This window comes from Ammospiza caudacuta, chromosome 2 (genome assembly GCF_027887145.1).
Source record: "Ammospiza caudacuta isolate bAmmCau1 chromosome 2, bAmmCau1.pri, whole genome shotgun sequence".
Taxonomy (NCBI): Eukaryota; Metazoa; Chordata; class Aves; order Passeriformes; family Passerellidae; genus Ammospiza; species Ammospiza caudacuta.
This window is the reverse complement of record NC_080594.1, coordinates 41938203-42080547: the sequence shown is the minus strand read 5'-3', so window position 1 is coordinate 42080547 and position 142345 is coordinate 41938203. Positions and strand designations below refer to the sequence as shown.

Below are 142345 nucleotides of genomic sequence, written 5' to 3'. Positions count from 1 at the left end.
TGTGTTGAAATGGCACTACAGAGTTTGTGAAATAGCTGTTGAAATGGCTGCTCAGCAGGTGGAAATGTGCAGTGACAAACCATCACACCTCTGTCAGCAGCCATGTCAGGGAAACGGAGAAGAGGAGCTTGATCTGCAGCATCCCTGGGCTGGGGCTGAGGGCTCAGTAAGCCAACAAGAATGTTGTGATGTTGCAGCTGCTGATAGGAGGGAAATCAGCCAGGGCCAGGGCTGGAGCCCTCAGGCACAATGCTGAGGGCAAAGGGGATTACATCCCATGAAGTAAAATGTGGCTCCAGCTTCGTCGAGCTCCCCTGCACAAGGCAATCATAAAGACTGAGACAGTTGCCTGTTCCTCCTGCTTCCACAGAGTCCTGTTTCCTCTATACCCTTCCATGGCAATCTGCTTTTCCACAGGTTCATCCCTGCTTTTCCCTGTAGGGATACACATATCCCCTATTGGCAGGTCCATGCCAAAAGCGTGAGATATTGCATCTGGCACTGTGGAGCCAGCACTGCTTCCTGCAGTTCTGACCAGTGGCTCACATGTGCCCAAATATTATGCATGTGAAATGTGAAAATCCAATTTAGGCTCTCTGACATCTAAAGAAAGGCCAGAGAGATGTTTTTCTTGATAATTAAGAATATTATAAAGCAACATGTTATAAAGGCATCTCCATTCATCCTCAAGCCCTGGGCACAGACTTCTGTGTGGCTATCATTATTGGCAAGATAAACTGACTTAGAATTTATTTTTTAGTCTGCATCATTCCCAGAAGCAGCCTGGAATGAGAGATTCCATGCAATAAAGCACGTCTCTTCTGTACTCTTCAATTAATATTTAGTCTGATACATGAGAAAACCTTTGCCTCTTTAAAACATTTTACTTAATTCATGATACAGAATACCAAAATAGCATTCTTTATTAGGATGTCACACATTAGCAGACACATCCCAAGGGACATGCCATTACATTGATTGTACCAAATGTCACATGCACAGACAGGATGCTGACAGTGGCCAAGCAGGCCTGTTGCAGAGCTGGGGTGAGATCCTAGGCACCCTGCAAACAGTGCCTGAGCCAGCTGCTTTGCCTGACTTTGGGTGATGTAGAAAGCAGTGATGAAACACAGCTACTGCTGTGGTTCCTATGCTCACTGAATCTGTTAAGTCACAAGGGGAAATCCAGCTGAACTGGGCTGAGTTCACACAACATCTCAGGTGTCTCTTCTCCATCTTTTATCCCAGCCCTAAATATTACAGAGCCAAGAGTCAAACTTCCTCAGGCTGGCTGGTTTCACGCCCCAGCCCAACAACACAGGTGCTAGCACAGTGTCATCCAGCAGCCTACATCCACAGACCCACCACAATCCTCCATTCTCCACCTCCTCTTTCACTGTCTGAGCCATTCCTAGCAGCAGTACATCATTCCAGATACCCTGTCTGCACCTTCCCATCACTGATTGGTTACCTACAAACTGTTCTCTTCTTTATTTGCTGTTATGGAGGAATAAAATAGATGTTAATACAGTACTGTGATATTTTGTAGAATCAGGAGAATCACAGAATCATTAAACTTGGAAAAAAACTCCAAGTTCATCAAGTCCAACCTTCAAATGAATACCACCAGGCCCACTAAACCATATCACAAAGGGGCTGAGGCCAAGTGACAAAGCTACCCAAAGCAAAGTGGAAAACAGGCTCAGTGAGGACAGTCTATCTATGAAAATGCTGTCTTTTTGAACACACACCCCTCTGGAGTCATACACCTCTGTGAGGTGGAAATGGTGAAGCTCTATTCCCAAGCTCTATTCTAAACAGTCTGTTTGAGATGCTCAAAGTAGGGATGAGATGGGGACATGAGCAAAGAGTGAATGGCTGTGAACAACTAAAAACAAGTTTACCCTGCACAGTTCCTGGGGAAGAGTGATTTCCAAACGTTTGAAAAGAGGTCAGTGTTGCAGGGAGATCTGAAGGCTGATGGTCTGCTTCTTTAAGGGATGAAACTTCAGGCAAAACGTGCTTTGTGGAGAGTGGAAGGAAATGCACAGGCATCCAGAGGAGGGGTGCTCAGATGTTAAGGGCTGACTATAAGGGCTGTATTTGCAAGGCAGGGTAGGTATGGTGTGAGGCCCTGGAGAGCAGAGAACTCCTGGGATTGGTTCAAACATCCATAATATCAGCAACCTCCCAGAGAGACAGAGCTCCTTGGGAGGTAGGTCTGGATGGACCTGCTAAGGGTTCCCCACCTACTGGCAGAGAAACAGCCTTCATCGAACTGCTCAGGAGCCTCTGTAATCCAAAGGCAAGTTTGGACAACTTTCTGCTTTGGAGATCTTAGGTATAAAATGATAAATTACACTTGAATAGTCCAAATTGCAGAATTGCTTGTCATAATAAAAATGGGGAAAAAAAGGTTAAAGAATTATTACTGATCAGAATTATTGTTTAATCAAAACATAACATTTTGCTCAGGGCAGGAACTCTGTTCTATTTTATTTTGCACAATTCCTGGTTTAATAGTTTCAGACATCATCAAAGCCTTTACACACTGCCAAAGTATCTTCAACAGTAATAAAAAATAGTACATTTCTCATACTTTTTATTCACTTTAGTAAGTTTTCCAGTTCACAGTGATTACATGCTACATTAAGTTTCTTCATTAATCAACTTTAAATTATTATTTACAAACATACATCAATGGCCTCTTGTCCTTGCATTATGGAGTAATGAATTTGGAAAGTAATAGATTTAGAAAGCTTCAGTGTCTTGCAGCTTAGCACGTACACATCTGAAATTATCCACTGCACTGACATGATGAGGAAAAAGACCCACCCAAAATACAGCTTCTCTCATTGCATCAGCAAACATGTAGTCCAGTATTTCTAAGTCTTCCTTAGGAGTCACTAGTAGAACAAGAATAGCCATAGCAACTTTCGAGACAAACTTAAGCAAAGATATCCAGATAACCAGACAGAATAACTATTCGATCAAAAACAAGTAAACAAAACCAAACAAAAAAAAAACCAACCCAAAAAACATAAAAAAAACCTCAAAACACAAAAAACACTTCCAGACAAAAAACAGAGAAGAAAGAAATGTGTATGGAGCAAGAACCAGAGTATTAAAGAGCAGCACAAGCTGGGACAGGAAGAACTTGGTAACTTCACCAAAGCAGCTGATACAAACTTTCAAAGAATGAATTCTAAGAGTCTTCATCAGCTCACCTGGGACAATTCAATTAAAGGATTGAATAAAGCAGGGAAAATCAGCAAAAATGGTCAGCAAAACATTTCAGGAGTATAGAACAGGTCAACATCATGGGAAACAAATTTCAACACACTCAAAGCATCCCAGCTTAGGCCTCCTGTTGCAATTAAGGACACAAATGAGGAAATAAAATTTTTCAATGAGAACTACTACTAGGAAAAATGCTGAAAGTTTGAGATGATGAAATGGTTAATAAAATCCTTGGATTTTCACAGATTATGAGGCAAGCTTCCAGAAAAGTCTCCAGATCAGTAGATAAAATGAGGAAACACCCCTGCATGTCTAGAAAATGCTGAGGAGAGCCAATCAAACAGTCTGTAGCAAATTCAGACTCCTCTTTCCGTGACAAGTAAAGCCTCTGTCTAGATGATCCTGTACACAGTAAGGGAAATAGCTGGGATGAGACTAGTCCTACAATCAACAGATTCCAAATGAGACAATCATGTGACAGAACACTGTCATCACAGATAGCACTGACAAGTACTACTAGCAGTAACTGCTATCATAAAACATAGTAATACCAAAAGACCATTTGACTTTTTCTTCATAATTATCTTTGGGATGCCCTGTACTGCTACTAAAATGAATTGTTAACATAATTAAGATTCTTCAACCAAGAAGCAGAATGCAGAGTTGAAGTAAATGAGGAAACAAATGGGGAAAAGTGATTCAGAATAGGTAGGAGTTTCAAAGACAGTATCAGTCACTCACCTTCACCACAAGGCATGGTTGGTGATCTTATTGTGAGAGACAGCGCATCAGCTACAACCCAGACACTGTTTTGGTCCAGGACAATAGACTAAATTAACTACATTTTGCTGATAATGGAGCTCTGCTAAGAGGCAATTCAGCCAACACGCAGATAAAGACTAAGGAAAGAGTATCCAGCTTTGAGTTGTTAATCAGTTATTATTAAATAAATCCCATGAGAAATTCCAGCAACTTTTAACTCAAGGATTGCTTGAGAGGCAAAACAATACACAAAATTAGTCAATCCACACACCAGCATCCAGCAAAGTTCTACGGAAAGCTGTTGCCTGGTAAGTTGGCAACAGCATTCACCAGCTTGAATGTGTTCAGAAAGTGAAGACTTTTCAAGGCTTTGTCAAAAAACTCCAACATGGATGGTGGATATTTCCATTTGACTGTGTAGTGCAGTGGTCTGTGGAACAACTGGGACAAGGAGAAGGTTTCTCCCTGTCTTGTGGGGTGGTGGATTTCACCTGGTATTTGTTGGCAGTGGGGAATTATGAGACTTGAGATATTTGGCTTCAAACCTGAGTCATGGATGAGAGTGTTCTGTATGTGCTTCCTTGGTCATGCCATTGCCCTGTCTTTAAGGCAGGCCTGCTGCCTTCTCCCTGCTCCAGGTCCTCCCCTGGCTCGATGGCAGAGTTGTGAACAACCACAAACAGTGATTCTTAACAAGACTATTGAGAAGCCTGTCCCAGATGCACCAACAGTAGCACCCTCCTGGGATTTTTGTTTCTATAGACAAACAGCAACCAGATACATCCCATTCATTACTGGAAAACTACCCAGAATGGAGTAAAGGTAACATTTCTGTGAGAGTGGCTGATGTAAAACATGAATGCATTACATACAATTTGAAGTCACTGCTGGTTTGTTGCCACATGCAGCACAATTCGATTTCTCAACATGAGAAGTGGTAATCACATGTCATGGTGTTGCAAAATGAAGGAAAGCAGCAAAAAGAAAGGCTTTTTTGCATTCCATCAATTAGCAAAAACAATTAATCTATCTTTTATTGCTTTCATACCTGGTTCAGTAGTTGCTTGCCTTTTTCTGTTGGTGCAAGGGCCAAGAAAGGTGAAGAGTTGGAAACGCCAAGGTACATGATACAGAACGATCAATCCAGGATTAGCCTTATACTGGCTTTTGAAAGAAAACTCACCAGATTTTTCATAATTAGTAGCTTAAGCATAAAACTCAATAAGTTCTTTAACATCTAGGAAAGCTCCAAGAGTCAGAAAAAGTCAACTATTTTTTACTCCCACAAATTTAGTAGCAGTAGTATTTCAGCATAAAGTAAGAGACAAGAAAGAGAATTCTTTCTCATTCACTGTGAGTTCTCCATGCTACTCAAACTCTTGTGCACACAATGTTGAAGGTATTTTCCCTTTCAGATGCTGCTGTCAGTGATCCTGTCTGTGATGGGATTTGCAGGAGGAGCATATTGTGTGGTCATCTCTTTGTTGGGGCTGATTGGGGGTCCTCTGTGTGACACAGGTGATGGAGAATACATCTACCCTTTCAGGAATGACACTCTGGAGTGAGTATGGCTAACAAACTCCTCCAATTTTGCTTTCCCTTATCCCTCCCCTATCTTTTTAGAGTGAACTTAGATTTTTCCAAAATGAACTGATGGTTCACCCTGTGTACACATAAACTCACACTTCTGTGAGTAGCATGTTCCAGCTGGTCATTTCTTTGACCAGGGAATCATCCTTGGGCAAATTGCCTGAGTTTCATCTGCTGTGCTTGCCACAAGCCCCTCGTGCAATTTGCACCCCGCTTTCAAAATTCTGTGAGCTGTGACTCCCACTGGAGTCAAAAGGAAATGTTTGCTTACTGTGCCACATTAATCTGTTAAATTACAAAGAATTCAGCCTGCTCCACCTGCTTCTGAAAAGGAAAGCAAAAATCTTCTCTAAATCTAAAAAGCCAACTTTGACAACTATGCTCTTCAAATCAGAGCTAGAGATAATGAATGGACTGGGCTGACATACCACAGCAGGAATGGAGAATGTGGAGACACATTTTAAAACCTTTCTCTTTAGTTATTAACATAATTTTGCCATACAACAAAGAGGAGATTCTTGTGCATGCAACAAAGTACAGATGTGGCTCTCTTCCCTAATTATCAATTGCATCTCTGCAAAGGGAATTCTGGGGAGAATCAGCAGCTTTGACCAATTATAGCACCATTTGAGACTCACTTTGTGCAGTCAAGTTCCGAAAATGAAATGTCAGAAAACAGAGAAAGCATTCTGAAGTTTTTACTTTCTAATACCTTGCCATTTTTTTTTCCTCTATCACAGAGACAATTATTTGTTTAACCAGACAACATGGAGTATTTGCAAACAACCTGAAAACATCATCCTTTGGAATATTGTCCTTTTCTCTATTCTCCTGGTCATTGGTGTGATTGAAGCTATTCTTTGTTTCATTCAAGTCATCAATGGACTCACTGGCTTCATTTGTGGCACATGTATGAGGAGAAGAAAGGTTGGTATGCAGTAAAAGGGTGCTTTATGTTCTTTCCAGTTTTATTTTTCAAGCTCTGGTGATGGTACGTGAGCTGAGAAATCTGCACAGTCCCTGGACAAGTTCCTCTGGGCTGTACAGATGCATTTGCACAGTCTCTTTCTGTCTGTCACATCAAAGTCAGGGATAACCTGATCCTCAGATATTTCTAAACAGCAGTATGACATATTGACATACTCATTGCATGGCTTTATTGCTATTTAAGAAGCCTTTTTGATAAAGTATAATGACCCTCCCCAGCACATGTAAGTGAGAGACAAAAAGTAGAGATTTTTAAAATTGCTCAAATGTAGTATTGTTGTTATTTTACTGAATGGAAGAAAACATCTTTCAAATTTCATTTATCACTATTGCTTCCTTTTCATTGTCTCTTTTCATTGTACAGGATATTTGCAGTAATTCAGATATCCCCTGAAATATTAATTAATCATGTTTCAATCATTGTCTTTCAGACAAACATTTCTGGAATGTGAATGACCTACAAGAAATGCCAAGACAAGCCCCAAAATGCTGATTCACATGCAATAAGGATAGTGCACTGTACTGTTTTATTTATGGGGGGACAACAACAAAAAATATTCAGGTGTTTCACAGGGCAAAATTATTTTTTTATGAAGAAGTCAAGGTGGAAAAGGGGTAGATAATTTCAGTCTGAGACTCTACATTTTCATCTCTCTAAACATACCTGCCAAACCTCAGGTACTGGCAAAAAACATTAATCTGTCTGGCCCTTACTGCTGTACTTGTGTATAAAGCACAACAGTCCTCAGATAAAAGAGCACCACTTGCCCTCTCATGTATGTGGGAAATGGAGCTATTGCTAATGTACACATTTACCAGCTGCATGAAGCAAGCACTCTCTGGCTGATGTAAATAATGTCCCATGTTCCCCAAATCTGACCATGAGCTCACCTGTCTTCTCCTATTAATTTTCGAATGGGGCACTCACAGATTTGAATGAGGATGAGCAGAGAATATATCGAGCAGTGTTTGAGACACTGCAGAGGAACTGAAGAACATGGGTTCCAGCCTCTTTCTGCCACCCTGGAGCCAGATCCCCTTGCCAAAGCCCAGGGCACTCTTAAATTGGCTCTTCAGGAACATCTGAGAGTTGTGGCAGCCTTAGAGGAGCATTTGGGTCAACAGAGGTAACAGGGTTTGCAGCAAGGGTTTAGAAATGTCTGGCTTAACAAAAGGGTGAAGAACCTCACCACCAATTTTGCCTTCATGAAACTGCCTAAGAGTTTCACTAACTTCCACACAGGTCTGTAGGGCTGCTCTAGAATAGAGCACATGGATCAAGGAATTAACTCACCAAACATAAATGTAGTAATTATGTGCAGCTTAGAAATAAATAGAAGATATAATCTGAAGGCAGCAGATTGCATCAGCTTTAGTTTTTTAGCAACTGTAATACCAACCAGGAACTGCATAATTCCTCATCATCACTCAAGAGCAAGCCCTTGATGTTGAGCTAATGTCCATGACTGGGAAGTTTCAGAAAACTCATCATTTCAGTGACTTCCTTCTTGGACAGGAGCTGTCAGCCAAACTGTGAAATAATCTTTACCCATCCTGAATGCATGTAGGCAGCTATGAAAACCTGAATATATTTAAAGCACTTGGAGCCTATTTCTTCTGATTTATGTTTTCTCAAAGTTGTTTGTATTTCTGTGCTGTAGCATGGGAACAAGTTCTTTAAATACATTTATTGCAGACATATGTGGCTGCTTGTGCTGTCCTTTAATGCAACATACAAAATGCTTCACATTCTTCTTTATATAAAATGGAGAAGAAAAGGCCAGTTGCCTAGATGAGGAGCATATGCACTGTGGACAGTAGTTTCACCCCTAGAAGGAGGAAATTTAACCTATAAAATTTAAATGCAACTTCTGTAAAGAAGAAAGCATAAGACTTGCTGAAGTTTGCAGTCCATCACTAGGTGCACCCAAACCTGCCAGGTGGCTTTAAAAGCTCATGTTCTTTGCCAGCAGGGAAGCATGGACAGTGCAACCACATACAGCTGACAGCAAACCAGGAAAAGAGTTAAAGAGGCAGTGAGAAAGAAGGCTATTTGCATGTAGTCAGGTGGAGAGAGGCTCCTTCATCAGCACAGGGGCTCTATGAACCCTTCACAGTCCCTAAATACCTGCCCTTCCTCATCCCTTAGTTTTGACTCCCTTACTCTCAGCTCTGGGATAAAGCCAACTCTGGCTGTGCTAGCACCAGGAGAGGAAGAGATACACACTGACACACCTCCAGCATAGAAAAATAAGTGCACTGTGCTGCTGCCATCTGCTTGTTCCAGGCTGTCCTGCCCTGGGGATGTCAGTGTGCTCCTGGGAACACCCTCTGTCCTGCCAACTGTGTCACCACCGGCCTCACTGATATATGTAAATATTAAATATTGCTATTCTGAACTTATTTTCTGGCTTGATTTGTGTGGTCTGAAGGACTTGTGAGCTCAAACTACCTCCAATAGGAAGATAAATGGGATAACAGAGAAAGCAGAGTTAAATCATCTGACTTGAATCACCATGAAGAAGTCTCTTCTAGGGTAGGCATCAAGATACACAGGTTATGGGGAGAGGCACCCTTCCCACAGCCCACACTGAAAGACATGCTTTAGGCAAGTGGGAGGCACTGCCCTGCTGAGCAAGGTTCAGTTGTCCACCATGGACAGGAACATGTGGTGCTATTTGAAGTGCAGCAAAGAACCCAGACACAAATGTCCAGAGATCCAAGAGTCTCATCTGGAGCTAACAACATGAAGGTGTGGCTTACCAAAGCAAACAGCTGTCTCTTGCAAACACAAGGATGCTAAAAATTCATCTAGTGAAAATACATAAATGTGACTAAAATGAGATTAAATTATTTCAGCTCATGCTTTTTTGGATCTCCCAGACCACCTTTTACATGAAGCAAAACCTGTGCTCTCAGAAGCAACACCTTCTCCAGGAGCCAGCCAGCACACTGCAACAGGGGCAGCTCCTCATGCCAAGCACTGCAGGGAGACCTGCAAACCCAAACTCTTCTGGTGGGCAAGGCTTCAAAATAAAATGTCTGCATAATACTAAATATAATAAAAACTTTGATTTGAACAGGGAGTTGGCCTGACTGAAGACATCATGGTTCAGAATTAGGATTACTACAGATTTTAAATTATTGGTTTTGGGTTTTTTTCCAAAATGAAAAGAATTCTCTCAGGGAAATCTCCTAGCAAAGGAAAAGAGCAATTTTGTCCTTAAGAGGTTTTTTTTGTAATGTGTACATGAAGAACTTAGTAAAACTAAGACACTTATTCTTCTATATCTAACTATTCTCTACATTCATCTATCTATCTATCTATCTATCTATCTATCTATCTATCTATTTTTCTGTATCTATCGACTTTAAATAATTAATAGTCAAAAACTACCCAGACATAAAGACAAAAGTATTTGTGTCATTTTGATATTAATTCACTGTGCAATCACACTACACAGGCTCTGATTGAAGGACTTGAATATGTTAGGTTTGCATCAAATTATCCCTCTCTGTCCTGCCTTTGAAACTCATGCAGGAGATCAGCCACTTGCAATTACACTAACTTGGGACAGGAATAAAACTTTAGACCAAGGACGTAATCTGAAAAATGTAAATGTTTGGAGACCAACAGCCCCGTGTTTCAGCTGTCAGGATCAAGGACACAATCCAAATACCTGGAATGGACACCACAGACTAGTTCATACCCTCTCATCTCAAGAGGAACTGTCAGTTCATTTTGATGCAAATGGCTTAGATGCCTCAGGCCTCAGCACTGTTCTCGATTTTTTGGCTTGCAGAGCACAGTAAACCTGTGACAAGTTGATCCTTGCAGACCTCAGAGTGCCATGGCCTCTGCTCTACTGCCCCAGTCCTGTGCCTCTGCTCCCAGGTGAACTCTTCTGTGCAAACAAACTTTAAAAATCCCAAAGGGAATTTAAAAACAAACAAACAAACCTTTCCAGACTCTCAGAGTGCTTTATTTAAGCCCCTACAGAGCACCAGCTCTTTGGGCTTATCCCTTTCCAGAGGAGTGACAGCTACCCTTCAGAAATGTCCTTCCCTGTAGGACCCCTCTCACCTGGAAGCACCCCTTTTCTCCTGAGCCCATGGGCCACAGAGAGCCCTCTAAAGCCCATCAGCAATAAGGTAGCACATTTTACCCAGAGAGGAAGAGCAAAGGCATGGTCTTAGCCACAGGGGCCACTGCTTTGTGCATCTTTATTTCCTCAGCTGCAATGCTGAGTAGCTCACTACAGTGCTTACACTAAACAAAGCTGTAAGTGCTCACTACAGTGCAGATCATTTCTAGAATACATGGAAAACTTCACTGTACACAGCACTCCTCACTTCCTCTGTTCTTATCAACAACCCATGTCAGAGTCTGTTCCATCAATGTCAACTAATAAGGTGTAAGAGTTAAGAGGTCAGCTGAGTATTGTAGAGTCACAGAATGGTTTGAGTTAGAAGGGACTTTACAATCATCTAGTTCCAATGCCATGACACGGGCAGGGACACCTTCCACCAGGCTGGGTTGCTCAGATCCCTGTCCAACACAGCCTTGAGCACTTCCAGGGATGAGGCACCCACAACTCCTCTGGGCAACCTGTGCCAGTGTCTCACCACCCTCACAGTAAAGAATTTCTTTGTGAAATCTAAACCTACCTTCTTTCAGTTAAAAGTCATTACTCCTTGTCCTGTCACTACATGCCCTTGTAAAAAGTCACTCCTCAGCTTTCCTGTATTCCCTTCAGGTACTGGAAAGGATTTGTATCCCCCAAGCTCAGAACCATCGGAGATACACCAGAATATCTTGGCTGCTATTTCAGGAAGGCAAGATGTTTCCAGCAGGGACTGTAATCTCTGCTTGGCCAAGTGGACATCTCAGAGGTTTTATAGCACCTCAGGTGGCACCAGCCACCTCCATGTGAGCATTCAAATCAAGCTCTGAAACATCTACTGGGTACAGTGACACTGTTCTTAGAAGCAACCCTGAGTTCATCAGTCTGAGACATATCCTCACTCTGTCCTGCCTCACAAGACTAGAAACAGGTCAGTCAATTCCCCCTAAGATTAGTCCCCATGGGTTACTCCAGGAGCTTGAAGTGAGCAGCACAGCAGCTGGCACCCAAAGCTGCAGCCCTCCAACATGAGCAGGGAGTGAAACCCACCTCAAAAATCTCTTCATTGGTGAGATTTATTTTTTTTTTTCTTTAAAATAGATGCATTAGCTGAGAGTCATTTAATGGCAAAGGAGTACAATATGAGATTCAGTGAGGAGCTGGTCTTCTTGGTATAAGCTTGTATTTTTACAGCCCTTGCACTATATATCAGCAAAAGCACTCCAGATTCAGATGAACTACCTTACACAACCTCTTTCTCTAAATCACCTTCATCCCATCATGTCATGTTTTCATTTACATTGTGTCCTACCACATCTCCACATCTGCCCTCCACCCCTTGGGATCTTTAAATTAAGTTTCTCTGGAGAATTTTATGCCTGACAATTTTTTGGATTTTTTCCCAAAAGATGAAAAGAGCAGGGTCAGTCCAGACATTCTCTGCAGATGTCAAAGAACAAATTCAAATCTTTCTTTGGGCATGTTGAATTTAGTTGACCCTCACATGAAAGGAGCAAGGTCAGGTCTGTCCTCCCAAGTGTCTGATTGCAGAGCAGGCTGAGACCTGGCTGCATTCACCCTCAGCCACATGCACCTTCAATCCTTCCCTGTTCCTGCTGACCAAATATGCTGTAAAACATTTGCTCACAGAAAAAACTTACTATGTGTACACTGTTATAATAGCTGGTGAAATATCCATTTTGAGGAAGGAAGGCAAACCAGAGGAACAAATGGCTCCACTGCCACTGGCAATGGAGCTGCAGTTTCTAGGACCTTGTACCAGGTTCATTTAAGGTGGAAGGGAGTGTTTCCAATTACCAGCCCAAAAAATGTGCCTTTAAAATGCACTGTCCCTTTTTGTATTTAAAATAATTGGGTCAAATTTAAAAGTCATTGCTCAGTCAAAATAGCATTTTATTATAAATATAAAGGAATATTTCTCCTAAGGTAGGTGAAGTAATCATCTGGCTGTCAGGCTTTTTCATCTCTTTTAATTTTCACTTCCTTTAAACACTAATTATAGAGTCTTCCCACCAGATCACTGCATATCTTACCAAAACCTTTATTACCCCTTGTACAGAGAGGTGTCACAGACAACACAGAGCTCCTGCACTTCTCTCCTTTTCTTCTCCCAGCCATCACCTATGTGCCAGTGTGTTCCCACCACATCCTGCCAACGGGTTATGCTTAGCCTGTGCCACTGTCACTTCCGTGCACAGCCACTCCTGTCTGTCTGCAGGAGCTGGCACACTGCAGAAAACCTTCCTAAAGATTTGGCCTTTCACTCAGAGTGCATCCGAGAAGAAGACATCTGAGATTTCACCATGGAAATGAGCTACCCACTCCACGGATGAACAAAGGTATCCAGGAAAGCCTTATATGTACCCTAAAACAGGCAGACTTTACATCAAATTGGTTATAAAGAGCCATATGGGGACAGATGGTAAAGATTGACAGAGCAACTGAAAGGACATCGGTGTGGCAACTCTACAATAAATGTACAATAAATGTAACCAACATAATGCATACATGAGGTTTTTCCCTAGAATCATTCATGTTAACAGAGAGGTTCACAAAGTTTAAAAGTCTGTATCATTCCTATAGCTTCATTGAAGAGTCCAACACCACCTTGCTTTGTTACCACTTCACAATCATTTCTTTGAGTATCATCATGTATCTCCTTTCATTGGTCAATGGTAAATCTTTTTTTACTGTTTCCTAGGTTTATTTTGATCACTGCTGAGAGTTTAGTCTAGTCCGTTTTAAACAGACAAATTCTTAGCCCTATCTTCTGCTTTAGCCTTGTGCTTAGAACCCAGAGAAATATGGATTATCTTCATACCATTTCATATCAGACAAAATATAACATTTCCCCTACTTTAAGCCAATCTGGTAGTACCCCTCACATCAGTTTTCCATTAGGCATATCAGCACTAATCCCTGTGCTCTTAATCTTTGCTCCTCACAAAAATAAGCTTGGATGTCTACTGGAGAAGGGGGAAGGCTGCAGAATTGCCAGTGTTTTTCCAAAGACAGACCCTGCATCTGGTTCTCCAGACTTTTGGGGTTATCACTCTGTTTCATACTGCTTCTTTTGTTGCAAAGTCCAGCAGTTCCTTTACAAGGCACCGCTATTTCCACTGATTTTTTCTGATTGTGTACTCAATCAAAGAACATTATCATCACATCATTATTCTTCTATATAACCTAAACTGAGCAACATAAAATGGCTCTAAATATACCAGGCTTAGTATCTCTGAGTGTATTTTTTACATTAACTTTAGCTACTGGAATTTGGGCTTCTTGGAAAAGCAGAAAGGATCAGCAGAACAGGAACCCAACAGAGATGGCCATGGTTGGAGGCAGGAATATACATGTTTTCATTGGATTGTTTACTGCAACAGGTAAGCTTTCTTAAAAGACTTTTTAAAATTCTTCTTAAAACACATGTATTGCATAGATCTGGGTGACTTTTCTTTCAAAGGAATTGAACTCCTTTAAAGTCAGGGTAGATTTTGCCTAAGTGTGACTTTAAAGGAGTATGGTTTCATGAATCATTTTGGGATGGATTCTTACAAACCTCTTCACACTGAGCAGAACCTAATGTTTATGTATATTCTCTTAAATTAAAGAGATTTGTTTAAGAGTTTAGTTAAGAGTTAAGAGTTTAATTTAAGAGTGACAAAAGAATACAACACTTTTCATTAAGGAGGACTGTGGTCTTAATTGTGAACCAGTTTATGTTATCCAACATAACAGAAGAATTTTACTGACAGAAAAGTCCAGTTCTGTGTGAAATAAATTGTCACTCATGGTGAACATTGGTCTCTCTCTTAAAGAGAGAGTTTCCCTCAATTCCCTTTTCTCTCTTTGCTGGCTGGCATAATCTGAAATTTGCTTCCCTGACCTGTGTTTTGTAAAGGCATCTCCCAGTGGCATTTCCATGGCTAAGGCACCTAAATCATTGTTGTAGGTTTGTTATCTGACTGCATTGCTTGTTTGCATTTGTTTTCCCTAATGTCTATTTTCTAAGACCCTGTAAGTGATGCTCTTGAAGGAGGGCAATTCCACAAAGGCAATTCTGTTTCCTCTATCAAAAGTCTTCCTCTGAGAAAAAAAGGTAATTAAAAATTACTATATTCAAATTGCCTCTAAGTATTTAAACATTGAGCTTTTCCATGCACTCACAAATATTCATTCTTGAAGCTGGAAAATAATTTAGAGTGAGATTATAATACTATTACCAATAGTCAGCACATCTCTGTATGGCAGAAAACTTTGCAAAGGAAATAGAGGTGTGATGAAATATTTGCATGAGAAAAATGTTTACAAGTTCTCAGAATGTTTTGCAGGGTTGAGAATATGTCTTTCAGTTCTGACCTCTTATCTTCCATGATTACAGCCACCTGGGTTGGAGGAGCATATATCAACAGCACAGCTGAAATTGTCTACCTGCCTTCAAAAGGATTACTGTGGGTCCAGGCACCTGTGGGATTTGCCTTGTCCCTTGTTATTGGTAAATAATTCGTGTGATTAGGACACATGAGCTTTAAAAATATATTATAGGAGTATATTAAGATATGTAACAGAATATAGGGTACATTTTAAATGTGATTTTGTTTTTTCAGTCTCCCACATATCGAGAATAAGCATTTATAATGCTGTCCTCTGAACTGAAACATAAGTTAGGGTAGCTTGGAGCTAGTGTAGAGTTTTGCCTGCTTGTAGTAATTTATGGGACAAAAATCTTATCTGAGAATTTAGAATAATATGCCTATTGCTTTTTTGTGCATATTGCTTTTTTCACATGGTCTGTAATTCGCAGACTATTGAGAGTATTGGTATCTAATTTTTTCCTTGTAATTTCTGAGTGATGAAATAATAATATCTTGATTTTTCCACTAAAATGCATTCTTCTGAATAGTCTCATCTCAGGATGAATGTGTCGAGTATCCAGCTTACCAGCTTATGCCACTTTGTAGCTGGTTGTGTGGGGGTGTTTTTTTTTTTTTGGTGTTTTGTTGTTTTTTTGGTTTTTTGGGTTTTTTTTGAAACTAAGCTAAGTGTGGGGTGTTCTACACCTGAGTTGCCATTTCTAACTCTGAGAATTACTGGACTCATGCTGAGGTTCAGCTCTCCTGCCAAGACCAAAGTTTCTTTCAGGCCACATTGTGTTATACTATAACTCTCCTAGGGACACAGGATGATGAAAGAAAGGAGACCTGTGCAGAACTTACACAGGAATTTCTAAAAGAACAATAACCTTTATTCTCAAGTCAAAGAAAAGAGTCCTACTGACGTGAATATGAATCAAGCTTGGAAATATATTGCCAGGACTGCTTATGTGAGTAATTCCTACTAATGAAACTGAGGAGTGCAGGTCTGATCCTGCAATCTCTGCTCAGGTCAGTAGTGCCCAGACAAGCAGTCCTGCTGGCTTCAGGGTTGGACACAATATGTATTTTTTAGTTTTAATGAGATGGCTGCACATCTGAGGTTCAATATTTAGATGAAGGTGGCTGAGACTCTGCTCAATGTGCAGATTAAAACAATATAGTTCTGGGAAGAGACAATGAAGGCACCAAAATGAAAAATCTAATCAGAAAAGGACCACATATCAACAGGTTGCATCACATGACCAAGGACAAAACTTTGCCTCCTTTTTAGCCAAATATGAGACTTCAATGCCTCACTCTGGCTACTGTCATCTTCCATGGGATGATTTTCAGAAAACTTTATGTCTCAGATTGGTAGTTCTTTGAGGAAGCAGAGGAGATTATATATGGGTATCCACTGGGCTAAGTTCCTGTTACAGTCACACAGATATTTTGTGCCATCTGGGGTGCCACAGGGGGTGACCTCCAGTAGCCACTCCAGAAAGATTTAGGTGTGTCAAAAGTGGACAGTCATATATATAATCTGTAAGCAGATATCCTTTATAAGAGGGGAACTCTCAAATGGATGAAACCCTACATTTAGCAAGTGAATTTTAACCCTGGTGTCTGATTGGCTGCTTCATTCTCTAGGGTCCATGATGTACAAATTCACTGGGTGGGTCTGAAAGACGTATACCATATTGCTCTTACCTCTTTTTTTCCTGGAATATAAAATATGCAAAATTCCACCAAAATGTCACTTCTTTCTGATAGGTGGTTTCTTCTTTGTAAATCCAATGAGATCAAAGAATTATGTGACTGTGATGGACCCCCTTCAAGAAACTTATGGGAACATGATGGGAACCTTACTTTTCATTCCACCACTGCTAGGAGAGGTGTTCTGGTTTGCAGCCATCCTGGCGTCCCTGGGTAAATACTTGCTTTCCTGTTATATCTGTTAGAGGTCACGTGGACTGACAGAGTGTAGTACACCTTTGGGAATTGTGGAAAGCTGTGCTTCATGTCTCCTTTTGTGAGAGGAACAAGAATTTCTCATTTCTAGAAAATATATTTTCAGGTTTAAAAAAATAGTGCTATATATTCATTATATTATAACAGAGAACTCTTCCAATACGAGTTTGTACCTTCCTCTTCCCTGTTGGAGAGGAGATGTAAAAAGACAAGGTGCCTTGGCAATGGCCATGCAGCAAGGTGGAGCAGTAAGAGCAGGAAGGAATTATGGGCTCTCTTGAGCTTCCACTGTGCATGTTCTCTATAGACTGCATTTTTCATACAGTGTGTTGTACAGGCACCAGGGGAATAACATATCCTTATTTACCCTCTATTCTGCACATATGAAATCTGTTTGAAGACACTTGACTGCTGTCCTTGTCTGCAGGAGCAACAATGAGGGTCATCTTGGATATTGGAGGCTCTTTGGCTATCACCATCTCGGCCTGTACTGTTATACTTTACACTCTGCTGGGAGGCCTCTACTCTGTTGCCTACACCGATGTCATCCAGATGGTTTTCATTACCCTCAGCCTGGCAAGTGCTGTGCATTTCTTTGGTAGTTTTCTAACTAAAGGGAAAAGTCCTGCTCTTTTTTTCAGCATGTCTCAGATGAAACATAACTTCCTTGACCTGCAGTTCCCCTTTAGGAGAACATGTTTCCTGAAAAATATTACAATCTTTGTAAGTCTTTGTACCTTATGCATTTCAGACAGTGCTCACAAGCCACTGGCCTTGCTGGGTGAACACAAAAAGGTCAGCACAAAAGTGAAGTTTGCAGAACCTCTCTAGAACCATCTTGAATGGAGAGAGATCTGTCTACAGAAAGTACCAATTAACCTCAATTACAGACTTATGGTCTTGATGATGCCATGAACCAGAAACATATAGATTTAGAGTAAGGAAGGGGGAGAAGGGAAGACTCTAAGTCTAGGCTTAATCTTATGTAACTCAACATTCTACATCTACCTTAACTTAAGCATCTGTTCTCCAAGAACAAGGATACTGGGAAAATGGTTAACAACTTCCATTTCTATCCTAGTGGATCTGTATCCCCTTTGCCCTGGTGAATTCTGCAACAGAAAGTATTTATTACACTGCAACCCATCAATCCTACCAAGACCCTTGGATTGGGAAGATAGAAAAACAGTATCTTGGAAGGTGGCTGGATGACTTCTTCTACTTGGTATGGAGTACTTCTTGGACAAGTGCTTGGGAGAAGAAATTGTGCAGGGGCTTTTGCAAGTTTGCAAGTTCTACCAGCCAGGACCCCTGCCCTGCAGGGCCAGTTGACACGGGCTGGAGGTGTAAAACTGTCCCTCAGCACCCCCTGCAGCAACCTAAATGGACTGGGGACACCCAGGGCTCAGCTGTGGGATGAAAAGAAGCAGTAGGGCCACTCCATCCTTTACCCACATATGGAGTAACATACCTCTTGGGTAAGACCATCCAGGCAGCCAATTTCTCTCCTGGCACCTAAATTAGTAATTTCCTACCTTTTGAGATGCTGGTCTTGCAGCCTCAATAGTGTGCTTTTAACAGAAATATGTAAAATTCCCTCTGTTTGAAAAAAAAAAAAATTAAAATTACATGACTGCCAGTCATCAGCAAGCACAGTGCAATTTGCTCCATTGCACAACACAACTTTTGAGTTACCAAAATAGCCAAGACTCCAGGAGGTTGTTCTGCTCTTACTAAACCAACAACAGGGACATGTAGAAGTTTGGTTGGTGAGGACAGAATCTTCAGATTTTATCTGATTAATTTTGTTTACTAAGAAAGTGAAAATTGTGGTTTTATTTTTCATTTTAAAAGCTGAATAGCTAAGTTTGGGTAGATTTATTTACAAAAGCTGCATTCCTGAAAAACTTCCCTTTCACTTCCTCTGTGCCTGATTCACAATTCCAGACAACCATTTTCCAGCTTCCTCCATCCTCCAAACCATTAACCTGTTTTCATTAAAATTTCACATCCAATGTGAATGGATGAAAACAAAGAAAACAGGGAATTCTCAACTATCAGAAATATTATCCTCAAGAGTTAGAGCTGGGCAACATTTATACACTTGAAATGAGAATTTGATTATTTGAAATTAGAATTTATTATGGATGATGCCCTATAGCAGCCTGGTGGGTAGCACTGGTAACCGGTGAATGTTTCAGGTGCTTGGGAGCATCCCGTGGCAGACTTACTTCCAGAGGGTGCTCTCTGCTGCCTCGACAGGACAGGCGAGGCTCATCTCCTACCTCTCTGGGCTCGGGTGCTTTGCTATGGCCGTGCCCTCCGTGCTCATTGGGGCAGTCGCAGCATCAACAGGTAAAATAAATAGTTTGTCTCTGAGTAACCAGTGTGGTTTTGGCAAAGGTGGTTAAAATGGGATCCAAAGAAGTCCTGACAGAGACTTCAAATTACCCCGTCCCATGATCCTCGACACCAAGATAGGTGATCCATCCAGAAAATGTGGAGCCCTCTGAGGTACACTGCACAACTACTTACAGATGTTTAAACAGCCCCAAGACCTGTTTAAAGCTATTTCCTTATGATGAAATGGCTTTTCCCAGACTTTGTATTGAGGAAAGATGAAGGCAGACTCACTAAATCCTTGTATAATCCTATTTTAGAAGAAATTTTATGCTTCCTTCTTTTCATGCCTTAGACATGGAAGACACGGCAATCTTACTACAGATTGTTAATAAGGTTCTTGCTTGCAGGAATCAAGTTCAGTCCTGTAAACTCACAGTCTCCATGCAGGGAATCAGTCCTGTGTTGGCTGTGAGCAAGGGTAAAAGGGCAGCAAGATCACTGAAAATTTAAGGAAATGAGCTCAAGTCATGACTTCATCCAGTTCCCTTCCCTCATGAGCAGTGTCTAGAGGTTGACCTTTAATAGAGTCAATTCTGGAAGGACACCCATTTCTATAGATGCTGTTGAGGAAAAAGAAATTTTTGATCTAGTGGGAGTTGCAGCATGCTTAAGGGAATCACAAAAGTTCACAAAAAAACCAAAAAAAATCAATCTAAGTCCTAAAATACTGAGTGGGTCTCAGTTCCTAGCCCTTTGTGACTGGCCCCTGTGAAAAGACAATTTCAAAGCCAGCAGAAATGTTGACAAAGGATTTGTTGTGAATTTTCCTTGTTTTGTTTTAAAGACTGGAATCAGACAAGCTACGGTCTTCCAAGTCCATTTGAGAGAGGGGAGTCAGCAATGATCCTCCCACTTGTTTTACAACATCTCTGCCCAGCATACATCTCCATTACTGGTTTGGGAGCCATCGCTGCTGCTGCAATGTCTTCTGCAGATTCAGCTCTTCTCTCCACTGGCTCCATGTTCGCACACAATATCTACAGGAAAATCCTGAGGAAAAAGGTACCTGCTTGCAACATTCAGTAGTTTTGGTATCAGGAAGGACAGTCTTGCTTTCTGGACAGAGCTCCAAACATAAGCCAGGGGTGTTCATATCCTTGGTAGGGATACCAGTACCCACACTGGTGAGCTTTGCTCATTCTAACAAGACTAGTGTAAAATTTGGACTAAGGTATTAATGGAAACAGCATAAAACCATGACCCTTAAAATCAGAGGCCCCCTCCAGGGGTACCTGCCTTGCCTGGCTGCTGGTAGCAAGCAGTGCCTGAAAGCATCAAGGGCTTGAGGAGAACCAGGCCAGGCCAGGGCAGTGCTGGCCATCCTGCCAGAAAACACTGTGTCTCTAATGCCGCAATCTCTGCTTCACAGGCTTCAGAGACAGAGGTGTTGTGGGCCATGAGGACCTCCATGGTGGTGTTTGGGGCCGGGGCTGCTGGTCTGGCTTTTTACTCCAGCTCTGTCTACGACCTCTGGTTCCTCAGTGGGGAGCTGGTGTACGCCCTCCTCTTCCCCCAGCTCTGCTGTGCCCTCTTTGCACCCAGCACAAACACCTATGGATCGGCTGCTGGATTCTTGATTGGGCTCCTGCTGAGGCTACTGGCAGGGGAGCCTGCCCTGAGCATCCCCCCAGTCATCCGCTACCCAGCCTGCTCCCTGCTGAACGGGACCTACAGCCAGCTCTTCCCCTTTAAAACATTCACTGTGCTTCTTACCTTGGGCACAATCCTTGCTGTTTCACGCCTGGCCAAGGCTTTGTTTCAGAACAACCTCCTCCCTCGCAGCTGGGATGTTTGCAATATCGTGGGGGGAACTGCCATCCTCATCCCCTTGCAGCAGGGGGAGAAACAGGAGCCTTTGCCAACCACTGCACTAGAAGAGAACCACAATTAAATATGGGGTTTCATTTGAAAGGCCACGGTGTGTTCAGCAGTTAGAGCACGGCACAGACAGCATCGCTCTCTGCTTTCACTAATGATTTATTTAAATCCCTCACAAATAAATAAAGAGGCATTCTGTTCATCCAAGGAGAATATGTGAGTTTGAAGTCAGCAGTGATTAAAGTCTCGTGGTGATGGAGCACAATCTTGTGGTGGTGACCACGGGACACCTTGGGCCCCAGCAGTGGTTGCTTTGAGGTGCCCCTGTTACCTGAAAGCAAAGCTATAATCCTGCTCCAACAATTAGGGGATTCCCAAGTCACCTACTTTGCTGACCACAAGGAAGACAAATAAATGTCTGATAGATTGGGTATTCTTGATTGGAAAAAAAAAAAAAAAAGGTGAGCAGACCTGTTTCCATTACACAGCAAGGGGTTTAGCATAATCATCCCTGGGGAGCACATAAAACCCCTGAAAATACAAATCACTGAAAGCAGTGCAACTGCCACAGCAGTGCGGTAATATCAGTTCTGCACCATTACTTGTATGCTTTACAAAGCTTTCCTTTGTACTGCAAAAGTTTTTGCACGTCTCTCCCCACTGCAGTATCTGCCAGTGGATCCCTCAGCCTGGGAATGTGTGAGACATTCCCTCTATACAACCTGGTAGGGCAGTAGCAGGTAAGCAAGGTAAAGCAACAGCCCTTAACTATTCACTAAGAAACATTTAATTGCCACTATTTAACAAAAACCAGATAGGAAAATAGAGATGCCAGACAGACTATTGGAATTTTGTCTAAAACCTGTTACATTCAAATCTGAATTTTGTCTAAAACCTGTTAAATCACTTATGTCAAGGTTTTATCCCATAGCATAGCGATGGGATGGCGTGTGACATATACAAACTGGTGTGTGAGAAGTCAGAGGACTGTGATGACAGAAAGGTGCTGGAAACTGATCCGAAACTTTCCTGCAGGACAGAAAATCCTAAAATGCTGAAGGCAAGATCCCAAAAAGATTCAAGCCACAAATAAGTACAGAAAAGCCCCCAGTACCTTGTTTGCATAAATTCTTAATGGCTTGGAATACAAGAAACCCAGATAAATAGCGAGTTTGGACTCTAGCCTGCAGTCTGATGGACTGAGAACATGCCCCAGTGAGATGGAGCATTAAGATGTGAGCTGAATTAAAGATTCAGGAGGATTCCATAGTAATGGCTTACAGATGGCTGTCATTTTATACTTCCTTCAGCAGCTGTGCAGCATCTTACCAGGGTCAGCTGCAATCCACCAGGAACCACACTCACAGTACCTTTCCAAAAGGGTTGTGGGAGCTGCTGTGAGTGGAAACACCTGGCCCTGCTGAAAGGAAGATATTTACTGGCATAACCAAAATATCCTGCAGCAGAGTAACCCTCACAGCCGAGAGAGCTGCTGAGGTGAAAACAAGGTGAGAAGCTTGGGCATGCACAAGGTGAGAAGCTCCACTGGTGCCACTGTGCATTACTGCAGCAAGCCCAGCAAGAAGCCACAAGACTCTGAATTGCACCAAGGCAACTGCCTTGGCTCAGGAGGAAGACTGCCAGCCCTGCACTCTAGATTTGGCTTTGAGGATTCTGCTCCCTGTGGGGGATCATTAATCTCTTTTAAAATATCCCTTCTCAGCAAGGCGGAGATTCTGCTCCTCCTCAGAAAAATTTCACATAACCTTATGTTTTGTGCTAGCGTTAGTGAACACCTGGGCACACTAACCTTCCAATGCACAGCCATCCTGTTGATATGCTTTGTTAAACCAAGACCAGAAATTCTCTCCTGTGTCTCTAGAGACTGCCATGAAATATTAATTATAATGTGTCTAGAAAAGGGAAAAAGCCAAACTGGTTTATAAATCAAAAGCTTTGCCATTGACTATGGCCCTAGGCTGTCACCCACGGGAGTCTTTGACCCAGCAGTGATTTGAGTGGGAGTGTGTGAGGTTGTGCTTACGCAAGGGAGGCACAAGGCTGTCATTACCCCAGCGCCAGGAGAACAGGGCTCTCCTTAAAGCACAGGTGCTGGATGCTGATGCAAACATACTCCCCTGAGAGATTTTGGGGTGACCTAGTTTGGAGACCTGTCCATCCCCCTGTGTGGGGCAGACCAAAGCTGACATGCTGCATTTGAACTGGGGCACAGACCTGTTGCACGACCCAGAGAGGAGTGAAACCTTGGCCCTCATGCCAAGGTTATCACCCTACTTCCTGACCATAGAATCGCAGAATGCTAAGGGCTTGGAAGAGACCTTAAAGATCATCTAGTTCCAAGTCACCTGCCATGGGCAGGGATGCCACTTACTAGGTGAGGTTGCTCAGGGCCCCATTCAACCTGGCCTTGAGGACTTCCAGGGACTGGGCATCTAAAACTTCGTGGGCAACCTGTTTCTGTGCCTCACTAACCTTTAAGTAAAGATTCGTTATTTAGTCTAAAAATACCCTCTTTCATTTAAAAAATACTGCCCCTTGTCCTGTCCCTATCTGTTTATACAAAAAGTCCCCTCCTTTTTATAAGCTCCCTTTAGGCTGCAATGAGGATTCCATGGACCTTTCTCTTCTGCACACAGGAGAGGTGCTTCATCCCTCTGATCCTCTTTGTGGCTTCCTCTGGTCCCAGTCAGCACATTTTCCTGTGCCAGGACCCCAGAGCTGGATGCAGCACTGCAGATAGGGTCTCATCAGAGCAGAGCAGAGGGGGAGAATGCGCTCCCTCACCCTGCAGGCCACTTTGCTTTTGAAGGAACCCAGGATCCATTCCACACAGCAGCTCTGACAGGCAAATACCTACATCTGGAGATACCTTTCCACTGTTGTGCTCAACTTCTCCTGCTTTTACCCTGCACAGACCCAAAGTTTGATATTGCAGCCTTTCTGTGCTAAAAGGTTTGGCATGGCAGGCAATAGATCCACAGCTTCCTGAGAGAGCAGCAAAGGACACTGCTGAAGAGTGTCACCACTGCCACCATGTTATCACCCAGTGTCACCACAGAAACTCACAGAGACTTCAAACATGAGTCTTTGCTGTCAGGGGTATCTGCCATACTCAGCCATACTTGGCCCTGGCAAAGCTTCCCTAAATTTCATACCACTAACAGTGCTCTGCTTTGTGTGAAGATGGCAAAAACACAATTACAGTAACTCTCACAAATGTTTACCATTTTCCATCCTTATATGACTCCTCCAAACATCCCCCAGCAAGCTTAAAAAGAAAACATTCATCAAGGTCGGACAAAGTTTTGGAAGCAATTAGGTGCAAGTAAAATAAATACAAAAATACTTCTGTCCTATACTTAATGCCCATATGCCTAGTTGTTCCAGTCCAGCAGACTCAAGGTCCTTGAGGTGTTGCCAGCATGGGGGATAATGACACAGCTCCTGTGAAGCCATTCTGTTCGTGGGTTACAGCCTCCAGTTCATATTCCCTTATTTTTCTTCCAGTTTACCTCTCCACATGCGGATTTATCTCCTTGACCCTAGAAGTGTCCATGACAATGACTCTATACAGTTTCAGTTTTGATTAACTTTTCTCAGCCTAGACAGCTGCTACATAAAGCAGCAAACACCAGCATCCAGCAGTACTCTATTGTTTCCTTGGCTGGCAGGACCCACTGAGATACCCTGAGGCTTCCATTGTCTTGTGTTTCTTTGACATTTTTACAGTTCATCTTTAGAGCATCTGAGATGGGATCAGACTGAAATTCGATTAAGAAAGAACCATACAAAATCAATGCCATGTGCATTAGGTGGATTAAGAACTGGCAGGTTTGAAATGCAATTACAAGTAGGAAATTACCATCCAGTACCAGAACCTTTAGTGAGAGTGATTCTTGGCATCATGCTATGGACCTGCACTTACCAGTGACTGGATGGGCAGTGAGGAGCAGCCCACATTGTGTGCTCAGCTGGTCAAACAAGCTGCAGGTCAGTGTGGGCTCATGGACAATCTAATGCAGGTGTCTACAGACAGATCAAATGTATCACAGCCTAAAACAAACTGTTGGCTGTGTTGTCCTCAAAGGAAGGCCTGAGTGATGCTATGCACTGCAATGTTGAGATTTAGGCGAGATCAATCTTACCCAGAGCATGCTCCTGCTACTTTGTCTCTTTTTTTTCCCTCACGAGCAGGGTTTATGGCAACATCCAGTGTCTGGAAGTTAAAACTAGACAAATTAAGACTAAAATGAGGCTCAGCATTTTAAAGGTAAGGTCCATTAAGGAGAGTAAATTGGCAAGGGCTGAGGTGGATTTGCCATCACGGAGAAGGCTACAGTGAAAGTGGAAGCTTTTCTCAGTTATCCCTCTGTTTTAAGAGGAATCCATTCAGTGTAGCCCTAGGGCATCTGAGGTCCAGCCCAGCGTTCAGACTGACAAATCCCAGCAACATTGTTTGTTCCTTATTTCTCTCAGCCCTGCAATCAGGTACCACTGACGTAACCACTGCCACTTCTGTATTAATGCTGACACTGCTCAGAGCCCTGCTTGCCACCCTTGAACTCCAACAATAAGAAGTTAAGAAAACAGTGTGATTTGGATTTCTAAATCTAAACTGAGTCCTCCATCAGCAGAGTCTCTGTATCCTGGACGCCAAGGGGTCTGTTCAAACATGAGGGAAGAAAGTGTCCTCTCAGTGATGGTGCTGCATGACTCCTGCAGCAGCCACCTACCCATCCTGCACTGAAAAATCAAGCTTCCATCTCTGCTGTGTTGGGAGCAGTTCCTAAGTCCTCCACACACACAGGCTGAGTTGGGGTGAAAGGCCCAGGCTATAAGGGCTATAAGTGGTGTTGTGATGTCCATGTGTGGTGCTCCAGGGGAAGCCACCCACTGTGCCTGTGCAAAGGTCTGAGCTGTGACTGCCCTGAGTTACCCGAACTTATTTCCATGGGAGACACCATAATTATGCCTCCATTGCTCAATCACAGTCATTATTTGAAAGACCACATGCCTGACATACTTCAGCAGCTGTTCTGCAAGGCCAGACGGGCTGGATTCAGTTCACCTCAGTGCTCTGTATTCCAGCTGCCTCGAAGGTGCTGTGTCCAGGCACCGAAATCGTCACAGATAAGGAGATTGCCTGCAGCAAGGATCATCAGGTCTGACTCTCTAGAGAGACCCTGTGGCAGCCCCTGCTCCATGCTTCAGCAAGCCATAGTGAGCCTCATCAGTGGTAGAAAAATGAGTTCTGGTTTTGGCAGCTCAGACGCCATGAGGACACAGCTGTGTTGACAGGACAGGTCAGAGTAAACACTTTGCCCCAAATTTAGGCCAAATGAATTGGAGAGCTGCTTAGGTGATCCACATAAAAAGTGTGGTTAAGATTGAAGTGTGAATATTTAAACAATGCATTTCAACTAGACCAACTTAATAATGCTTAATTATTGCTTTTAGTAATTATTACTCATTTTTAATTTTACTTGTCGCTCAACCTGTACATATCAGATTAGGATTTTATGTACATATCCTGCATTCTAGGACTGTGATCACATCAGAGATGAGAGACAGGCTTGAGCACCTGGAGCATCCCAAGATTTGAGATGAAAAAAGCTTGTGCTGTTCTGGTAATGGACAGCAATGGAGACAAAAAAGGGGGAAAAAAGAGGGGAAAAAAGGGAAGACAGAAGAGACCCTTTTGCACTTGTCCCTTCCCTTTTTGAGACTGTTTTCATTCTGCACACAGTGGACAGATGTGCCATTCATTTTGCTGAATTCTGCAATTGAAAGTATTTATATTGCTAATGAGCAACAGTGAAAAATACCATGGGTCTGCAAAGCTGAACTAGAAACTTGAAAAATGGTCAGATGAATCTTCCTTGTGATAAAGGCTCCTCTTGTATAGTCTTTCTATGGTATAACACTAACCAACAGACATTAACCTGGGACATTGATGTGAGGTGAAGGGTTGTAGGAATGACTGACCTTCCAAAGTGTCCAAAGTGGAACATAATTATTTTATTTAATTGGAATTGCATTAGTATTTAATTTTACCACCACAAGTTGAGTTAATCAGTGACATCAGGACTGGAGGCAGCCTGGGCTGCAGTGATAATGCACTAGCGGAGTTCACATCCTGAGGGATAAAGGTCAGGCAAAGAATAAAACCAGGACCCTGAATTTTAGAAAAAAAACCTTCCAATCCTTCAAAGAGTTAGTCAATAGGACACCTGTGGAAACCTGCCCTCAGGGGCAAGGGAGCAGAAGAGAGATGAGAGATCTTAAATCACATTTTTCATAGAGCACAAAAGCTCTCAATCCCCAGGTATAAGAAATCAGGAAAGGAAGGCAAGAGACCACCAGGGCTGAGTTGAGACCTGCTAGAGAAACTAAATGCACAGGCAGTGGAGCAGGAACAGGTATCCTGGGAAGAGTGTAAGGACATTGCTCAGGTGTGTAAAGATAGGGATGAGGAAGGCCAAGGAGCAGGTGTAGAGAAAGGAAAATGAGTAGTGGTTTTAAATTGGAGGAGATTCAATTTGTGTTAGTATTAAGGAAGAAAACTTTTACAGTGAGGGTGGTGAAATACTCAAACAGGTTTCTCAGAGAGGCGGGATAAAGACCACCTCAGAGACTCTAGATAGTGAGGGTTTATTTTCTCTGTTTTGATGTAAACTTCCTAGAAAAAAAGCAATCTTGTACTTTGGTTTCCCAATGAAGGAACATGGTGATATTCCACTCTCGGTGAGTACAGAGGAAGGATGTATTGTCTTGGAAGATATTTATTGCCACAGCAGCACCCCATGGTCAAATGTCAGCCATCCCCGTTCAAAGGTGTCCTTTGAGCACCTCCAATTTGATAAAAGCTATTTCCAAATGGCTCCCTTCTACTAAGCATCTGCGCATTCTCAGATAAACATTTCTGCATCATCATTTGATTGTTTTCCTCTCTTTCCCTAACCTGCAAACCCACAGGCCAAACCCACAAGATTTAGGCAGTCTAAAAAGTGCTTAAAAAGTGAATGAATGCTGTCAGACCAGAACTGCCCATTGTCTTTCTTCTTACAGCTGTTGATTGATCTGAGGTCAGAAAGGGGCTTTTTGTACTGTGCCTCTGCAGAAAAAATAAAAGGCAAAAAGAAACCGGTGAAATCTGCAAAGGCAAATTTGACCAGGTTTTACTTCAGATGCTGAAAAATCCTTTTTCATCTTATGCAAATAGAAGGAATGTTTTTACACACCAAGACATCACAACAAATGTTCTTCTCACTTCCAGAAGACCAGAATAAGCTAAGAACAGATGACTAACCTCATGTGAAGGAGGAGGGGCCAGCAGAATGTTACCTATTTTCTGACTACTTCTGTGCCAGGTGCATGTTTCTTTGCTGGTCTGGAAGCCTGCAGCTCTCTCCTGCTCTCTGCCAGCTGTTTGCCAGCTCACTACAACATCAACCAAAACAAGGGTGAGCAGCCTCTGCAGACCAGGCAGATGCAATGCCCTGCAGTTGCTGTTAACATTTCTTTGCTGAGTTTTCTCTTATGGTTTCTTGCAGGATGAAATTACCTCTAAAGGGCTATCTCAGGTCTGTAATCTCTTCAAATATTTAACTCTGGTGGTTTTTATCTTTTCTTCAGCAAAAAACAAGGTCAAGCATTTTATCAAGTCCAAAAAAGACATCAATGCAAAAAGGTAAGAAAAAAAAAGTGAACCCTCTGTATAAAGCACTTCAGTGTACTCATGCAGCATATTAGAGAGCAAAAGGAGCTTTCTGGCTCCTATCTGGCTGTTGTTACAATCGTTAATGTGGTTTTGTTCCATTACTAATGGCATCAAAATGAGAAATCAGGCCCTCCAGACAAACTTGAGAGACTGTTGTTTCCCATCTGGCAATGAGAAGAAAGGAAAAAAACATTTAAAATAATGGAAATAAGCAAAGGGAAGACCTAAAATACTGAGCATGTAGCAGTAAAATCTGCAAATGCCTACAGCAGGGTAGGAGTGGGAAACTAAATATTTTACAGACCTTCTAAGTAATTCCCAGAGCCTGGTAGTTTAAGGCCACTTTATAATTAAACAAAGACAACCTAATTTTTTACAGTGTGTATTATATTGCTTGATACATTTATATTTCCTAGAACTGCTGATTGACAAGCAGAGAAAAATGAAACCAGAAGAGCAGCACTAATGGATGAAAAACCTACAACCTGGAGCAGCATATCATTAGCCTCATCTGAATGTGGTTGGACAAGATTTTTATAAAAAGCTTTGCTAGGAAAATTCATCATGAATATGCCAAGGTAAGTAAAATTAAGAATAACACTCCAATCTGGCTTTTCTGTAAAGTTACTCTGAGTTAACCACCAAATCCTGCAGCAGAGCCAGGCAGGGTGCACCCCTTCACTTACACATGGCAGAAACTGTTCCCCCTCTGAAGCCTTGCACCAATGCCCAAGCACCAAAGCCCAGGATGTCCACAGCATCCTCTCCAAACTCCAGCCCAACAGCAGGTGATATCTGCTGAAGTTCATCCCCCATTGCCTTTGGGGTGCTGGGAGGTAAAGGGGTGCTGGCGGGACTCAGATTAAATTCAGTTTGATTGGTTGCTAATCAATAATCCAGTCATCATCAGTACAAGAGGAAATGACTTCAGGTTATGCTAGAAGATATTACTAAAAATTGCTTCTCTGGAAGGGTTGTCAACCACTTGAACAGGCTGCCCAGGGAAGTGGTGGAGTCATCACCCTGGAGGTATTTAAAAGACATGTACATGTGGTTCTTATGGGCATGGCTTAGTGGGGGACTTGGCAGTGCTGGATTAATGATTGGCTTGGTGATCTCTTCCGGCTAGACTGATCCTATGATTCCTTGAAGCCAAGTGATTCTCTCCATAGTCACTTGTTGATGGGCTGTACCCCAAGGCCTCCAGCAGCAGCCCCCACAGTGCAGCTCATATGGCCACACTTCTCCACGGGCTGCAGGCAAGAAGACTGCCCCAAAACTCCCCCTGCCCCTGCTGCTCCCCTGCCTTGCCAGTGGGCCCCCACCCTGCCCGGCTGTCAGCCAGCACTGCCATTTCACACTCCAATGCATTTCTGCCTAAGAGAAACCTCCTCCCTTACAGGGGGGATGTTTGCAGCACAGAGAGAGGAAGCATTGCTTCCAAGGGGCTCTCGGGTGAGAGGAACCAGCCAGCTTTCAAAGAAATATGGCTTATAATGCTTTCTTTAATGCTGAGCACTTTGTGATATGTATTTCTTGAGATGCAGTTTATACTAAAAAAACCCTCTAATCACTAGATATTTAATAATTTTCCCTTTAAAAAGAGGATTTTAAAAGTTCTTTGCTGTTAATTGTTGATGTTGAACACAAACACAGGACTTTCTTTTATCGCAAGACTGAACATTTGACCTATGGTAGCCAAAACTGTGAAAATTTGAGAGGACCTCCAAGTCTGTATTTCAATTTCATTACTATCGTCTGTCTTTCCAATAAAGTGCATTTACTCACTGCAACCAGTTAGATACATTTAAAATATGCAGGGTTCAATTAATTTTGTATGAGAATATAGCTCAGAAGTTGTGCTGCCAAAATAGTTCACTGGGCCACAAGTTCAAAAATAATTTAAATAAAGGCTGAAAGAAACAAAAAAGGAAAATTATACAAAGCACATCACCGTAAGACTTTCTTTAATGCTCTGAGGAATAAAACTGCCATAAAGTGATGGGATCAGGAAGAAACTTCATCTGACACAATCTCTCCCAGGGAAAGCACTACACACTTTTTCACGCAATTACATTTTCACCAGGACACCCAGGCACGACATTGGCCTAACGCAGTAGAGAGGATTTGGCAAAGCACAGGAGCAGCTCAGACAGATGAGGCGGAAGTGAAGCATTTCATGGCCAGCCTCTGCAGATCCAGTGCAAACACACTTCCAGGCAACCCCAGCACTGTGGCAGGCTGCAAAACCTACATGGGATCTAACACTTGGGCAGAACGTCCTCACTGACCTCTCCTTCCCTGCCCCTTCATCTGAGTATCACGGCTGAAGCTTCAGGAGATGCACCAGAAGTTGGTGAAGCTGGAGATTTTTTTGCACCTGAACAAAATCTGGGCCCTAGAGTCCATGAAGATTGCACTCTCTCTTGTCAAGGCCTGACAATTCCTGGAAGTTCCTCCTGAGATGTGCATGAAAGAAGCTGTAATGCCATATAGAGCATGGCAGCACATGATAGTGTCACACTTGGTTGAAAAGCCCCAGCAGGAGTGAGTCCCCTGCAGCTGAGCCCTGCACAAGCCTCACTCCTGCTCAGCCCTCCATCCAGAACTGTGCTTCAGCCATCCAGACCCCTGTGGGAATCACCTGTTCATAAGGAAACCTGCATGTAAAACCTGCATGCAAACCATACAATGCAAGGGAAAAGTGGCTGCTCAGCGCAGGTGGCTCGGGCAGATCGCAGCTGTCCCTCCCTGCCTGGGTGATTGTCCTCTCCTCCACTCACCCTGAGGAGCCTGCGCTGACCAGCACGCTGAAACGTCTCTCTTTATTCCACAACTCTACTAAAGAAAACTTGAGGAGAGGGAAATGCAAGGAAGAGAATGGAAAATCTGCAAAAAGGCTGATCCAGTGTGTAACTCTTTCCCTGGTCAGAAGAGTGTATATATATACAGGAATGCCTCTGAGGAAGGATGAATTTTCAGGATTGGGATGCTTTTGTGTTTTCTAATCATGTTTCCCACTATCTCACACTGTCCGGTGCTTCTGAAAGAAGCACAAGGATTGCTGGGGACCTCCTCTGGACGATAATAGAAGGGAGAGAGGAGCACCCAGTGCATGTGCCGGCTACAGTGGGATGGGAACCAGGTTCATTTTCCAACGTGGTCACCTGAGATGATATCTGGGGACACAGAGATACTGCTCTCCAGCTTTCCCCCCATCCCTGTCTCACCTGCATCATCATCAGATTTCTTGGAGCAAAAAAGTCAGTTTTAGCACCCTGAATTGAAATTTCCCTTGCAGATGCCCACCCACACTTAAAACCAACCTCCTCGGCCAGATGTGCCGATCCCGGGCTCGGGTCCCAGCTCCAGGCTCCGGCCGGGCGCGGCAGGGCCGGGCAGGGTTGCGCCCCTCGCGCTCATTTCCCGGCTGGGCGATGGCCGGCGGCCGGGCAGCGCCTTCCCTTCCTCAGCCAATGGCATCTCCAGCCCGGACGGGAGATGGCGGGGTGTGAGCGGGGTAGCGCCCGGGGCCGCTGCGGGGGGAGCTGGAGCAGCTCCGGCGCCGCAGCGGGAGAGGGAGGAGGAGGAGGGAGAGAAGCGAGGGAGAGGCCTCTGGGGCAGGCAGCCCCCGGGCTCGGGCCGCGCCGCCGGCCCAGCCACTTCAATGCAACCCCTGGGGCATCGGCTTCCCGCTGATGGGACCGCTGCAGGGCCCTCGAGGCCGGAGCGCCGTCGTGGGGACCGTCACCCTCTGCCTGGCCGCCGGGTGGGCTCTGCAGAGTAAGTGTCCGGCTCCGTCCCTGCCTCCCCCGCTCCCTCCCCGGCGCTTCCCTGCTGCTCCTCGCCGCGATGCCCCGGCTCAGCCCCGGCTCAGCCCGGCATCCGCGGGCGGTGCACAGCGCCCGCCGACCCCCGCCCGCGGCCAGCGCTCTGCCCGGCCCGTCCGCAACCGGGAGCGGCTGGGGAGGGGACGGGACGTACCGAGGCTCAGGCAGGCATCGCTGCTCTCTCTCCCTGACACGGTCAGGGGAGGCTCGTCCCCGCCTCTGCCGCTCGAAGAGAGCGGGGGAGGCGAGCGGGAGCAGCGCGGCCGCGGGGGCAGCGCCCCACGGCCAGGCCTCACCCCGCTCCGGCAGGGGCGGCCCCAGCAGCCGCCGTGCCCCCGCTGCTTTTTCAGCGGCCGAGGGAACCAGGCGTGGAGGGGGAAACAACTCGGTTAGTCAGCCCGAGGGGTGTCTAACTGGGAAATGCGGCGGTGAGGAGGGCAGGTGGGTTCTGTCCCAGTACCCCATGGGGGGTGAGTGGGGATGGGGCAGCCTCAGGGAGCCGTGCTGTCCTGTCCCGGAGGGGCCAGGGGGAGGCTGCTGCCAGCCCCACCCTGGCCCGGGGAGCGGGGTGTCAGCGCCGCCAGCGAGGGTGGTTCAGTCACGGCGCTCCACCGAGAGAAGTGACGCGCAAGCAGGACACCAAAGGGTGGAGAAGCAGCCCGCAGGGTTTCAGAGGCCCGTGTCAGAGCTGTCCCCCAGTTCAGAGCTCCTGCTGGCCCCGCCAGCCTGTTTGATTCCCACTCACTGCCCAGCACTCTGCCGGCCCAGCTGCGGTGCCGCGGCCAGGTCTGGTAGGCAGAGCCGCACTTCCCACCTTGACTCTTGGCCAGGCAAATACTTTGGAGTAGAGCAGCGTGCCAGGACGGCAAACTCCATGAGCTCTGAGCAGCCCCTGTACGCGCTTCTCTTGGGTGCGTGTTTTACTGGGTGTGAAGGGGCTGGTTTTGCGGGCAGCACAGCAGTCACCTTCCGTAGGGCGCTGCATGTGGGTGTGATGTTTGCTCTCCAGCCTGGTGGATAGACTGGTTCAGGTGATCTAGGCACACTGCCTACTAAAAATGTTTTTGAATGGTTAGATAGATACTGCACTGCCTTTTTTAGATTTGCATACCAGATAGGGACAGAACATGTTTGCAAATCATTTAATGGAAAGATTTTAATTCTCTCTTTTTTACATTTATTTCGCAATTGCATGTTCAAAACAAAGCCTCTAAAAAACATGAAAGGGTCACTGAGGGGAGACACTCAGCTCCTGGCTGGTCAGAAACAGTGGGAAAGGGCTTTAAATAAACACAAGGACCAGAAAACAATTGGAACAATTTGCAGCGATTACCAGAGGTTCCCGGCTGTTCTGTTTCTGTAGCTGGCACAAACCTCGTTTTCACAGCTCTGGTTAGTCTCTCCTGCACACAGGCTGAACAGCAGACCACAGCTCAGCTGAGGATGCACTGAGCTGCCCAGAAAGCATGATGTTCCTGCAGGGGGACTGGGCAGCATGAGTATGGACAATGCTCATGAAAGGAGGAGCCCAGGAATGTTATTTGGAAAATGCCTAGGTCCTACTTGGTACCGTAGATGAGCGCCTGGGAACTGAGCTGGCTTCTTGAGCTCCCCTACCTTATCCTAACCAGCAGAGTTAGAGAATTCTGCTACAGATCCCAAATACACTGAAGTCAGGTTGTAATTCACCCATCTCTTCCATTTGTGGTGGCTGTGGAGGGCTCTTGCTTTAAGATTTTTTCAATTTTTTTTTTTTTCTTGGAGAATTTTTTCTTTGCCTTTCTTAATCATTCTTATCCCTGAAGACTCTGCAGAACCTCCAGGATCATCCCCAGGTGTCCTGCTTTGCACTCATGCAGTGTAGCTGAGGGTCTCATTCTCACTCCCCCACTGGGTTACAGACATTTACAGGTCAGCACTTTTTCATTTTGCTCTTGCAGTCAGGCTGTTCCCACAGTAAGGGAGTAGAGCAGGTGAGCTGCTCCAAGCCAAACCAGGAAAAGGCATTCAGCCTTACTGTGTGCTTTATCTGCCTTTTGTCTGCTTTGATTTTTGTGGGTAGATAAGAGGATTTCAGTCTTTAGCCAAGGGTCTCAGACAAGCCATTAATCAAAAGAAAAATGTATACCAGCTAAAACTCCAGTGTTGGTGTTCATCCAAATCTTCATGCAGAAACACCAAATGCAAGCAGAAATTATTGCAGTTACACATTAAACTAAGCCGTCAGTTCAGTTTCACAGTGCCACAAACAGCTCCGTAATCACATCAGGAGGAAGTAGATGAAAATTAAATATTCTTTTATACGCATTTTTGCCCGGATATCATCAGGAACATGAAGTCCCTGGCTTCTCAGGGACTGCATACATTTGGATACATGTGATTTATCTGCACTGGCTTATTAACTGGTGGCCTTTAAGAAGCTGATATTTCTAATGTTCATTACACATCCTGAAAACATGACAGGGTCCTTGCCAAGACTTCACATACTTATGCCTACTACAGTTCTTGCTTTTGAGGGATGGTAGTTAATGAACATGATAGATTACCTTGGACATGGCAACTAAACTTTCCATGTAAGTGCAGGATTTTTAAAGGAAGCCAGTTACTGAGGAACAAAAAAACATTGCTCAGTTTTGCTCAGTTTTCAGAAAATGTTATGCTTATCCAAAGTCCCTTTCTATGTGGGTGTTAAAACATTGAAACACATGCAAATACATGTCCACTATGGTGGAAGGATTTTTGCTATCACAAATTATAAATGTGTATGTAGTCTTCAAGTATGAGTGTTACTTTTATGGAAAGCAGAAAGAAGAAGCTATTGAAAAGCATAATCTATCCTCTCTTAAAACAGATCACTGAGATAGGTAGGATGAATCACCAGGACCCAGAGGTTCCAGCCTGCCTGGGACAGTTGGTGCAGCATCACCTCCAGACTCATCACTCTCCTCTGTCTTTCAGCTCCCGGAGGAGTATCCTTAGTGGTCCCACAACCCAACATCAATGCAACAGTGGCACAAAACATCCTCCTCTCAGTTGAATACTCTTGCCGAGGCGTGGCCACCATTGAGTGGAAGCATGTGTCGAGCTGGGGCACCACCAGCATTGTTGAGTGGAGAAGTGGGAATTCTGCCAACATATCCACAGTCTACAAGGACAGAGTGACTACTTTTGAAAATGGCTCTATACAGCTTCGGAATGTGGGCATGAGAGATGCTGGCTACTATTTTGTCACTGTAATGGAGGAGCATGGAACCAATGCCTATGGCACCATCATAGTCAATGTTTATGGTACAAACTAAACGGGACTTCTTGGCTTTACCCTGTGTTTAAGCATCAATCTGCTTGTAATCAATTTTATAATATTATTTTTTCCATTTTCCCTACAGAGATTATCTATGAAGATTTGCATTTTGTAGCAGTTCTCTTCACATTTCTCGCTGCAGTATCTGCCATTCTAATCTGCTTCATGTGGCTGTGTAATAAATCTCTGCACCTATTTCAGAAGAAGACAACACACAAACTAACAGGTATTTCTCTAAAAATGTAGTCAGGGTATAGGGTCTTCAAGCCTGAAATTTGAGCCTAAAATTTGTACCATAAAGGTGCTAAATAGGGCCACTGAGAAACAAGACTGAAGGGCTCAGATCAGTTGTCCTGTTCTAACTCCTTACTAGTTGAGGCTACTGAATAACAGGTGTTTAGTTGAAGAACAATCCACAGGACAGCTACCTTATTTGTTTCACATTAGAAATAATAAAATACTTCCCAACATTGCTGATTGCAAAACTTGGGGAGAAAAGGCCAGAGCTGAAATAACCCCCCGTCAAAGGGCAAGAGACAAAGTCAAGAGCATCAGCCACTCTCTGAGTTCATGTCAGCAAGGTGTATCCTAGGGGAAAATAATCAATTGACCCTTGGGAGTGGCCCCTATTTCAGTTCAATCCTCAATGGAGGATTGCATCTCCTCCTCTCAAACCCCCTCTTCATCTGCTCACTTTTGGTCCAGTTGCAGACTCCAATAAACACTGAGTAATATCAAAACCTGACACTGAAGACAACAGTCATGAAAAGCAGGTCAAGGGAACACAAGAGCTACACTGAAGGGACATACTAGAGAAGAAATTTCCAAGCTACGGCCAGGGATATTTGGCCTAGGCAGAAAGACAAGGTGCATGTTATGAGGCTGGGATCAAGCTCTTAGGCACGTCTTTGAAATAGGAGACTTCCTTTAACACTTCAAAATATTTCAGATGTTTACCTGCCTTCTTTGTAAGTGCAGATCCCCTCATGGTTTCTTGCCCTCTAGGTAAAAGGTCTATATTTCTTCTATAATAAGTGTTACATTACAACAAGCAGCCTAGCTACCAGTATTTTACTGGAACAACAGAGACACTCAAGCATCCTAAGATTCATGGCCCAGACTTTGTGTCAACTCTGCAAAACCTAATAGAAGAAGAAATTAACTTGGTTTGAGCTGCCTCTTCCTTTCTGTTGCTCACATATGGCTCTTAAGTGTTGCTGCTGTTTTCATGGTGCATACACCACTCACAAGCTTCTGTAGCTACTGAAAACTTGCCTATCATGCCAGAATATAGAGGATTTTGTTTAGATAAAGCCTCTTCCTCCAGCTGAAGCCAGTCTTCCCACAGAGCTGAATTGAATAGACATATTCATGTAACATATGGCAGAGTTCAAGAAAGCACAGTTCTAGAAACTTGTGTGATCTCCCAGGAAATGGTCTGAAGCAGAGACCTAATTTCAGCCCCAATTCTATCTCAGAAGAGCCCTCCATTCAGAAGTCATGAAGAGAGATATAAGAACGGTCCCTATGGACTAAATTTTCTTGGTGCCTTTAGCCTTGTACTGGAAGAAATCGTCACTTTAAAGATTGTGAGAAGCTCTTTATACAGTTAAATATTTTGAAAATATGTATTTAAAACCTAATTTTAGATGAGAAAGCTTGAGCTAATATTAAAAAGTTAAAAATGTCTTGGCACAGTTAATTTTGGAATGTTTGCCTTCCAATCCATTTGCCAATCAATAATAATATCCTTTCATTTACAGCAAGTACAACAGAAGAAATTGAACTGGAAACCATTGAGTGTTAGCCAAGGACTGTATCATAATAAAAATAACAATTCTACCTCAGGAGAAAGTGTTGGCCAAGAAAGCAAGAACAAACCTAGAAGGTAAAATGTTTGTGACTACTGCAGAAACATCCTGACTTGCAAAGTAATTAAACCAGCAGTGTCTGATGGAGCTGTTTCAACCTGTTAAGTTTTCAGTTCTGCTAGTCAAGGTCAGAGTAAAAAAGAGTAGGCTTTCATGCTGAGCATGAACACATTTTTGTGGCTAGCTGATAAAATCTAGAGCCTCTACCACTCTTAAAAACAACCAACCAACCAAGCCTCTAAGATCAACCCATAAAGGAAATTACCATGGACACCTGCATTTTGGATACAGCAAGTCTCCTATTACAGACAGAGTGGTCATTAGTACCCATCAACATAATAAATTAAATATCTAATAACAGTATTACATTAAAAAATTAATTGCAAGCACTGAATCCTGTTTATTGCACCTATGCTGCTGCTTTTGGGTGTAAGGAACTTCCTAAAGCTCTGAAGACAAACTGCAATTTTTCATGAGACAAAACTGACTTTGAAAGAACGCTGAGCTGGTCAAAGTTCTCCCACTTGTGTTTCCCGCAGTTGTTTACACTGCCCCAGGATGGATGTTAACACACATTTTATGACATTACTAGAACAGGTGATTGTACCAGGAACAGTACAGGCAGGCACTAAAGAGAACACTGTCCATGAAGATTAGAGGGGTCAGGTAAAACAGTGACACACAACACCAGTTGGGGTGGCAAAATACTAAACAGTTTTGTTGTAAAAGATGTCAAGTCCTTTGCAAACTTAGGCCAGTGCTGAACAATCTATCTGAGAAAAAAAGTTATAACAGCATGTCTTTGAAATACAGTATTTACAAATACAGTTCTAAAATTGCTCCTGTTGAGAAGCCACCTTTGCTTTCCCTATGTTGTAAGAAAGCCTCAAGTTACCCGACTAATGTTTTCTTGAATCTGCATATTGCACAGATTGCAATTCTCCACCTGTAGATCTGTGGGATGAAATAACATTTCTGTTTGTCAGTGAGAAAGCAGTAAACTGACCGAGTTCCAAATTATTCTGTTTTGCTTTTGTAATGAGAATTTTGCAGTGTGAAATAAAATTTGAACTTGGAAGACATCGTGGACTAGTCTGCACCTGTAGATTGCCACGTTGCTGTTTGGGTCAAACTGCTGCTACTGCCTTTTCCACACTTTGTCTCACTACTTTGCAAAAACCTTTTACAGGACAGGCTGACAGAGCTTTGCCTCTGGTCAGGGACTGGGATGCTCAAGTGCAGAGGTACTGTGGGCTCCATTTAGAAAAACATTCAGGGAATGTCTCACCAAGTGAGTAACGATGCAGGTAGGTGCCAAACAAGCCAAAATATCTTGTGCTCAGTACCTTTAAACCATCCCACACTGTGCTGGCCATCTGTAGTGCCAAGGGCCTCTCTCCCACTCATAAACTGAGGTACCAGATTCAGCTGTTTGCTCCTTCCTACATCTAGAACAGGTCAAAAAAGGTGAGAAATGAGGTAAGTATCAGATACAGCAGACAAGTAACAGTTTATTCCAATTCTCTGCTTTAAACTTTCATTGTCCATTTTTGTGTCTTTGAGTGAACTAAGCTTTGACAGTAGGGAAACTGTAAGTGCATCTATTTCAATCACCAAACTTGAATTACTTGGTAAAGTATGCTTATAGAATATGGAAAACATTGTTAGGGGTTCCTTTTGAGCCCTAAATCTTAGACTTTGAATGAATCTTAGACTTTTAAGGCAAAAAGTATTCAAGCACTTTGAATGTGAAGCTAGGTATTAGGCTGAGCTGAATACACAGCAGGTGCTCTCCCAGACTTATGAATTACAAAAAGTGCAGCTTACACATAAAACCACTATTACCTGCTAACACTGACCTGAACACTGCAATTGCCAGAGGAAGTCAGCAAACATATCCAGACATGAATGACCATTCCAGTGCATTGCTGTGACTGCAGAGGTCACACGCACATTTAAACCACAATGTTTGAAAGCTGGAAGGAAAGTAGGAAATGAACACTTAAAATTCTTCAGTTTAAAATGTACTACAACAAAAGAAGTTTACAACCAGCACAGTTTTTCTACGTCTTCCAGCTTGGCTGAAGTCACTGCAACTTCAGGCACTCAATCCTTGGCCATTAAACCTGGTGCCAACCTCACTTTTAGGCAGTAATATCCCATATGAATAGCAGGGACTCAGTATTCAGAGAGAACATCCAGTACAGTTAATCTGTATATAGCTTTTTTTATAGACAATTCCTCACACAAAATTTTTACCCACAATTTAACATGCTTACTCTACACAGGTAACGTTACTTAAAAAATACTCACATTTTCCTGAAAATGCTGTTTGCCACTATGCATTATTAAGGTCAATATTTGAGGTACAGAATGTGAGGCTAAGCTGTAGCAGCTTCTTGCTACTCTGGAGCATTTAAAGTTTTATGGAAGGTTGTTACAGTAGAAATTCAGAAACTAACAGCTGTTCTTACTGTACTTGTAAACTCCCTACAGAACAGCAGCAAATTTAATATTTAGAGCATTCTAGATGATCAAAGGGATTAAGGCATTTTACTTTTAAACTTGAATTAAAGAGATGTCCAAGTTCACCAAATTGCTTTGGTAATCAATTGAAAAGGTCTTAATAATTCACTAATGTCATCATTTCATATTCAAAGATGCACTACCAAGTTTCAAGGCTATCTCTCTGTTAGATGTCTAATCAGTCTGTTTTCCAATAAAGTCAGGAATCCCTGTGTATTCAACACCAAAACACTGACTCTCCAGATCTCTAATAACTCTTTTTTTTTGATGTTATTATTATTTTTTTCAGCTAGACCTAGAAGTCCTGACAAGTGTTTTCATGCTAACATGCAGAGCTTGCTATTCTGCGACACAGGAGATGTCATTTTCAGGAGAGAAGTCCTGCAACCACGAGATTGTAATAGTTCCACAGTGATCTGATTACTTGGTAACTAAGAACTTGATGAAAAGGCTATTGCTACATGCAGACCTGTCAATTTAGGTTAAGAACAATAAAGTATAAAGACATGTCCAAGTTTCATGGACTCATCTTCTAATTATTTATAAGAGATTTGTTGTGTTAGCAGGAGTCAGAACAGCCTCATCTAGTCAGATGCATGAACACATGTTGGCTGAACTGTTCACCAAGAAACAACTCCCCCTCTGCCTGTAATCACACAATGTCTGCTGGCACAGCAACACAGGACCCGGCATCACAGGGCTTCAAGATCAAGAGACTTATTTTCAACTTGGGCTTTTAATTTTCATCAGTTGTCTTGGGTAACACATGAGCACCTGAAAGAAAGACCCTTTCTCTCTCTTAGTTCAGTCACACAGAAGGAAGTTCTTACAGGAACTGGAACAAGATGCTCCATGCTGGCCAACACCAATATAAGTACAAGAACTGCTTTGGATACCTGCTGAGCAAGAGCTTGCTGCTTATTTTCCTATGATTATGCTTTATACTTGAAAATACAACAAAATAACAACTGTCACCATGGAAGTGTGATGCTCAATTTGATCATGTTTATGTGCAAGAATTTCATATATATACATATAGACAGACACCTCATAAGACAATACAGACATGAATATGAACCAGTTTACACAGTTGCAAAAAAGACCCTTAGCACTTAAGTACCAAACAAAATGAAAGCTTTGTTGAACACCATACTATGTTTCAAGAAGGCTAAAATTACAACCAAAACTATAAAAAAGTGACTTTTTTGTTTTGAAAGAACTCAAGAGAGCTGATATTCGGGAAGATATTATTATTTCCTTGGATAATAACCAATCATGGAGAATGCAGAAGGAAGACCCAGATGCTCAAGTGTGGAGGTTCACTGCATGAGAGTTACGTCCTTCTATTACAGTCACTAAGTCACAAGTCACCCACAAACTAAAATTGTCAGAACTTTGCCAGCCAAGTAAGGCCCTTTCCTCTATATTCTTGTAAAAAACAAGTTCAAAAAACAAGCAAGTAGTCAACGTGACACAGGCCATCAGAGAGGAAAGACTTTGCTACAGGCAGTGACTTTGTAACACTCTCAAATGAAACTGTTAAGTAAACATATTTCTCAAAAAGAAAGGAGTCACCCAGAATCCCCATCAATGTACAAAAATTCCAACTCAAGAATGCATCAACTCAAGGACTGCCAAATTTTGTTTTATAAACAAAAAAATTACTATGTCACTCTGGACAGAGCAAATTTCAAAGATACAGCTGAAAGGAACTTTTACAAAAAATTGTATGTATTTTATATGCCACCAAAAAAGGTTTTATTACAAATACCAAAATGGTTATTTCTGTACAGGAAACAAATTTGATTTTGCTTTCTTGTATTGGCCCATAGCTCCCATTTCCCTTTGCTGCACTGGCAGTTATCATTGCACAGAGACACCTCAAAGCCCTCAGAGAGAGGCTGACGCTTCACTAGCAAGGAGTTAGGGCAGCCATGAGGAGTTCCATCTTATACACAAAGTTCCGCCCTTCCATTTTGTTCCACTGCACCTCCTTGAACGGCCCCCGGAGATGATTCCACTTGCTGTCCTGCAGGACGTCGCCCTTGGGGAGATCCTTGCACTGGCTCCGTGGGAACTGAACCATGACTTTGCTGCCGCTTTCCGGGCCATTACGGACTGTGGGGAAAGGAGATCTCAATGAGCACTTTTACACTGGAGGCATTCCTCATACTGAATATTCTTCCTGCTGTATTCTATCCTTTACTCCTACTCAATTACAAATATGCTGAAAGCAAACAAGGGAAATTCTCTTCCTTTCTTTCTCAAAGCTTTTTCTCTGGATTTTCTCTCTCATCTCCCACTTCTCTATGATTTTGTTGCTTTCGCACTGCAGGTTCTTGGTTAGCTCAAGACAGAGAAACTTTTAATAAACCCCAAAATATTCACCTAACAAATGCATTTCTTTTTCCCCAGTGATGCCAGGAAGGGCAAAGGCTTCATTGCTCATTCTTTCTTTGGATGTATTCCCCACTATTCTATTGAAAAACATATTGTTTCTAGTGGATTTCTCTCAAAGAGACAGGATCTAAGTCATTAGGCAGTTAATTTTAATCACAAAATTCTGTGAGACTAATGGAGGGGTGGTGGTGCTTCACTGGCTTGGATGGGTTCTGTGTTTTCATGCTGGGGACGGGTGTGTGTTGGTTTTTTAAATGAACAGTTAGAGAGGTACCACCTAGCTTTTCCCCCATCTATCAAGCTAACCTTCTATAAAGAGATAACTATCAGGCTGATTGAACATAATTTCTCTTTCACAAATTGATGCCAACTACTCCTCATCACCATGTTCTCCACAGTATGTTTGGAGAATTCTTCTGAGACTATTTTTTTCCAACTCATCTTCCCAGTAATTGCAATGAGACTGATCAGACTGCAAGTCCCCACATTTTCCTTCTTGAACACAGGATGCAACATCTGCCTTCTTTCAGTCCTCAGGAGCCCTTCCTGAGCCTGGCCTTTTAGGATCAAGAGTGGCCTTGCAGTGACATCAATCAACACCCTCAGCAGTCATGGATATATATCCCACCTGGTCCCATGAACTTGTATATGTCTAAGTCTGTTCAAACGTTCTCTAACCTGGTCTTCCACTACTGAGGCTGAATCTTTGTTCCAAAATTTCCCATGAGTCTCACAGATCCATTTCTGAAGGCCAATCTTCAGACCAAAGTAAAGACGGTACTGAGTACCTTGGCCTCCTCCATGTCCTGTGCCACCAGGTACTCTCTCTATTTAACAGCAGTCCCACATTTTCCCTAATCCTTCCTTTGCTGCTGACATACCTGTTGAAGCTCTTCTTGCTGCCCTGTACATCCCTCACCACATTCCTGTCCTATCCTTAGCTTTCCTATCGTTATCAATGCATGCTTGGATAGTCTCTCTATATAAGTAGTTGTCCTGGGAGGGATAATCTCTTGGAGCTTCCTTCCTATGTCATGAGTTCTGCCACGGGCTCCTTGTCCATACATACAGGTCTTCTGTCACCTTTGCACAACTTCCTGAACATTAGGAATAACCATACTTGAGCTTGAAAGAGGTGACCCCTGAAAACAATAATAACAGCACTCCTGGACCCCTCTTCTTTCCATCCCATAGGATCATATCCCGTAGGACTCTTTCAAAAAGATTCCTAAAGAGACCAAACTGTTCTCCCTAAGTTTGGAGTTGTGATTCTGTTGTTTATCTTGTTCCCTTCTCTCAGGATCCTGATGGTTTCTATAATCGCTTTTTTCTATGCTAATAATAATACATATAACTAATTATCTATAATCATATATTATATAAACAAATATTTACATAATATTTATCAAAATAATATATTGAAATAATGTATTCATATAATACATATAATTTTCCACAGTGACTGTAAGAAATATTTTCAAGCCTATGTAAATTAAATCAGGTTTATATTAAGTGGCTTCCTGGGCAAGGTGTTGATTCTATTCTATTTAGATGTCAATTCCATACACAAAACAGATAGTCTGTAGACTTTTAAAGCATATTGTCAATTTATAGCAAAATATTCTACAAACATACATGCTCTCAGAAAGATCTGAGTTCTGTTTGCACGAGGGAACATACCTGAAATGGCATAGTCTCCATTTGGTGATGCTACAGTTATTGCTGATGCATTGCCAATGCTCTCCACTGGCCCCAGACCAACGTGGTTACTGAAACTCAGCACATGCCAGCCCATAACTTTTGCAAGCTGCTGAACTGCATGTACTTGGTGCTGTGACATCTGCAACATAACAAGAGGTTTGTTTACTGTTCAATATTTGCAGACCATAGAAAGAATTGCTTATGTAGTTTAGAAAGTCTGTTTTCTGTACAATAATTACTTATAAAAGTAATTTTAAGTTCTCTACTTTCAGAGAACTTTTTTTAATATTTTTGTGTTATTTGGATTTAGACTAGTTCCTCCACAGAAAAGAAGACCACTCTATTATGCAGTTAAATGAATTTTTCATTGGTATATGCTCTTATATTTAAATTTAAATTATTAAATGATGCTTTAAATGATGCTATCAATTTACAAAAATCTTTATTTAGGTCTCAGAAAATTAGTTTGCAAACAATCCTCTATTTCAACAGAAACAAGACTTCTGCTGTAAAATATATAAAAATAAGAGAAAGTATTAGCAGAAAAAATTCAGAAAAAAAAGCTGAGGTCCTCACATGCATGATTATCTCCATTAATGCTCAAGTGTAAGCACTGAGTTCTAACAGCTTAGGAGTTTAAATGCTACTGTTTTCCTGTATCATGACTTAACCCTTCTAACAAGGAAGTATCCAGCACCATTCAGCAGTTCTCTGTGAACAAGTCTGACAACACTTGAGCAAAAAGACACGACCTCAGCAGAATCTGTTTCAACTTGATTTCTGTGTCATGGAGTTTTATGTAACTGCAACAGGCCAACCACTGTTATTAAAGACCTGTATTTGACTATTTATAATGCATAGTGGGGAGATTGTTACTTCTGAATAAAACCAGCAGGTTGCTCTAAGCAATTAAGAAAACAAGAGTTCATTCAAGTATCAGCTGATTTAGTAACAACAGATGTAAAGTGAGCATTAACAGACAATGTTGAAATGACAGTAATTGTGGGTTCATTAAAAACTTAGCTACAGTAAGTTTCATATATAGAATACTTTATTGTCTGCTATGATTACCACCGACTTGCTTCTCCCATAATGAGCAGCATAAAGAAATGCATTTTAAATTGGAGGGAAAAATTACTATGACTACTGACCCTAGTAAAAAATGGCAATATATTTTAGTAACAGTTGCTAAAGACTCTACACAAACATAGTGAAAATTCAGTCATCCAGCTTCCCTTCTCCACTATCTTAATTTGAACTTTTAAATATTTTCTACATAGATGAAAGCGAGATTCTAACTTCTTTCTGTTTCCCAAACATCACGAGAAAGGGAAGTATAACATACGTGAGTCTACCTGAGATAAAAGGAAATCCTGCAGTTCTTGCTCTTGATGAGACAATGTAATAACTCTTCCATCTCTATGCACAACTCTGATTTGTTCAACTCCAATGTTCAGCTGTAGTTGAATGGATCTTTGAAGACAAGATCCATATTTATTCAAAAAGCATTAAAACACTTAAGAAAACAGGAAACTAAGAACACAGAATCCCACCCAATCATTGACAAGAATTCCTAAGACAGATGCAAAGCCTACAGAATGGGACAGCAACTCCAAATATTGCAGTTTCATCAGTTACCACAACAGCTGCCTCTATAAGGCAGGTGACATATTCTGTGGCATGCTCCCAGACCTGGCCTACCATTTGTTCAGGTCACGGAAGCTTCACAGCTCCCTGCCTGTCCCACACCCAAGTTTCCTGCCAGTTGTGCAGGGGAAAATGGTGTGTTCTATGCTACAGACAAAACCTGGGCAGCTTATGTACTCTGGGATAAAGACTGGAAATGCACCAATAGTCATTTGCCCCACAGCAGGTTGCCCCATACTGCAGTCACAGCCAGAGCGCACTGCTCTAAGAAAACACTGTTGATGCAGTAATGAATTCACTGCTGGTCAGTCTGCAAGCATTTATTTCTGGAACATCAAATCTCATATTTCAGTAACAACATGCATAATTATTGCATGAATTACAGGAGTTGCACATTTTAGTACATATGCAACCAAGCCAGGACTGAGCAGATTAGCTTTCGATGACCGGACTGGAAGTTTAGAACGCAGTACCATCAAATGATACTTTGAATTCTGTCATCTCTATCCAAAGGCAATTCCCCGACCCCGCCACCACCAAGTGTCCACTCTTATCTTAAATTTCTTCTTTGAGAGAAAACTGTACTAATTAAAGATGTACTAAAGATATCTTCATTAAAGGGTAAAGTGGGTGACATTTTCTTAAGGTGACTGTTCATCCTACAGTGAAGTCAGAAAAACAAATACACACAAATAACAGACTCCTACTTGTCTGTCTGAAGAGAATCTAAACTTTTAAAGCACAATGTAAATACGTGCTGCCTTTGCTTAATGCCTTTACAACTAAAAGGACATGCACTCTCATACTTACTTGCATATCTGCTCATATCCTTGAGAAGTTATTAGAACTTTAACACTGGATTCATAAACATCATTGATATTGGACCAGTGAGCCTGAATCTGAGGATCCTCAATCCGACTCGCCAGACTGTCAATGGTTCGAGCAGTTCTAGAAGATAAAGCCATATTCCACACACAGTAATCCAGGCAGTTTGTGCTGTTATCTTGCTTTCAGGAAGCAAAGAGGTTATTAGATTTAACAGAAACATGTGGATCAAAATTCCATTTCAGCACTGTTCTGGTGCTAATGAAGTACGGTTTATTCTGTACATTTCTCATACATTCTGCAGCACAATTGAAGTGGTATTACTCAGTATTAGCTACTGCACTGCTAAGAATACTAAAAAGGATTTATGCACTTTGAGATAAGTAGGGACAATTATCAGCAGCTTATGTTGCAAGTGTCACAAAGATCTCAAAGAAATCTGGTATTTTTTCTTTTTACTAGCTGAATGTTGTTTTCTCATATTTTTTCATAATGTTTGGTTCTTAGTACTTACAAAAAAAGACCGTATTAACCATGAAAGAAACAGCAGCTAGTTTTAAAAACACTTAAAATAGACAATTGTATTCTATGTTACTGTAACAAGAGTATCTTGTGACTCACCTTCGTCTCAAAAATATATGCTTTGCCTGTTTTATGATCTTTTCCAGAAGTCCTTCATTCGACTGTAAAGAACTGATTTCATTTTTATCAAAAGCCTGGGGCCCTGCAAGTCTCATCCTCTTATGGCCAAAAGGAGCACTAGCTGGATGTGGCATCACTGTTGAGCTCAGGGTTTGCTTGTGACACTGCAACAACCAACAGATGTTATAAAAGGAAGGCACCAAATAATGTATCTGCAAGAAATATTATGTATCCTACAATATGTTGCTTTACATCAAGTTTTTTGAGTGTACATGCTTTCAAAAAGTGGAACTTTTTAACTTTTTCAGCCTGACAGCATTTTAAAGATAGTTCTTCATACTTTGCTTCCTCAATTTATGTGTCTTTCAAACCCTATAGAAAGTAATTAGAAAAAAAAAGTGCTAGCTAGAAAAAATTTGGTACAATGCCAGTAGTTCCAACTAATAAGTCTTCCTTATATACATCTATGGAGACAGAAAAATCACTTAAAAATAAAGGAAGTATTTCAGACAAAAAAAATTGAAGTACAGAAAGTTTTAGCAGTATGTCCAAAGTAAAGGAAATTCACAGGAAAGGTGGGCACTGAACAAAAGCTTCATGAACCCTAAATCAGTGCTTAAAACACTGGACTGTTCCACATGACTGCATGAGTTGCAGAGCCATGCTCTAAAGAGGTGAACACTCTCTGGAACATGGTTTCCATGGTTTAGAGATGCAAAACTGGGCTTCTTTCCTGAAGAGAGATAACCTCAACCTTGTACCCCAGCTTCTGCTAGGTTATTCAAGAATCCAAGATGCTGAAGCAGAGAAGTGGACATTCAAATAAACAAAGCTATTATGGCAATTGATTGTTCCTTCATGAGGGTATGGCTGACCAGATGCTCACTGACAGGGCTTGGTAAGCATTATCAGACACAAAAAAGGGCAGAACTGATGAACTCTACTGGAAAAGCTTCATATGGCTTTTCTGAAGTGAGCAGCCAGGTCTGAGGCTAAGTAAAGAACCAGCATGCCAAGAAAGCATTAACTGGAACTCCCAAACCACCCACACCTATGGAAACCCAAGCAGCAGGCTGCCTTCCACAAATGGATGGAGAAGGACTGGCCTCTAGTGGCACTTGGCTGTTATACCAGGGCCACACACTGGGCAGAAGGCTGAACCAAAGCCCAAAAACTCTTCAGCCATATATGCAGTACCTCTCTGATAAGTTGATGCAAATTATGTTCCAGAACATAGAGATGATCCTCTGGATTCTGTTTTTCTGAAGCAGCCTTTTGTGACTTTTTATCATTGGAAGAGTGACACAGAGAAATAGACAGCTGCAAACCTGTACAAAGCAGATGGGAAAAAAAAGATTTTAAAAAGTGAGCACTGACAATTTTCAAGATTGCTACTGAGAACTTCTTCATGTTTTATACTGAGTAGTTTAACAACAAGTATTCACTGTATCAGAGAAAAATCAAAGAATGATGGTGGAGAGCACAGCACCAAAGGCAAGTAAAACTTGATATTCACTGAAGTGTTGACAACTGTGAACTCACCAGATGCATTCCACATCAATTTCTATGACTCAATCCCACACAAAAAGAAGTCCCCAGGACCCCATTCCTTTCTCAAAGAAGGAGTGATTAACTATCAGACACATTTTAAGCAATCCAGAAACATATTCTTTGCATGATACAAAGGGTTGTGTAGCCCTTGTAAGAACAGAGGATTCACCACTGACTGTGAGCCACCTTTATGCTGTTTAATTATCCTCACTGAAGAGGCTTTTAGGTTTTTAGTCTTTTGAGGACTCATAAACTCAAGTCTTAAATTTCTTCTTACATGCAATCCAGGAGCAATGACTTATGCTCAGCTCCAAACTGCCACATGCACATGGCATTACATCTGACAGTTTTAAGTGCTGCTGACAAAAAACAACCACAAAGGAAAACAGAGTACATTAGAAACTACTGTGAATTAGCTGAAATTCTGTTTTTCAAAACCTTTGAAAATCAAGGAGTTTATTTTTTCTTTTGTAAGGACAGAGCGTTAAAAAAGGTGGCATCAATCAGTATTTAAGGAAACAATTGTAGGCTAAGCATCTTAAAAAGCTTCCTACCTGGGAAAGGCTGGGAAATTATCTGATTTTTCACTACAATGTGAGGAATCTGTGATTTAATTTGAACAGCTTCTCGTGACAGCTGGGCAAAAATTTCTTTACATAGAAGAACATTCTGTGCAGTCTCCAACTTTGTCTGCCAGTGTGCAGAACCTGAAAAGTATAAATCAATGTTTGCAGGAGGGAAGAGCAAAGAGAAGCCACCTTTTTGTTCAGATGCCAAATATTATGCAGTAGCCAGGTATAACCACTAAGATAAAGCAGTCAGTGTCTTATACCCAAATTGAGTATTATCAGAATTTTATCTCAGTTAAGCAAGCACTTGAGAGTAAAACTAAAACTAATTTTGATTCAATTTTACACATTATATTGCACATATTGTACATGTATATTGTGAAGTGCAACACCCTTATGGAACAGTGTATTACATTCCCATTGCTTTTGTGAAGGCCTCTCTTTATGAACTTCTGTTCCTTAAGTTTTAGCTTACTTTCAATGATATTTCCAGCTTTATTAAATTCACTCTATGATGAACTACCCAGTAATGTTCAGTGCACGTATGTGCTTTCACAGTGTTTAGAGACCCAAAATTCTTGGGAGATTCTGGAGTGAGTAAGCACACAAGCTGCATAATGTACCCTCAATACCATATGAAACACCTCATAGTACAGCACTCTATGTTCAGGACAGCACCAGCATCTGTATCAGACAACTGTGAAATAAAATCCTGCCAGTTTATTTCTAACTTTACAGAGTAAAGGATGGCTTTTTAACCCAAAAGTTTACAACTTCCCATACTGGCACATATTAAATGAATCAATGTACTATCACTGCCAGGTGAGCTGTTTGTAATTAACACACAGACCACCAGCAGAGTTTCAGATCCAGATAAAACATTTGAGCAACAGACACAAATGATGCATTATGGGGAGAGTGAAGAGTGAACAATCACTAGTTCAGCTGAATTAATGGGATGTAACTCACTGAAACACAACACCTTGGTTTGATTTCAGTTATGGGCTCAAACTTTTAATGTCTACCAAAAGGGGCTCCAGAATACTCAAAATACAACCCTAATAATTCTGTTTCAGAACTGAATAAACACATGAAAAACTGAAGGAGCATGCTTTGAAAGCATAACTTCCAAAGCCCAAGCAGCACCCAAACAGAACATTTCAGTTTAAATAAGGGAAATCTTATTCACTCTTCTTCCCAGCTATATGCTGAAATTTTCAAACAACCATCATATGCAAACTCATTCCTTGAGAGCATATTCCTAAAACAACATATGAACTGTACCTGGTTTTGATTTTGGCAAGGGTCTTTTAAAGAGATTGACTGTCCCGAGGTCACCAATGTCTGGTGCTTGTTTTTGAATAGAAACCTAGGCAAGAGGGAGCAGTATTTAATGTTTGTTCTCTGTTGCAAGCATACAATTCTAGAACAAAACTCCACTAGGTTATTAAGGTTTTTCTGACAAACCTTGATGTATGCTGATCCCTCTAAATCACTTGGAATTTGAACATCCAAAGGACAGTAATCCTCAGGTATTTTTTTATCCAGGTCAATGTCAGTGTTCTTTATCACCTCAAATGTGCCATGATGAAGAAAAAGGGAGCCTGAGGAAAAAAAGGACAAAGACATACACATTAAATATTGAGAACCTTCTGCAAATAAAAAGCTCATATTTCTGTTTTGGAAGAATATGTAATTCTGAGTCTCCAAATCTTCAGATCTGCACTTGAGCCACATTTCTTAATGACTTCTTAAAAAAACTCAGGTAAATAAGAAAGCTTATGCCACTGTACCAGCATGTCAATCCTCCACTGTGCAATGTGTAATATTTTACAGTAAGTTAACACAGAGTATTCAATAATTATGGGAGGAAGTTGAGAGTTTTTTGAAATTGAGTCATTAGGTACAAGGAAGGAGAAAAAAGGAAAAGATATTTGGTTGAAAAAAGACATAAAGTAAATGTGTGAAGTTTTGCAAGCAGGTAGGTAAAGGTACAACATCCTTATTGATTTAAAGGAATTGTGATGATGTTTGCCTAGAAATCTTAAAACTGTGACCCTGCTCTGACTGTAAAAGGTAACTTCATAGGCAGTCATTAAGGGACTGATAAAAGCAGATATCCATATCTGTCCTAGTTGTACATCTTTTTCATCCAGGACACAGCTCACCTAGTTCAGGGCAAATCAACTAGAAACAATACATAGCCGGGGGTACATCTACAGCTTTTTCATGAACAAATCTCAATTTGTCCTCCCCCTCCCTCACCAATGCCAACAGGAACACAACACATTTGGTCCTGATGCCTGCTTTGTACCTACATCCTAAGTTCTGTGTGATCTGTATTCACTTTGTCACTCCATAACGGCCTCTAGAACCCTGGGCTGCTCACCCCTTTAAATGTAATCCATGAATTAAGGCATATCCTCAGCATCACTTCTCAACTGTAGGAATAACAGGTACAATAATCCACCTTCAACATCACTCTTTAGTCATATGGTTTTGTTTTATCTGGTGTGAATTCTGGGGAGCAGGGAGTGAGACATCATAAGCCTTTTGGGTCTCTTCTAACTCGAGATATTCTAGGATTTTCTAATCTTTGATTAAAAAAAAAAAAAGTAACCAACTCTTCACTGTTTTTTTTAATGCTTTACACACTAAACATAGATAAAAGCCAAGGATTTACAAAGTCTGCCTGTCAACTGATCAACTACATGGCAAATGCAGCATTGTTTTCCTGAACAAATTCTTAGTAAAATACTACAGTTAGCTTTTAAAATCACTTTCTGGATTGAAGATGCCAAGATATTTTTGCTGATACTAAAACAAGAGTTCTCCCTTTATAAACCTGTCTCATAAATAAATTCACATTGAAATAATTTATTAAGATATATTCCATCTCTTTTTCCAGTTACAAAAAGACAACTTCATAAAATATCCCTTCTTGTGAAAAAAGATCCTACTGTTTACCTGCACTTCTGTAGCTCAGATCACCAAGAATTTTATCTCCCACTTTTCTCAGCTTCCAGTGTTGTCTCAGTCTTAGCAGTTCAGAGTTGAAGTCTCTTTGTCGCTTATTTTCCTGATTTTCAGCAACTGATTTGGATAATCTTTCTGCACCTTTCAACAGGATTTGAGCTGCTCCAGCTAATGACTTCTTTTTTGAAATCAGCTGTAGAAACTGAGGATTCTAGTACCAAAAACAACAACAAGATACTTGCACTTTATTCATGAAAGATGATGATGATTATTATTATTATATAATTTTAATTAATATTTATTTATTATTAGTGGAAACTAACTGACAGTGACTGATATGTTGTTTTTGCTGGATGTCCAGTAATTCATTCAGAATTACTTTCATACCACCATTATACAGTTGGAAGTAGCATTTTGACTTAAAGATTCAGCAAAGAGGCTTCTGAAACTGATCTCAACTCCCATCTCCAGCCTTACTCTGACCCTCAAAGCACTGCACTAACACATCAAAAGGAACATTTTGATAGATTTTGTACTGATCACACGTGAAAAAGAAAAGTCCACAGGAATAATATCTTCAGCAACAAGCCACACAAAGCGCTCAACTAGGTACAACATACTTGTTTTGGAGGAAGGGGATCCTGCCCGACAGGATCTAGAGTCATGAACTTCTTATCCTTCACAATGCTAAGAACGTCATACAACACACACATCTCGGTCAAGGCACTTCTTAAGTTGTTCCTCACTGAATCCCAAGGCCAGAGGGATGGCTGGAACTTTACCAACCCTAAAAATAAAACAAAAGGAAGGAAAACCAAAGGACATTAAAAAGGTACGTGTAAAGCTGATTTTTGAACCACAGGGAGATCATAACGGCATGAAATGACAACAATAGATTTGATGTCGTATTGTCTTTCCCTCTCCAATTTACTGGGGCTGGGTCACGAACACTGTGTCCAGCCCCGGGGGAAAGGCAGGCCAGGCCCAACCTCCCGCGGAGCCGCAGGCCGGCACTGCCTCAGCGCGGCGGGCCTCCAGCAGCCGCATCCCGGCGGGAGGGCTCGGGCTCCCGGCCCTTCTCACCTTCCTCATCCTCCGTCTCGCCCGCCTCGGCCCAGGGCCGGCCCGCCGAGCCCGGCTCGTCCTCCTCCGAGCCGGAGCCCTGGCTGAAGTCGATGCGCTGCGCGAGGCGCGCCAGGTTCTGGGACATGGAGAGCGGCTGGAGGTAGGTCTCGCTGCCATCCAGCCCCACCTCCTGCACCTGCTTCTCGCACGCCGACTCGATGCTGATGCGCACGGCCGGCACGCCCGCCATCTTGGAGCGACCCCCGCCCGCACACGGTAGGGGGCGGGCCCTGCAGGGGGCGGGGCCAGCGCCGGGCGGGCTCGGCCATTTCCGGAGGCGGTCGCGAGGGAGCGGGATCGGTGCCGAGGGGGCTCGGCCATTTTCGGAGTGAACTCGGAAGGAGGCGGGGCCAGACCGAGTGGGCTCGGCTGCCTCCGGAGACACTCGGGAGGGGGCGGGGCCAGCGCAGTGAGGGGACGGTGCCGGGCGCCGGAGCTCGGAGCTGCTGCAGTTTGCTTCTCCGGCCTTATTTTTGACCAGAAGTTGGTTTCATGTCCCGTTCTAAACATAACTTCACCTCTAGTTCCCCATGGTCTGCTGTGGCCACTCAGGAAGCTCAACCAAACAAAAGGAAAACATACAGTAACATTGCCATTAAATTACCGTTTAAATTCGGTCCTAACTCCAATGAAACACATACACCAAGTTCTGCCCTTTGACACAATTAAGAAGGCGGCAGCTGACTATTCTCATATTTATTCTTAAATCTGATCAGTGATAATTGAAAGCGTTACAAAAATCAGCGTTTGTACTTGAGGACGATGCAATCGGCCGGGGCTCAGTCTCTCCCGACGGGATGCGTCTCCTGGGGCCGGTCGATGCGGAAGAGCACCTCGGCGGGCTGGAAGTAGCCCAGGTACTGCACGCTGTCCGGGCTGGTGTCCTGATGGTAGTGCCCTCCTTCCCCGTGGTGGCTGAAACAGTGCGTGTGCTCCACGCGCAGATCAAAGCCCTGGCACCGCACAGAAACCCGTCACCAACGCGCTCATGGGAACAGCATTTAAGTCATGGGATAGTCTATCCTGACACGCATTTCCACACATCTCCAACGTTAAGCAGTGAAAACTTGCAAGACACTTGTGAAACCAGTAAGACAAAAGAATTTAGAAACCCTGACAGCCCCCAGCTTTCGGTGTTAACCTGACTGAGATGTCCTTTTTAACCCCTTTTTCCCCCTACCTTTCTTTCCACTGGCATTAAATAATGCAGTCACACCAAAGAACCCCTACTGGAAATCAAACACCCTTGCACTGAATTGCCACAGGCCCATGTGATAAAGGGACTGTCTCTACTGCAATACTGAGAGCCAGTTTAGATGAATACGGGAAGAAAAATGAATAAAATAGCAACTAACATCCTAAACCATGAGATCAACACAACCAGTTTTATCTATCTTAGAATGGGTTGGGTTCAAAGAGACCTTTACAGATGATCTATTCTAACCATCCTGTCATGGGCTGGGACATCTTCCATTCAACCAGCTTGCTCAAAGCCCCATCTAACCTGGCCTTGAACACTTCCAGGATGGGGCATCTGCATCTCTGGGCAACCTGTTCCACTGTCTCTCCACACTTAGCCTAAAAATTTTTTCCACATGTCCAATCTAAATCTGTTTTGTTTCAATTTAAAATCCTTGCCTCTTCTTTTGTTGCTACATGTCCTGGTAAAAAGTTTCACTCTATCTTTCCTAAAAGCCTCCTTTAAGTACTGGAAGGCTGCAATAAGATCTTTGCAGAGCCTTTTCTTCTCCAGGCTGAACAATGTCAGCTCCCAGTCTCTCTTCAAAGGAAGAGGTACTCTAGCCCTCGGCTCATTTTCATGGCCCTCCTTGGGCCCTGCTCTAACAGGCCCCAAAGCTACATGTGGCACTCCAGCTGGGGTCTCATGAGGGAAAGGATCCCCTTGCTTGACCTGGCCACACCTAGTTTGACATAGCCCAGGACATGATTAGTTTCCTGGGCTGCAAGGGGATAGGGTAGGTGGACCATCGCATTCCAATGCCATAGTGCTATGGCATTGGAATGCCATGGTGTCCTGGTCTTCTTGTAGTGACACTCAAACATTTCCACAACCACAGGCCTAGCCAAGTGCTGTTGAGCTTGCAATGGATGCAGACAGGAGAAACCCAGAGGCATCCAGCACACGAATTGCATTGATTCTGAATGGAGCAACTGCTGATGGATGCTTTCAAAGGATGCCTCAGTGGATTATGGGAAGATACAGTTTAGCCTTAGGCCAAAGGCTGCCACATAATGACACAACAAAATCACACCCTTCAACATATTTAAGCCTACAGTATGTCCCACTTACCTCTGGGAAAAAACATTTTAATATTACTTATGACAGCATTGTTATCTATAAAATAGCCATTTTCATCTAGGGTTTTCTGGTTACTTTTAAACAAATAGTTTTCCTAATTATGAACACCTTAATGGTTTTTTAAACCAGATTGGTGCTTATCCTGAATTATCTGCTGTTGAACTTGGTGCTTGTGAAAGATGCTAGGTAAGTTTCCAGCATGAGGCTTTGCAGACTTTAATTTACATCAGCAACAGGACACATGCTTCATGTCTTTTGACACAGCATTAGCAGAGGGAGTTGTTATGAAAGTGAACTACATAAACAGGTGGCTGAACCACCCTTCATGCTCTTGACATTTCTCCCAGTGTGGCCAGCAGTGAATGTAAACCGTACTGTTGGGTTTGGGATGCAAACACTTGCAACATGCAACAGAACCATGAAATTAATCCACTAGGAACAACCACTATAGGTTTCAGAACAGATTGACCTATCCTCAATTCAAACAATTCAAACAGTTCACAGAAATAAGAAGCTTCTCAATCATTTTCTGAGCTCTGGAAGAGCTGAACACTATATATATATATATATACACACTCCCATTCTTGAAAGGAAAATCACATCCAAGACAAAATTCATTACAGGCCTCAGTCTGTACTTAGAAAGGAAAATAAGAGACTCACCGGATCTCTGGAAACTATTACTGGCTGACAAATCAGTGGGGCCTTCATTTCAAAGAATTTGAGCCAGTTATTCACATCCTCATCAGTATTCAGGGGACAAGAAGAAAATTCTGGAGGCTAGAGCAAAAATAAAAGCTTTTTAAGTAAAAGGAAGACACTTGCATCAGGATACCTTTTCTCTAGCAACTTTACTTTTTCCCTCCCCACTATTCTGTTCATTTTCCTAAATGACTGAAAGAAGCTCACAGTGTCCATCACTCTGTTTCTTCCAGAAGAAGCGACTGGAATCTTATGTCTTTTATTGCACAGGTAGTGGGAGAACTACTGAAGTGAGGATGCTCCACCTCCTGGTACATTTTAGAAGCTCAGTTATTTTTTAAAAACTTTAATGCTTCTTATAAGTATCCTCTGAGTTCACGTATTTCATTTCAATTCATTTTACAATAGTTCTCCAGTTCTTTAGCTGCACACAGATTTCAAAAGATGATGGCCTTAATGCCAACTAAAACAGAATTACTAGTTTTGTAACACTGATTTTGTAATGTCAACTCCTGACTTTAGTACCGTGCCCATCCTAATAGCTTATGCATACATTTAAAAATATAAAGTGAAGGAACTAAGATGTTACACCCTGATTTATACTTCTGTTTTCAGGAGGTCAAAGGAAGTTACATGCATGGAGAACAACATACCATAATATGAATCTTTGCTTTCCCCTTCTGAATGATAAACGTACCACCCATCCCAACTGGCTTTTCTCCATAGTGTTTCTCTAAAGTTTGTCTCAGACAGGTCACAAAGTTAAGCTCCCCAGTTCTTCCATTGGCTTTCACTTCAATGACCTGGAAGATAAAGTCAGTTTGTTACTGCCACCTCCTGCTGCAATAGTCTGAAAAGGTCTGTGAAAGCTGTTCTTAAATTCTCCCAAGCTGATAACCCAAGATCACTTTTTGAAAGGATAAGCTTCCATGCAAGTGCTGCTGCATCTTTCCAGTTTGTGACCAGCTCTCTTTTCCTTAGTTAGTTCAATGCTAGCTTTGCCTGTAAAGGGAGCTGGGCAGCAAGAGATTTACCTATGTATGAGACAGTGACTTGAGCAACTCCCTTCTCTCCACCAGCTGGCTTCCACTCTATCAGAAAGAAACGCTGGGTAACAGAGAAGGCTGTTCAGTTTCCATGCAGCACTCGGATTTTCAGCTGTTATGCCAGCACCTCTTAGTGCTGCCTGTGTCAGGAGAAGCACTTGTGCAAAAAACTACCTAAGTGCCCATGTATTATTTACACAAGTAATTGCACCATTACCTTAAGTCACTGCTAGTTTGGATTGGATTTGGATGAATGATTTATGATGGGAAAATTTTTGTAAACTAATACCTATCCCTCAAAAATTCAAGTGCCTCTGTCTCCACTAATTCTTCCCCTCAGTCATTGGCATCAGTTCCTTATTTTTGCATGTTTCTCTTGTGGGATTACTACTTTACTATTATCACAGAATGCTGATAAGAGAACCATGAGTTTCCAGTCAGTCACAAAGCACTGCAAAGTCACCTTAGATGGAAGTACACACCTTACCAGGTTGGCCCTCGCTGGCATAAAGGTTGGCCAACAGTCCAAACTCACAATCAGTGTATTTACTGCTGTACTTCTCAAGCAGGCACCCTTTATCTGCAGGATTTATCTGAGCAATGTAGCTCCCATTTACAGCAGGCTTTTTTTCACTCTTAGTTTGAACAATAGGGATAAACTGGGAAAAAGAATATATAAGAATAAGTCAATAAGAACATGTAAGAATCTGCCAAGTGAGCTGAACTCACATAAATGTGATTTAAGCTTTGGACCATGATCCCACTAAAAAATCCTCTTCATCACACAGCTCTGTCTCTCAGGATGAGGTCTGTACTGGTAAGAAAAATGCACTAATATAGTAATGTAATTGAAAGGTCCAGAAAACAGGTCTACTTTTTCTGAACAATTAAACTTAATGTAATATAAAGATGAATGCTAGTGTTAAAAAAAAAAGAAAAAAAAAAAAGAAAAAAAAAAAAAAGAAAAAAAAAAAGAAAAAAAAAGAAAAAAAAAAAGAAAAAATATCTATAGTCTGCATGCAAGTATTGGAATTCTATGTAATACGCTCTCAGTGTACAGTAACAACCACTATTACAGTGGCCCAAATTTAATGTTCATATGGACTATCTCATCTGCCAATAAATCCATCTAAAAGAGACAGTAAGACCAAAGGTTTATGCCTGAAAAAATCTGTAATTAACCAAGGTCTCCATAGGCAATAGTTTTTGTCTCCTACCCCTCCTGCAGTTCATAACTTTCTATGTGGTGTCTTTAAAATTCACAACAGTGAAACAAAGTCATCCAAGAGGGCAAAAGACAGGGAGTATCTCTAAGGCATTTACCAGGAAGTTTGAGGAATATTTCTAAATCTTGGAATTAAAACCTGTGGTCAGGTCTTTGTCAATCAGTTTCAAAAACCATGTTTCTTTCGTGCTTCAAGGTAACCGCATGCTTCCTGAAGAATTACAAGTTAAAAATTAATCTTTATTATCTAAGAAGTATGCACCTCAGTGGATGCCCCTCATCTCAATTCCTTCTAATGTGTTTATGTGTTTGTGGCGTGAAAGTGTTTATTTAATGCATTGTTGTAAATAGGGAATACCCAGCATGATACTGCTCTACTGTTATGATACTTCCATGAATTCATTGACAACCATCACTCTTACATACTGACCTCAGCATTTATTCCAAGAACTTTGGATGAAGCAGCTCCAGCTCCAAGAATGAAAGCTCCAGGCAGCTCTATGTCCTTTGCGACTGTATTTAGATCATAAACCTGCAAAAGAAAACAATACATCCATCTCTGGAAGTGTCCAAAGCTGGGCTGGATGGGGCCCTGAGCAACCTGACCTAGTAGGTGGCATCCTTGCTCACTGCAGGAGGGGTTGAAACTAGACTATCTCTAAGGTCTCTTCCAACCCAAACCATTCTATGATTTTGGTGGGGTGCTCTGATCTGCAATTGTCAGTCTGTGCACTGCAGTCCTGGAGGCATTTAATTCACAACACTCACCCTCATTAAAATTTTGATAGGTTGAACATGGCTTCTGAACAGAATGCTTAGTAATAACAAATTTGGTAGATGTCCATTTGTTTGCTAAAAGATAGATTCTACCTGTATATTCCCTGCTTATTTTATTCCAAGACTGAATTACTGTTCTTATTAGATTTTGTGACATACAACACACATCAGAATCAGTCTCATTAAACACTAAAAGTGTATTTCACAAGTGTAGAATTCTAGTATCTAGATCCTAGTATCTCTTAGTCCTTAGTTTTGTTTATTGCTTTTCTTTTGACAAATGTATTAAACCCCACAGCTACAGAGAAAAACTCACTTTTTCTTTCTGTACAAGAGGTATGAGGTAAGGAACACCTCCCACATCTGCTATCCTAGGCTTTCCACAGATTCCTGGAAAAATACAGCCAGTTAGCTTGGTAAAATCTTTTTTTCCCAATGATCTTCAATAAGCATGCATCCTAACCCACCAAAGACCTGGTTCCTCAAACTTCTCAAACCTTTGAGAACACTATTTCTCTAGCATGCTAAGATAAAGTGTTGAACTATCGAGAAGTCCAAGGCCTAAGATTATTCACAGTAGGATTTAATGCTACACAACATGTTGTAAAATAACATTCTCTAAGCATAAAAAAATTTCCCAGAGTGGACAACACCTTCCATTTGCCAGTTCTCCAGTAATGCCCTCACCACACAGTAGAACTCTACTGGGATTCCACTTGCAAAATTTTAGCAAAGCTGAAAGCTATCTCAGGACAATTCATCCCACTTATTTGGATATGTATTTTAAGAAGGGATGAATAAACTCCTGGAGGTGTTTCTTTCACATTGATGCCAGAGGGAACTCAGATGAGTAGCACAGATGACATGTCTGTCTTCCAGACAGCTAGTGTAAAACAAGATGAATCCCATTCAGAATAAGACAGGTTCACTTTACTGACATACATGAATGCCAGCAATTTAAAAATTAATGAAAGTACAACTCCTTAGCTTCAGATAGTGATTACCATGGTTCTAAAAAATTTCTCCATCTGAAAGATAACAATGAATTCAAAACCTTTTCAGTACACTAAATCAAGCTTATGAAATAAGTATGTATGCAATTATAGGTTAAGAAAAGAAAAATATCACAAGTACTTAGTAATGACTTGTCCTTGTTCATACATCAACTAGGAAACTAATCCAGAAATGAAATGTAGCTCTCCTCTCATGCATATGCTTTACCTGAAAAACATCTTTAAAGTATCAAAACTAAGAAGGATCATGCCAAAAAAACTGGAGAAGTCTTAGTGAAAGACAGGAATGCTAGGTTACCTTTAGCAGGAAAGTTGAAGGGTTCCTTAGTCAGATCAGGACAGTCTACAACAGAGACTTGAACATCAGCAAAGTTCTCTTTAAGCCCTTTCTGCAAAACTGCAATAAAGAATAATGGCAAAATTATTGACAATGAAAAATTACCAAGAGTCTGACATGTTTCTAACAACAATAAGTGTATCTGTTTGGGCTTTATTTCTGCAAGATACATTATTTATGCTTACCCTAAGTTACTCCATTGATTTAAATGTCTGCAGGCACTTGTTACATTACTACAACACTACTACACTTGTCACATAGCTTCAGAGAGGAGCAGAAGTTTGTGCAGATAATTGTTTGCCACATTAATTAATTTTAAGAATTTAAAAACCATTTTCATTGAAATACACTGACTGACTGCTCCAAGGAGCACTAGGAGCAGCACAGTGTGAAGTCACATGGCTAAACTTCAATCTCATTCAGCAGGGGGTTTGCTTCCAAGAGCAGACAATTACAATCACAGTCAAATATGATGCAAGAGCAAAGGAGGAAGCAAGATTTAGCTGAAGCAACAATCAGTTCTCTACATACATTAACCAGACAGGTTGCAATAGCTTGATTATAATCTCAAACCGTCTCTGCTGTCTGGAAATTTCTACCGCCATGGGATACTGCCTATCATGTTTATGCTCTTGTGGAGATTTTCTGGCAAGTGTCACTGTCACAGCAAGACAGATAATGAATGGTGTTAGTGATAATGAACCAAATTTAAAATTTTTGGTTTACTTCATATCAAGGACAAGTTTTTTTAGGCTCAGAACTTGCAAAGTCACTCAATCAACAGGGAGGATTATCTGAGTGCATTGTTTGGAAACAGCTTCCAAACCTTTAGTGTGGGTAGTGTAATTTTTTAGCTCCAAACCTTTAGTAGTGTATGTGAAGTAGTGTCTTCACATACACTACTTCAAATACTATGTTGAAAGGTCCAGGTTCTTTCATGCCTGGGGGCCTGCTTTGACAGGTGTCTCAAACTAAAGAAAAGAACATCCAGTCTTTAAATCAGGTGGTTCCTTATTTACAAAGACTTTCCTGTGCCTTTGTTTCCTCCAGTTAGGATTTCAGCCATATCATACTTCTTAAGATCAGATTTACCAAGCTCTTGACCAAAAGTAGTAGCTGGTACTTGGTACATTTCTAAATACATCTCAGTACCTTCTGGCATATGGACAAGGACAGTAAAAGGGCACTCCTCAAATTATACCCAAAACCTGAACAGCAACACAATTCCCAGCTTACAGGAGATCCTCAGGACAGATCAGGGAAAAAAAGGAAAATTCTGTTTTGTGATGAAATTTTTCTGATACTCCTTCAAGCTGTTCTACTGCAAATATGTGGTGCTCTCTGCAGCAGCCCTGGCCTACTGCCTCCATCTGACTGGGTGAGAAAAGCACTGGGAACCACCCAGGGCACTGCTGGGACCACACATTCTCAATACATGGAAATGTCACACTGACACAGATTCAGGAAAGTGGCAGACACTGAACTTGAGGATCAATCTGAAAGGCAAAAAAACCCTTTAGTATTTCTGCTGCAGGGGAGAGGCTGACAGAAGGAATAATTTCTTCCTACTAGGGCAAGAAAAGAAACTCATAAGCAACTGGGCTGAACCCAGAAGTCCCTTCCAACCTCAGCCATTCTGTTATTCCCAGCACATCTTGCAAAGGCTTTAGAAAGAAGTAAACTACAGAAGATGTTTCCTGCAGCCCTGTTCTAAGACATTGTCTAAGACCAAAGGAGGAGCCAACTAGGTTCAAACAAGAGGATCTGGCATGACACACAGCATCTTGTCAGCTATGTTTTGAGCAGTCCTGAAAAAGAAAGAAATACTGGAGGGTAGAGGAGGGCAGATGATTCTGTATTTGTAAAGCAGTTTGGTGTGTAGTGGTCAAACTTTCATGACCTGCACACAAATCTGCATATTTAGCAGTTTTAAAGGAATTGAGAGACCATCTGTATGTTTAAATATCATAGGGGCTTGGGGAGGAATCATTGTTTGCTCTAAGAAAATCATCACATATAGAGAAATAGTGCTGTTCTTCACTTCTCAGTGTGCTAAAAGCAGGAATTCTGCATGTACTAGCTGTAGAAAGACTTTGGTATGAGCTTTAAGATAAGTTTGAAGAGTACATTACAAGTTTGTATAAAGTCACATGTTGCATTACTTACCCCCAGCAAGCTCCTCCAGACTTGGGACATGGAAAGCAAACCTTTCAACTTTGGCCATTTCCTGATGGCTGCTGATTTCTTCAGGCAACAAGTTACAGTACAGCACACTGCAGAGGGACTGGTCTGCCAACAAACATAATAGTTTAACAATTTAAACATGCTCCTTTCAACACGTTAATTGTTTTTCAATTTCACTCTAGAATACATAGAAAACACAGAACTGTAGTTCTGGCATCACAGGAGAGACTGACAGCTTCAATACTGATGTTGAATTTCTTATGCATTTTGGGAGAAGATGAGTCTGTCAGCCCTACAGCTGGCTCAGAGCAGTACACATATTGGTCCTCAAGCTGACAGCTGGGTGTAGGGAAAACATATCCTACACTGAATGCAGATGAAGTGATCAGGAGATTTGAGTGTCTTTGTAAGCCTGGAGTCCCAGAAAAGTTTTGAAAGGAACCTGAGCTTTTCTGAGCATATCAGCTGCCTCCTAAGGTCTTCCCAAATTTAATGTTTACTTTTCCAGCACTGGCAATAGTGGACTTTCAACCCGAGCTGTGACATGGTCTCAAATTAATTTCTGGGCAAGTGTTTCCCCTTCCAGAGAGGAACAGGCTAGCAGCAAAATAGAAATCAACTCCAGCAAGTTCTGCAGTATCAGCCTCTGTACACATACAAAAAGTATGTAAAAAAAAAAGTATGTACTGTAACAAAAAGTTTTGAACATGAGTTTAAGAGCCACTTCAGAAATGAAGTGTACTTCAGTCAGCCATGCAAAAGCAAAGCCAGCTAGAAGGGCAAGGCACTGGGTCAGGGCAGAAACAACTGATTGTACACTACCTAAAAATCAGCTGCAGCAATCATTAACTCCTTAGGCACATACTTGCTACACACAGCAATAAAACATAAAATGGGTCCCATTTACCCAGATCTCAGGTGGAAGAAGGAAAAAGGGAAATCCTAACTACATTCCTAGATCTGACTGAGTCTTTGTTAGGAAGGACTATGGTGTGAGACAGCTGCTTATGTAGAGTTCTAGCATCTGTTTTTAAAAAATCCTCTTTTATGACTGTCAAAAAATGTAACTGTCCTTAGCCTCTTGAGTCTGCATAAAGGAAAAAAGAAAACCAAACCAGCAGGAAAAAAAAAAAAGAAATTAGAAGTGTGGGGAGATTGTAGCAGTCACTTAACCGAAATCTTTCAGCTTAGTGCTCAGCCACCCCAAATTACTGGGGGTGGCAAGCAATAGAGAAGGGAAGAAAGACTGCAACCTGTGTATAGTAATTCTCATCTTAGTTGGTCTTATCTGTCTCCACAGTTGATTTCATCCCTCCTCTGGCTCTGGAGGAGAAAACAGCAGGCTGGACTTGGTGCCTCTGGTAGAAGCCTCATGTCAGGTGGAGTGAATCATACCACAAGACTTCTAGTGTGCACCAAGAAAGGGAGTAATTAGCCTCAGGCAGAAAGTGAGAAAGTGACAACATGGCTTTGGGAGCATTGTTTTAGATGATCCTCATCCCCTCAAGAACCTTTTGCCACATCCAGGAGGAGGCTGTGCCAGCACTCAACACATTGGTTGTCCTGAAACAGTCTGAGAAGACAAGCTAGAACTGCTGTTGTGCAAAAGGCAGAGACAAGACTTGTACAGTATTCAAATAAGTTAGCTCCCTCCAATCACAAAAGGAGAGAAAGATTGTGGAAAAATTTGATGTACCAAATCTGATTGATAGACAGTAGTTCTTACCAGGAAAGACACAAAAGAGTAAATCTGTGGCCCACCACTGCAAATATTCACAGAGGAGTGAATTGTGTAGTGTGGGACAGAGAGAACCTGGGACAACAGCACACAATTAAGATCCATCATGGAGGGGTGCAATGACACTGAATTGCTAAGAAGAATTTCAAAGAAAGAACACAAAATATAAAGGGATGATAAAATTATTATAGATGTGGGATGATGCAACTAGAATGGAGGCAACAAGTATGTAAAGACTTAAAAGTCTACTTCTGAAGTGGGAAGAAAACATCAGAGAGAGTAGCCAGGTGCCAGGAGAAGGCAGATGAAACGTGAAACATTAGATTCATTATGTGTGTGGGGTGTCTATTGTCAAAACCTGAATTGAAATTAGCTTGGAGAGTTACAGCCAAAAAGGAGAGGTTATAGGCAGGCTAGACATGAGTCGGGGAGGGGGTGGTGGGGGAAGAAATATTCGTGGAAAAAATTGAAGATGGCAGTTGTGAGAGAGAAATTTAGCGATGACACGAGAAGAGCAAGACATCCACAGATGCAGGAGCCGTATTTTTCGCCTGTGGCGGTGCGAGGAGATCCCGTACGGGACAGAGGAGGGCTGCGGGGCAGCAGAGGCAACTGTTTGAGCGGCTGGGATTTGGGGAAGGGGCAGGTCACTGCAGAGTAGCAACAGGCGAGGCTGGGCTCCGTGGGACAGAGAGCGTCCCGGCAGGCAGGGGCAGCGGAGAGTACGGCAGCGAGGGAGCGCCAAAGGCGGCGGCACGCTTGGCATAGCTGCGGGGGAAGGAAGGGGCTGTTCAGGCTGGAGCTGCCAGCTCGGAGGAGCCGGGGGAAGGACAAGCAGCACAGCAGGGACGGGACGGGAGCCTCTCACCGGGCGGGAAGCCGCGGCAAGCCGGGACCTGCCTGATCTCTGCCACGCACCGAGCGCCGCCGCCGCGCCACCGCACCTACCTGCCCTGCCGCCGGGACTGGCACTGCCGCCGGGACTGGCACTGCCGCCGGGACTGGCCCTGCCGCCGGGACTGGCACGGCTAGGCAGGGCTCGGCCCCGTTCGGCCCCGCCCCCGGGCTCGGCCGCCCCGCTGCCACTCCCAGCATGGCGCCATCCTCCTGCCCCTCCTTCCCGTCGGCCCGCGCGCCTCTCGCGAGCTCCCGGCGCTATTTAAGGGGCGGGGCGGCCATTGCGCGCCCTCTGCGGCGGGGCGGCGGCGGGCGCAGGTCAGTCGGTCATTGCGGGCGGATCCGCCGCCATCCGCGCTGCCGGGGCCCGGAGCCGCGGTGGCCGGGGGTGGAGGGACAGTCCGGGCGGTGTGGAGTCGTGCCCCGAGGACTGGGGCGTGTGGCGGCGGTCGGTGAGGGGCCTCGCGGAGCGGTGTCCCGGGGTGTCCCCGGCCCGTGATGCCTTGATGCCTGCCCGCCTTCGAAAGGCCTTCGGCGGTGCCGACCCTGGGGCGCTGCGGGCAGCCGAGCCTGGCGACGGGTGTGTCCGGCCTTTGTTAGGCCTTCATCAAGTTTACATGGTTGCTTTTCTTCCCTAAGGCATCTGCGTGCTGTGCCAGCGCTGCAGGCCAGAGCTGCGGCAGAGACCTCGAAGGATGCTGAGCTGCGCCTTGTGAGTACCCGGCAGGGCCTGTGCGCTCAGGGGCACTGCTGTCCTGGCCATGCCGTGGGTTGGTTTCGTTTCTGGGCTTGGTGTTTGTCAGGCCAGGGGTGAGCCAGCGTGAGCAGTGTGCCTGCAAAGGCATAGCAAAGCTGCCACGAGCGTCTTTCATGTTGTGAGGGGCCCAAAAAGGAACACAGGATTGGAGGTGTGGCCTCAGCAGTGCTGAGTACAGGGGGACAGTAACTACCCTGCTCCTGCTGGCCGCACCATTGCTGATCGAGGTTGCCATTGGCCTTCTTGGCCACCTGGGATCATACTGGGCTACTGTTGACCAGCACCCCCAGGGCCTTTTCTGCTGTGATCCAAGTGCAGAACCCAGCACTTTGCCTTGTTGAACCTCACTCAGTTGGCTTCAGTGAAATCCAGCTTGTGCAGGCGCCTCTGCAGAGCCTTCCTGACCTCCAGCAGATCATTCCCATCCAGCTTGGTGTCACCTGCCAGCTGAATGAGGGTGCACTTAATCCCCTTTTTAGGTCATGTCAGTGGACATGAAATTGGTCTGGCCCCAGCACTGATTGCTGGGGAACATCACTTAAAACCAGCTACCAGCTGGATATAACTCCATTCAGCACCACTCTCTCGGGATCCATCCATCCATCCAGTTTTTCATGCAGTGAACAGTGCACCCATCTAAGCCATCAGCAGCCAGTTAATCCAGGAGAATGTTGTGAGAAATGCTGTCCCAAAGCTTTACTAACGTGCAGGCAGACAGCATCCACAGCCTTTGCCTCATACACTGGTCAGAGAAGGAGATCAGGTGGGTCAGTTGGGACCTGTCTTTCCTAAATTTTGACTGGGTCTAATCCTTTGATGTGCATGTGCGTTCAGGATCATGTGCTGCAGGTTATGTGAGGACATTGTATAAACTGCTCTAATGTCTTCAGATGCTGAACTGTGTAATAACATTTGAAATATTAATGGGTATGATGATGAGTTTGTAAAACTCTAAAAAGCACAGTAAAATTAGAAAGATACAAGTCTACAGGGCTAGTAAATGATTAACAGGTAAAATAGCTTTGGGCTCATACAGAGGAAAATTTAAGTTCCTTTGTTGTGTGTTACAGTCCTTTTTGTATAGACTTGGGCCACCAAAGAGCTGGACTGTGTTGTCTTGCAGATTCAAGTGAAAATTAACATTTTAGTTCTGAGGCTGGTCTCTGGAGATTGATAGCCAAATAAATGGGTGGTGGATTGTTGAGAGCAGGAGATGATTAGGTATCTTAGAGCTCACAAAAGAACGAAAGGAAAATGGCATCGCTTCTCATGATGACACTATCTTGGATTAATTTAAAGGTTTTAAATGACAGTGAAGTAAATATTTATGTATGACTTAAAACTGCAATATCCTTTCAAGTATAAGACGCCATTGGCTATGTGTATGCGTGCTTGTTTGGAGGCAAACTCTGCCCTAGTAGAGAGGGTTAAAATATTCAGAATTGAGCTCAGTAAGTCTCTGAACAATCTGTTGCACCACTGATGTTTGCCTTCCTTTGGGCAAGAGCTGAACTACAAAGATTCACAAATTTTCTGATCTCAGTTATGCTGTGATTATCTTCAGTGGCTGTGACTTCAATGTTAGTATGAAAAATGTAACTGGTCATGGTTCATAGGAAAATCTCTGCTCAAGTTTCCTCAAGATTGTTCTTAAGTTTACCCTGTGATCATGAGTGGAGTAGCAGGAAGTTTGTTGCCTGATTAATGTACATTTTTTTTTTTAGTTTCTTGAATTCTCATTGCCTTTTAGAGCAAACTGAAACATGACTGATACAGATGAGTCCCAGGCTTCACGCTCTGATTACCCTGATGCCCAGGAGCTGATCAGCCACCAGCAGGAGGAGCCATTCGAGGTGTGCTCATGGCAAAGGAATACAGGAACAGAGCAGTCAAGGCAGAAGGCAGCTGCTCCTCAGGAGTCTGCAGATCATCCCAACAGCACGTCTAGAGCATCAGCTGCTTCAGCTGAGGTTTTACTGATCAGCAGTGATTCAGAAAGGTAAGCTTTTGTCTCTAGTCCAGAATTTTTCCTGTGGAGAACTTGTGTAATGTATCATAAAAGTGAACCTTCTTTTGAAAGTAAATACTTATTTCTTCTTCAGTGATGTCTGTGCTGCTCGTCCTGAGTGCTCCGTTGCATCTACAAAGCAGAAAAGGCGATCTCAATCTTCATGGCAACAAGCTGAATCTGGTACAGAGGTACCTGACAATGAAAGCTCCTCAGATTCTTCCCTGTCTCCCCAAAGTCCAGGGAAATCATTAGAAGTTCCCAAGCAGCAGAAGTCTAAATTCAATTTGAAGGCCATTTTTGCCTATCACTTCAGGGGAAGGAAGTTCAAAGCCGCCGCACACCGAAAATACAAAATACAGGCACGGAAGAGCAAGAAAAAGTATGAGAGCACCCAGATGCCCACGGGGAGGCCCCCACTGACAGCCTCACCTCAGGAACAAAAGAGGAGGCTCCTAGACAGAGGTTTTCAATTCCCTTTTGTTGAAAAATATTATGGGGAGAAACATATTCCCTTAAAGATGGTTCTTGGCTATGAGGTAAGTCCTCTGTTATGTGGGATAAATATTTACTTAGTCTAAAAATTGTGAATTGAAATGGGCTCTGTTGTGCTTCTTTAAGAATAAAACAGATTCTACTTCTATTAAACAGGATACTTGATGTTGTAAAATTAATACCTTTTAAAGCAAACACTGCAAGAATATATATGGGTGTTGATAGAATGTTACATCAGTTCATAATGTAAATTTTTTATAGTGGTACTTTTAAGGTCTTACCTGAGTATTTTTTCCTACAGCAAGCAGCTGCAAAGGGATATTTCAAGTATATTGAAGTGCTTAAATATGAAGAACATCTTAAAAAAGCTTTAAAAGCCCTTCAGGCCAGTGATGACTTAGAAAAAGAGTGTATGGTGTTACGGAAGCACAAGTACTTAGATGATGAAGGCCCCATTTCCCCTATTCAGGAGACAGAGTAAGTTCATCTTTGCTTTTTTGTGCTTTATGAACATATAAATGTGTGTATCAAGTTCTGTTGTTCTCCTGTCCTTTTAACCTTTGAAAGCATTGTTTATTTTGGGAACAAAGCACTCTACCCCTTGGGATATTATGTGTTTGTAGATTGTGACTTAATAGTTCTCACAGAAAGAAGTATTTTTAATTTGATCTGAAGACTGATAATTGTTGGTAGAAATTAAAGTATTTGCTGAAATGCACTCCTCTAATGTTATCCCAAATAAACTACAGTGTTCTAAACCAAATACTAAAGGATAATTTATTACTTTTTTACATTAATAAAAACCAAAGTGTTATCTTTGGTCTTCAGGGTTGAGCAATTAGCTTAGTGCAATAAAAAGATCAGTAAATCAGCAAGAATACTTGCTATTGTAAATACACTGATAACCTTTAGAAAGCCAAAAAGACAGTGTTAAAGGTACAATGCTGTCTTTCAGCTACTGTTCATTTAAGGGCTTGTAGTTAACACGTTTTAAGGTTCTATAAAAGTACATAGTTTGATCTAATTTTTTTATTTCAGTGATGATCAGGACAGCTTGAATTCTGATACTCAGGAACACCTTGATGCCAGAGTAGTGGTAAGTAAGCACTCCTTAACTTGAGAAACATTCTGGCTTTTCTGTTCTGAAGTTAAAGAATTAGTAGATAATGTCTTCAATGTTTAGTTCTTGAGCTGAGATCCAGAGTTGTGTGACCTCTGAATTCTGATCTGTTAAAGCAGAAGGAGGTTGATTGTCCACACTTCTCTTCAGTGTAATGCTGAAGTGTATAGGAGTTCTGCAGTTCCCTGCAGAGTTCTTAAAATATGCACATTTACTACTAAAATCTTAAATATCTCAAAACTAAACTTGTTACTACTTCTGTCTTCCATTTTCTTAGGAGAACAGCTCTTTCATTCTAAGCAGCACAATTCCCAAAAAAAAAAAAGTCAAAGCCACGAAGAAAACATGCCAAACCACCTGAAGTGATTGAAATAATGGATGAAGAAGAGGGTGCTGAAGAGAACTCTGTGCCTCTGCAAGGCTCACCTTGGTGAACAGCAGATGGACCAGCGAGGTGGCAGTGGTTGTTCCTCAGATACATTTTCATGGGCCTGTTTGGTTTAAAGCATTGGTCTGGAGTCACTGTTCATCTCTCCACCCAGCTGCCCAGGCACACTTGGCTTACTGTGAGTATATTGGGCTTGTGTCTGAGACAGTGACAAAAATAGAATAACTTTGTCCTCATGCTCAGCTTTTAAGTGTCTTCTGGGCTAGTCTCTATCAGGAGTATAATATTCCTGGTTCAGTGGCTGATGAGCTTGGTGAAGTTCTGGCTTCTGCAGTGTGACTTCTGTTAACCAATGGATCACAGAATGTACATAATCAAAATGGGAAGACAAGTTCCAAGTATTGTAAAGGAACAACAGCACAGGATAGAAAAGTATGTGTATGTAGAAAAGCAAGTGTACATTAAAAAGTATGCATACATCTGTATGCTTAAGTTGAAAGGGCAGTTTAGATGCCTTTCTTTCGTAGCTGATTTCTTTGTGGGTGGTCCTTGGGAGATTGTTTTTCTGTCTTAGGGGTGCAGGCTTGAAATACTTTAAAAGTTAAAGGGTTGAAGAAAGAATTAAAGGTTAATGCAAGTCAAGTGCCAATCATAAAAATGCAGAAGTGGTTGGTCAGTTTTGACCAAACTTTATTAAAAAATGTTATGTTAATGTATTTGAATTATAATAAAGCCCAATTTTGTATGATTGAGATTGAGATTGTCTATTCCATGTTGAATAAACTCTCAGAAAACTAATTCTCTGCTCCTTAATCTCATACAATAATCTGAAGTTGTAAGTTATTGTAAAAATAACTAGCAATATAGTGAATCTTGGGTTAAAAATTACTTTTTCTCTCTTTCTCGCCTCTGTCCAGAATAGCTTCTGATGTGAACATGACTTAGCAGAAGCTAAAAGCTCTTTATTAACAGTACTTGCCAGGCATTGCCCCAGCTGCAAACACCTTTCTCAAAGGTGTTTTAGTCAGTAGGAAACATGGCTAGTGTTTAGAAGTGGTCTGAATATCGCTGAATTCTCCTGCAGCAGTTTTGGTAGCTGAAGTAGTAAATGTTTAAAATGTTTACTTGGGAATAAGGAAAACTATATAAGGAGTCACCTCACAGCCTTACTCAGGTAGTCTTAACCAAATTGGTGTCAGCAGCTAACTGACAGCTGTTCAGCAGGTAAAAGTAATCTGTGCTGAAGGAGCAAAAAGGCTTTGTCTGCTGATTAAATTTCCTTCAGATGGAACTGACAGTCTCAGGAGGTTTGCAGTAGGTGCTCAGTATTATGAGCAGCAAGTCGAGCTGTGTTATTGACATGCTTGAATTAAGGTCCCAGACCTCTGGCAGGAAGTTTCCCAAATGCAGCTTTGGTAGCTCTAAGTCTGCAGAAATTACCCTTCAGCATTTAAAGATGACAGCTAAAACTGGTCCACAATTAATGGCTAAATGTAACTCTTAGGTGTCTCCCTGAGAAATACTTAAAGGCTTGAAAGACTCATCCTGGATCTAGGAGTGGGGTTCTTGGTAGGGCATAGTGAGGGGTATGTGGAGTCCTGTTCATTCTGCTGTCATGTGATTAATTCAGCTGTTCAACTGCTGAGTGACTCAGAAATGAACTAAGTTTCGATTCTGATTAGAATTGGATAAATTAATACATGAAAATCAAACTTACTACAGCTGCTAAATTGATTGTTAAAATCTAGCTTTAAGTAGTTTTCAGTTATTTGACTGTATATGACAGTTTTTATCACTTCGCTTTTCTTTCTCTTCTAGTTTATATTGTTTTGGAAGAGGAAATACCTCTTGGTTTTCTTGCTGCATAAGGTAAGATGTTACTTGGTTTTCAGTTTTGTTTCCTTCAGGTAGCTTTTTTTTGCATTATTTCACAAAAGGTTTTGAAAAGGCAGTGCTCCATAGCTAAAATAAACACATTACAGTGCTCCACAGCTGAGCAGCTTGTGAGTGTGAAACTTCCTGGGTATGAGTTCAGTGCTACATACCTTTCATCAGTCTGACCTGTAGCCTCTCTGAACAAAAACTTGAGTTTTTGAATAGTTCAAAGTGCAGTTTTTTAAAAAAACAAAAGCTTTACCATTTCTGTCAAATGCTGCAGCTTTATCTGATTTGGTTTAGACAACACTGCCTGGAATTGTCTCTGCTGAAGATGTTGAGGAACTACTTTCCCCTCAGTGTCTTTGTGGTGCCTCACCCACACTTTCTGTACCAGGGTGTATCAACAGCTGCAGCTTCTTTCTGGTGGCTTCCCTGGGGTAAAATTCCATCTTAATTCATATCTCTTGCAAGAACAAGGAGGGACAGCAGAGAGCAGCTGGTAGTCTAGCATGTACATGGCTGTGAAGGCTTCTTACTGTAGGATGTTGCCAAGTTTGCATGGCTTGGGACAACATAGGGAATAGCATGGAAGAAATCACCTAGTAAGGATACAGCATAGGAAAACTCCATAGACATGGGAAACACTGAGTTGAGGGTGGGCAAGTAGTGAAACCTTACAAGAACATTGTTGAGTGATAGGATGGGAGCAGACACCTCACTTGGCCATGGCTGTAGGCAGAGAACTGCACTAGGAGGCACATCAGGTTGGCACAGTGTATGTTGTTCTGAGGATGTATGTGGTTCTGGGCTCCTCACCACAATTGCCTTGGTTCAAGCTACCTGTCTCTGAGACTGGGAAGTGTGGTGACTGTCAGCCTCTGCTGCTGCTAACAGTAAGTATGTAGTCGGTTGGGAAGTAGCTTCAAATGCTGTTTCAAAAATAGTAAAAAAAAATAAATGTGTTCAGTCTGTTCCAGCACTTGATCAGGTTTTGTCTTGTGCTGTAGACAAAAAACCTGGAACCTAGTGCTTAGAAAAAACCCTTCTTTTGCAACCCACAGCTGATGAATGTATTAGTTGTGTTACTTATATGAAGGGACAACATTTGCATGGCCTCAAATAGCATTAATTCATTCAAATACTGGTCAATTGAGAGTTTGGTGTTGTGAATTTTCAGAAGTGTAGTTTGGTTGTTTCTTTCTTTGTAGATGAGCACACTCACATTGCAGCAGCAGTTGTAACTACTTGGGGATCTCCTGAGTTCTTATGGCTGTTTGCTGACCTGATTCACAAATCCTTCACTTCAGTGGACATCTGTGCAGCATGGTAGCAAAAGAGGTGAGCTTTGTGTTTCTCCTGAGCTTCAGCATAAGACCACTGGGTTTCTACAGTTTAGTGCTATTCCCACAGCAAGTAATCAGACTAATTTGTGCACTGTATGGTATCTGCACCCAGCAGTGTCTTCCTGATGAGGTGTTCAAAAAGCAGTGCTACAGTATTTCAACAGCTGGCATCGTTGGTTTTCATGCAGATGTGCTGGTTAAACTTGGTATTTCTGTTGAAACAAGTAGATTTGGTGTTTATTAGTGGGAAGATTTTCAAATATAACATCAAAAAACTCTTAAACTGTTACAGGATAAAAGTATAGTTTAACTAATGACATTATTCCAAAATATTTTTTCTTAAAAGGGCATTCCTGTGATGTGTGGAACATATTGGAAAGCCTCTACTCAGATGTAAGTATCGAGGAAACAGTTGGGTTTTTTCCTAGTTGTATGAAGATAAAAGCTCAAGTCTTCTTGGTTGCCTTTTGACAACAAAAAAAAGTATTCTATTTTAAAACAAAAATCCACGCTCCAGATGACCACTAGAGACAGGTTTATTTCCAAGTTACCTGGCTAGGTTTCAAAAACAGGCCATTCTAATTGTGGAGTTGTTATGCCTCGTTCTTCAGCAGCTAGACACAACCTGCAGTGTGTCTGAATTGGAAAACGTGGCTAGAAGAGTAACAGGTTCTGCTTTCCTCACTGTACTCATAATTGCAGTGGTGACAATGAGACCTGTAACAAGTTCACTTAGTGGGACAGTTATGCAAACATACTTAAAAATGCAACTACTATGAAATTTAAGCATAAATGTGAGTTAATGTGCTTCAATTCTGTATCCTGTGTACTATAAGAAGTAGAATTAGCAGGTAGAGAAAAATACTTGCAGTGCTCAATTCCTGTGGATGGTTTATTAAAAGCATATTTTTTAAGGTGTTGTACAATGGTCTCTTCCATGCGTTCTTTGTGAGGTACCTCCCTTAGTTTTACCTTCTGTGCCACAGTGCTCCAGTCACTTCAGCTGCAGCTGGGCCTTGTTGGTAGTTGTGCGATGAACTGGGCTGTGGTGTGATGGCAGATAAAGTGCTCTGTTGTGTCATCAGCATTCAGCCAGTGTAACTGGGCTACTCTGCCTGGCCTCATACTGAGATAAAAGCACTCAAGTCTTGATGAACTGCTAAAATACTGAGGAAACTTAGAAGTATTACTTACATACAACAATTAATTTTGCTTTAGGAAGTGCACCTGATGTCAGGTCTGAACTAGCATCTTGGTAAGTTTGTGTCACTTTTTTTTTACGTGTTTTAGGTCAGCCACCTGTCTAACTTGGTGAGCTGGTTATACTGCTGCTCCTCATTTAGTGAGAAAATGCAGTGTTTCAGAAAACATGAGAGCTTATTTTCCCCAAACTTTAGAATGCTGTTAGAATATTGTTGTGATGATTGGCAAAATGTTCAACTGCTCTGAAGAGAGTGAGTGAGAAGAGCCTTTCTGAACAAATTTACTTAATACTGTTGTAGGTTCTGCTGATTTGTATGCTGGTTTGTACCTTTACTTGTTCTTTTCTGGTTGCAGGTACTTAGGGAAAGTGAAGAAGAAAGAAATGCAGGCTGCCATTTCACAAAGTCTGAAGCTGCTTCAAGGGTTAGTGTGACATCAGAAGTTCTGCCTATACTTTAAAGACTCAGGGGCTCTGGTCTTCAGTAGGTCAGGAGTCTCTCAGACCAAGCTCACTGATTTGTGAAAGTTCAGGGACTGTATTCAACTTTACACTACTATATCTTAATGGATTGTTCATTCTGTTAAAGGAAGAATTTATTGTAACCTAAGTTTGGCCAAGGAATGTTCATATAAATTCCTCAGTCAAAAATGAGATGAACTGGTTGACTGCTTAAACTGACAGTTTTGCATTGACCAGTAAGTTACACTCAGTAGGAAATTTATAGGGAGGATTCTGCAGAGTTCTGTAGATAATTCCCATTGATGTTTGCTTCTCAGGTAACTTAACTTGTAATTAAAAACTTGCTAATATGAAGGATGTGCTAGTGTATCTCACCCTCTTCCTTCCCCAGAATGTCTTGAAACAACATGAAATGACGCTTTTTGTGATCTGTACCAAGTACTTTCCCAGTCTGCTTCATTTTGATTTATCATCTCTTGTGTTAATTTATGGCACCAGAAGTGTTGAGGTCTATCCCGATGGGATCTTTCCTGTAGGTTCATGTCGTTGGAAACGCCTCACAGAATAAACTTGTGGTTTGGCTTTACCCACTTAACTACCTGTTAGCTCTGTGGGATAAAACTGCAAGACAAATCTTAGAGTACAATCTGAGAATGCAGGATGCCCAGTGTTATCCTTTAGGTGTACTGCAACATGCTTGGAATACAAATCAAAAAGTGATTCAAATGGAAAAGCTTGGTTGGAGTAAAAAGTCAGTGTGTTCTGGGACTTCAGGTGCAACTGACATTCTGAATTACATGGGCTGAACTTAGTCTCTTGCCCAGGTTTTTGTGTAGGCACCTGACTTGCAACAGTTTTTTTGCTGCATGTTTTCTGGATGGCTTGAAACAGTCAATTCCCCCCTTTAATCATGCAGGAGTGATTATTATTGTTTCAGTGGCTGTTGGTAAGAAGAGAGCACTTCGATGTCTGTTAAAAAGTAACTTCATAAACTTGCTGCATTTTTTTGTATAAGGATGCTCCACAGTTTCGTATTAAGCAGCAATATTTGGTTAATTTCTTGAAGTGTGGGGTTTAAAGAGTTAATTTCTGAGCAGATCAGCCAGTTTACTGCTATACTGTTAAAATCCCTGCATTCTGTTCTAGAGAAAAAGGAGTTCAAAGTAAAAGAAGCAAAGTACTCGGGGGAAAAGTATAAATCTTCACACAAGAGAATTCTGAAGCTGCTGTTCCTGTTAGTCTGTTCTCCCTCTCAGCTGCATGGCAGTTCTGTGGAGAGTACCTCTTACTGCCTGGCACCCTCTGGTGCATGCAAGAAGCTCAAATGTAGAATGAGCTGTGGTGGCTAAAGGTCTGTGCACCCAGCAGCCTCCTGGTGGGCAGATGGTCAAAAAGCAGTGCAGCATTTGGCATCCTTGGTTTCCAGTCTGCTGTGCCTGTTAAACCAGGTATTTTTGCTGAAACAATCTCTAACCTCTGAAGGAATTTCAGTGTACTTATTTTCATGTAACAAATAAAAATGGCTGTTTTCATTTGTCTTCATTTTGATTATCTGTGTGAAAACTGTCTCCTGGCCTCTGGAACTCAGCAAGTGCATTCAATTCTTTCTAACAGGTGCTTGAGGATACAGAATGAAGTGAATTGAATTGCCCTGAGTTAAAACGATGGAAGCAATTAGTTTGACAGGTAAGCACTCAGTTACTAGTTCCATATGATTTTACATGGTGTATTAGCTTTGTATGACTGAACATGGGAACTACTAAGCTGTTGTAGAACTAAGTATAGAATGGTTGTGAGTACCAGAGATAACTGGGTAGTTATCACTGCAGATCTTGGCAGCATCTGAGGAGATCACTCATCTGTGAGTCATTCTTCTGTGTTTATTGATACTTCAAAATGTTTCAGCAGTTGTGCAGCCATTTGTAGTACGGGTGTCCGAATTAACTCTGCTGTTGGTTGTGAGGAATTCCTGAGTACTTAGAGTTTGTGCCATACTTGGAGCTTGTTCACAACTTGGGTTGTGTATTGGCAGGATTGATTGGTCCTTCACTGGAAAAGATGGGCAGCTGGGCTATTCACTGAAGTCCTGTAAGAGCAGTGGGAGGAGTATCTGGTCATTACCAAGGCTGCTGGGATGTTACTGTTTCTGGTGAGCTGTGGACATGACCATAAAGCAAATCCACCAGACTCCTGTGCTGCCACATGATATGGCACCAAGTCTGCTGGGCATAAAGCTTTAACACAGGTCAAGGACACAATACTCCCTGCTGCTGTTAAAAGCAAATTCTGAGGTGTCGGGATATATCCTTGGGCACCTTCAGCACTTAAACTACAGGGGAGCAGAAGTTCCAGTTACGTGATTTGTTGATTGAATTCCAGAGCTCCTGCTGAGAGGTTGCTTCTTTGAAACAAACAAAACCAGGAGACATAGGCTGTTCCATGTAATTTACACCCGAGGTGCACTTTTCCCCTGTACTAACCAAACCCAACTCTTAACTCCTAGGGTCTGCCACCAAGTTGCTTCTGTGTGTCAGAGGGATGAGAAACACCATGTGGGAGCTGCCAAAGTGAGTGTGAAGGTAAGGGCACTTAGCAAAAAGGCTGAGACTTTAAAGAAATTGAAGGTCACTTCAAAGAGGGTTTGCGTGGCTGAAAAACCAGCAGCTCTTAACGCGGTGACCGCATATTGAAATCCTCTGCAGGATGCCGTGGACACTCTGTGTGTGCTCTGGTCTATTTGTGAGGAGATAAGCCCTTGTGTAGTTGGGCCTTACCCTGCTGCCTTCAGGGCTTTTTGATGGTGATGTGGAGGAGAGGCTACTCAGTTCCATTCTGAAGCAAGAACTTGCAGCATGGAGCATTAAGGAACAGGGTTGCTACAGTTGTGGTTTGAGCAGTGTTGCAGCCCAGCTGCTGTTTGTGTGTGCAGAGAAGGGCAGTGGAGCTGGGGAAGGGTCTGGAGCACAAGTTGGATGAAGGGCAGCTGAGGAAGCTGGGGGGTGCTACACCTGGAGAAAAGGTGGCACAGGGGGAGCCTTCTGCTTTGTACAACCACCTGAAAGGAGCTTGTAGTGAGGTGGGGGTTGGTCTGCCAATTAACAAAAACTTGTGCCAGAAGAAGTTTAGATTGGATATTAGAAAAGTTTTTATTTGGATTGAAAATGCTAATAGGTATGTTTCCTCTCTTAGATCCTGCTGATGTTGATGCCAGCCTGCTCCAAAGAACACAGCCAGACAAAGAAAGAACCATCCCTAGCGTGTTTATTGCAGTTTTTTGAATTAAACATTCATTTTAACTTGCTACTCTGTGCTCTACTGAAAATCCCAGAATTTTGCAGACAACTTCCACTTGGGTCCATGGAATTTAACAAACTGGATTTGTCTTATGGTTTGCTGCTGCAGTACATGCCAACTGCACCAGACTGAAAGAAATGAGTGAAGTGTAGAGTTAAATCATCAAAAATCAGCTTTCTAAGAGTTTCCCTGAAGCAGATTTAGAGGAGGTTGCAAAAATGAACACAGGGATGGAGCACTTCACCTCCTGTGAAGAGGCTCAGAGCTGGGGTCCCTCCTGGAGCAGAGAATGCACCAGGGAGATCTTGTTAGAGCCTTAAGCAGGGGCATTGGACCACAGGACCTTTAAAGGTCTCTTCTGTAGTACCAACTACTCCATGACTTGCTGAGGTGCATTTTAACCAGAAAGAGCATTAATGGAAAGCCCTTGGTAGTGCACCTGTTAATAACAAAGTTTACAGAAAAAGTTATGCTTTAAATCTGACCTAATTGTTATGTGCTTAGCTCATAAAACGGGTGTAGAAAACCTCTCTTTGGAAGAAGTAAATTTCTAGTTCTTCCATTCAAATGCTTTAAGATGTACTTTGTGACTATAGGAAACCATACGTCTAATCTTTAATCACAGTGCAAAGAATAGACCAAAAATCCAGCTTTACAGGAGATAGGTCCTTTTCCCCAGAGATTCAAATAACCTTAAAACTTTATTTGAAAACATTTTATACATGTACATTACAAAACTTACTTACAAAATCTATTTGAAATATTAACATATAAGAAAAGCCTTTCAGGCCAGTAACTCAGTCTGAGACAAACAATGAAGAAAGCATTCTGAGACAAACAATGAAGAAAGCATTGTTTCTTCAGTCCATCTGCACCTGTGGTGAGCTCTGAACAGGGGACCACAGTGTTTAAAGCTGAGTATTCCTAAATGGCTTCACCATTCACCACTGAGGCTACAGCACTCAGGGGCCTGGATTGTACCAACACCACTGTGTGCCCTTGTTGCTCCAAGTCTTTCCCTGTCATGGTGCTTTCCAAGTCTTCTTGGCCCGCAGTTTCTCCAGCATTTTCTGCAAATACAACAAGCCATGAGACCACAGTGCTGAAGCTGAAGTGGCTGCCCTAAAGCTAGCATGCCTGGGAACTGCCTGTAACCACAACAGGAATGGGCAGTGCTGGTCTGGAGAGGCCACAGATTACAGGGCAAGGGGAAGGTGGTCATATTCCTCTTTTCTGTTCAGGAAGGGATCTGTAGAGCACTGTAACAAGAGCAGCCACTCATTCCACCACAAAGCAGGGGAGCTGGTCAGGGCTAAAGGCAGCAATTGGGCCTAGATTCCACCATAGTAGTTGCAGCCTGTGAGGATTATCCAGCATTTCCTTCCTTTTGGTTGTCTGGGGTGCAGCAGAGGAAATGGGGAATTGACAAGCGCAAGGCCCTTTGTTCAACCCTGTTCCCCAACAGCTCCCATCAAAACCCCAAGATTCTTGCACCTTTCAAGTTTGGGCATGCCCAGATTCTCACCCTCTCTAGCGTAGTCAAAGCAGTCCAAAAACCACCAAACCCAGAATGCTACCTTAAAAATAGAAATTTGGTCAAGTCTGGACTAAGAAAAAGGCTGCTATTAGTTTGCTACAGACTTTACAGCAGCTGGAGCCTTTTTGCTCAAGCTCAGGTCAAAAAAATTCAGCCTGAGGCAGACATGCCTTTTAGAGAAAACTTGAGCTCAGTTGTTTTCCACAAGAAAATTCCTCGATGGGCTGTACCAATGGCATCATTTAACATCCAGAATGGTTTGAGGGTCTCCATTTCAGCTCCATTCACACCACATCTCAATTACTCTGGAAGCTCAGTGAAATCACGAGACCAAAGGGCAAGAGGACACTGTAGCAAGCTATCATTACCTTTTGAAACTCTTTAGCCTTTTCTCTGTTTTTAGCATAAGTTTCTTGCCTTGTTTTTTCTTCATTTCTGATTTTTACTTCTGCAAGCTGATTATAAAGTCTGTGAAAACAAAAATCAGTGTCTGGGTAGGAAGGACTTGGCAAAGATGAAGTAGGTTAACAAGCTTAAGGTATTGCCCTGGGTCAATTGCTATCAGCTGGGGCAATTTGCATGTTCCAGTAATCCAGAATCCCTTCAAATTCTTTTTCAGCTGCATCAAACAAATCATCTCCCTGTTCAGAGCTGCACTTGTTGCCTGTTATTGCTCCTAAGTGCCCAAGTGCAACTGTGAACTTGGCATCAAATTTCACCCTGTGTCAGGCATTAAGTGGCACAGCAGCCTCAGCAGGGTGACACCAGCAGTGACCTTCCTCAGTGCCACCTCTGCATGGGCATTTCCCAGCAGGTACCTGCATCTAACACACCTGGCTCCTCTCCCACTTCAGTGTTAGGCCCCACTGGGTCCAACTGAAGAGCACAGACTGAGCAGCAGCTTTCACAGAACACAGATTAACTACTTTTTTTCTGTGGTTGTTTTTTAATTCTCTCACTTGTGTTCATGCAATACCTGGATGTCCGCTGGTGCATTTCAATTTCTCCAGACTTTCTATCCTCTGGAGAAGATACTTTCACTTCTCCTACTTTTTTCAACTGATTGGCAAGTGCACCATTTTTTCCTACGGGGAAAAAAAGAAGCCAAACATATGTTTGTAAGTATATCCTAAATTTAAATCTCTAGTTCAGGTAACTCAAAAGCACGAGATATTTCAAAGATTTCTAAATGACATGACAAAACCCAAAACAAGCTAGCAGAACGAAGCAATGGAGATGCCATCCTGAGTTAAAATAAATCCTCCAGTGTCACTCTTGAGGCTGCTGCCTGTGCTTAGGGCCATCCATGGCTCTCCAGAGCCAACCTCCAAGTCCCCAGGAGCAGGCACTAGAGATGCACCAGCCTGCCAAACATGGCTGCTCTGTGATAAGCAGCTGTGGTTTACAGAGGCACCTTATGATGATAAAGCTGGGCTGATTGTGAAATACGAAGAGCCCCCAATAAAGGCCTTCACAGCACAGGCAGCCAGACAGTGAGGGAAAACAAACCTCCCTGATTTCCCTGAGAAAATAAATTAAAGAATAACCCAGTTTGCAATAGCAAACATGCAGCAAATATAAAATCTATTCTTTGATATGAAACAGCAACTGAAGGGATACCTAATGCTGTGTATTGCCCCCTACATAAACCTACCAGAGAGAAGACCAGACTCCTTCTGTCTGCTTCTTAGATTCTCAGACTTCCCTCCTAGAAGCTTGCTTGCTTGCATCTTTTCATTTTCTCTCTCCTTATTTTTAATTGCTTCTACTCTTTTCAGAGATTCCTGGATGAAATTCTGCTTTCTTTTTAAAAAAGATATTTGTAAACTTCTGGGTGCAGCTGCAAATTCCAGCAGCATCACTGTGAAAGAAAAGGAAAAGTCTCCACATTTCTCACTTTTAACAATGAGCAATAAGTCATGCATTTATTTCAAGGTATTTCTAAAATGCTGAGCTTGAGCACTTTTGTAAATGGCATGAGGAGAATGGCACTGAATGATGAGGCATCTTGCAGAACCAGCAGCAGCTCAGACCTATGGGATCCAGTAATGGTCAGCAGGTCTGCCCAGACTAATGCTGTGAGGAATACTGCATCAAAAGCAGCTGGATGCATCAAAATGTGAAGACCTGACAAGTCCTCAACACAATTAAGTTCTGTGAATTCCTGACCTTTACATTACTGCAGCTCATCTTGGACAAAAAGTCAGTATTTTACTACTGTTCCAGACTACCATCAGAATAGGAAAAAGGACAGGTCTTTGGTTATAGGACTTGGGGGACTAACAGAAAATGAGAAATAAACAAAGGTACATAAATTATGACAACAAATCAGAAAATGGCATATATTTTTTCAAAATTAAGTCATTACAAAATCAAACAAGTTTAATGGTAGAGATTCTGAAGCTTCATGAGAGAGAACCTGGCCTAGGAAGAGACAAGTCAATGCTGACACACACTAAACCTTGGTCAAAGGTACTACAGACCAAGCCTGAACAGCAGGATGCACTTACCTAAGTAAAAGCAGCTCTGAGTTTTCCAAATGAGAGGTGTATTTTGTTGATGATTTTAATACTAAAAAAATACTTTCTACTTCAGTGTATTGAAGAACCACATAATTACCTGCAGTCTGATGTGATGGACAGTGACTCTTGTTGGGACTCTGGGCTTTGGGAGAACTGTCAGGCCTTACGAATGCTGAATCATCTGCATCTGGAGTTAGTGGCAAAAATTCTCTCTCCTGTTTCAAATGGATCAGTGATCGGATTGGAAATGCTTAACACGTATGACAAATGTGAGTGAAGCAGTACTACTGTACCACTAGCCTAGACCCAGTACAAATAAAATACATGCTTTTGCCTTTATGCCTGATGCAAAGAAAAATCAGAAATGGATTTTGGTAATAGGGATGAAAAAGCTGTTTTCTAAAAACATTTTAAAACTTAAACAAAACAAAACAAAAAACCAAAAAACAAACCCCACAAAAAAAACCTACCCACCCCCTAAACCCCTAGAACATCTAAAACCCCAAAAACATCCATTAAAGACTTTTGCCCACCAGATTTCAATTGCGTGTTCTTAATACAGGTCTGCAAATCCAATTTCTTTTCCTTTCCTCCTGCTCTCTTCAGTTCTCCCCATCGCCCTCTTCCTGCTCTGTCTTTTCCCCCCATTTTCCAGAGGCAGGTGACACCCACTGCAGCAGTACAGCCTCCAGCTGCCAACCTCCACCTCACCCATCTATCTGCTACCTGATAAAAACCCATCCTTAGACACAATTCTCCAGATGGCTCTTGCAATTAGTGCATGATCTAATCTGTACATCTAACAGACTCAGTTCTACACTGCAGACACTGGTTCTACATCAGTGCTTCACCACCCAAACTATGGTCTCACTACAGCCCAGCCCTCTGCAGTTTACAACAGCCTTTGCTTTACAGAAGCAAGCAGCAAGAAGAACACCACAGTTTAATTAAGTGTGGCAGCTAGGAAGAGCTGATTCATTTTCCCTCTAACTGCTGTTGCAGTCTGGTATGGCTCCATCCTCACAAGGTGAGGGGATTCTCCTTTTTTTTCCTGTCTAGTCCGTAGTTGTCATTTTATCCCACACTCTCATTCAGTTTTCAACTAGTAAGATAGAGTTCAGTCTTGCAAACACCAGCAAGATGGTTTTGTTTTTTGCAGCAAGTCTTCCCAAACTCTATCTAGATTAGTATGACAAAGTAGTAACTAAGAAATATCCCAAATTTAGGATCTATTCGATCTGTCTGGAAAACACAACATCAAGCCAAGATGATCCAAAGCAGTTACAAAACTTGGAGAACACAACAACCGCTTGTTTTTCAACAGTGGATTAACTGCTACAGGGGCGCCTCTCCTTATTGTGATTAATACTAAGTTCAAACCAGAATCACATTAGATAATGCTCACCTCAGTAAAAACATTACATTCAGACTGATCCACACATGCTGAGTTATCCATTGCATCCTCCTTCATTTTCTCTTGGTTAGGATGTTCAATGTCTGATTCTACAATACTGTCATTGGAGCTTACCAGAGTGAGCTCAGGTTCTTCCATAATACCATGCCCTGACTCAGTCTCCTAGAAAATAAATTAATCAAGACATTAGTAAGGAAAAAAGTTTTTAAAAACCCAGTATTTTCAGCAATAGCAACATCTGTTGTCAGAAAAAGGAAGCTCATTTAACATATAGAAAAAAGAAAACCTGCCCCAAGCAGTAAATTAAATACAGAAAGAACATTTGTATATCAGAATTTGAAAAACTGAAACAAATAACCCAAAGCAATCAAACAACTACAAAAACTCCCCCTCTCCGTAAGCTTAAATTACTTAATTCTAGGGAAATTTTTTTTAAAGCTACATCAATGCTATTTCTTTAAGTTTGCTTATGCTTTGGGTAATTTATTTGCCTCCTTCAGGCTTCTAAATGGAGCCAGCTGCATGAGCTCTATCACTTGGTGCTAAGAGAAGGAGATGCAGTAGGGATGCTACAGCTCCTCCAACCATTGTGGGAACTCAGCTCATTTAAACTACTGCTAGTTATCTCAGGGCTAAGATCTGGAAGAAGGAGTAGGGCAAAACTCCAGGAGCAGGAACTAGAACTGCAAAACCAACATTTGCCAAGCTTTCAGATATTAAAGGCCTAAAGGAACTTTGTGCAACAACAAAACCCCTGCTTTTGGAAATCTGTTCTACTCACCCAGACTGGAATATGACATGAGCTTCTGGGCACAGGATGAGAACGTTTTTCGTGTCCTTGGAACAAAGAACTGTTCTGCTGTACAACAGGGTGCAAATGGATGTCTGAGTCTTCCAAGTTGGTTTCTCTGAGAACCCTCAGAGATTCTTGTCCTTCTGGAAAGCTTTGATCTGGCTCCTTCACGTCCATATTGCACTGAGAATGCAGCTCCACAGCTTTATTTACTTCATCTACATGAACTGATTTTTCAGGAAGCTTCACATCCTTCTTCTTATCAAATGCCTCCAAAGGTAATTTTTCAGAAGACACAGTCTCTTCTACTAACTGCTGAGGGAAAGTTTCATCCATTGGAACTGGTATGGGATCTAGTTGATAAAATGATTTTTGCTCTTCCAGGTGAATCAGACTTTTGTTCTGCACATCTTCCACTGAACACTGGAGATTAATACATCTCATACTTCTTGACAGCTCTTCATATTCACTTGCAGGTGAAACACAGTTCTCATTGCCTCTGTTTTTAATTCCAGGCGCTTGTTCAAAAGGTCTCTGTGACACAATGTTCACATCCCCTGGCTGATCAGAATTCTGACAGTCATCACTCAGAGTAGATTCTAATTGCAGTGGGTGAAAAGATTCTTCAGATCCTGTTTAGAAAATTGTCAGAAGTCAAAATTATTGCTAGCAAAACAGAATTTACACCTTAAGTCTCTCTATAAGAAGACTTTTTGGTAATGTATAACAAGAAGTCTAGTAGAAAGGAAGAAACATTTTGCTTAAAAAACTGCTAAAGCCTCCTCAAACATAACACCATTAACATTACAGAAAATTATTCCACCACTGTACACAAAACTTCAATAAACAACACTTGCTGCTTCTTAGACTATGTTTAGGGATGGACTTTGTGATGGTGCTGACATAGCTACACTGGAAGCCAGAACATTTTACAGTTTATACTCTGTAAATGGAAATCCTCTGAGTCTCTCTTGGGCTTGCAACAAAGTCTCTAAACCAGAAAGAAAACCATTACTTGGGCAGAAAATCTTCAAAGAAGAAAGCAACATTCAAACTGCAACAGAGACTACTGTTCCTACAAGGTACAGTATTGCAAGCTAAATTATTTTTCTTTATCTGAGCATAGAAGTCAAGATACCATTTTTTCCCAGAAGAGGCTGGGCAAAGAGAAAGACTGGGTATCAACATTAATTACTGGGGAGGCATTTCAGCAGGACAACATGTGCCAAACAGACAACAGTGTTGTCTACATCACTTTTTTTTTGTCCTAAGTTTGCTAGTATTGCTTACACAGACTCCAGCATTGTGCTATCACCAGGCTTTTTATACACATGGAAAGTGCCACAGAAACCTTTAATGGCTTCCTTTAGATATTTTTCTGCATTCTTTGATACACAAAATATCTAGTTTTACATGAATAAAGAATATTGTCTGCTGATAAACAGCAGTTAATGGGGAGGGGAGAATTACACTGCAACATCAGCCATCAACAGAAAATTCTCTGCATGAGGAACTTGCATATTAGCCTTCCTTGAACAATCTAAAACAGTTTTTACTTGCTTAGGCTGTTGCTTATGTTATTTTTTCCCTCCTTTTAAAGCACAACAATAATTGGTTTGGGATTATGAAAGCACTTAAGTGATGGGAAGATTTTGCAGTTAAACCACAAAGATTCTGTCTATAAGCAATTTAGGAACAGAATAGTTTGAAGTTAGAATGGAGCTTCCTAAATCCCATTTGCTGTAACTGCAATCACAACACCTTGAAGTGTCAGCCTCTTCTAGCACTTTTTATTACTTTGCAAGTCACAAATATAACTGACCAATAACATTTGCATTATAACTACATCTATTACTTAAACTATTGTGCCATGTTTCCTGTTCCTGTTCAGCTTTTTGCTGGAGCATCTTGAAACACTGAAACACCTGATTCTTGCTGCAGAAATATTTAGATTGCTACTACCTGCATTTGGAAATTTTAGAATTACATGAAATATCAAGTTAATTAAAATTTAACTGCACATCTCAAAAAATTTTTCCTGCTATAAGCTGCAGTTAACCTAATCATAAACTTCCAATCCACTAAATTAATTATTCACTGTAGCTCAAAACTTGCTGTTGTATCCTCCACTTTATTTTGTAGAGACATAAGGCTGTTCTGTAATCAAACCAAAAATCATAGTGTGCAGTATACAGCTGTGACTTAACAGTGGGAAAGGAAAATGGAATTGTTTCTTGAAGAACACAATGTATTTAAAAGACAAATGACTCAGTTCAGAGAGACTCTACCACATGAACAAAATTTATATCAATTTTTGGGACCTCCTTACCTTTCTCAAACTTACAAAGTAATGGATATACATTAACAAATACTTGAAAAAGGACAGTTTCAGCCAGAGTTGACATTTCTTTGCCAACCAAATCATCACAAAAGGAATAAGTAACATAATATCCATTACAGTGACTTGAATACCTGGTCTGCTTTTGTATCACAGTCATAACTGCTTATAAAATGAACTTTAAAAAATTTAGGAGTTCTCCCATTAAAGGTGGTGGAGGAGACTGCGTGTGAGAGTGCAGTGGAGCTAACACATTTCAAAGCAGGGCTGAGGGGAGTGAGATCTGCCCCCACTTCAAACCCACACCAAGGGCTGTGGTTTTTATATACTTTATAAAAATACTTTATATATTATACACTGGCACAAAGCTGATTTTGAAAACTACAGTGAACATACCTAGAGTAACATTTTCTCTAACCGACCCTTCTTCTGATGAAATGTTTTGCCCATTTGCTTCAAGAGCAGAAGGCAGACTGCTTCTTTGTCTGTTCAGACCAGAGTTTTCTTCTAGAAATGCAGACACATCTGGACTTTCTGTAGGAAATTCTGAATTCTAGCGGCATAAAAGAAAACTGATTTAAGATTAATTTTCTCAGAAATATAAAGGATAAAACGAAAAAGGTAGTTTTTGATCTTTAGATTATGTATCTGCTACAACCAGCAATCTACATATACAAAAAATACACTGTGTTTTTTTTCTAAATTGTATAGGGATTATGCATTTAAATCTTACAAAAATCTTCAGCCAAAGCATTTCCTCCACCAGAATCTTTTCTGCAGTACCTTGGTAAATTCTCTACTGTGTTGGGAAATTCTGTATTGAGAACAGGATGATGATGATGATGTATCGAAGTCAACACTTGGTTCCAAAGGCTGAAAGGTCTGGTGATGGAAGTTTGGAAAAGGTCCCTCCATTTCAGGAAAACAGAGTTCAGTTTCTAGAGCTATAAGAGAAGAGATTATTTTAAAAACAAACAAACATCACTCACACCCCAAAATCAAAATAAAAGCAAACAAAAAACCTCCAAAACCTCCAACAATGGACATAACATGAGTTGTTCCTATAAGTAGTAAATAAAGCCTATAGAATTCTGCAGGTATACAAATACCAGCTGAAAAATGAAATTGTTACAGCATCCAATTCTTTGACTCTGAACAATGCAGGTATAAAAAGCAGTAAGAAAGTGCTACCCTGATTCAATTTTATTATTCTTTAAATGAAAAGGTGAAGTCTGTAAGTTCTCTGCTCAGCTCTTGTGAGATTGCCTCAAAAGTAGTATGGGTTTCTCAGTACAAAACTCACAACAGAAAAAGACCAATAAAGAGGCACAAGGATGATTAGAGGATGGATGTAGCACACGATGTTCAAAGAGCAGCTAAATAACTGAGTTTGTTCAATCTTAAAAGAAGAACTGGGGGGGTGAGGGAAGTGGTACAAAAATGTCTGCTGTCTATTAGCTCTTAAGAGGTACAGTACAGAGAATCCTAGAATGGTCTAGTTTGGCAGGAACCTTAAAGATCATCTAGTTCCAAACCCCTTGCTATGGGACACCTTCCTCTTAAACAGTTACTCGAAGCCCCATCCAACCTGGCCTTGAACACTTCCAGGGATGGGGCAACCACAACTTTTCTGGGCAACCTGTACCAGCACCTCAATACCCTCACCATGATTGATTTCTTCCTAGTATTTAATCTGAATCTGTTCTCTGTCAGTTTAAAGAAAATGCAGTCTCCTCGAACATGCAAAAAAAGAAAAAACAAACAAACAAACAAAAAACAAAAAAAAAACAAAAAAAAACAAAAAAACCCCAAAAAACCAAAACACCAAAAAAAAAACCCCAAAACCCCCCAAAAAACCAAAACACCAAAAAAAAACCCCAAAACCCCCCAAAAAAAACAAAAAAAAAACAAAAAAAAAACAAAAAAAAAAAAAAAAAAAAACCCCCAAAAAAAAAACAAGAAAGAAGAAAGTTATTAAAATGTTGCTTGGTGGTATAGAATCTTTGTCCTTGGAGATACTCAGAACTTGCCTGGACAAGCCTGTAAGCAACCTGGTCTAAGTTGGCTCTGCTCTGTGAGCAGGAAGGAGAATTTGGGTCACTTAACTAGAAGGTTCTTCCAGGTCTAGATTAATCTATAATTATATGATTTGAGGTTTTCAAACATTCCAGGAAGAAGTGATTTGAATTAAATCTTCATGATCACTAACAACAATGTTCTTAATTTTAATGAATGGTTAAATTTTTCTAGAGAGCATAAAATTTCCACCAGCCAGTCAGAGTTTCACCAACTATGTAACCCCTTGTGAACAATGAAGTATTATATAGTATTTCTGTACCCTCCTGAAGTGAAAGCTGTGCATAAACAAGTGACAAAAATGGCACAGGTAGCAAGCACCCCAGCCACAGCGGCAGGAAGCTGCACAGAATTGATAGAGACCTGGTCAGTCCTTTTGTTTCTGCACTAGATAATCTTTGTGAACATGTATCTAACACCAAGCTCCAAGAACATCAAAGTATTGAATTCTTGCATGTAGAATTCTTACCGACTTTAAAATGTAAATTGAATATAAATAATAGAGACCAATGCCTAACACTGAGCAAGCTCCTCATTCTATATGATCAGAGAGCAGCACAAAAATGCCATAAAATAATGAATACCTCGGAAATGTGTATTGTCCTCTGAGTGAGAGTCCAAGTTCCCAGTAGGTCTCCCCAAGATCTGCTCTATCTGGTTTTCTTTATAAAAACACATCTTTCTTTCAGACAACTGACTTTCAGACACTCCAGACAAGATCTCTTGCCTCTGCTGCAAGGTAAAAGGAAGTGAGGAGTTCCAAGGGTGGCTTCCTGCTTCTCTCACAATTCCACCTTCTCTTCTATCAGAAGACAATCCTGAAATAATAAGTTAGATGTTATGCATACAAACCACTTGCATTACATAATTTGAAAAGACAGTGCTTAGCATCCTGAAATATTCATAGAGTTCTGGGCTTTTGTTTCTTTGTCTCCTGTCAACGCTCCTACAAACCTTACCACACATTTTCACAAATGCAAGTTGCTAATATCTAATTAAAGAAGAGTCAGTACACAGCATTTTTACAGAATGAAGACTTAGGAAATACTGAAATAACATCAGAAAAGAATTAATACTGCTATTTTATGCTAACTCACATGCCTTTACCTCCTACTGCATATAAATTCTTGTGATCTTAAATATCTTCCTGACACCCCACAGTGGTTTTATTTGGGCTCAAACAGAAATTGCTTTATACCAACACTAGAAATCTGAGGGATCAAGACAACCAAAATCATGTTCCTAAACAGTACACCAACGCTTCTTACTCTATATCATTATTATTTATAAGCTTACAGAAGAACTGCACAAAGCTACCAGAAAAGGTCACTACTAAGCACTGAGTGTATGGTGAAGACACATCTAGACTTGAAAAATTTATTTACTCAAATAAATTCTGGTATTTTTCTTCAAGAAAAAAAACGGTATTTTTCTTTCACAACTAAAAAAAGAATGGAGAAGAAAAATTTCAAGAAAATTACCTTAGAAATGACTTTAGCTTTCTTACATCAATAAAACACAGATGTGTCACTTGAGTTAGAAAGCTTACTACTCAAAATAACATTATTTGAAAAATTAGGGTTAGAATGAGCCATCAAAATCTCAGGCTATAAAAACTGTAATCTTCAAAAACTGATTGATAAACACAGAATAACACATATACATAAATTTCTTAAGAAATCAGATGCATGTCAGAATAACTCAATATTAAGCCTCAAGGTAAGTAAATCCAAGGGTCACTATCTAATCAATTTCAAACTCACTTCCATGTTCATACGTAATACTGTCAGGAGCACTTATATATTTATTATAAAGGAATTGGTTTTGTTTTTATGAAAAACTAACAACATCAAGAGGCAGACTCTAGACAAAAACTAGTAAGAACACATATTTCCTAGAAAACTATTAAAAGTCAATATGGCATTCAAATGACATTTTCACAAATAAGTCCTTAAGAATAATGGTGATGACAAGCAACAAGTCTCTTAACAGCAAGACAAACATAGCTCTGCAATAATTCATGATATATATTGATTAGGAAACTTTTATAAGTGTATCATGTGAATATAATTTTTAAAACAAAAATTGCTGCTTGAAAGCTGCTAGTGTTACAGCTGCATAATAAAACTCAAAATATCCTTTGCCAAAGCAGATGTACAATAATATTAAATTATTATAAAAGTAAAAAATCATAAGCACTTAAGAAAACATTCTGGTTATACTCAACTCTGTAAGATGTATTAATCAACCTTTGATGAAGTTTGACATAAGCTTATTTCAGAAGAACTTTGGTGAGTTTGACCCATTTTGCCATAAAATTAAACCACAATTTTCTTTTCACAACAAAAGAACAACAAAACCTGAACACCCACCAGTGTCAACAGGGCTTGCATTCAACATTTCACTGGTTGAAAAGGTGCCAGTGGAAACTGCTGAAGTTCCATCACAGGGTATTCGTTGCATGAAAGCCTCTGAACCTGGCACTTTCTACGATAAAATAACACACCTATTATTACCATGTATTCACATGTTCAGAAGTAAAGCTGTAAACCCACACATTTTATTCTGAGCTCAGTTCAAGTGTAGGAGCCTTCATGTTTTGCACAGTCAGGCAAATATAGATTCATCCTTGCTCAGTACAACACATTCACACCCCATGTCCCAGGCATCTACCCCCAACAGCCCCCTCCCCTCTCTCTCATATACACACATTCACACACTCAGTCTCACATAAAGCCTCTCAGAACTGCATACAAATCATGACACCTAGAAGATTGTTTTATCTTCTGGTGGTCAGATTTGGCTATTTCTCATCACAGACCCACTTCAGCTGAATTGTGGATCTCAGAGGGACATATATGCAAAACATTAAAAATTCATGAACTTTATAAGTACTTTCAATATTGAGCTTTTTGCATACAGGAGACTTAAAATCTAATTCTATGAAATTAAACTAAAATATACAAAATTATCTTCTTTAATTTTAAGGTAAGCTCTATAAAGTCACGAAGAAGAATTTTGAAGAATTAGATGTGAACAGTTCTTCTCAAACTCTGACTTAAAATGTGCCCTAGGAAAATAAAAAATCTAGGAAACCCTTCTGCCACATTTTTCATTACGTACTACTATATATATGTGTGTGTGTATTTAACATACACATTTAGAACATTTACATCCCAAGGCACTTTTATACATCCATGTCATAACACAGCATGTTTTAAATACTGTTCTTATCTGCTACCAAACTGATGGAATATTTGAGGGAGAGAAAGGAGGGAGACTGGTGCTGGTTTTGGCAAGGCTTTTAACAGTCTCACAATATTCTATGATCCCAGTTGGATGTTGCAACCTGGATGGATGGACAGTAAGAAGGGTAAAAACCTGGCTGGATAATCAGGCTCAGAAGTCAGGGACTGAAGGGTTACACACACTGTGGAGGTGGGGAACAAGTACACAGCATTCTGTACTTGGCAATGACCCAGAGGAGGTGACACCACACTTTTATCAAATCTGCAGACACATTAAGTCAGGAAGAGCATCCCATGCACTGAGCAGCAGTGCTGGTATCCAAAAGGACCTCTGAGGCTGCTTCAACAGGAATGGTATGAAACTCAGCAAGGGCAAAGTCCAGCACCTGGGAAGGAAGAAGGCAGAGCACGAGCCCCAGCTGGGCCTGCCTGGGGAGCAGCACTGTGAAAAAGGAGTCTCAGGAAGCTGAGTGTAACCCATTGTGTGCCCTGACTGAGGAGCAACAGCATCCCATGCTGTATGAACATGGTTATCTCTTTACTTGGTACTTGTTTCACTGCTGCATTTAGAATATGCTCCCACTCTTAGCCACCCAATATGAAAAAGAAAGATTACACCACAAAATAAAGAGTGAGTTATATGATTATTTTGTTATGACCAACCGTATTATCAAGCCCCAGTGATGGTCCAGAACTTGTTCTAAGTCTCTCTCCACCTTCAGCAGCGACAACTGGTGAATCTTGAGACACTTGAGAGTCCTGGGACTGGGCTGAACACAAAAGCAACAGAAGCAATGAGGAACAAAAAGCCATTTTCGAGTTCACAGCGAGCAATGCACAGCAGAGGGCAGTAACACTCCATTGCTGCTGGCCTCACCCTTCAGGCACCGATTCTGCCCGGCCTTAACAACTTTCACCTACAGGAGTTTCTGCTGCACCACACCACCAATTTCATCAGTGACCTGTGGTCCTTGACATGCCTTCCTATAAGTTCTAACTACCACAGAGCAGACAGGAAGAGCTGGAAATTCATGTTTTGGCTTAGCAGAATGAAACGTGGCTTTGCCAGTGTTATCACAATCATGTCACTGGAGTGGGGGGAATCCTTTACAAGCTACCATTACAGTGATTACAAAGAAAAGCAGACATTCTAAGTGAGTCAGAGAAACCAGAAGAACTGAATTGCTTAACTATAGCATGACTAACACCATGGAACTGAGTCACTCTTACCATAATGCTCTCACACATAAAAGTAAGTAAGATCAGTATCTGCAAAAAATCCACCACAGCAGCACCCAACAAATGCAATTTCTGCATTCAGTGCTGATAAGCACCTTCAAAGTTTGACAATTCTATGATTATTAATTAACTGTCACAAACAAATACATATTATTATTTCCAGTATAGTTTTCAACAAAGAAGTGCCAAGTATGAAACTGAAATTAAACACAAGTGAAGTAGGCATGTTTTATCCCAATTCTAAAAAGGCTGCTGAAGACAGACATTTCAAACCCCCAACTTTTATAAGACTCTCTACCTAAGTAGATCTAACTTTTTTCTGAATCCCAACACTGGTTTGTACTTTGTGTATGCTGAAACTCAGCTTCTTACCAGATGGCAAACTCTGGTTGTTCTAATTTATACTATAAAAAAAAGGGAAATGTTTCCTCTGTAAAGCAACAACAGTAATGGACTGATATGATATGACAATAATAAAGATTGTGTGCTCAATAAACATGAAACATTTTGAACCTCATTTCAGGGAGAGGAAAAAAAGTCCAAGATTTCTTATAGTCACTATTATCCAGTAGACATCTAGGAGAAAGTACAAAACATAAATGGAAATACATCTAAAACACATTTATTTAGAGGCCAAATACTCAGCTCAAGTCTGCTCCTCTTCCTTGGAGCAGGATACAGGAGACAGAGGATGCTGGAAATGAGCAAGGCCTTCAAGAAAATTCCTTGAAGAAGCATGAAAACTGCAATCATCTAATCAACTGCTATGTAAACATCCCCATAGGAGAAAAAATGCATAGCACAAAAGATTGCTAAACCTAAAGTAACACCAAGAAGCAGTGTCTAGAAATGGCTGTCAGACATTCAGAAACTAGAAATAGACTATTTATTTTTAAATTTAATAAAAAGGTAAATGCTGGAGCCAGCTACCACACAATTCTCCATTTCTTGATACCTTTCCATCAACATTAGTGATACTTTTCTGAAAGAAGTTATTTTATTTTCTCTAGAATATCACCAGGACAGGCAGTAATTCAGGACACACTAGAGATGAGATTCAAGCATTTAATAATCTCTTGTATATAAATTCTGTGGACAGCTATGTTACAAATATTTCATTACTGAACTGCAATAACCTGCACTGTTCTTATGATATTAATACCAGGGATGAACAGTATCAGTTTCATGCTACAAACCAAATTATTTAATTAAAAATCCATGCTCATGTGCATGACTTTATTATATTAATATCTGTAAAAATCCTGTATTTGGTGCTTCATAAAGGAAGATTTTTCAGTCTTTTTCCCTCCTCTAAAATAATAGTGCAAGGTTCTTACAGCATCCTGACATCAACTTTCATGGGACTTTCATGTTTTAACTTTCTGGCCACCACAATGTCACAAAGAATTTATGTTTAAAAGCTGAATCTGCAATATCTCAAATGCTTATTTTTCCCCCCAAGAGGAATGGCAGTAAACTAGCAACAATTATTTTAGGATGCAATTTGAAATACAAATGACCAAAAATCCAATCACTCAGTGAAGACAATATAAAAACAGGGCTTACTCCAAATCCAGACATGTTGACAAACAAGGAAACAAACAGAAGCTAAACTGGTAATGGAAGAGGCAGTCTGTTAATCAAATGCCAAATTATGGACAACTATTTGTGATTACTAAAGATAAACTGAAATCTTAGGTTAGCCTGGATCACAAAATAAAGTCATGCTTGGAATAACATCCCTGTACACAGTAGCAATACATGAAGATAGTCACATCTGGAACACTGCTCAAGGGAACCACTGCAGACACACACAGAGACAAGCCTGATGGTGCATCCCTCAAGGAGGACTGTGGAAGAGGTGTATGTATCAAACCTAGTCACTAGTTGCAGGCTGACTTGCTAAGGAAATGAGGTTTATGTAATCAAACTGCCTGTCTCAGCTGCAGGGTTACTCTGTAATTCCCTGTTAACAGTTTGAATTCTATTGGCCCAATCTAGCCAAATAGGATTGGAAGAACATCAAGTGTCCAAAGTTCCCAACTCATCCTGTCAATGCATCAGTGGCATGTAAAAGAGCAACTCAGACTTTACTCACTGGTGGCACTCAAGGCAACATCACTTCAGTTACCTGTTCTCTGGCTGCAACCAGCTGGTCACTTTGTGTAGCACTTGCCACCACTCAGTACTAAGCACAGGGATTCATCCCCCCTAACCACAAGGAATCCTCAAGAACCATCTTACAGACACGGCTGCCTTTAAATTTGAGAGGCAAATTATACAGGCAGCTAATTACAGACTTTTCAAAAAAACTGCCTGTTACCCAAGGCAAGTCTCCTATCAAAGGAAACTCACCTCTGTTGATAAAGCATCTGCATGTAAAAAGCAGACTTATCAACTTTTTCTTTTCATCTTTTATTTATGATATTAAAAAGCATGTGAGCAGTGACTAGGGATTTGTACACATCTAGTGGTTCTGTAATCATGAAAGCAGTACAACTCCTAAGTTGTAAAGACTTATATTATCTGGTCAAAGGTTCAAACCAGCAAGAACATTACTTCAAAGAACAAGGTCAAGGATCACACAAGGCACTCATTTGCTCTTACCTGTAGAGATACAATTACATCTTGAAAACATGAAAAAAATGCAAACATGTTCTGGTGAGAATCAAGTAGCAAACAATATTTTAAAACCAAATTAAATAAAAAACCATAAGCAACAACCTAATACACTTTAAATTTTCCCTTCAGAAACTCTGTATTTAAAGTGCAAGGTGCTGTAGACTTTCTTGCTGAACTACCACACTAGTTACTGAAAGTACCAGAGAGAACCTCACAGCCTGTATGTTTTCAAGATTATTGCTGGCACTTTGGTTGCTGATCTGCTCAAGAGGGCAATCCTCTTAAACACATAATCACAGAAAGCTTTGGGGTTTTCTTCTTTTAATATAGATGTTCACATAGTTTCCTAATCCTCTTACATAAACTATTGCATGGTTCATATACAATAGTCTATAATGTAAAAATGCACTACACCAAGGTACTTTATATTAATTTGGTAACAGCTGCTCTAGCAACAGTGCTACAACTCACTCATAAAAATACAAGTCTTTTTGTCATATATTGTTAAGACAAAATATTTTCATGATAATTGAAGCTCAAAGATAGATATATTTCAAAAGGGGCATTCTGAGAAATAAAGAGACAGCTGAAGGAAAATGAGCTTATATGTACTTGTTCAAAACAACTCCAATTCCAAGTAAATCTGACTGAATTGGAAATGATGTCTCAATGCAAACAAAACGAAAAATTAAAGCTTAGGGCCAGTGATGAAATTTCTGGCAAAACCAGGACATGTATGCTACATAGCTGTACTGCTTGTAATAATGGGCATATGAAAGCTGCTAAGTTTCTGAGAACTCCTCTGCAGCTCCAGTAATACTTTAGATGGATACTGAAAACTGTACTGGACCATGCAACACTGTCATCTTGTAATAAGCTTCAGATTGCTTTAGTGAATGTTTTACAAACTAGTCATCTTTGTTCGTTTATAAAGCCAGTCAAGTTACCCATAACATGTTCAGTAGGTTTTAATGTCCTTGTAACAAAATTATTTTGAACATTCACAAAACTTTATAACAAAATTTTTTTCTTGATAACCAAACCAACTTGTTTTATTTTATGAAATCAGAAAACTCTGCCACCTATGAACATGGCCAATTCTCAAAGGTATTCTTGTTCAGTAAAAGCTCTTCATAGACAGACAACAATAGAGCTAAAGCAGTCCTTACAATATTACACTGCTGCTCCTTTTGACATATTCAGTGGAGCATGTGAAAAGCCTATGATGGCTATGAGAAAAGGTCAAAGCAGAATGGACCTCTCTTGAATACTGGCTATGCAGAGACTTTTGCTAGACAGGAGAGCAGTCACAGCTACTTGAGAATTCCAGGTGCCTGGCTCAGCTCTAGCACTGTGTTAGTCTCACAAGCTGAGAGTCAAGGCTAAAGCACTGTGAGCTGATAAGTCACAACTGCCTAATTAAACAGAAACTGCAGATACAAAATAATTCCCTGACACCAACCAAGGCAATGGGATGAAGCTGCATTAGGACAAGCTCAGACTAGACATTAGGAAAAGGTTTTTCACTGAGAGGGTGGTTACTCACTGGGACACATTCCCCAGGGAAGTGATCATAGCACTAAGGCCATCAGAGTTCAAGGAGCAACTGGGCAGTGGTTTAGTTTTAGGTAATCCTGGGAGAAGCAGGGAGTCGGACTCAATGAACCTTATACGTCTTTAAATTTGAAATATTCTACATTTCTCAATTTTCGTGTCTGTCACACCTAAGACATTGTTCTTTCCAAGTTTTTTTGAGCTGATAAGATCTCAGCCTTCTCTTTTTTGTCTCAACCATATTTTTAAGTAATTTCTTATACACATTGATCTTTCAATGGACATCTAGATCAACACATTAACAGTCCAGAAGTCTTTTTAAGCACTGGTTTCCCTTCTATCAATACAAGAATCACTGGGTACTGAATCAGGAATGCCACTGGTCTACCCAAAATAGGTTCCCACCTGGAATACCTGCAAACTTTACAATTCTAAAGGTTACAGATGAAAAGCACATGCCCTGGACAAGAAACTGTTGACCAGCAATGAAGTGTCCTGCAATGTGGACTTGTCACCAGAATGGTAATGGATCACAAAAACCCTAAAGACAAAAATTCATTTTGAAACAAGTGCTTATTGAAACATCCTTTTTTATACTCAAAATTCAATGGCATTAAATAGCACTGCAGGTTCTTTAACAGCCAGGTCATATTCTACAACTAAACACAGTCAAAATCAGCAATGTGGAATGGCTGAATGGTGTTCTTGAAGGGAGAGGATTTCCTCACCTGATTCACATGAAGTTTCAGCAGCCATCATCAACAATTGTTGTAATAATCTTCCTGGTGGATTAGTTTGCCTTGGACTTTCATTGGAGGCTTTTCCTTCATAGCTTGTTATGCCTGAGGGAAAGATACCTTCATGAAGAGCAAGTTTCACACATGCAAACTCCCCAGAGGTTGAAATCTGAGCAGTTTCTCTAAAACCATCATCTGTTTTATCTGGATTTAAAACACCTGCAATCAGTTTAGGTATAAAAAGGAAGTGTTTTGCACTTCATGAGGAACATTAAGATGCATATTCTATTCTGCAGAAATACACTGCTGAATTTTTATGGTCTCCATTTTAATGAATTTAGCCATATCACATCAGTCTATGCATTATACAGGCTGAAAGATTATGCAGACCATAGACTTCTCAAAAACTAATTCCTAACTCCACCAAAGTATTTCTTCAAAAAAATCTCAAACTAATTTTTTCACACAGCAAGTCCAAGAAAACTTGCAAAAAATGTAACTTCTCCAGATCCAGAGGTAATACAGCTTCTCTGCTCTGGTTTAAAGATGTCTTTCTTTGCAACCCAGCCCACAAAACAGCCCTTTCTGGCCACCCAATCCAATAAAAATCTCAAGTTTTTACTACCTACCATTACCAATGCTTTGATAATACAAGAATAAATCAGCTATGGATCTTAACAGTATTATACAGCTAAGTTTAAGTTACTAAAGTTCAAGTTCCTAACCCAAGTGCTTTTGAGAACATAAATATATTCTTCCATCAGCAAGTTTTGTTGGGGAAGGTTTTATCTAATCAAGATATCAAATCAGTCCAACAAGAATTCTTCTGCATAAACTGATGCTGACTAGTATTAACTACTTTTCTTTAATTGAAGGATGTCCCATATCAGCTGTTTCATTATTTTGCAAGGAATAGGCCAGATGGGCCTATAATTACTCACATTGCTCTGCTGAGCCTTTTTAAGAACACAACATAAAAAGCTTTGTAAAATACGCATTACATTTTAGATGTGAAGAGACACCGAAAAAAATTTAAATGTTTACCTTTAGAAAACATGAGTTTGTTGTACTTGTTAAATAATGTTCCTTACAAAGAATTGCAAAGCATTGCCAGCCGACTGTAACAAATATATTTATAAAATTTGTATTGCTCTCCAAGTTTTTGCAACATGCCTTTTAACTAGAAAAAACAATTCTAAAAGATGGCCTAAAAATTTCTGTAGAAGCTTGATACTAACACCTTACTTGAAAGATTTCACAGTCACTTACTTGGTATAATCAAAAAGTAAACCATTAAACAAAATTTACCAACTTCTCTTTAGACTTACTGTAAAACTGCCTATTAACACAAATCCTGCCCAAACGAATTATCAACAGGGAACTCAGGTCATGGAGTAACTGCATTTTCTTTTCCTGGTGTTTAAATTTTGTTTAAATTATGTTTTTCTAGACAGACACTAACAAAAGAAAACTCTTCTGAACTACAACTTTGCCAGTATAAGTTATACTTTAAGAAAGGCAACAGTATCAGCTATAATTTCCTAATAATCTCAAAGATTATATTTCTCCAATCTACTACTCATAACAGCACTTATTACATATTTTATACTTTACCTGCCAAAGAGAGGCTGCAGTTCTTCGGCGTGTCTACCTCTGGTATAATACTAAGTTCATGCTGCTCCAAACCAACACCTAACTTGACTTTTGTCACTGGTGGTTTGGAAGATCTCCATTTCTGTTCTCTACACAGAACTTTCTCAGGTTGTTCTGCAAAACAAAGTTTAGTATGTTGCAATAGTATGTGCACAAACACACACACTCTTCAAATAACTTGGAGAGATGGAAGAGAACTCCAACTCAGCTGTAAAGCAAAAAAAATTATAATGAAAAACAACAACCTTACCAGTTTGCTCAACTGGGCCAACGCACTGTGAAATTGTTTCACTTCCGTGAAATTCACTCCCGCCACAATTCTCTTGCTGGTAGTTTTCTGAGACTTGGAAGAAGTCAGTTGTCTTAATCCTGACAGGCTTTTGTACCTCTGTCATTTCTTCATTTGGGCAAATATGTCTCACCTGAGAGGGGAGGAAGCGGTTTTATATAAGATTATATTTATACTCATTTATCAAAAGAGCATTTTCTCTTGTGTGTATTCCATGCAGGACAACACTGAGCACATTGAGAAAGTAATTCAATTATGCAGGATACCATACAGATCTGCTTAGCTCACAAAAACATTTGGACATGGAGGTATTTTACTGAGCTCTACAAACCTAATGTGCTCAAACATTAGTTAAATTTTCAAGGCCTTTGTGAGATTAGATCAGAGTAGTCATCATTTTTAACAGGAAAAATTCCCAAAAAGTCTGCTTTTACTTTTTCAGCTCCCAAATTCAAGAATTTTAGCTGCTTGGAAACTGCAAAATCAAAAGACAGGAACTATAGGGAACAGTTATTCTTCTAAGATGGGTTCTGTTTAAAAAAACCCCAAAAACACAAGGAGAGGCAAAAGGAGGCTCTTTATAAGCTCAAAAATAAACTTGGATTTCTCTTCTGTTGCTGAGAAACAAGCAAATTACAACTCGAGTCTGCAGCAGCCAAACCAGTTTCACAGTGGGTACACACAAAAAGACAAGCTTTAAAAATGATCCATTCAAGATGCTTATGATATCCTTTCAGGTATTACTTATGTATTTTTAATACAAGGGCTGCTTAACACATAGAGGTGCACTTACAGATATGAAGACAAAACTCTATCTACAAGGTATTTCAGACAACAATTTCAATAGGCATTATGTTCAGAGACCAAGCACAGACCTTCACAGTATTTCTGTTGGACTTAATAAAACTGTGCTCTTGGAGCTTTACAGAGGAAAAGCTGATTAGAAATCACAAGTTCTAAATGAAATTTTCATTATGGGAAATCACCTAAAACTATCAACACTCCATGGGGGTACAATGTAGCATTGACTTGTAGGTTTGATCACCTACTGATGATTACCTATGCAAAGTGCTCCTAAAGCTTACCTGCTTGTTTAGAAGTTGTTTCAAAGCCTCTTGCTGTCTCTGCATCTGTTCCTTCAACTTATCTTGCTTCTGTAAAAGTAGTTTTTCTTGTATTCTCTGTTTAGAAAGAAGAGCTTCTCTTTGTGCATCTAGCTGCTCTTGCAATTCTTTCAAATGCTTTTGCTGAGCTTGGATGCTTTCTGATGAGGCCAACACTCTGTCCCTTAAGCTCAGTATACCAGCATAATTTAACGATGATGCATCTCCTGCTTTTGACATCAAGAATTCTTCAACACCCTGAGCTTTAGATTCTTCATGCACTAGAATTGTGGGTTCAGAAAGACTGAGAGGTTGATCAGGGCATGTTTTGCTGCTGCTTTCTACAGATCCCTGCTGGTAGGCTAAAGAATTAGCCAAGGCTGATCTCTTTGTGGCTGGCATGACGGATGTCTTAAATAGATGCTCTTCTCCAGCTTCTGTCTTGTTTCGATAGTTAGATATCTTCTGAGGTAACTCTTTAGAGTGTACTGTTTCTGAAGACTCAGAGGAACTTTCTGCAGGCAACACAAATCTGAAGTGCTGTTGGTGTGCTTCTGGTTGTGTTCTTACTGCAGTCACTTCTTTCCTGACTGACCCTGACGGTAAATGGGACTGGAACAGTTCTCTGATGCGATTATTGGCAGTTTCAAATATTCCCACTTGTTCCTGTGAAGCACAGTCACAGGGCAAGTGAAACCCTCCATGCTTCAGATCTGATGCTTCTGAAAACTGCACTGATTTTCCAGGACAAATATCATGCACTTGCTCTTGCTGCTTCTGTGAAGATGGTTTTTCCAACATACCCAATGTTCCTGAAAACACAGGCAATGACCGCACATACTCTTGGGCATGAACTTGTTCTGATGCCTGGTACTGTGCTGGCTGCGCTCCTTGTGTCTGTAGGGGCAGCTCTGAGACCAGCTCTAAGCAAATGGGCTTTGTTTCCCTGGTGCTCAGAGGTGTTTCAGAAGCACACAGGTACCTTTGCCTCAGTGTATTCTGATACTCCTGTAGATTCTTTTTAACTTCTTCAATGGTTTGCTTGTGCAGCCTGAACAGAATGAAAACATTAATCTTTTCAAAGCAGCGCAAAAAGAAACAGCAATTTCAATAATCAAGGCCATTGAAATTACTTTGAACAGACATTTAATAAAGATGCTTTACATTCCATAAAGACAATTTACATTCCATAAAGACACTTACCTTTTTTGCTGCAGAAGGTGTTGCTGAAAATTATGTATCATCTGTCTATGACTGTCTTCTCCTGGACTCCTGGCTTCTGATGTATTTCCAGTCTAATCAAAATAAAATAATTTTAATTGCACATATACAACTAACTCACAGAAAACTATTATGGCATCAGCCTTAAGCTGTATGCTCTTGCATGTAAGTTTACAGAAGCTACTGGGTACCACCATGTTTGAAGTCTGTGAGATTTCAGCCTGAGGCAATGAAGCTAAAGGAGTTTCTAGAACAGATGGCCCACAGCTACAGCCTCTCTCTGCACACACCATCAAAGTCAATGGTGCTTACAGCAGCTCAGCCTAAAGAGGTAAATATACCCTGCAAACTCAGGGAGCAATGAGCCAGTGTAGCTGCATTTCCAAGGCAATCAGGCTCACAAGAGTACTGGTTGTGCAAGTGAAGCAAGATTTTATACATAACAAAATTACTTTCCTTCAACATCCTCCATAAATTTCTCTTCTTTAAGCAGCTGTTTGAGATGTAAACAGAGGTAGATTTTTCTTTTTCCTCCCACCATGATTTTTTTTTACCTTTCTGAAAAAGGTTATGTCTATATGCACAATCATTATGTGACTATAACCAGATTTTACTAACAGGTACAATTATCAAGGCTGCCCCCTGAACTACAGAGAGACAATACAACAGCAAAAGTGACAATCACAAAATCACAGAATATCTGAGTTGAAAGGGACCCACAAGGTCATCAAAGTCCAGTTCCTGGTCCTGCACAGGACCATCCCCAAGAGTCACAGCATCTATCTGAGAGCATTGTCCAAACTCTTTGGAACTCAAGAGAGGCTTGGTGCCGTGACCACTTCTCTGGGAGCTGGTCCTGTGCCCAACCATCCTTTTGGTTAAAAACCTTTTACCACAGAATCTAACCTAAACCTCCTCTGACACATATTCATGCCACTCCTTCGGGTCCAGTGATACCATGTGAAATAGAAGCTTGTACACTAGAAAAAGAAGCTTTAATACGTACAAATTTCTAACTCACAGCCTAAAAAATAAAAATTGTCTTAATTGATATAGTTCAAAATTGGTAAATGGCATTCTTTATTTTTATAATAATAGTAAATGAAAACCCACACACATTTTTCTGTTATTATTCACCTTATGTTCCATTTGGTTCTGCTGGTCTGTGGAATGGAGACTGTGGCTTTGCACCAGCTGACTTTGCTCTTCCTCTTCCTTTTTTTTCTTAGCCTGCTCCAAACAGGTTTGCATTTGGATCTTCAGATAATCAGCCTCCAAAAGAGCTTTCTCTTCCTCAATTTTTTTAATCAAGGCCAGCTGCTCCTGTTTCTGTTTCTCTATTTCCTCATTCTATCAAAAGAAAAATGAGGGGGAATCTCTAGAACCAAATGACAAAGAAACCAGACTGCTCACACACAACACCACACACAAACTTTTGTTCCAAATTACAGAAGAAATTCTATTGCTGGTGACAGGTATTACCAAGTTGCAACAGGACCTTAAAAAGTAGTTTCAAAGTCTACAGGAATAACTTTGTTTTACCGGCTCAATATTTCTAACAATCCCCGAGTCCATTTATTATTGCATTATTATCTGTTCTCCAATTAATAAAATGGATAAAATCAGAATTCATTCAAGATGTTACCATCTTCCAAAGACTGCAAAAGAAGCCATTTTCCTAAACTTACTTGAAAAATCTATTTTGCATTTTATTCAGTTTTTCATCAGAGTTCAACACATCTAAACATTAATTCAAGCTTTACAAAAGCTCCTGAAATAGCTAATGTATAACCACTTTTGAGAGCACTCCATAAACCTCTGAAGTAGTCTGTTTATTTTTATTCTCTTTCCATGTACCTATCAGCTACAATTCACTTAGATCCACACCTAGTGACAGCATATGTGCTTTTAGAAGGGAAGCAAAGAAAAATTTCAAAGTACTGGCAAAGATGAAGTGGACAACAGCCTTCAATAACAGTCTGAAATGGGATGTCAGGAAAAGCAACCTCAGAAAATGAAGGTTAAAAAAAGCAGCCACACTTTCACAAAGGATCTGTTACTTCTTGGTTTTTTTTTAAAATATTACTATTTTGTCAAAATTTGTTTCCTTGATTTCTGAACTTAAACTCTACAGTTGAAGGCTGCACGTAGACCCAAAATTCTGCTTTTTTCCAACAGCTTCTTTTAAACCTACCACATAACAGCTGGTATGTCTCTAGGGATACAACAAAAATTAAAATACAGTGAAACACAATACACAATAGATTTAATTAAACAATGCATAAAGGAATTATTTTCTACATGTAATAAATATAGCATTGCCAGACACAAAAAGCTTCCTGCATTTGCTTCCTAGATAACCAAAAAAAAAAATTACTCAAGGTTTGCATGCTCTTCCTATCACTCTAAACACAATCTCACAGACTTTCCTACATTATTACACAGGGTAAATAAAGTTTTCAGAGTTATGTATTGCTGACTATACCCTTCCTTTATAAAACAAAGATACTAATGTACAACTGTGATTTTAATTTAACCATGACTACCCTTGCCTACAGCACCTGTTAGATTTGAAGAAACTGGGGTTTTCTAATCTATTCTAAATTCCAGCTACAGCTTCATCATTTTTGAGAAGTATAGAAAATGTTACAGTAAAAATTCAAATGTTAAGAGTACCTATAGCTGCTGTATAACCTGAAATATTTTAAAATCTTCTGTAAATTGTTTTTTTACACCACAACTGAGGTAAAAATAAATACAAACACACTTACCCACTTCTGTTTCTCCACTTCCATTCTCATTTTAGCTGCCTCTTCCATTCTGATTTTAGCTGCTTGTTCTTGAAGATGGATTGGAACTGACTTTTCATCTGCAACTGTAGTTTCCAACATTTTCATAGAGTCTAAAATAGACATGTTATTTAGCTGTAATTGCAGTCAGAACAAGCCTTGGATCTTCTTTACATCTTGCTTTACAGTTTCCCAACATCTCTCAACAAAATGCATAAGCTGCTCTTGAAAGGTTCTATATCCTACTACTCTGCCTGTCTCCATAAGCTGGAAAATCAGGTTTTTTGTATTATTTAAGTCTTTAATAGCCCTTTATTGTGTGTCTTTCTTGAATACCAGTAATGTCCTAGCTTCAATGGGACTGAAAATTATTTCTAATATTACCTGGGAGGCCAAGAGCAAGATCATCCTGAAGAATCAAAAGCCACACATTAACCTCTTGGAACAAAGAGGGTCTAAAACTGGCAGTACTGGGCAAACAATCTAACATTTGGCTATTGCACAAAAATCAAATCTCAATCCTGTACTGTTAGCTTCAAATAGCAGCACATTTTCCCCAAGGCATTGTTTCACTCATGCTGCACTCTCCAAACCCCAGGCATTATGTTGGCATAGTCATGTACATGATGGAACTAAAACACTTTATCTTGTTTAAAAAAAACAAGCACCCTATGGAAACAAATTACCCAAAAGCAAAAAACCCAAAGCCACATGCCACAATCTGATCACTTGAAAACTTCAGAAATCCCACTCATACAAGATCACGAATTCAGCATTAGTCCAACAAGAAGGGCACCAAGGACAGACATGGGAAGTAACCCCAAGATGATCTGGCTATCAAACAAACTGCAGTGTCCAACTGCTATAAATTTCAATTTAACAAAAAGGTTTTTTGGAATGGTGCCTGAAAGCAGAAAAAAACTCCACTCATCAGCTTATGCTTGTCTTGGGCATTTATAGCTGTCAATCTCCAAAGAAAGCAGCTGTGCAGTTCAACAGGTACAGAACTTCAATGCTGACTCCTGCACTGAGAATTCTATCCCTGGAGGCAAACACCTATTAAAGTACAGCAATACCAACTGTGACAACAATTTGAGTGAGATTTAAAAGTGAGAAAGGTATTTTGGACATCTGCTCTCTTCAAGATCTTAATGGACAAGTTGGACATAAGAGCAAAAAATCTTTCCTACTTGTGGTTTCAACAAATCCTCAATGCCTCGTAGGCACAGACAGGAAACTGTACTTTATTCAATGCGACAAAACATTTAACAATGAAAGTTCATTAAACAATTTTGTCAGTTACTGTCACAGTCCCCCCATAAAAGTCTTTTTGCTCCTACACAACAAACTTTGCCACAAGTATGTACCTTTGGCTTCACACACTGTATTTTTCTGCTGCTCCTTGTTAAGTTCTAAATCACATAATGGTCTCCTTTCACCAGCAACTGTGCCTGATTCAATAGTTTCAAATTCACTTTGACTCTCTTTCTCATTTTTTGATGTCCACTCATCTTTTTGGCTTCTAATTTTGTTCAACAATTTCTTTAAGGCAAGTTTTGATCGAGGTTGGCAAGTTTTTCCTTCTTCATGCCCTATAAAGAATAGAAACTGTTAAGAGTTTTGGGTAATGAATATCTTTGTATCATAAAAAAACCCTCTCTTTTTTTATTGCTTACAGAGTTGGACAAATAGCTTAGGTGTATTTTTAAAATCTTAGCAAAATTTTCTCTTACCTGCAAGAGAAAAGCAGTAACTTGTCTCTGCAAGCTATGAAAGAAGGACTAAGCTGGATGCAGTGTTTTATAGTCAATCTGTAGCAGAAATATGCAGTACCATCCCCACACCTGCCCTCTGCTTTCTATCAGCACTGGCAACACAATGCACCACAGACCAAACACCACACACCAGACTGTGCCACCCAAGGGATGCAGAAGTGCTTGGCCAAGAAGCTCATGGAGACTTCTGGCTCACATCACATGACCCTGGACATGCCACAGGCAAACAGGACACACTCGTGCATACATTCCAGCCTACCCACAATATGCAGCAGCTCAACCACAAACCTGAACATAAAAGACACATGATAAGCAGACTAAAAAGCTTCAGCTTTGAAATATCTCAAAATCTTAAGTTCACACACAGCATCAATCCAAAATTGACACTAAGTTCACAGGAATAATTATGGCTACTAACAGTATAGTTCTTACATGAAAATTATTCTCAGCATACTAATGAACTGAAGCATATCAGAAAAAGAAGTCACATTTTCATTTTCAAATTCATAATCATTAGGGTATCATCCTCTATGCTAAACATAAACCAAATTACACTGAATTATTTTTTGCACATTAAGAAGTTTTACTACTTCAGGCATTTTACTTATTACTAAAATTTATTTAATATACTAATCTTTTCTAATATAAAATGAAAAGGTTTAATTTAAATATGCAGTTTAGAAGTTTTACTTTCTGGCTCATTAGGGACCTCCTCTTCTATCACATGTCCTGACTCTTGCTGTGTATCACAAGCAGATTCATGCTCCAAGGAGATATCAAGATCATTATCTTGAGCTCTTTCAGAAGGGGCTGGCAAAGGTTGTGGCTCAAACTGCAGAATCAGGTCTTCTTTCATGTCTAATTAAAAGAGCACAATGAAATAAAACGACCATTTGGAATACAAATCAAACAACACTGCAAGACTACACTCACACACAAATCCCCAGGAAATTCAAATATCAATAGGTTATTTCACAACAGATTTAATCCAGCTTTTTTTTCCCCCCACCAAAACACAAGATCTTAAACTATTTAGATCAACAGCCATCTATTCATTCAGAACCTCCACAGCAGTTTCCACTAGAATATGCTATGTTTTTCAAAATGAAAGTTGATGGGATGGAAAGGCCCAGCTTTACAACAAAAGCAGCTCACAAGAAAAATTACCCATGGTCCCAATAACTTCACTGGGGAAAAGACACACCCTGACCTGGCTGTTCACAAGGCTGCCACAGGAGAGTGATTGCACAGTCCAGGTGTGAAATCCCAGAGGACTGCACAACAGGAATTCCCCTATGATCACCTTACTGACTGAGGGGGTTACTGCCTACAAGGGATGTGGGACACAGGGGAACATCACCTTGAAATTTTATGCTTCTTACATGTACTTAGGGGAGGAACCCAAGGCAGGGAAGGGATCAAGTTAGTCACGGGCAGAACTATTATGAGATAAAAGTGCAAAAATAGTGAGATAAAATGAGACAGTCCACTTGTCTGGCCATGCACTGTACCTGACAGTCTGCTCTGTTTTCTCACTAAATTCCACTTGTAGTTGTTTTCCTACGTGAGGAACACTGTGTTTTGTACGCATGTGTGTATACTGATATGTAAAGGCCAGCAACTGAAACAGTGACCAGAAGTCACAGGTGCACCTGTGTCTAGAGCATTGCTGACTGCAGAGGCCATAAGGAGTGCATTTAGGCCTCATATAGTGATTACTCATAGGTGGCTATGAGCATCAGCATGCAGGGGCTAGCAAATCACAACCCAGACTAGCTAGCAAGAATAGTAAGAGGCTTAGGAGTCATGCATCAGGCAGCTGTAAGACTGGGCAGGGTACTGCAGAGACCAGGGAACCTACAAGCTGTCTAGTAGAGGGATCAGGAGAGCCAAGCATTCAAGCCAGCTACAGAGGACAGAAAAGGATCCTAAGAAACCTGCCAGCACATGTGTGTGCATGTCCAAGACTACAAGAGGATCCAGGGTCAGCTATTGGGTAGACGAGTATATAAGGTCAGTTGCCATAGGAATCCATAGGATGTGCATATCTGTGCACACGCTCACATGCCCAGCTGGGTCTGTGCAGTAACAACTGGAGTGGAGCAGCAGATCTAGGGGGCTCACATGCCCAGCAGCCAGAACTGGGAAAACTAGGGATCAAGGGCCAGCTGCCAGGTAAGAGCAAGTGTCTAAAGCTATTCACCAAGTGAGCCACAGCACATTCATGAGCACATGTGCATTTGAGTCCATACATAAGTATGAGAGGTAACTCTAAGGCTCCACGCTCTAGCATGAATCACTTGACACTAGACTGGGTGTATAAGACCTGAGGAGGATCTGTAGTGTAGCAGACAGACACCTGGGATATAGGGGACAACTCCTAGATAGACTGAGTGTCTAAGACCAACTGCTGGAGGGATCTATACCATATTAAAGACACATATCCCCCAAAAGGCCTTCAGGTTGATCAGAGCAGTGAACAGAAGGAGGCCATTTGTGCTGTTGGTATTTAATGTGAGTGCTGTGTTTCTCCTGCTGGCCTGCACAGCCAGCTGTATGGATGTGCCCTGGCAGGCTGTTTGTGTGCATGCCAACTATGAATACACACACAGCCTTGCTACCAGCTGCACCCAGGAAGAGGCAGCTGCAGCAACCTCTCCTTTACTGGGTACCAAGTTCAGCAACCTCCAAAGAACTTACTCCTGTCTTCACTGCACATTTCTTCAAATGCAGACTCCAGTTCTCTCTGCCATTCTTCTTTTGTTTCCATGCGTTTGCATGGTGGCACTGAAAGCTGAGGTGGCATCTGTGCGACAACCTGTCTCCTGCGCATCCGATCCTGAGCGTGCATTTGCTCCAGCTCTTCCAGGAATCTTTCCCTGTCCTTCAAGAATAAAGAAGGGATAACATAAACCTTCAATGTTCACATTCAGACAGCCACATATCAAGACTGATAGAAAATGCTTCCATTTGGTTACCATGATGTTTGGTTAATGTTCAAAGTTAATGTTATTCTAGGGAGAAAGTGCTTCTTCAGGAGAAGACTGTATTAGCCCTTTGGACACAGGAGTCTTCAACACTACCTACAAGATCTGATGTTAAATAAAAGATCAGACTCCACACCTGCAGGCCAACTTCCCCCAAAATAATAAAACTTCCTGTTTAATAAGGTAAACGAGTATTTCTTTTGCCAGGTGACTCTTGCTAGTATATAATTCAGCAGTTGCTACTTTTGAAGATGCAAACTAAATATTCTTTGGCACACTGAGCATAGGTAAGAGTTATTTTTTAAAAAAAAGTTTGTTGGGATTTTTTTTCTGTTAATTTCAGGAGCACCAGAAATATTTCACAAATCCCCATTTCAGTTTGGTTACTCATTCAGGACCAATCATATGCCAGCTGATAACAAGCAAGCTTTTCTTTTTCTAGCCAACAAAAACACATGTGAAGCTGTCAGACTACAAAAATTTTTGAGTGTAGATCACAGTACAAAGACTTTTCTCAGTAGATTAATTTTTATTTCTTAAAGGAAACTATTTCACTATTTCCAGACTTGCACACTTACAGAGTATCAGTCTTTAAGTAAAAACTTAGAAAAGTTTTCAAAAAATAAAAAAACTTGTTACCTCCTTAGCAATAATTTCTTCCCCCGAAGCACCAAATCACCAACTCCAACTAAAGCTAATGTGGAAAAGCAGAACTGATTACCTATTAGAAAAGTTTTGACTATTACCTATTGGTTAATAGCTGGCCAAACATTCAGATAACAAAATTTAAGAGGATGTTCTTTCATTCTCACTCCTTCTAGATGCCAAAATAAGCAAACAGATTTTGACTTTTTTTTTTTTTTTGCAAAGACATTCTGTAAACTTTATTTAGTCCATGAATTTCCCTCCTGTAAGTGCAATTCCTTTATTAATCACTTACCTACAACTTGCTTAACAGCAGTTGCTCTGACATTAAAAACAGGCATAACTGCTTTGCCTACCTTGGCCAACTGGATCTTCTTCAAGGCATGACTTCCTCTAATATGTGCCTTTTCAAGTTGCTTTCTTCTTTCCTTCTCTGCCTCCCTGTGCAGTTCCTCCAAACGTCTCCCTTCTTCTTCAGCAGCTAAATGAGCATCTGGCTGGCAATCAATCAGTAGTTTAGTCCAAAAAGTTGTGTGATAGTTTAAAGCATACATAACAATAAATAAATGAATAATTCTGCAGCAAAAGCACTTAAAAAAGACATACAATGCCATATGAACATCCTTGAATGTTTATCTTGCAAGCAGGACGAAAATAATTTTTTACCTTTGGAAAATAATTTCATTGTTACATATTTTGTAAGCTTAAGTGACAAAGTGTTCCAGTTTCAAGCTGTACCAGAGACAATAATTTATATTATTTGTTATCACAGAGTGGTTATTTTTTCTACAATACATGGTAAAATGAATGATATGGTCAAAATTACAGATTGGGAACTTCTATCCTCATGGTTTTGTTTTAAAAAAGGGGGAAAATGTGGTGGTGTTCGCAGGGGTCCCAGGACAAGGGAAGAGATTAAAATCTTGACACCATGTTTCAGAAGGCTGATTTATTATTTTATGATATATATGATATTAAAACTATACTAAAAGAATAGAAGACAGGATTTCATCAGAAGGCTAGCAAGGAAAGCAAAGGAAAAGAATGGTAACAAAGTCTTGTGATTGACCAGAGAGTCCAAGACAGCTGGACTGTGATCAGCTGTGATTAAAAACAACCACATGAGACCAATCAAAGATGCACCTGCTGCATTCCACAGCAGCAGATAATTATTGTTTACATTTTGTTTCTGAGGCCTCTCAGCTTCTCAGGAGAAAAAATCCTAGCAAAAGGATTTTTCATAAAATATGTCTGTGACAGGAAAAAATCTCTGATGTATCTTCCATCTCACTTGGGAAACCAGAAACAATCTGCAACTTTCAAGGAAGAAAAATCTTACTAACATAAAAATATACTTAGGAAAAACAAAGTAATTCCAAATAAGCAAGCCAAATGCAAGGCAAGTCTGGGAGTACATTGCTAAAAAGAGGGGAAGAGAGAAAAGCAGGGCAACTGCAGCTATCAACTCAGCATGAGCCACAAGTCTTCCAGTTTGGGTGTTTGAACATTATACCAGTCTTGTGATCTCACCTTTCAGTAAAAGCCTGTTCACAAGGGACTGCCAGGTGTGATCCCCTAAGTGACTGAGCGTGTAACAGGCTTTACAAGGCTGCCCATCTGAGATTCTCTTTAGTAAGTAGTGTAAGCTGCTTTATACAAGTTTGTATCTTTAAACACCTTCCAGAAAATCCATTAGCTGATACCCAGACAATGAATTCAGTGTAAAGAAACACATATGTAAAGAGTGTAGCACAAACAGTTGGAGTTAATCACCTGCTCTCCGTCCACTTCTCTGTCCACCAAAGCTTCAGCAATATGGTAACGTGTAACAGAAAAATTGCCAGCACCACAGGGCTTCATGGCAAGGATCTTCTTCACTTCAAAACTCTAGGAAGAAAGGTACAACTACAGCTGAATCACAGAACAGTATCTCCATTCAAGTAACTAACAGAAGTGATCTGTATAGCTAACTTATTATTAAAAGAAACCCAACCCACCAAAGTCTGTCCTGAAAATAGTGTTTAAAACCTTATATACGTGTAATAATTAATAAACCACATCAGCACAAGGCAGACCCCGAGGGCTTTAATAATGGAGAGCATCTTGGGCAAACCTCTGCACAGAAATTGATGCTCATCAGTGTCATGTTTCAAAAGCACTAATTTAAAAGCACTTGAGTTTAATGCATTAATACAAATCCCACTTACAACAGCTGTCATATTCACCTCAGAGCAGGGCAGCCGCAGACCCACAAAATAATTATATCCAACAGCAAAGCAACACTTGTCATTTACAGACTTGCTTTAGGAAACTCAGAGCCATTATGTCCAATTTTAGTTGACCAGAGAAAAGAGCATTATCTGTAACTTCACTGAAAAGTGTCTATTCACAGAATGCTAAGTTGCTGCAGGGGTTTTTAGAAGTTTTGGGTACACTAACACATTTCAACTCTTTTCTGGAAATTTGAACAATTCTTTGGCTTAGCCTCATGTTCCCAGTTGCATAGTTGTCAGGTTAGGTTACTTAATAAGTACTTTGTACTTAACATCTCCTCCACCAATTTTCTCTCAGCTTCCTCTTCCCTCAACCTTCTCCTAAAAGGTGTTCTTACCCACATTAACTAAACTGGAAAGATTCACAGCTTGAGTGCTCCAAAACTAACATGGCCATAAAGAAATGCACACACACAAAGAACAGCTTTAAGTCTCACGAATACCTTAAACTTATCTCATGCAATGAGGCATACAAAATTTCAGGAATGACTATTACTTTTTTATGAAGACTGTAGAAAGTGAAGTCTTTAAATGAAAATCAAAGAATCATAGAATCATTTATATCAGAAAAAACCTTCAAGTCCAGCCATTAACTCAGCACTGCCATGTCCAAATCATGTTCCTGAGTGCCCCAACTCACATCCTTTAGATATCTCCAGGAATGGTAACTCCATCACTCCCCCAAGCAGTCAGTTCCAGTGCTTGACAAGACAGTGAAGAATTTTTTCCTAATATCCAGTCTAAACTTCCCCTGGTGCAACTTGAGGCTATTCCCTCCTGTCCTATGACTTGTCACCTGGGTGAAGAGACCAACCCTCACCTGGTTACAATCTCCTTTTCAGGCACTTGTGGAGAGTGACAAGGTTCCCCCTGAGCCTCCTTTTCTCCAGGCTAAACACCCCCAGCTCCCTCAACCATGCTCACCAGCTTTGTGCTCCAGACCCTTCCCCAGCACCACTGCCCTTCTCTGGACACGCTCCAGCCCCTCAATGTCTTTCTTGTCATAAGGGACCCAAAACCAATAAAACTACTTTTAGCCTTACCAACAGAACTTCAGTAACTTATTTTATGATCCTTAAACAAAGCTGAATTTCTTAATCACTAAAAATCATAGTAATTGTAACAGATCAACATTTGCAGATAATGATTATAGCTATAAAAACAGGCAAATCCCAGACGTAAACCTCATTAGCCAGATTACCAGTGCTTGCCCTGTACCGGGTTACTTTCAGAATGTACAATTAAACATCTCTTCTGAATTATTTAAAAAAATTAAGATTAACAACCAATAACAAATAATTATTAATTACATGTAATCAATCAAGTCTCCAGAATTTTATTCAAAAGCTGTGAAGATGTGAGAATTATGTCGGAGGCTGCAATTTTTCAATTAGTGTCAAACGCAATTTAGGCTGAAAAAAATACCATACTTCTATCCTGTTTTGTAGTTACGCCCTCCTTTTTCTTTTCCTTCAAAAAGTAAATAATTCTACACTAAAATCTGGCAAAACTGGAGCAGCAAAGTATCATGAAATGGGACAGAAAACCAAAAAAAAACCTCATGACCCCAGCTCTACAAATACTCTATGAATACTCAAGCAGAATATAGTAATACCTTTTAGGTTTTGTTTCCATTCCATAAAATCTAATAGATCATGTAAGAAAAAGTAAGTTTCCAAGAACTCTGCAACATTTTTCAATAAAATGGTCTTTACAGTTTAACTTCAATTAAGTAACTTTTCATTTGGTCTAACTAAATATGGTCTCAACTTCTAAAATCCATAATTCTGAGAACAAAAATGGGTTATGATAGAGTAAAACTACTTCTTTTCTACCTGGATAAAATCACAATAATAAGAGTATCTTTAGAAAATGTTTCTTATATTCTAAACAATCATGCCATGAACAACAATGCCCTAGAGCTCCTTTTTGTGAAATTATAGTCAATTGTTATTGCAACAGAACATCAGATTATGATTATAGTTGCATTTAATAAGCTCCTCATGTAAACATTCAAAAAACCAAGCAGACTTACTCAGATGACCCTGTAATCTGCTGTAATACACAGGATTTAAAGTTAAACAATTTAAATTCAGTGCCTTTTGAGTAAGACATTTGCAAGACAAAGCCCTAGACTTACCTTCCCCCAAATAACAGTCAATATCTTTTGTTTTCTGTCTCGAAGCAGAAACAGGAATAAAAATCTCTCAATCTTTCAATTACTTAACATTTTCCCATATGAAGTACATGGCACCCAACAACTCTTTGAAGAAAATAACTTTATTTTTAGCCCTGTGCCCTCCCAGCCATAGGTCTACAACAAAAGGATTAAAATCTACACAGATTTGAAAACTAGAAAAAGGCTTAAAGTCAGATAGTCCTGAAATGGAACAAACTGACACGCTGTGCTATACTGAAACAGAGCAATCTCTTTTCCTCAACCAAAACTCAACATGTCTGCAAAATTACTGATTCAATCTGCCATTATCACAACATGAACTTCATAACAGAAACAAAATCCACATACTGTAGAAAATCCAGATGTTTGGAAACTCCACTAAAACAACTTACAAACCACATTTGTTGAAAAGGCGGGTAAAGGACATTTGCTAATGGATGGAAATGCATTAATTTTTGGAAAGGAACAATACTTAAATAGAGAACTGACCCAGACATAACATCCAACACAATTGAATCAGTTTCACCAGAACCTGAAGAAACCTGAAACAAAGCCTTCTTGCTTTCCCTGGTGACAAAACACTAAAGAATGAGGAGAAAATTCTGTGTTTATAAAATGGGAAGGAAGATGCATTATTGATGTTGCTGGATAAAAGTATTAAATAAAAGTATCACATATCAAGTACTGTGCCATTTTAGCTGTTATGGAGATTAACTGCAGTGACTATCTATGGGGAAGGGTAAAATAAAATGTGACATAAGACCCACTCTGAACTGCAAAAGTTACTACAAAGCAAAGCCACAGCATCTCACTGCTTTCCCAGCAATGCCAAACTGAGCAACAGAAGCACCTGAAACCCAGGAAATAAAGTTTGGACTGATATAGACTTCACCTGCTCTACACAAGACACACCAGGAACACACCCTGTGGCACAACATGGATGGCAACAGCAGCATGAAAGGGTGTGTGAATTTACCTGAATTGCACCACACAGGACCTTATTCCAGATGTACTGAATTTCAATACAGCATACACTTCAGGAGAAATAACCCCAAACTTTATCACTCCCTTACAACCCTTGTTTTAATCTTCACTCATATCCAGCTTATACAAGATGAAAACCTTTGGGCAACCAAGGAAAAGATCTAGAGAGAAACCTGTACTAATGAAATGTCATGGGTACTCCTTCTAATCATTCTTAAAACTGGAAGGGTCAAACCTTACTCAGTTTCTCCAGATACAATACCAAACCCTTATCATCCTGCACTCTAACCTGTACATAATGTGCTGGGATGTAGCTGGGAAAAGTTTTGAAAGCTTCACTGGCTCTGAGAGGGGCTAGTATACCTCAACCCTTTATTTTATAGACAGTAGTTTGAATATCCCTGAACCCGAAGGTCTAAAGGGGTACAACATGCCACGAGGCAATTTAAACTCTGCATTCATGAAATTCTGTTAGTTAACTCCAGAGTAAAAATGCATGTAAGTGTTCTTTCTGCAGTTGAGAGCTGCAATCCTACTGCCAATTCTACACCTATGCACCAGCTCTATGAAACCAAAGCAGCATAAATGGGGTAACAAAGCCACACCTCAGAAGGCTGCAGCCTCCCAACAGACTTGGGTGATGGTTTCCTATGAAAATTAAAGAGCTTCCTCTTTATTTAGTACTCCCTACAAGAAAAAGAAATTGAAGGGAGAAGATAACCCCAACAAAGCTGCCCCACAGCTAAAAAGACAGAATTATTACAGAACTAAACAAACTGGTAACTGCATCAGTATGACAGCAGGCTGAGAAGGCATGTAATGTACATGCTGAGAGATCATTGTAAAGTCTCATATGACTGGGGCTACTAAATGAAAATGACATATGATGAAAGTTTAAAAAGACAGATAAACTTCAAAAATAAGAGTCTGATTACAAGAAATAAAATTCACATATAACAAGAGATTAGTAGCAAGAAATCTGCTAATATCTAATTAAATAATTCTTTTGGTTTTTGCTGAACCACTCTCCTTATATATGCAAATACTTATATATGGTACCCCTGAAATTGTGATCATTGTTGTTTTACAGATACATACCTCAAAAGGATGTGGTGGAGGAGGTGGGAGGCTTGCAACTTTGGCTGCTCTTTGTCTTTCCACTTCCAGAGCACGTTTACGTGCATCTGCTCGTCTTGGGAGACAGAAACAAAACAAACCACAAGAGAGAAGAGAGACAGAAAATTATTCAAGCAACAGTGACAGACCAGTGCAAAATAAAAGGTAAACCTGAAATCAGATTCCTAAGTACCTGCACTGAATGGTTGGGCCATAGGCATGGGGAAGCATACTAAAAAGACAACAGAACTTGGGCTGGAAGGCAGCATTAAAAATTACCTTCTTCAAGTTATGCAAAAACATTCATATATACAAGCATCCCAAAAGCAATACAAAATCTCTGCTTTTGACCCAGGTTTCCAGAAAGCATTGTGCACTTCAACACACTTTAATTGCTTCAGTGTAGATACAGTTAACTACTTAATTTACAGGTCTTAGCTCTACTCAAACACAACTATGCCCAAGAGGACACAGACCATATTCCATACCAGCTCAAGTTTGGTCCAATCTGCTTAATTAAAAAAAAAAACCCTAAGAAAGAAGACCATGACAAATGTACGAGGTCCTTTTTACAGGTGGTTAACTCTCCATCAGGAACTGGCCTGACAACATTTCATTTGTCACTGAACTCCTGGAGAATCCATAGGGCCAGGTTGAATATCTGACATTCTTGTCTTGGTTTTAAAGATACGGTTTTTACCAAAAGCCACAAGCTTTGCCCATGAGCATTAATTATCTAATACATAACATTTCAAGACTGAAAAAGCTCCAAGCAAGAAGCATCAACATTTTTGCCTTTCACCTTGTGACACCGTAAAGTTCATTCTTAATAAAACAAAATAATTATTGCATACCTGGATTGCTCACGAAGTAACTTTTCTTTTTGGTGCTTCTGCTCTATCAGAGCTTTTCTATGTCTCGTCTCTGCTCTTTGTTTCCTTTCTTCTGCTTGCTTTGCCAGAGCCTCTAAGTCAGGTTCCTTAACATTAAAATATTGTGATCACTTAATACAGAATTTTACTCACATCTCACACTATTAGTATGATATTTCAAATTAGATACTGCTGGTGAGAAACACAATCTCAAAAGTACCTTCTACTGTATTAAGATTAAAATACTCTAATAACTTTTCCTTCTCTGCCATCTTTATTTTCTTCTTCTCTGCCAAAAACAGCAGTGAACCTGCCACATCCCTCAGCCAATTTAACCAAATATTGATAGAAATCCTAGCTTCTTCTAGACCAGTTTGATGAAAAAGATATCCTGTAGCAAATGCAGACTAAACTATGTAGAAGAAGTGTGTTACTACCCTTCAGTCATCAACAGAGACATTTTTTATTTCTCTGTTCCTCCTAAAACACTAGTTCCAGATTTTTTTGCTAACTCACCTATCCTAGCATTGGAAAGGACTTTATAAAGAAAAGACATGGATAAATGGAAAAGCATAATGCTATTTTACTTGGCTTTGAAGATCCTGACTAAGTCAGGAAGTAAGCTACTTTGTAAAATCCATGTAAGAAGTCTTCGGTTGATTTCTGTAAACCTGATTCAGAGTCAAACTATAGAAAAATTCTCCCCAGCAATCTCAATGATCTCTCAAGCAGAGCCTACACAAGTTACAGGATTTTAAAGAAAGTGAAACCAGTTTGTAGGCACAGAATTAAAGTGACACCCGTTTGCAGTGCAGGCAAAGGCCTCTGAAGCCCTTACCAAGGCTTTCCATGTCACTGGAGCACCGAAGGGAAAAAAATGTTAAATGTATTTTCTTAACCATAAAAAAGATCCATGGTGGAGAAAAAATTACTGTATTACTGGCATAATTGAGATACTGACTCATTATGTACAATTTAGCCAAGTACAAACACACATGATCATACAAGCTAATACAATCAAAGTAACTTTAAAGTCTGCCCAGCAAAAGCTGTCACAGATAGTCTGTCTTCTCAAGGCCTATCTTGTGGGAAGATACCTGCCAAAAAGTACATAACCACTTCAAAAACATTTCCATGTTTAAAAAGTTATCTATTTAGGTATCAGGACTTCAAAATCAGGAATGTCAAAGGAAAAACCAAACATCAGCAATTTTGGAATTTCTAAAACACTGAAATTGGCTCTGACAATATATGCTGGTATTGGCTGCAATAGAAATTATTTTCTTTGCAGTGGTTGGTACGAGGCTGTGCTTTGGATTTGTGCTGAACACAGGGTTGATAATATAGAAATGTTTTTGTTATTGTTGAGCAGGGCTTACACAGAGCCAAGGCCTTTTCTGCTCCTTGTGCTGCCACACTGGTGAGAGAGTGCGGGGTACATGGGAGGCTGGGAGGAGGCACAGCCAGGACAGGTGAGCCCAGCTGACTAAAGGGATATTCCAGACCATGTGGCATCATTCTCAGTACATAAAGTGGAGGGATAAGGAGGAAGGAGGGGATGTTTGGAGTGACAATCTTTGTCTTCCTCAAGTAACCATTATACATGATGGGTTCCTGCTGTCCTGGAGATGGCTGAACACCTGCCTGCTCATGTGAAGCTGTGAATCAATTCCTCATTTTGCTTTGCTCTGTGTGTGGCTTTTGCTTTCCCTATTTCCCTATTGAACTGTCTATATTATATCTCAACCCATGAGTTTTCTGGCTTTTACCCTTCTGATTCTCTCCCAGATCCCACTGGTGAGGAGGGGAGCAAGCAGCTGCCTGGCGCTTGGCTGCTGCCTGGGGTGAGACCCTGACACAATAATATCAAGCTCACTTACATTTTCCTTGGCCTGTCGGTGACCCTCCCCAATCGCCTTTAGGCTTGACAGATACAGTTCTTCCAGGGCTTTCATCTTCTCATCCTGTGCCTTCTGCCATTCAGCTCTCAGTGCCTCCTCTAACTGATGCAGCTGTTCTTCTCTCCTCTGCTTTACGTTCTGCCTTATCTGGTAGGAGATATACTTTTGCTGCTCTCTGACCTGTAGAAATAGCATTTATGTTTATCAGCAATTCAAGAAAAGCATAATACTTTCTGCAGCAAGACTTTCTACAACACAGTTTACCCTACTTCCACCTTTCCATCTCATCAGCTATTCCATTCACAATCTATTCAGAAAATACTTTCAAGTTGCCGTTACCTTTTTCCAAAATTAATGTATAAAATAATAAATTTAATCCTAATTAAACACTTTGGTTAAAGTCCAAAAAATGACACACAAGTGAGAACCTGCAACCACTGTTTGGAATATCCTTCCCTCCAAAAACACAACACAATAATCTATGCAAGGCTCCTATTACAATTCAAGATTAAAATCAGCAACTATACTGAAAACTTAGTAAACCTAGTTTATTATTTTCCACTCTGTATTTAGGCCTTTTTTTTTTTTAAGAAAAGGTTGTCAAGCACTGGAACAAACTGCCCAGGGAAGTGGCTGAGTCACCACCCCTTGAAAAGCTCAAAGTTGTGGCACTTAGGGACATGATTTAGCAGTGGACTTGGCAGTGCTGGACATGAAGATCTCCAGTGTCTTTTCCAACATTAAAACTTTCACTATTCTACAATACTATCACCTTGAAATTTAGTTTACAGGAAATAATCTTTTCAATTAATTTTCCTAAATTATTTGTTACATCATCAAATGAAATACAACGCATGGAAAAATACAGGCATACCTGCTGCAACCTTAGTTTTCTTCTTCTTTCATATTCTTCTTTCAGGAACATGGCTTCTTCATTAGGACTAAGCCTCAATGTCCCAGCTGCTGCAAGTTTCCTCTTCATCTTTGGATATGCTAACTTATCAACTTCTGTGAGAACAATGCAAAGAAAAAGAGAAATTGTGCATAAATGACACTGGCAAAACAGCTGTAAAGACAGGATACTACCATAATGTAACTCTATCATTATGCTCTCAAACGTGAGAGCTACAACTGTTCACATCTGTCCCAGCTGAAGGCTGGACTTCATCTCAGAAGTCTTTTCCAACCTTAATGACTCTTAACTGCAATCAACAGCATTGGCTCTGTCTTTCTCACAGTCACAAAAAATAATGCTTTTGAACTCCTTTGAGCTATGCACCAAACACTGAAACAGGATGACATTCACAGTCTATTCTATGGACCAGGCACCAACATTTGCAAAGTGAAGGGTGAACACCACTCTGCTCCTGGGAAGATTTAAAAACAAACCCACCAACTACCGAAAAGCACACCCCACAGCAAAGCAGGCTGGTCACTCAGGCGATCTGTACTGAAATACTCTCATAACTGTTGAAGAGAAGATGTAAGACACAACAGCAATTTTGTTGGTGTTTTTGGCTGCACTCCAAGGTTTTCTGCCGTACAGACTCTGTAACTCCAGCAACAGGCTGCGGACCAAGCGTTTCACTGGAAAGCTGAAACTGCTCACTAACGACTTTTTATTCAAGTTTTCCTAAGAAGAAAAATTTCAAATTGTATTTCCCTCAAGATTTTACTGTGAAAGACTAAAATTCCCCTGCCCTCAAATCAAGTAAGATTTTAACCGGATCTTTAAATACTTATAACCCTGAAAATATTCGCACAAAACAAGCAAAGACTTTCAAAAGCTACTGCCAATTCTAAAAAATCTAGTGAGCTATTCATATAGCACCAAAGAGCTTAACCAACACGACACACCAGGAAACAATTCTTTTCAGCATCATATATTATGATCTTGGTGTATTTATAGACACGGTATCACAGATAAAATAACAACACTCTAAAGAAATCAGGTGATGTGTAAAGCCGAAGATCCATGAGATACTCTCGGAAAAGGGTTATTAAAGCAATGAATCCCAAGCTCTTTATAGCATAAAGAGGGACAGTAGCATCCTGGATCCTGCCAGCCCTCCCTTAGTCACCCGATGAGCTACAGAAGTTTATCACGGCAAAAAATTAAGAAGCAAATTACTACATTCTCTCTCTCACACGCACACACACACACACATTCCTAAAGAGGGAAAAATGTTGAGGATGACCAATGCAAGGCCTGAGTCCAAAGGATAAGAGCAGAAGTAGAGATTGCGAACGCCGCGCTTGCCCGGGCTCAGCCGCAGCACAAGGCGGGTGGTGAGGGCCCCGGGGCCGCAGGGCCGCTCCCGCCGGGGCCGCACCTGGATGCGCCCGAGCTGAGGGAAGAGAAAGTAAAACAGCGGGGGAAGGGAAGGGAAGGGAAGGGAAGGGAAGGGAAGGGAAGGGAAGGGAAGGGAAGGGAAGGGAAGGGAAGGGAAGGGAAGGGGAAGGGAAGGGAAGGGAAGGGAAGGGCAGAACTCCCCTCACTCACGCACGCACCCACAGCCGCCCGGGCCCTGCCGCTCGCTGAGGCGCCAACGGCCGCCGCCCCCGCCACGTGACCGCGCGCCCCCAACGAGCCGCCAATGGCGCATGCGCTACCGCCCGACCTCCTGCTCTAGCCCCGCCCCAGTCTCGCGGTGGCCAATTGGGACTCGGGACGGCGGCGGATGGCGCGCGCGCCCAATATAAAAGCGGCGCCCAATATAAAAGCGGCGCTGTGAGCGAAAAAGGCATTTGTTCCCCGAGGCACCTTCGGGAGTTCCTTCGTGGTGGTCGGCCTCTTCCTCGTCGCCTGTATAAGTGCGGGCAGTGCTTCGCTCGCCTAACGCGGCACTCTCAGCGCGCACGTGGAGAAATAAATGCAGGGGAGGGGTTTCTCAGCGCGGCTCCCTCCAACACCGCCTCAGGAGCCCGCTGTCGGAGTTTCCAAGTGCTCGAGTGGGAGGGGCACTCACTGGGCGAGCCTGAAATGCTGAGAGAGCGGAATAGAACTGAATCCTGCTAGTTCTGCCTCACTGGTGTTACTTCTGTGCAGCTTCCCTGTTCAGCGCTCTTCTTGTGTCAGTAGAAGAAGTATCAGAATTATAACAGGGTTGGCTTGGAAAGGGACCTCAAGGATCTTTTATGTTGTAAATTAGAAGCTTGACTAGGCCAATATTCAAGCAGCAATCACTTTATGAATTAATATGGTAAAGTATGAGCAATAATACAGCATTGGGTACAGTGGGGGAAGTTTTCCCTCCAACTGCACACCGATAGCTGAGGCTTACAGGCATTTATAGGGGCACTCATAAGCTTTCTCAGCAGTTCCCAATTTTTACTCATCGGCAGTTTCTATTCCAAATTTTTGTGTCACAATTCTATACACTATTGTGATTTAGTTTTTCTCAGGCTGTATCCCAGAAAAGGAGTATCCCAGGTGGTGGTGGTTTGGTTTCCAAAAGAAGGAAGAAGTCTGCCAGATGGTGAGGTTCAGTTTCCAGATGTGGGTCCACCTTTTGATTGGAAGGACTATAAATCTCATAACAGTGATGTCCACCTTCCCTTGGTTGAAAATATTAATCCTTGAGTCGATGTTCATCTTCCTTTCTCAAGCTGCATGTTTCCTTTATATATATTCTAAAGCTATAGTTTCAAAGATCCTTACTACAAGCAATATTCTAAAATTATACTTCAAAAAGTTGTTATTGCAAAACTCTTTAAGGCTTAACTACAAGCAGAAAGTTCCTGTCAAAAAACAACATCCTTAAAGCTTTAATTCAAATGCTCCTAAATCAACTTAAGACTTATAAAGGTTAATTGCAAACAAAGGATAGGTTCAAAGGCCTTCTTCCATGTTTTGCTTTTCTCAGTTATTATTAGAATTTGTCTTTATAACTATTTCCACACAATTCCATCCAATCCAAACCATTCTATGATTCTTCCTCATACTTCAGCTTTCTTTCTAAAAGGAGCCATTTATTGTGTGTGTAAGATTTGCAGCAGCTGGGATTTGAAAGTGGGACATTAGATAACCTTGATCTGTGAGGAATGTGAATTTTATTTGTATTGAGGGAAAAAATTCTGCTACACATACAGATGAGGCACGAGAATGAAGCACATTCCAAGGGTCTGAGCTGCTGCTACAAAAATGAAAGAAATGTTTGTGACTTGGACCAGGCACAAAGGAGATAATCAGTTGTCTTGCGATGAAACTTCAGTGCAAAATACAGCTACTTTTTTGGCAATTTCTTACAGAAAAAGGAAAAAAATGTTTTATACTAGGAACTAAATGTAATAGTAACCCACCATATTGTGCCCTACAGGACTGAAACCAGGAGGGCTGAGATTACTCACTAAAACTTAGTGGTTTGGTGCATGCAGATGCATGACTGCACAGGAAATAGACTAAAAAAATACAGAATTGCAAGAGAAAAGACGTCAGCATAAGGAAAAGAGTTAACATAGCAGTTTAATGTGCTTTCTTCCCTGCCTTCTGCATTTCACTGCTCAACTGTTCACAGACTTTTGCTTTCTGACAAATGCCTGCAACTTGCTGCAAACTACTGACTGGAATAGCTGGCACCAAGTTAATACCTGATTGTACACTAGACACACAGTTGTTTCACAGTATGCACATTGAATAATTTAGACTTGAGAAGTGCACTTCCAAATGTGTTTTCTAGTCTCCTTATTGGATTTTTTTGTCCTTCAGCATTTTCATTATGGCAGTGTTCTCCTCAATAACATCACTTGTAAATAGCTTTATCCTGCAGGTCAACACGTGAAAAAAAAGTCAAGATAGTCTATTAAGAGAGTAATTGAGATTATGGATTTTAATCCTCTACTTACAAAATGTGAAAGAGGTCAAATATATGCTCCTCAATTATACTGTTGAATAAAAAGCCTATTATGAAACCAATATGTGCTGGGTAAGAATTTTGTTTCAAGGGTGCTTTCTGTCATTGTCTTGCAGAATTATTTCTGCTACTGCTTAATTTACATGCATATACTGAAAATCAGGAATTTTAATACTGTAATGTTTTCTACTTTTTACTACACACACTTGAATTACAGTATTACAGGCTTGCATTAATTCCTTCCCCCTGAGAAGCAGATGGTGTTCCTTTTATGAAAGGTGAATAGTGCTGCAGCAGTACTGGTGCATTTAATCAGGGATATATGAAACTGGAGGTACTGAGCTTCAATTATTGGTCACATTCCTCTTGAGGAAAAGAAATTACACTTGCAGGAATTATCTACAAGGTCCCAAGATGGCCATTGGATACTTTGAATTTCATATGTAAAAAAGTCTCAGAGTGAATTTACATGAAAACACAGATTTGAAAGAAATCCTATTAATTTAATGCATTTGAAGTTGAAGAGGGGTTGCATGACTGTGAAAGCCACAAATGAGTTGGCCTGCAGTGCACAGACAGGACCTCAAATCACAGTACAGGCCGTGTGCTGCTCCAGAATATGTCTTTTGAGAGCAGACTGTTTGCACTTCCCTATCACAGAGTTTTATTCCATCACTAGATGAACCATTGTGAGAGATTTTGGCACAGGTACCTTGCCTCAGTGTGCTCTGTGGGGCCCTTTGGTCTGAATGTGAGATCCCTGAGGCTGGACTTGACCTTGTGTGGCCTGAGAGAAAATATTCCCTGTCTCATGGGCAGGTGGAGCAGAGCAGCATAAGCAACCTATATCTTTTACTGCCACACAGGAACACTTGCTCCTTTCTTCATCAGAAATTCTTCGCTGTCCACTCACGGCTCTCATTTGCACAAGGGAAAGATGACTTTGTAGGCTTTTCTGCATATTTATCAGGGAAGCCCTGGTTTTAAAGGATTTCTGCAAGCTAGTAATGGAATAGTACAAACATCTGACAGCTCACCCTTGCACAGGACTTGGCACCCTGCATGAATTAAGTATTCTCCTTGAAAAACCCTGAAGGAAGAGCTTTAAAAAACATGTCATATTCAGACATGAAATCCCCCTGTCCTGAGTCCTCTAACACATCATTATACATTACAGCAGTTTTCTGTTTCTAGTCTCCTTCTTGCTGAGAACTGAAGTATCAGAATGAAATGAGAATTTCTCTCAGTCTGAATTGGCCTTTCTCTGAATTCAGTATTCCTCAATGTCACATCCCACACTGTCATATAATCTTAAAAGTTCCCCTATGGTTCATTTTAGTTTGATGTGTGATTACTTCTCCCATGCTGTTCTCTTTTAGCACCTGGCACCTGATGTCTAATTATCGTGACTGCCAGGAGCTGATATGATCTGGTTTTACAAATGTTTGTAATCCTGCAGTTCCTACATTTTCAAAACTGCAAAGTTCTCTTGTTAAATAGTTTGCAATAAATGCATTCCTGTGTAAGCTTTGCAAAAAGACATGGAGTTTCCTAAGAAGGAAGAAGGGCTAATCTTTATTTCTGAGGCTGACTGATCTACCATGGTCAGCCTGTGCATGCACAGCCTGTAATAGTTTCTGCCTGAGACTGATTTGGAGATAAATTTTCTTGACAGATGTGGAAGAATAGCTTTTGTTATTATACTCAGTGTCATGTAATAGAAAGCTGCAAAGCTACGCTCTTCAGTACCAAAGCAACTGTATCCAGAGCTGTGCCTGTACAAATTCTCAAGGTGCAGATTCTGTCCAAAATAAAGATTCTATAGTTTAAAAAAAGAAATTAAAAAAGAAGTAAAATATGAGGAATAAAAGGCTATGTAGCTGGCAAAAGGATAATTATGTGTAATTAAATACAGTGTACAGCCTAAAATTATTGTTCTGGAAGGAAATATCTGTAAATTCAGATGTGGTTTTGGACATATATGATGTTGTCTTACAGACAAAAAAAAAAAGGCAGGCTGTCCTATGACATTGTTCTAGAAGTTCTTATTAGGAAACCAACCTCATTCTCTGTCACAAATGCTCCTGGGATTTCACCCAGCATCCTTAGCCCAGCTTAGTGATTTGGGTCACTGGAAAACAACCAGCCTTGGGGTGGTAAGAGCAGCAACAAGTGACTAAGAACTTATCATTCATGCATGAACCACCATGCTGCCTGAGGTCATTTTAAAATGGGCTCTCAAACACATGAACCCTCCCAAACCTTGAAGCCAACAGAACTGAGCTGGATTCAGGTTTTTACAGACAAAAAGGAACCTTGTGTACCTATTGTGTATCCTCAGAACCAGTCTGCGCAGTTACTCAGTGATGCCAGCATGTGTAGACTTCTTCAATGAAAACTTGGTGTGTGCATATTCATTTGCTAAAATTCTTGTAACCTTGTTCCCATATATTCAGCCTTCTAAAATATATGAGAACCATACACAGAATTTTCTCCAGTTCTTAAAATATGCATAGTAACTATGTGCACTAATAGGCCAATTATGCTCAGTCCAGTGAGTTGACAGCTGGTCTTTGCCAGCTTTTCTCAACTACTGTGCCATATCTTGTTTGGCTAACCTTCCTGAGCTGCTTCTTCTAATATCTACTTCTATTCAAATTCACAAATTATATTGAACATTCCTTTCTTTATTGCAGATAGTTTCAAGCAGAAAACTGGATTTCTTGATGTCTGTTATAAAACAGATTCTACTCCAGCAAGATCTCTTAAGTGGCTTGAAATTTTGCATTGTAGGGAAAGCCCTCCTTATGTGATGAAAAATGCTTTATTAGTTTAGTCATACATTATTAGTAATTTCAAAATGATTACTTTTTCTCCAACCTAATTTGACTTATTCTGTATTGTTTGCCCCCTCCATTTGATGGATTACATTTATTACATTTTATACAGGAGGCATGGGAGTTTTCACAAGCTTCAGTTTCTATCAGATGGGCATCCAAATGCTGTGCCATGAACAAAAAAATTAATGCAAAGACAACCTGAAGAATAGCTTAAGGCTTTAAGTCTACAAGTCTCTGAGGAAGAGGTTTAATTAAGGCTCTGGATAAAATCATAAAAAATGAAATTGTCAGGACCTGCCAATATATTGATTAATTCAAGCCCAGAAGCCCAGAATTCTTTTTGGTGTCTTAGCAGTCATTTATATATAAAGCAATTAAAAATGTGTGTTAGATACTCCCTTTCCTTAATGCTGGCTTCTGCTATCTCTCTGACAACTCACCTGTACAGTGGGTGACATACAGGATATGATACAGGTTGCAGGTCTCCTCTTGGGAAAGTACGTGTCATTATTCTTGGATAGCTGTTATAACATCTTAATATTGTCTATGAAATACCAGCAAAAGTGTTCACAGTGTAAAAGAGTGGAGCCTGGTTTGATCAAGACCTTCATGCTGTAAATCAAAGAGACTGTGTGATCAGACAGACTTGTGATATAGCAGATTACACTTCTACTGCAGATTAACTTTGATGTTTTCTTTAGTAGAAAGAAACTGATTATATAGATGAAGTCATTAAAAGGCTTTATGGATGAAATATATGTTTCATCCAAAGAGAACCTTACAAAAGGAGTGGGTGGTGAAGAAAAATTTACAAGAAGTGAGAACGAATTTGCACCAAGAGAAGTAATTTGGAAAAGCTGAAAAGAGAACAAATGAGTTCAGAAGAAAGCAGTGAACATGGAGTAGTGATGTACAGATTCTTACTGCTCCCATTTAATCTTTAACAGAAACCAATCTCTCTAAATACACAGAGACATTTTCTGTCATAATTTTGCTAAATATTATAGAAAACAAGGAAGGGTGAAAGAACAAAGGGTCTTTAGTGATTGCAAAAAATTAAACTTAGAGTCAAGTCTGAGGAAAACAAATGTGTAATGAAGCTACTGCTGATTCAGATGCTAGTTTGGTAAACTGGACTCTTGGCTTCTGTTTTCTACAAGATGAGAGATTTTTGTGCCTGTAATGCTGGCCTAAGGTTTTGGGTAGATCTGATAAATGGAACTAAATCCCAGAATCCTGATCCTGAAAGCCTTGCTAAGTTACCAAAGTCTAGAAGCTGTTAATATTTTTCAATGCTAAAGATCCATGAGCTTCTAGATTTGCTGATCTTTATATGCCCAAGCTCTTCTGATGTTGACAGGACTAAAAGGCTCAGAATCCAAACTTGAACAAGATTCAGGAATTATGTCTTTTTAATTTATATAGGTATATGTACATCACCATCTTGTGTACTCAAGAAGGCTTTTTTGTTTTTTCATGCTGATTCCAATATTTAGTAGATGTTTGAGGCTAAAGATACATATTCTGAAAATCATATCCCGACAGATCTGAAAGGTGGAATTCAAGATGCATTCCTTTTCTCAGTATTTTCTATGTATTTTCTTTGACTTTACATGGTTCCCTAATGGTGTACTCACATCTTTAGATCAAGCCTCGAGGTTCCAGCAAAGCCCAAGTGGTGTACCCACCAGTATGAGGCTACATCAGCCCTAAAATTGGAGGCATCTATTGAATCTAACTCTTTGATTCAGATATTAAAGTAATACTGCAGTCAGTGGAGGGGACAGCAGCAGTAGCAGGGACAGACATAGACAGCAGTATCATTTGCCCCAGTAATGTCCTTAGTAGAGCAAAACCACTTTTTTCCCCACTGGTCCAATAAAATTGCCTCAATCTGCTTCTTTGGGTGATCAATGCTCATCTGGAATTTTATCACTGTCCTTTGTAGAGGATAATTTAATTGTTTTACATTTATAGAGGCAAGGTAATAACCTTAGATTTACATAGAGCTAATTCCTTTCTTTGTGAGTGGGTTCTACAGGATGTGAGCAATTAAGTTTCTGTGGGAGGATACAGGAAACATGATTAATGGATCAAAGAGAGACCATCTAAAGGAAATGGGTATAACACCAAGGGAGATAATGCCCTATCTCATAATACTTATGCAAATATGCCAAATGTTGGAGAATTCAATTAATATTTGACAAATGGATTCTCTGTGATACAGAGTAAACACATACTGGGGAAACAATAAAGCTTTATTGCATATTATCTGTTAACTTCCTTTCAGATAGACTGGGTTGCCTGGTCAGGCATCTCATTCCAGTGCAGGTGGCAGGGAACAGCCAGGCACAAATCACTGAGAGACACTGAGATTGTTTGGATGAAAAAGACTGGCCAAGGTTGAATTCTTTGCATGCATGGCCAATCAGTGCTTGTCAATATGCTTAGATCTGCTGCTCAGTCCTCTGCCAAAAGTTAAATTTCATTCCATGGAAATGAACACTGGTTTAAGAATGAAGGAGACAGAATTAGACAATGTTTATGTTTGTGATTCTATTTCCAGAAAAGCAACACTAGCAGAAAAAACAATAATCAAGTTAAAAACAGAATGCCTGAGCTACTGGAAGACACTGGACTGGGACTCAAAAAGCTGAGCTTCAGTGACCAGTATAAAATTAGGTTAATACTAATGCTATATAAAGGCAATAAATCCTTCAGGTACTGCAGTGATAGGAGATACAAATATATGCAGGTTTACTGAAAACATAAGTTTCTTGTTGCTTGCTAGCTACCACTGCATGTGGTCTTTTAATCTCTACTCTAAAATACTAAAGATTTAATAGGAGGTTTTGTTCTGAGAAATCCTGATTCACAGAGGGAAGGCATTTGACAAGTATATTGAAGCATACTGTCCATTTCAGGCCATGTAGAACTGAGCTAACAAAATGTGACGAAAGTTGTGGAGGTAAAGTTTTAAGTATGAAACTCAAGTTTGTCCTTTGGTTGCATCTGCCCCATAGCTGGTGTCATGCTTTGCAGCCAGGAGCAATTCTAGGGACATTCCTTCAGTGCTTAGAGACAGGAAGTCGGGAAGAACACAAGAAATTCATCTTCAAAATCCCATGTTCCACAGATAACCTACTCTTGGAGATGGCATGGCCCTACTTGACTTGGAAGCTCTCTCAACACTCGAAATGAGGCTTCTGTGTATTGCTCTTTTCTGTGAAAGTAGGTGCCTGCTTGGTGAAAACAGAAGTCCACTATGATGGAACCAGAAATAGCTATGTGAGCTATAAACTTAAATATATACCACATAAGGACTGTAAAGCATGACAACCAAGTTACCCTTTACAGAAGTGATGCTGCTTTTGCTTCTTCAGTCCTGTTGCTTAGTGGTTACCCAGGGCAGTGGAGATTTGGGGTTAATCCTTAACCTGAAAGTGCTCTGTCTCAGACTAGAAAAGTCTCTTAGGGGCACATCTTGTGCCAAAGGGGCTGCTGCAAGTCCAGGAATGAGACTGCAAAGAAAGCAGACAGGGTAATGCCAGAGAGAAAGGGGAGGGGCCCTGGAGATCAGGCCAAGATTGAATTCTCTGCTGTGCTCTGAATGATCATTGCATTTTACACCAGGCAGTCATGAGATGAACTTTCAAAGTTCAATCAAAGAACAAATGAGTCAAGACTCCAGGTTAGGTTTGTCCTTCAGCCATTCCATTCACCTGGAAAGAATGAGCCATGCTCAGCTAGGCCACTGCACTGGGGGAAGGCTCTGTGCAGTGTGTCCTGGGCAGAAAGAAGCTCTGAGGTGCAGGAACAGGGCACTGCTCAGACACCTGTAATCCCGAGGATCTCATACTGGCCAGCCACTAAGCCTTTGTTGTGTGGCATTCTGGGCTACCCTGCATGGTGTCCAATTATTTTCTCTGGGAATATGGAGCTGACATGCATCGTTTAGTTATTTGGGTTCCCCTGCTGAGTCCAGACTTCCTGATGCATAAATTGGCACTCTGGAGCTCATCCTCACATTATTTAGTTGTGCATTTTTGCTTTGCTTTTGACTGTAGGGGAGGATATTAGCCCTATTTTCTACTTGCAAGGCATGTGTTCATTCATTTTGATTCACGATGGTCAAATTACAAAATCTTACAAATATCTTAATCTCTTCTACTAAGCCATCTGTTTAAATCAGAGATAAGAAATTTTAATAAAAATCGACAATTTCCCAAGTTTATGATTTCTTTTAACATGCCATTTTGCTGTGATCTTTGAGTTATTACCTCTAATAGATTACTTCCCTGTTGTCAGGGCTGATTCTATCTTGAAGTGTATTAATTTTAGTTAAATGTATCTTGGCAGACATCCACCACTGGAATCAGTGCTGAACACCACAGAGTATTCTTTTAATTGGACATAAAACTCAGAGATTTTTTTCATATGATTCTTTGCTATACAGTGTGTACAATTAGATTTAATGAGCTCATTTTAAGGACAAGTTGGCCAAATCAGTGCTATTGCTAATTTATAGAAGCTACTGAAAAAGTTACTTTATTATTTTCTTTTCTAAATTAAAACTTTAGAGGAAATATTGTTGCTGCTTTTCCTTTTAGTATGTGAATGTACAAAACCCTAATTTTGGAAATAAAATGTTTTCTCAGAGTGTGATTTCCAGTGATTGTTGTAGAACTTTTGGGTTTTCATTGGCAAATGTTTTGGCAATAAAGGTAAGTCTAGCATCTCCTTATGTCATGTTAATAAACCCAGGCTGTGTATCATGATGACTGAGGAACCAGCAGCAGTGTAGCTCTCATGGCATGAATGGAACAAGCCAGCTTGAAATCCTGTGTAGACACTTGGCAGCTGGTGCCCAAAGCCACTGAACGCCAGCTCAAGAGTTCCATGTAAAAATATTATTGATCAAAACAATTATTGGTTAACAATGTTTTTCTCTGGAAATTTTATCTCACTGGACGCAGTCACATGGCTAAGACAGAAGGAAGCTTTAACCATCACTGTCTGTTTTCACCAGTCCTTGCAGACTGAACAGAAACCTGGGCTGGTTTATGCTGGAAAATTACAGTGTCCTACAGACCAGATTCAAGGGAAAGATTTCGCCTGGAAAGATTAGAACATGAGAGCTGCTCAGTCAGCCTCCTCATCACTGCAGCACTAGGTAGAGGGAGTAACAAAAGGAGACTGGGAGTCTGTTAGTTGAAGATGCAATGAAAACATCTGTTGAAAAGAGTAGCACTTGAAAAAATCCAGGAGATCCCAATATTTGAGTTGGTCATTCATAAGGAAGAGCTCCTTGATGCTATTTTATGTGGTATTCTTCTGTTCTCTACCTTTAATCTAATGTCAGTGGATAGATGATGGGAACTGGTAGGCCAAGTTTCTCTTTCCATGTGAGAAAGTGGGTATGGGAGCAGCTCTGTGGGATGCCTGCTGCTGGAAATGCCACTCTCACTCCTGCCCCTTTCTTCTCTGCATGGCTTCCTTGCACCTCCTTCACCACTGTTTTGTTCAGGCAAGGCACTTGCCCCAGGACCATCCCTTTCCACATCTGCAAAATGGGAATTATGCACCCACTTGTGAAAAATGCATAGAGAATTACCAGCATGAACCTCAAAACAGGAGTGGAAATTACTGCTATTGCAGTTTTGCATGCTTCTGCTTGCTTTGTGACAGTGTCCCATGAGTGCTTCATAAATTGCTAATTCTGAGTTACTAAGAATTACAGTCATATTTCTGTTTGCATTGGAAAGACATGTACCAGGGCTTTCATGCAGCTTCTTACAAAGACACTTCTCATTTATATACAGAAATAATGAGACAGAAAAATGTTAAAAGGATTGCCTGAAAGCTGCAGATCACTTCTGGCAGTAATTATTTATCTGTCCACCATTTTGTCTGTGTATATTTTATTCTCTCTCAGTCTATATATAACAACAAATTAGTTAGCAGAATCAAAGCTGCTTATTTTAAATTTACAATGTTCTCCTTGGACCGGTACACAAGCAAGCTGCATAGTGTAGGACATATGCACATGCTACGCTTGGTACTCTTTCAGTGTTAATTTATTTACATGCATCTGGTTGCTTTCCTAATAGAATGGATCAGTCTTGCCTCCCAAATGAAAGAGATAATGGGAAAATTGTTTGAGATGTTGTAATGAAAGCCAATCTATCTAGAGCAGAGTGGGTTAAGCATGAGTACCTTGTGTGCTGTTTCTTTCACCTGTAAAGTACAAATTTTTGCACTAACAATTAATTAGCATTTTACAGAGTCAACATTAACTAAATATCCTTGACATATTCCCCAAGAGAGGATAATGTCATTAACCTCTTTTACAGATGAGGAAACAATATTGGATTAGCATTGTAACTCCATTGACTTCTGTGGAGTTATTCCAGATTTACACCAGTAGAAATAACACTAACTTTAGTCCTTGATATAATAAGTCATTTGTTCATGGTTATCTAGTCACAAAGCTGCACACTCAGGATGAGAAACTGAAAACATCCACATTTCCTTTGCTGCCATAGTAAGATTTTCTACTGATATAGCGTCTATAAACATTTATCTGGGATATTTAAAAAAAACCAAAACAACACAGCACCACAGAATCTGACATTTTTCTCCTGCTCGTGTCTAGAAACAATTGTTCTGTCTGGAAAGGTCTGCATCCTGTGAAAATAAATGAACAACAATAAATTTTTAAAACAAACTTCTACTTCCCCAGAAATGTGAACTTTTTTTCTGAGTAAGTTTAACATCAGAAAGGAATGATGGGCTTCCAAAGACTGCCAATGAGCAAAGAATGTAAGTTAAAAGTCTTTTTATATGCAAATACTTCATTACATTTGGGGGGATTTCCTATCTCTCTTTCTCTTAATTTTTTGATTGAAAGCAAAAGAACAATGGGACATCAGTTACTTCAATTTACTTATGAATATCCAGAATTCACTTTCACCTTCCAGAGTGCCAGTACTACCTGTCAGCATTTGAGGTCTGGAGTAATGCAGGAGTCTGCTGACTTCCCTAGACAGAATGCTCTGCAGAAATTAGGGGTCTACACTATTTCCAATAAAATTGAAAGTTTTTTTGCAACACGTTTGCTCCCAAATAACTGGTGGCAACAGCATTATTTCTGAAATGGTATAAGGTAAAAATGCTTAAAAATACAACTTTCATGTCTCCAGTTAAATTAGTTCTAATGTATTAATTATAGAAATTCTCAGCTCTCCATTTATGATGGACTTGCTGCAAGTGTGAGAACTGGAGCTGAAATTCAGCCCTACACAGAGGCTCACTGCCAAGATTTTCCCTAAGCTCCCTTCAGAACAAGGTAAAAATCCCACTCATTAATCTCCTTTCCTGGATTGGCCTTTATGCAGTGGCCAGTGTCACCTAACCATGTCTCAGTAGTACCCTGAGAATTCAAACTCCTCTTGAAACCAGGTTATGGGGCAATAATACCCAGACCTTGAGTATGCCAGATGAAATGGTATCACAGAAAACACTGTCCCAATCTCCTACACCTCACCATTTATGCAGAATTTTTTTGACAACTAAAGACAGCAGGGAGCTTGGAACAGTTCTAGGATAAAGTAGTTCTCTGAGTTCAGAAACAAGGATTTTCATGTCCCCTCTCTTTGGAAAGTCTCATGACTGTCACAATCTTCCAGAGATTTTCTTTTCAGACTTGGACAGAGCAAACAAGGACTGCTCCAACTTCTTCTGTATTCAGTGGGAACAATTCAGGTTGACTTCAGTCAGATTGGTTCAGGCCCTTAATCTCCCTGAATGTGCTGGAATTTGAACAAGCAGCAAACACTAATACTACCAGAGAAAAGAAGGATGACATAAAAATATTTCCAAACAGAAGAGGTTTACAGGACAGTTGGCATTACAGCACATTTATTTTCTTTAAAGTTAATGAGCGGCATGATCCAATAATAGTTGTATCTTATGCTTTTCATAAAGATCTCAAGGCATTTCATAATCAATTAACAGCTCAAGCACATCATCATTATAGAACATTTTGCAATAAACCATTAGGAATTAATGTAGAGTGAGCTTGCCATCTTTGCTAAACAAACTACTACACATCTAGGATCCATGCCAAGCAGGCTTTGAATTTTTTAATGAAGATTAGACACATTCTCTGCAAGCAGAGGATAAGTCCCTGTGCCAGGACTTTCTATTTGCCTCCTCCCCACCACCTGCAAATTTTTTTACGTTTTACCATTTCTCTGTATTTTGGTGAGATTAATAAAAATCCAATCCTCTATGCTGCATTACCTTCAATTCAGATGTTTAGGACAAGATGGATCACAATAAATGCAATTTTGAGGAATTACACTCCTGGATTGAAAATCAATCCCTACAGCATTTTCATGTATTTCTGAAGCATTCCTTAATAAATCTGTGTGTAAAAATTCCAAATAAACTTTTGTTGCCTCGTCACAAGTCTTGCTACTCCTGTTTTTTCTGTTTAATAATTCTGGATATAGCCCTACCTCCTGAGATTAAACACAGTGAAGAGGCAGATAGCACCTACGTAGGTTTCTCCAAGCTGTTGTCAGACCTAGGAATAAAGTGCCTGGTCCTCACAGGTATTTTAGGGCAGCAGTTACACAACTAGGCTCCTTATATTCCAGAGAAAATGTCTGGATCTAAAATTCAAGCTTGCACCCGAACAGCTCCCTCGGCTGGCAACAGCAGGCTATTCCTTCTCCACCTGAAGTACTCCCGGCTTCCCCCACTAATCTGCCCAGCAACAGCTTGTCCCTTCCCTTCCCTTCCCTTCCCTTCTGCAGCAGCAGTCTCGTGTAAGCATCCTGCTCCCAGATCAGCTGCAGCAGTTTATGCTAGGATTTACAAGGGAAAAAAAAAAAAAAAAAAAAAAAAAAAAAGCAGCTGCTTCTTCAAAGATTCCTTAGACGTCTGACTTTTGGCCCCCACCCTGACTGCATCACACAGGAGGTAACTTTTAAGCTGTTTAAGCGAGACATGTTTTTGTTTAACAAAGACAGCACACAGTCTATGATTAATCTTTTGCATGAGAGGCATGGCAGTTTCCCCACTGATTTGCAAGACAATACGGTTTGATTGCTTCTGCCTCCTGTCAAGGCTCCAACTGGAAATGTGTAATATGAAATGAAGTGCAGTAAAACAGATAAGAACGTGCTGAGGTAGTTAAAACAATACTGGAGTAATTAAGGCTCTGTATCTGTATTAGAAACAAAATAAGCCCACTGTTTGGTTTGATTAACACTGCAGGATTGTAAGGCTGCCAATGGCACATCTCTATACAAAGCAGAAGATGTGAGGAATCCAAGAGTTGTCCCAATGGGAAGATGTGAGAGTAGAGAAGCTGTACCAGTTGGAAGATGAGTTACCAAGAGCTGTTCCGGTGTGTAGATAAGAGATACCAAGAGCTGCCCTAATGGGGATAAGACAGTCCAAGAGCTGTCCCAAAGGGAAGTCAACAGACCAGAGGTCACAAGTCTGGACGTGTAAGGGCTGCAGCCTGCAGGTGCCAGCCAGTTCCAGTTGGTTCCAGCTGATTCCAGCCTGTTCTGCTCCTGTCAGAGGTGGCCCTTTGTGATAGAGGAGTGGCCCGGCTCCTCCATTACACACCATGCTCACATCAGCGTCCTGCACACTCACAGGCTGTAACAGTGCCCTGCACACTTGTACACTGCCCTAAAAGCAGCCAAGTTTGACAGTAAAAGGAGCACACTGGGAATATTTGATTAGTTTAAGGGTTTTTAGGAAAGGTTCTCCCCCTGACCAGAAACAGGAAGAGAAAACTGTTCTTGCAGCAGCTATAGCAGCAAGTTACATAGTGGCAGGTCTAATGCTAGTATGTATTGTATTGTTATTATGCACTTAGAGATGTGGCAAATGCAGCAACAACAAAGACTGAATGCCAGTGGCAGAAAAAAAATCTAGCAGCAACTGACTGTGTAAAACATGAGGAATTCCTCCTGTGGGTGACACATTAAAAAAAGAAGCCAAGAGCTCATTGTTTCCCTGCACCAAAAAAGATTAGGTACTGCCTAAAACAGCAGTACTGAACTGTGAATTGTTCTTACTTATACTATATCATGCAACCTGATAAAAAAAATCAAACCAAACAACCTGCTCTGCTCCAGACAGCTCAGAATCCAAGCAGTGAAGGGAAGCTTACTGCTAGGCATCTGATCCATGAAATCTGTTCTTTTTAGCCTGTAACCCAATAGAGATTGGTCCCCTCCTGTGTCCAGCTGCACTTTTTTACTCTCAAAAAGAGCCACTAATTCCTGAGTCTTTTGCGAAATAATGGTCCCTCTTCTTTGGAGAAGGGATGCAGTCTGGGCACAACTGTTGAGTTACAGCCATGGCTGTGCATTCTATGGAGTTTATGTGAAAAGTGGGGAAAGGGTGGAAGCACAGAGTCCCATTGGCTACAAATGGGATTCATGACAATAAAGGAAAAAAACCCAAACCTTTAAAAAGATCAAGGGAAAATAAATGAAACTATTCTCTGCAAAAGATATAATGCCTCTCTTTCTTTTCCCTCATGCTAATCATGCTTGTCCTGTATGCAGCCTTTATCTCTCTTTCAGATGAGGGAGATACTCATGCAGTGTAGCCTTGCTCAAACTGAAAGTATTCTCATTATGACTCCCAAAGTGAATGTATCGACTGACCCAGCTCATCACCTGGAAGTGGCTGTGTGTGAGCCAAGCCCAGCTTTCTGAGCTGTCAGCTGAGTGATGCTCATTGCTGCCAAGCTCCCCAAAGCCAGCCCTTTCCCAGTGGTGAGCTGCAGAGTGATGGAGCGGGTGCAGATTTCCAGCAGTAGCTTTCCCAAAGGGCTTCTGCTTCACACTCCCCTTGTGACACAGCAAATATGAGGGCTGGTCTACCCTCATTCCTTCTGCTTGATCAAAAAACAAACCACTGCAGCCATTTCTAAATAATTATTAACACCAGAAGAAGGCATACCAGTACCAGCCATGTTCTTGTGACCAGTGTGTACTGTTACCAAACTGCTTTGGATTAGGTACAAGGCTGAGCTCTTCTGGGCCTGCTGGATGCTCCTGATAAATGTTTTTACCTAACAACTCACTGATAGGGATTGGAGTTTGAATGCAGCCTAGGACACAAGTGCCCCAGTTAATTCATTTGCCTTAAAGGTTTGAGCTTGTTTTCCCATGGACGTGCCATAATGTCAAAGTTGTAGAGCACTCTGAATGTTTGTCTCACCGCCTCTGCTGAAGCTGTTCCACTCTATGTAGAACAACTGATATTCACAGGGACCTGAGAGAGCATGGCTTGTAACTTAGTGATTAAGGTGGGGACTGGAGAAGGAATGGGGTTTCTTGTCTGTTCTCCAGGGAGTATAGGAGTTTTAATTTACTAAATATGTTATGGAAAACTTAAGATGAATGCTAAGCATGCAATGCCCAATGGCAGACACTTAAATTTGCTCATAACACTATGTTATGAGATGAACAGCTGTGGTAGAGGAGCATCTTTACCACTCACTTCTGTGTGGATCACAATTGGATTCTGGTGCCTTTTGAACTGACTTCAAACAGTGAACAGTGCGACACTCTGGGTTAATCCACAAATTTGGAGGATCAAGTGCAACCATGCAGGTAAGTGCAGTGGAGCAGTTTCCCCTAACTACAAGTAAAGGAGAAGGACCAGCAGCTCCACGCTCCTTGGATGCAGAGTTCAAATCAGCTCCTGGGCAGTGATGTCAGGCTATGGTAAACTTCAGTAGGTCCCCAAGATGAAATGAAACCTATTTAAAGTTGTTTTTTAATATGAGTTTGGCTTTAATATGGGCTTGGTATATAGCACTTAGGAAAAATAATTACTACAGTCTCTAGAAACTAGAAGATTCCCATTGATTTCAGAGGGTCAGAGATATAACTCCAAATGAACAATCTTCAGTTTTAAGAATTGTTGATAAACTAGACTAGTCACACTTTTAAACATAAATATTTTGTTTGGAAAGCACCATTTCTACAGAAGTGGGGGGGGTTCATGTAAAATTATCAATTTCAAAGCAGTTTCTATTAGGAAATAGTAAAAATCCTCCTCTTTCCATATTATCCAAATTAACCTCAATATGGTTTGCCATTTAGTGATCAAACTCATAATTAAATTGAAGCAAAACATTTGGAATAGAATAAGGTAAAAAATGAGAAGTCATCTAGAGGGTTTTTTATAAATTTAAAAATTTAATAGAGACAATTTTTATCCCACTCATTTCCCTGCCCCTCAAAACTTTTGTCCCACTTGGAATAAGAAAACTTTGGCCACATTGGGAATAAGAAAAGGTTATTTAAAGATTTTGACAGAAAAAATATATTTCCCAGCTCTACCAAATAGCCTATTGTGTCTCAGAGCTGTAAATACAGTTTGCAAATCTGGCATCTGTTTTTTTGTTTACGGTGATGGTAAGATATCTGTGTAGGTAAGTCAGGTTTTCCATGACAACAGTGTGTACTTCTACATTTCTAGCTACTGGTGGTTCCTGAAAACACAAGAATAAAAGCATACAGAAAGAGAACCTTAAGAAAAAAACAACTTAGCAAGACTCTCAAAAGGCAGACTTAGGTAATGCATTGAGTAACTGAGCTTGTTCAAGTAGGTAATTGTATTAGTATTGACTCAGTGTAACCATCTCTCTTTCATAAACGAATGCTTTGCATGACTGGTTTTCTGTGAGTATAAATGCATTGGATTTTTTCTTGTTATTGAATTTTATAGGAAAAAAATCCCAGCTACATAGATGGAGTTGAAGAGAACTAATCTCTAATATTTTGTATGAGAGGAAGTATCAAACATACATAGCAGTGAATCCAAATGTGACTAGAGATTATATAACACCTGCTAGGGTGTATAATCATGTTTACCTCCACTGGGAAAAGATCCAAAGCCAGAACTCCAAATCTGAAGCCATCAGCAATGTACTATTTCAAATACCCCCATCCCTGACTGTGGGCTTCTATGTGGGTCCAGTTTCAAAATAGAATTTCATGCCCAGCCCAGCTTGGTGAGATTGCTCTCATAGTCCTTCATGCTGAGTAGCACCTTCTCATGGAAGTTATTAGACTGAAAGAGAAAGGGGCAAGAGCATCTCCCCCCTTCACTTCTCCCAACACTGAAAAAAAAGAAAAAAAAGAAGTGCAATATATATATTTGCATTATAAGTGTAGAACCTTGAGGGGGAAAAAAAGAAAGTTATGAATTTGGCCTCTGGGATCCAAGGAACTGAATTATTAAGAATGTCCACAGATGTAATATTAGATATATTCATGGATACGATGGGGAGAAAGACTTTGGAATTGAGCCCAGAAAGAACTGCTGATACAAGACAGTTCCTTATGCTTCTCCTAAAATCTCCAAGTCTGATATTAATAAATAAAAGGGTTTTGGGGCTGGAATTAAACCTGCATAGTTTTATGAGGAACAGGTCTTTACTGCCTAGTTCAATCTGCATGGCAATATAACCCTCAGACTTTACAGTTGAGTTACAAACTTCTTTTCAGAGGCAGGTCAACAGGAACCACACATTGTCTTTTAATCATGCTATGTATGAAAATGTTTTATAGTGA

At 40.8% G+C, this 142345-nt stretch overlaps 7 protein-coding genes and 8 non-coding genes across 15 annotated transcripts in view; 11 read left to right on the top strand and 4 right to left on the bottom strand.

Moving 5' to 3' along the window:
- The window catches only part of LOC131554598 (transmembrane 4 L6 family member 1-like), a 13528-nt gene extending 3685 nt beyond the window's left edge, over positions 1-9843 (top strand). The window contains exons 3-5 of the mRNA XM_058800112.1: positions 5418-5563; positions 6333-6519; positions 7011-9843. Coding sequence (XP_058656095.1) covers positions 5418-5563; positions 6333-6519; positions 7011-7031 — 354 coding nt within the window. The 3' untranslated portion in view covers positions 7032-9843. The remainder of the gene's footprint in view (positions 1-5417; positions 5564-6332; positions 6520-7010) is intronic.
- Positions 9844-13929: 4086 nt separating this feature from the next.
- LOC131554696 (high affinity choline transporter 1-like) lies at positions 13930-21344 on the top strand. The gene is made up of 8 exons (XM_058800248.1): positions 13930-14107; positions 15106-15219; positions 16853-17008; positions 17478-17626; positions 18132-18275; positions 19252-19405; positions 20238-20455; positions 20823-21344. The coding sequence occupies exons 1-8, from the start codon at positions 13930-13932 to the stop codon at positions 21342-21344; spliced, it is 1635 nt and encodes a 544-aa protein (XP_058656231.1).
- Positions 21345-32592: 11248 nt separating this feature from the next.
- Positions 32593-39121, top strand: VSTM5 (V-set and transmembrane domain containing 5). The gene is made up of 4 exons (XM_058800358.1): positions 32593-32795; positions 35801-36130; positions 36229-36369; positions 37907-39121. The coding sequence occupies exons 1-4, from the start codon at positions 32711-32713 to the stop codon at positions 37948-37950; spliced, it is 600 nt and encodes a 199-aa protein (XP_058656341.1). The 5' UTR covers positions 32593-32710; the 3' UTR covers positions 37951-39121.
- A 2408-nt stretch (positions 39122-41529) lies between these two features.
- Positions 41530-54178, bottom strand: MED17 (mediator complex subunit 17). Its single transcript, XM_058824986.1, has 12 exons — positions 53935-54178; positions 53472-53638; positions 52843-53062; positions 51343-51479; positions 51160-51244; positions 49861-50013; positions 48953-49083; positions 47735-47919; positions 47099-47236; positions 45997-46114; positions 44621-44780; positions 41530-42658 (listed from the first exon to the last, which is right to left on the bottom strand). The coding sequence occupies exons 1-12, from the start codon at positions 54164-54166 to the stop codon at positions 42453-42455; spliced, it is 1932 nt and encodes a 643-aa protein (XP_058680969.1). The 5' UTR covers positions 54167-54178; the 3' UTR covers positions 41530-42452.
- A 479-nt stretch (positions 54179-54657) lies between these two features.
- On the bottom strand, positions 54658-66337 carry C2H11orf54 (chromosome 2 C11orf54 homolog). The gene is made up of 9 exons (XM_058824987.1): positions 66266-66337; positions 63562-63684; positions 61357-61455; positions 60362-60435; positions 59699-59800; positions 58526-58702; positions 57651-57800; positions 56959-57075; positions 54658-54929 (listed from the first exon to the last, which is right to left on the bottom strand). Exons 2-9 carry the CDS (start codon positions 63617-63619, stop codon positions 54756-54758), a joined length of 951 nt encoding a protein of 316 aa, XP_058680970.1. The 5' UTR covers positions 63620-63684; positions 66266-66337; the 3' UTR covers positions 54658-54755.
- A 556-nt stretch (positions 66338-66893) lies between these two features.
- On the top strand, positions 66894-79227 carry TAF1D (TATA-box binding protein associated factor, RNA polymerase I subunit D). Its single transcript, XM_058799888.1, is given in 15 exon segments — positions 66894-66926; positions 68722-68970; positions 69074-69518; positions 69776-69951; positions 70513-70570; positions 70872-70904; positions 70906-71160; positions 72801-72851; positions 74069-74198; positions 74550-74596; positions 75422-75458; positions 75761-75829; positions 77481-77552; positions 78370-78445; positions 79056-79227. Coding segments are annotated over 6 exon segments (1071 nt in total). The 5' UTR covers positions 66894-66926; positions 68722-68734; the 3' UTR covers positions 71029-71160; positions 72801-72851; positions 74069-74198; positions 74550-74596; positions 75422-75458; positions 75761-75829; positions 77481-77552; positions 78370-78445; positions 79056-79227.
- Positions 72594-72665, top strand: LOC131555011 (small nucleolar RNA SNORD5). Its single transcript, XR_009274506.1, has one exon. It is a non-coding gene; the product is annotated as a small nucleolar RNA SNORD5 (small nucleolar RNA).
- On the top strand, positions 73836-73963 carry LOC131555008 (small nucleolar RNA SNORA40). Its single transcript, XR_009274503.1, has one exon. It is a non-coding gene; the product is annotated as a small nucleolar RNA SNORA40 (small nucleolar RNA).
- LOC131555000 (small nucleolar RNA SNORA8) lies at positions 74291-74429 on the top strand. Its single transcript, XR_009274495.1, has one exon. It is a non-coding gene; the product is annotated as a small nucleolar RNA SNORA8 (small nucleolar RNA).
- Positions 74800-74931, top strand: LOC131555002 (small nucleolar RNA SNORA1). The gene has a single exon (XR_009274497.1). It is a non-coding gene; the product is annotated as a small nucleolar RNA SNORA1 (small nucleolar RNA).
- LOC131554999 (small nucleolar RNA Z40) lies at positions 75614-75686 on the top strand. Its single transcript, XR_009274494.1, has one exon. It is a non-coding gene; the product is annotated as a small nucleolar RNA Z40 (small nucleolar RNA).
- Positions 76369-76500, top strand: LOC131555005 (small nucleolar RNA SNORA18). Its single transcript, XR_009274500.1, has one exon. It is a non-coding gene; the product is annotated as a small nucleolar RNA SNORA18 (small nucleolar RNA).
- Positions 78489-78618, top strand: LOC131555001 (small nucleolar RNA SNORA25). Its single transcript, XR_009274496.1, has one exon. It is a non-coding gene; the product is annotated as a small nucleolar RNA SNORA25 (small nucleolar RNA).
- A 716-nt stretch (positions 79228-79943) lies between the features above and the next one.
- On the bottom strand, positions 79944-123578 carry CEP295 (centrosomal protein 295). The gene is made up of 29 exons (XM_058825451.1): positions 123539-123578; positions 121902-122035; positions 121007-121207; positions 119109-119233; positions 118237-118330; positions 113476-113589; positions 112059-112199; positions 110771-110954; positions 108761-108928; positions 107663-107887; positions 106278-106408; positions 104644-104856; positions 103489-103580; positions 102268-103336; positions 101144-101315; positions 100855-101007; positions 99232-99345; positions 93752-93858; positions 92213-92327; positions 90425-90658; positions 88548-88708; positions 88161-88317; positions 85415-86058; positions 84625-84795; positions 83317-83434; positions 82352-82558; positions 81674-81782; positions 81066-81165; positions 79944-80230 (listed from the first exon to the last, which is right to left on the bottom strand). Exons 2-29 carry the CDS (start codon positions 122007-122009, stop codon positions 80183-80185), a joined length of 5475 nt encoding a protein of 1824 aa, XP_058681434.1. The 5' UTR covers positions 122010-122035; positions 123539-123578; the 3' UTR covers positions 79944-80182.
- On the bottom strand, positions 92579-92662 carry LOC131555007 (small nucleolar RNA U2-19). Its single transcript, XR_009274502.1, has one exon. It is a non-coding gene; the product is annotated as a small nucleolar RNA U2-19 (small nucleolar RNA).
- Positions 123579-142345: the final 18767 nt, after the last annotated feature.

Bases quoted from the DNA above. Each gene is read 5' to 3' on its own strand.
- LOC131554696 (XM_058800248.1), top strand. From the start codon at position 13,930: ATGGCTCTAAATATACCAGGCTTAGTATCTCTGAGTGTATTTTTTACA. The intron at 18,276-19,251 runs GTATGGAGTACT...TGAATGTTTCAG, and splicing joins TGGATGACTTCTTCTACTTG to GTGCTTGGGAGCATCCCGTG. The intron at 19,406-20,237 runs GTAAAATAAATA...TTTGTTTTAAAG, and splicing joins GGCAGTCGCAGCATCAACAG to ACTGGAATCAGACAAGCTAC.
- VSTM5 (XM_058800358.1), top strand. From the start codon at position 32,711: ATGGGACCGCTGCAGGGCCCTCGAGGCCGGAGCGCCGTCGTGGGGACC. The intron at 32,796-35,800 runs GTAAGTGTCCGG...TCTGTCTTTCAG, and splicing joins CGCCGGGTGGGCTCTGCAGA to CTCCCGGAGGAGTATCCTTA. The intron at 36,131-36,228 runs GTACAAACTAAA...TTTTCCCTACAG, and splicing joins CATCATAGTCAATGTTTATG to AGATTATCTATGAAGATTTG.
- MED17 (XM_058824986.1), bottom strand. From the start codon at position 54,166: ATGGCGGGCGTGCCGGCCGTGCGCATCAGCATCGAGTCGGCGTGCGAG. The intron at 50,014-51,159 runs GTACAGTTCATA...TATACTTTTCAG, and splicing joins CTTGCCAAAATCAAAACCAG to GTTCTGCACACTGGCAGACA. The intron at 49,084-49,860 runs GTAGGAAGCTTT...TGCTTTGTACAG, and splicing joins AATTTCCCAGCCTTTCCCAG to GTTTGCAGCTGTCTATTTCT.
- C2H11orf54 (XM_058824987.1), bottom strand. From the start codon at position 63,619: ATGGCCAAAGTTGAAAGGTTTGCTTTCCATGTCCCAAGTCTGGAGGAG. The intron at 61,456-63,561 runs GTAAGTAATGCA...TCTTTATTGCAG, and splicing joins TCTGGAGGAGCTTGCTGGGG to TTTTGCAGAAAGGGCTTAAA. The intron at 57,801-58,525 runs GTGTGTACTTCC...TTTATCTTCCAG, and splicing joins GCGAGGGCCAACCTGGTAAG to GTCATTGAAGTGAAAGCCAA.
- CEP295 (XM_058825451.1), bottom strand. From the start codon at position 122,009: ATGAAGAGGAAACTTGCAGCAGCTGGGACATTGAGGCTTAGTCCTAAT. The intron at 118,331-119,108 runs GTATGCAATAAT...CTGTCTCCCAAG, and splicing joins TTACTTCGTGAGCAATCCAG to ACGAGCAGATGCACGTAAAC. The intron at 101,316-102,267 runs GTAAGCTTTAGG...CTCCCCTCTCAG, and splicing joins AACAACTTCTAAACAAGCAG to GTGAGACATATTTGCCCAAA.